The sequence below is a fragment of the Lissotriton helveticus genome, chromosome 10 (assembly GCF_964261635.1).
Source record: "Lissotriton helveticus chromosome 10, aLisHel1.1, whole genome shotgun sequence".
NCBI classification, from domain to species: Eukaryota; Metazoa; Chordata; class Amphibia; order Caudata; family Salamandridae; genus Lissotriton; species Lissotriton helveticus.
In genome coordinates, this window is record NC_136071.1 from 119,498,764 (window position 1) to 119,642,942 (window position 144,179).

At 43.1% G+C, this 144,179-nt stretch overlaps 1 protein-coding gene across 1 annotated transcript; it reads right to left on the reverse strand.

Moving 5' to 3' along the window:
• Window positions 1–44,123: 44,123 nt before the first annotated feature.
• LOC144783955 (uncharacterized) lies at window positions 44,124–97,845 on the reverse strand. The gene is made up of 3 exons (XM_078662684.1): window positions 97,386–97,845; window positions 96,605–97,110; window positions 44,124–44,150 (listed from the first exon to the last, which is right to left on the reverse strand). Exons 1-3 carry the CDS (start codon window positions 97,810–97,812, stop codon window positions 44,124–44,126), a joined length of 960 nt encoding a protein of 319 aa, XP_078518810.1. The 5' UTR covers window positions 97,813–97,845.
• Between the last annotated feature and the right edge of the window lie 46,334 nt (window positions 97,846–144,179).

Here is a 144,179-nt window from a genome sequence, read left to right on the forward strand (position 1 = left end):
TACAATGCGAACCTGCAAAAGCGCTACGATGGCACACAAGCGCTACAGTATGCAACACACTTTGAGTAGCACGATGTGGGCTGTTTGAAAATAGCGTTAAGCTGAAATTAGGCAATTCGGCAATATTAGGTGATCAAGACGGAGCGCAGTCACTAATGGGAGCAATGTTAAAGCACAAGACAATGATTGCAGTGAGAGCGCTACGATACCATCTGGAGCCAGGGAGCGAGGGGAGCGACCGCTTCTGACGGAGTCAGGACGGTCACGACGCTGTGGTGTACGAGATCGTCTTTACCTTTCCTGTGGGAGGGAGGGTCAGCTGGGAGGCGGGAGCGGGGTGGAGGGGCGGGCTGGAAGGCACAACAACAAGATGGCAGCAAAATGAAAGGAAACAGGACGAGATTGGGGTGGGCAGAGGCGCAGGCACAATCAGGCACAGATAAGCAGAGAATACAATGCGAACCTGCAAAAGCGCTACGATGGCACACAAGTGCTACAGTATGCAACACACTTTGATTAGCACGATATGGGCTGTTCACAAATAGCGTTACGCTGAAATTAGGCAATTCGGCAATATTAGGTGATCAAGACGGAGCGCAGTCACTAATGGGAGCAATGTTAAAGCACAAGACAATGATTGCAGTGAGAGCGCTACGATACCAGCTGGAGCCAGGGAGCGAGCAGAGCGACCGCTTCTGACGCTATGGTAAGCGTGAAAGAGGTGGGCAGTGGGTGTTGCAGTGGGTGTTCCACTCCAATACCCGTTCATTTTGACGCTGCCCCCCTATGTACAAGGGTGGCATACAAAGGAGGCAGCGCCAAAAATAAGACCAGGCAAAATGATGAGAAATGCAATTATTTCTCCTTGTTTTTGCTTTTTCATGTGTGCTGACTTGTGCAGCACACATAGGAAAAGCAAAATGCCATGGTTTGTTAATGTACAGGAAGGTGTCCCATCCAGTACATAAACAAACCTTTAAAAGAATTCCATTTTGTCACTTTCATGTGGGCGGCATGAAGCAGCACACATGAAAGTGACAGAATGGCGTTTTAGGCTTGTTTATGTGCAGGAAGGGACACCTTCCTACACATAAACAAACTACCCCTGCATGCAGACACCCTTGTACTATGGTTCAAGGGTGCCTGCATTGGCACTAAGTTGCTAAACTTAGAGCAATGGACGGCTAACATCTCTCTCCTCCACTTCCTTGTACATATCCCCCTATGTGAAATGAAAATCTGTTATTTAGTGCAATATATTGGTACAGGCTCTGTGTCCATATTTCATTGAAGCCTGAACATCTAATGAAATGTGGGTTTTCTTTCAGTTGTTTTAACAAACTTGCTCAATATGTTGTTGCTTTCCTTAAAGGGAAACACATAAATCCCTTGGTACTAACCATAGAAAAGCTGCCAAGAATACCAGGTGCTGGAAAATCCCAAATATATGTGGGTGCTCCTATGGTATGTAGCATGTACAATTCAAAATAGAGTTTTAGCACAGTACATTACATAATCACTGTTTAGGAATCAATGATAAAAACGGAAATTGGGTTGCTTTTTGAGTAATTCTAAATACTGTCTGCCATGACTGCCAAGCAAATAGCTGTGTGGATTGACAGGTAAGGGGATAAAAAAAGGAATGTTAGTAAAGGGGCTTTAACAGCAGTAGATATGCGCAAGGTTGATACTGAAATTTGCATATTTTCCTATAAGTACATTAATGTATCTTCTGCGGTTGTGTTTACAGCATTGAAACCTGGTAGGCATTCAAGCATGAGTGCATATTTACTGGTTAAATAAATGTGGAAATATACTAATGTCAGCTTAATTTTTCCATAAACCCAAAACAAATATGGATAAATATAGAGAAAATTAGCAAAATATAAATATGGATATATACAGACGGAAATGCCCCAAAACTAAATACCATACAACTGGGAGACATATTTATGAGCCACTGTTAATTTGATGACAGATGTCAAGCTCAGGACTATATGAAAAATATTAAATTATATATTTTATAATTCTGTGCAATCAAAGTAATGTAGTGATGCTTCAGAGATCTCCCTTCCCTTGATGGGCTGGTCGGAGGAATGAGTAAAACATAATATTTTGGCAGGTTTTCCGCAATCTTTTCGAAACGTTGAGTTTGCTCAAGTTTCCATAATGCAGGGACACATCATTGCCAAAGCTTGGTCGCATCATTCGAACCCTAGGACTCCTGAACATGGGGGAATCACACGTGCATGGATTTCCTATAGGTTCTTGGAGCCACAGGTGAAATCTGAGTGTTGTGAATTTTTGGAAATTTGGCAAGCAACTGAAAGCAAATTGATGGTGTAGACGCGTGGGCTTTCCATGGGTTGAAGCAGAGAGTCACAAACTTGTGGATGTCTTTGCTGAAGTACATCCGGCAACCAACACAATTCCTACAAGCCACATGTCTCCCAGTAAAAACAGTTACATCTATGACAATCAACCCTTCCACTGACATAAGGTAGTTTATTTTTTATTTTTAGGAGAGTGGTCACATGTACCAACATCCCAAAAATCTAATTAATACCAAACTTCTTCATTGTGTTTTTCACAGTCACATTCTTGGCCTATCTTACCCCAGGGGAGATGCTCACCATTCTTGTGGAGTACAGATTTAATAAGCAGATATTTGGAAATGCTGGAGGGTACTACATTTTCTATTATCTCCTGAATTCATTTTGTTCCCGTCTTCTGATTGTACGCTAAAAGTCAGTTTTAAAATATTCATCAGAATCATCCATCATTATGGATAATTCAGAATTTAGAGTGGTATATGTGACCCTAATGCCTATGATTATTGGGTGTACTTAAAAAACATGTAACTTTCATTCACTCCCAATCTATTCATTAGGTATTTTATTGTGAAGTGATGCATGCTCGGTACAAGGTGAAAAACAATAAATCATAGATCGATTTGTGGCTTTAATGCTGTGGACTTTTGATAAAACACAGTTGTGCACTGTGGCAAAAAATGTCAGACGGATATGATGGTATACTACTTTTTTAATGGATCTGCCTTTTGTTTAAAAAGGTACACATGTGAACTAAGTTATCTATTTCTGTTTTTTCTCATTTGTATTCAGTATTCATTTTAATTCAATGATTAGATTCCCTGAAGTATTCTAGAGCAATCTGCACAAATGAGCCATTGATGAATTCAGAATTATGTCCACTCTTCATCATGCTATAGTTTTGTGGGAGCTCGCAAATTTTACACTTGTCTCCCCACAAACAGAAGTAGCTATAAAGCAGAAAACTAAGAAATGTTGGGGCATATTACCAAGCAATAGCGATAATTATCGCTATTGCTTGGTTAGAGACAAAACTTTACTGCTGAGCTGAGGCGATTTTTATCGCAAATAAACCTTGGTTTTACCAAGGTTTATTGCAAATGCGATAAAAATCGGCCGCAATGCATGAATATCGCTGAAAAGTCAGCGATATTCATGCATTATCGAGCTAATGCTCTTAGCCATGTTATCCACCTCCCATTGGATAACATGGCTAAGAACTGCTCAGGGCAGGTGTTAGCTTTTGGAGATATTCGCGCTTAGTTGGTAATAGGAGATAGCGATGTTAGCGACTGTTTCCAGTCGCTAACATCTTGGCACGCCCAATTTGCATGTCATTAGTGATAAATATCACTGACATGCAAAGTGGGGCCCAAGATGGTCGCTATCTCCTACTAGCTGTCGCTAAATGGTGTTAGCGACAGCTAGATAATAGGGAGATAATTTTATCTCCGCTTTCTTGGCTTTTAAAGCCAAAAAAGCGGAGATAAACCCCCTTGATAATATGCCCTGTTGTTCCTTTTCTTAGACTAAGGAAAAATCCAAACAGCATGTGGCTCTTTACTGAGGCACATACACAAAGCAGTTGTATGAAAGAGGACTCCATGGCTAAACCACGCGTCCCTCTACCACTCAGCATCTTAACTATGCATTCTTTTACCACGCATTCCTTTACCACGCATGCCTTTTCCACGCAATTTCGTTGTAAGGCATGAATGGTAAGGCGGGTATGCATAATTAAGATCACCACTAAACCGACCCCTTCTGCCTTAAACCATATAATTCTTACCCTCTACCTTGCCCCCCTGCCCTGAGGCCTAAACCCAGCCCTGCCCTTAAAACTACCTATTACCATCTCCCTGCTCTGAGGCCTAAAACCCTACAACCTATCATAAACTACCACTACCCTAATCCCCTCGCCCTGAGCCCTAAAAGATACCCCCGGCCGAGTTGTGCTCGTTTTCACTGTTAGGTGCATTGTAGCCTTCCTAAATAGGTGAACTCTTCATGGCACATCTATTTGCATTTCTTTTTCCTATGTCATAGTTAGCTGCAATGTGTTCTTTAGAGCTGTTTGGTATTAAAGTATTTAGTAACCTAAAAAATATTTTTTTTCAATTCCTTCTACTTTTATCAGTTTTTTGGGGATATACTTTTATGTTAGAATTGTCAACATCAGCAAGGGCTAGTTTTCTAAATGCCAATCAAGCATATATCCGATTTCCTAACCTTTTAATAAGACATCAAATCGCTAATACCCTTTTGATAAATGGTTTCCATTCACAGGGAAAATGAAAAAATATATTCGTAATGGCTTGTTACTGCCCCATTAAACAGCATCACCTGTTCATCTGAGAGCTAATCATGTACCACACAGTTTCAGGACCAACAGATGCTGCTGAATAAATTGGTGCTAAACCCATGGCAACGAAGCAATCAAGAGTTCAGGGGTCAAGTAATGTCTTCAGAAAGAAACAGCACACTTGGGAGGAAGAGTCAAGAGGTACTTTTTAATGAGCAGGTTAGCAGTCGTTTTCTTTGCTCATACAAGCGATAAATAGCAACTGATTTGGTTTTGATGAGAAAATGCCTTTGCTTCTTCAAAATTACTGTAGCTTTTGGCTTACCGGACATGGGGTTTCATGTATCAAAAGGGTTGAGTGTCCTCTATCAGTGGGGAAATGCTTTGATACACAAGGGCCATACTTTTTTGTACTTTTTAGATGTTATTTGTTCATCAACATTGTTTTCAGTCAGCTCTAGTCTAGTGTTGTCACTCAAAACGGTGCAATGTGCACATTTTGTATTCATGTTCTGCTTGCATGATGGTTTATTGATCACCTTGACACAGCATCCCATGAAGACCATTGTTCATATCACAAAAAGAGTAATGTTCGCACAAGTGACACACATTACTGTTTGTGGGGCTGGCACCACTCTTAGGCATTGCAGAGTGGTGACAACTATATGATGGCGCTCTGTAATGGCACATTGCAAGTGGTGGAACAATCTTCACTTTAAACAAGCAGGAAATTGTGTTCAATCAAAGAAATCACAAACAGCAAATGCTTGTAACCATGATGGAATTATACAGAGCAGCACACCTCGATACCCTGCATTCCCCTAGCAGACTCTCACGAGGTCCCTGTATTTTGCACTCAGTCCTGCAAATGGTTGGTGGCCTTGAAAGGGAGACTGTTGCCAACCAGACGGCATTTATGCAGATGTACCCATAATAGTCATTTACGGAGGAAAGAATATGGTGGGCCCAGGAACAGCCCAAAGGACTAGGGGTAAGACAGCTTCTCAATGACAGAACACATGGTGCTCTGCTATGCTGGTGGACGCTATGACTGTAATAGGAGATATCTTGAAAGCTTTCTTAATTGTACACACTATGCAGATCTGCACCTGTTACTGGAGGTATATGCTGACATTTGCAATTATTGATGCCGTGGTCACACTTTCCTTACAAGGACCTAGTATTTTAAGAGAAACACAGTTACACTTGATTGGATGAAATATGCTCTGTTCTATATTAAAAACTATAGGATTCTGCAATGCTATCATGGGTAGAAAATGAAAGGTAATAGTTTTACTATTGATGTGCCATGAATGTAACCAGCTTGCATCTGGCTAGCTAAAAACACACTTGCTGTCAAAATATAAAATAATGAGCAGTTTTGGGGGGAGGACTGCAGACTACAGTTGGGTCACCACAACCATAGGATTCTGTCAGTATAAGGTGCTCCTCCAAGCAACTCCCTCTGGGGTCATCTTTTCATCCGGACATACTGAGAGGTACTGATTAAATATGAATAAGCAAGGTTATCTCCCTGTTCATACCATTAGATAAATGGGCTGGTAACAAAGTGTTTGGCTGGGTGTCCAATCCCTGTTTGAAGGGCTCCAGCTGAATGTCCACAGTGGTCTGAAGAATGATGTCTTTTCCGGTGTGATTTCAAGCATAGCAGAGCAGGTCCCTTTCACACTGATGGATTTAACACCATTCTTTATCTTTTGAGCATAACGTGGCAATGAAGAAAGGATGGCTGAGTTTTGGGGTTCTTGCAGGAGTGAAGTACAGTGTGAGTTGTAGAGGGTACCCTGGATCATTATCTCAGCATCGTTGGCGTGGTGCAGATCATTACGCCATTATGGGAGTGACTTCAATGCCAGAATGATGTGATTTAACACCCTAATGCAGAGGCATAGTCTGGCAACCTAGAGCTACATTTATTGTACTACTTACATTCTTTTGGGAGTGGACATAAAGAGAGCAGGTGGAATTGGCACGTCATGCTGTTGTTGCTGGATTCTAGCACCAGAAGTTTGTTCTGTAAAATCAGCATGAATAGCACCACGTGGCATGCCAGTAGGTGCAGCTTCTTTCTGCCGCTTGAGTAGATTTTCTTCTCGAACGGCAGCTTTCTCAATGCCATGACCGCAGGCATTGAGAAATCCCACCAGGAGGCGTTTCAGCCCCCAATATTTTGGTAGGAAACACAAATTCTCACTCACGTTCACCAACTTAACATTGGTGAGCGTCGTGTGAGAAAGAACTCCACTATGCCAGGGTTGGTGGAGTTTTGCTGGAGCATGGAGTGGGCAAAGCTCGGTGAACTTCACAGCGGAGCAGACTTCTTCACCCACCCCTACTCAGGTGGAAAGCGAGAAGGATTTTCTACATTATCTTCATTAGAATCATCACTTGCAGGTACAATTGGTAGTCTTTTGTGCATGGCTTGATTATGTAGCATAGCCCAGTTGTCTATTAAGTTGCAGCACATTGCTGGATCATACTCTAGGGCACACCCACCTTTGTGCAGACATCGAAATCTGCCTTTAAGTAAGCCAAATTTCTAATTGATAATGCTCCTTGTTGCCTGTGCACAGCATTGTTGTAACTCATTTGTCTAGGGGATTGGGATGAAAGTATGGATCCTTGATTCATGATCCTAATGCATATGCACCACCACCTGAAATTTAACAAAGGTTTTTTTTAACAATTTATGAGATACCCTAATGTGGCCACTAAGGTTAAATGTAAATAAGACTTACCTAACAGCCATCTGTGTTCCAAGTTCACCCCTTGCTAGCCACTCATATAGGTCTCAGTACCTAAAGATGTCAGGGCCGGACTGGCAGTTGCGGGCACCGGGCAATCCCCTGTTGCGCCGCAAGGGTGGGGGCCGGTTTTGGGCCCCTTGGGGCCATTTTTGTTACAATACCATTTTTGCAGCATAGCTGCAAAATCGACCCTGTAACAAAATCGGCCAAAAACCGGCCCGGCAAAGAGCTCGGTCGCATCCCCAACCTCCCCCCGGGGGGCCAGACGAGCACTTTGCCAGGGCCGGTTTTGGTTCCCTGTCCGGCCCTGAAAGATGTAGGAGTCATGAGAGCTCCCAGAGTATCGAAAATCTAGGTCTGTCATCAGACTGCGGCATTACATACTGCTTGGATTTTTATTGAATGTTGGTTCTTTCTATTGCGATACACACACTCTGTTTCATAGGGTGGACAATTCCCCATGGGTTTTTGGAAATGCAATGTATGAATTTATTCTAGCCAATGTTGCAGCAAGAACATTCCTAAAAACCCTGCATAAAGCACTCTGTGATATCTTTCCTGGAACCACAATAGTGCATTGGTAACTACGGAAGCTACAAGTGTAAGCTACACAAAATCTGAATGTGTGCAGAAATAGCACACCTGTGCTATATAGGCATCCAAATCATTATTTAAAGTAAACATTACCTCGTTAGTAAACCTGTCCCTAGCATGAACCTCCTCACCTGCTTGTTCAAATGAATTAACCCTTTGAAAATAATTTCTCGCGTCCTCCTTTGCTAAGCTCCAGGTATCTGCAGGGGATGTACGTTGTTACAACGCATGCTTTTAGCACGCATGCTGTAACAACGCGGTTTTTATAACGCATTCTTTTACAACGCATAACAGAAAGGGGTGTTGGATAGTGAATATTTTAATTTACTATTCCAACACCAGTCCCCGTTGACACTAGGGAAGGTGTTGGATAGTAAATTAAAAGTATTCCCTATCCTTGAGCGCCCCCCAGAGTTATGCGTTGTAATAGAATGCGATTTAAAGACCGCGTTGTAATAGCACTGTGTGCTAAAAGTTGCGTCGTAAACGACGTTCCCCGTCTGCAGGTATCTGCATCCTCCTCAGTCGAGAATAGAGTGTAGCCATTGTCAAAGGATATAGTGCATTTTGGGGCCCCTTTTATTCTGTGCATGTAGTTCCAAATGACAGTATTTTGTATGTGCAAAAGGTTGTATTTCAACAGATTTCCAATTTCATATACGATTCCTTGCAAATCAAAACTCCATATTTATCAATCACTAACCAGTTTTTGACTGGTGAGGGATTTCATATTTTTTTGTACATCTGACTCACGGACAATAATCCGTAGAGTTATTCTAACTGAAATGCCCACTCTTAAAGTCAGGATTGGCTATATTTTCTAATAATAGACAGATATTACTAGAGGGTTGACATTGAACAAAAATGTGCACATTACCTTGCATGCTTAAGTGGTGTCAAGACTCACGGTAGCTCTAAGGAGTATCAGAGAAGTGACAAGGAATATGCAATTGCATCAACAGAGTTGGCATAGGAATTGAGTACTTTTCGTGGGAAGATTTCTAATTTAAAGATAAGTAACAGTTTTCTTAGTTCTATTCTTGTGGATTCTTAACAATTCAGACACCCCACAGCACAAAATTAGGAAAAACAAGAGTACAAGAGTAAGCCCGGAATTTAACAATCTATACATGTCATGCATAAGACCAGGAAAGTAAAGGTGAACAAATATAGTCATTTGAATTATACTGTGTAATCTGAGAATATATGTTGTCTTGGGTTTTAATTTAAGCAAAGAAATAGGGTCTCCTATGCCATGGTACAAACCCAACTATTAACTGGGCTGGAATGAGCCCTTCTCCTTTGCTCCTGTGCCATTCCTTTTGCAGTACTATTAATAGCTAAGCTCCTGGAGAAAACATGCACATGAAGCATCACAATAATATTGTTTATAATTAATAATAACATGTTTTCAAATTACCTGTTCAGTGATTCAGTTTCAAAATGAAGATTATACTAGATTTCCATTGTAATAAGGAATCGGTCAATCAATCCATACCTCAGGCACTAAATTGTATTTTTTAGCATCTATCCCTGACCCATTCACCTTACATAAAATTTGCAAATAAATATGACAATCACAGTTTCTGAGGAACACCATAGATGTCTACATAGTTGAGAAAATAGATAGAAACCTAGGCTCTTTGGCAACAGAATAGAAGCATCAGTGGTGTCTGGGCTGAAGTGACAGAAAAACAAATCCTTCAACAAAGATTATTTTCTTACCATCAAGGTTCATAGAAATGGCACCCTCCATAATGGACTATTCCCTAATAAATGGGATGGAAACATACTTATCTAAATTTTTTAAAATTCACCCGTACCATCTTTGTCATAAGTATAAGGGTACCTATTCTCAAGTTATGTCCTTTAGCTTCTCCACCAGAAAATTTCACTAACCCAGTTGTATTATCCTTGCCTCTCATTCGTTTTGCACATATTATTTATTTATTATTTGTTTAGTTAGTTATTTAATTGATAGCAAGAAAATATTTTCCAAAGAACTGTTTACATAGCAACAACAACAGTGCTATGTGAGGTGAAGAATGTCTGGTTGCTTTTATTTTTAGGTAGCAGCAGTGCTTATGTTCACTGCGAAAAACACCAGTGACTGTTTTTGATTAGCAAAAAAAGTCACGCAACAAAGAAGACAGTCCAGATAAGGCAGTGTTTACCAAACTGTGGGTTAAGATCCACTGGTGGGTCACCTGTGATTTTCTGGGGGGAAAACCAACAATTAAAAATGCCTTTACATTTTGGATTTATTTTGTCACATTTGCTGTGCTTCAAAGACAGACGTCAGGCTGTGTCTTTTAACAAATTGCTGCTATGATGATTGGTTTTTACTTTTCTTTCTCTGACTGCAAAGTGAGACTTTTCTTAAGTGAACTAATTGACAATCTTGCTGATTGTAGGATAAAATGTATGTAACATACAATGGAATTTTATTAAGTGTTAATGAATTGTATCAGAAGTTAAGAAGGTAAAAATTAAGAAATGAAGAACAAAGTGCCTGATTCCCAAAGGTAAACTTACACTTGTGAGTGATTTTTTGATTATTTACTATTCACAAAGGTATTTATGAGTAGTATCTTAAACAATCTCCATTTATTAACTATTCCTAAATTTAAACAGAAATGGCAAGGAGGCTACCAATTTGCATATCTGGCTCCACAATTGTGGAATCTGTTCCCCCTGGAGATCCGGTCTTGTACAGAACTACTGAAGTTCAGACAGTTGCTCAAGACATGGTTATTCGAGCAAGCACACAACTAATACGTTCCCCCCCGGTCCCGACCAGTTACAGAGTAGCACCATGAAACCTCTTGGTTTACGTGCGCTCTATAAGTTCCTTATGTGTACGTGCACTCTATACGTTCCTTATAACATAACATAAAATAACAATAGGTTTTATGTGTGGAGACTCTGCACTGGTAAAGATGCAATTGTAAACCCAACCCAAAGTGTACATTTACCTTTATAAATCAGGCTCAAAGATTGTAATAGGATCGTAACAAATCAAGACAATTTTACTTGGTGATGAGCAAAAGATAAATATTCACTGAAACCCAATTTCCACACATTATCATTTAAATGCTATTTAGTTTTATCAGTAAAACTATTGGTCTGTGCATAATTAATGGCCATTTCAATGCAAAATCAGTGGTTTGAACATTTTGGTAAGCTGCCGCATGCAGCCAAGCCCATCGGCCAACCCTCTGAGTATAATTTTAAGTAAGGCAGACCTACTGACTTTGTCAAAGGGTCAGACAACAAAATATAAAAAGTGAGCCAATAGGCTTTATCAAGGGGTCAGCATATCAACATTCATAAAACAGACCTATTGTCTTTGTTAAAAGTCATGAATAATTATAATCAAATGCATATTTTATAAATTCACACATTGCAATGTTTAATAAAAGGTTTTACTTTTAAACAAAAATCAACGTCTTTGAGTTAAAAAAAAATATTTGAATACATTTTCAGGCCACAAAGAGCAGCCATAGAACTAAAAACATTCTGTCCCCACATTCCTTCTGAAGGAAGCCATGGTAAGCTGTCCTCATGTCATAGATTCAATGACCCAGGAGATTTACTGTTTTTTATTAAAGCTGCTGGGGGCTTCTGGGCTCCCATCAGCCACACAACATTAAATAAAATGCTGGGTGGTGCTTCTGCCCCTTCTAGGGGTACCACCAAGCTCCAAAAACCTTTCAGAAAACCCCTCAAAAAGCATTATAGGGTGCTCTATCCCTGAAGCAGTGAATAATGCATGAGAGGCTCCTGCAGCTCATTTATTATTCTTTCTTTTAAAATATTTTTTTATTTGATTGCCCCAATGCTTACTTGTGCCACTCACACCGTTGTTGAAGGTTGCAGACTGTGGGGAGATCCCATAAGCCCCTGCGATCCCTGCTGTGGATGCTGCAGTGAACTGGCAAACTTTATTAAAGTGGATGCCCTTGTGCCCACTAGGGGCACCAACAATATTAATACATATTGGGAGTCATGGGAGAGGTGCCATGCCCTCTGCGACCCCTGTTGGCTTCAAAGCCAACATCCATGTTGGGTCCCAGTGGAAGTCGGCTCCATTACTTTGATCGCACCCAGAAGGAAGTAGCTTTATTTGCTGCACCTGCCAGGTGTGGACAAAGTTGTGTGTTCCCTGCCTGGGAGACTGCAGTCCGGCAATGGGGTTCCTAAGGCACTGCCATTGAGGTCAGGGAGATGGGGTTCCCTGGAGCCAATATTTGGGGAGTGGGGCCCCCTCCTCAGAAAAAACTATGGCACTGGGTGAAGGGGTCTCTGAGGCATCATGAGGGCTTGTGGAGGGATGCAGCACACCACTTCCTCCCCAAAAATATTGCGCAGCCCACCTTCAAGCCTGGCCCGCTACAAAGGTTGCTTTAATAAAAGGCTGGAGACCGCTATGTTTTTTTTAACAGCGCTGCAGATACTCTGCAGGTTTGTGGTGTGGAAAAAAGTGTAATATACATCGAACGGACAGTGAACTGGTGTAAAAGCACTCACCGCAGGGACGCGCCTGATTGCGGGGTTCAGAGTCCTACCACTCAATGATGTTTTCCTCTAGCATGCCAGGCAACTCAAGGGTTGAAGCTGTTGCGCAAAATTCATATAATTGTGGAAGACATCAGCGCTCAGAGCCATGACTGCTCTGAGCGCTGATGTTTTCCACAAATAAATGAATTTTCTGTAACTACTTCAACCGTGGAGTGGCCTGCCGATATTGTGAGATTGCCATGATAGAGTGTAAAAAATAATATATATATGTATATGTGTGTGTGTGTGTGTAATATTGCAGATGCACTGAGTATAAAACACACCCACACCTATATATACATGTAGTATATATGCGGATGTACAGTGCTTGTTATATGCCTTTTTTCTCATGTCGCTTTTGCTGTACTGTGGTAATAACATTATATGTGCATTTGTAAAGCGCACATTCACCCAAGGGTACCTTTAGCACTGAATAATAGATGTTTAGTACTACCCATCTCAGTGGTACTCATTTCATTGCCTGCAGAATGATGAAAGGTTCAGTTTACCCACTTGGATTTGAACCTGTGACCATGAAGTCAAACACACGCCCCTACAGGGAGCACATTAGTCCACTAAGCGACCAAACCCAGTAGCTCGTTAGCTTGATTTTGACCCTTGCACTGCAGTAGTACATTTGCGACTGATCTAAATAAGATACATTATTGAGCAACATTTATTTTTATATATAGATGGATGGATGGAGGGATTGATGGTTGGATGGATGGATGGATGGATAAAAACCTTTGCCTGAAAAACAAAGGTTTACTTTCAAAAGCATTTTACAGCTGACCTTTTACAAACAATATGTAACTCTTAGTTTTGACGCCGATGCATTTTGTTTTATCTCACAAATGACTCGAGAACACGTGTCCATTGAGCTCCAGATTGTCCTGGCAGCTACAGAGTCCTGTCAATTCACATATGTCAAAGTAATCTCTCTGAAGCAACGAAATGGTGATGGCTGACTTTCACATATGACATATCCGGCTTTGCCCTTGAACTTCTGTGAGATTTAAGGGATGTGCAGGAAGTCGCCCTTCGAGCTGGTAATGAGACAACAGAAATTAAAGCACAACACAGTTCATCTTTTCTGTCAATTTCTAGTAACTAAAACTTTCTTTAACGCAAGTTCAAATAAAGGGTAATTACTTTCTCCATCCAGCACTTATCTACCAGGAGACTCATTTACAAAGAAAATATTTTAAGAGCTACTTGTAATGTTGCTAATGATTTGCCTTGTCAGGTCATTAGGTAGCTGCAGGCATCAATGAAGGTACCAAGATCGTTCGCATGGTCACAGAAGAAGAGTCATTTGTATTACACACAGCTTCTCGGTTGTGGCATATGCAAACATTTCCAATCAAATACGTGGTTGTTGGTCTCCTACTTTCTTCTCCCTCTTAGTTGATAATTAGCAGATGTGATGCTCTATGCAGCTAAAGTCAAGCAACATAGAAGTCAGAGGCTGAATATTCGACTTGGTTTTATTGCAGCTTCCTCTGAAGTTTTTAATGACTTCGCTCCACAGTCCAGAACCCCTTTTTATGTTGTCGCTCAGCAGGCTGAGCATTCATAGCTGTAGCAGACCGCTGTTTATATGGTTTTCGCTCCCTGCAGAGTATAATTCCATGTCATGCTGCAGCACAGTAAACATTTACACCAAGCAAGCAGAAATAATTCAAGTGACATACTTCAAGGAACTTTTCTGCTGAACTCTTGGGACGAGACACCTGTTATTTAGGACCTTGCCTGAGAAAGCAATTCCTGGATTTGAGCAGCACCGAAATATTTTGGTGATGGAAAGAGAAATGTGTTTCTGTCTAGTGAAATTCAACTAAGAAAGGTTTTTGAAACTGCTAACGCGGGATTACTGGTTACTAATTTTCTTACCAAATCCCAAACTATGTCGACTGAATCGTTGGTACCTGTCTTGGAGTAAAAGGTAATCTTCGCAATAAGTCAATCAATTTAAGAACTTACACCACTCTAAATGACCACTGACCAAAATTAAGTTTTAAAGATTTAATATAAAGTCAAAGATAACTGAAGATACAAACTTCTCAAAATGAGATTAAGAAGATAAATCGGTATCACTATAAACATGAACTTTTTGAATAGTCTGAGTCTGAAAAACAGAATAATAAGTACAAGCTCGAAAACCATCAGGGTTGCCAAAATGGATACAAGTTGCAACCTCAAAGTCATTACAGAAAAGAAAATTAAGGTTAGTCTGTCCCTACACTACACTAAATGACATCCCTACTTAGCAAGATCTTAACCCTCTAGGTGTCAGCCGTGGTGACTTCCTAAGAAGATCACGCACTTCTCTTTGTCTCTTCTCTGATAATGGGTCTCTCCTGATCAGCCTATCTGCCTACCCATCCGCTTCCTTAGGCTCCCAAAATCATCTGCTCTGCTCTCCTCCCGGGTCTCTTTCCCTAATACCAAATCACATTTTCAATAGAAACGCCCCTTGGGACGCCCCTCACGTGGTACATCTTTGCGCGGCAAACTCCATGATGGTACTCTTGAAGACCCTCGTTATAGTTGACCTTGGTTCCCAGGCTTCTTCTTCCGTGCGCTGATACCCCCTGAAATTCCTGGAAACTCCTACAGGCCTGCGCAAGGCGCCACTGAACAAAGTCCCTTTCATTCGAGCTGATTAGGACCCTCGCACCTGCATACAGCTCGTCCTGCAGTGGGCCTCAAATTCCAGACTCCACCATATCTTTAGTCATAAAACACTCTCAAAGCTCGGTGCTGGACACCTCGCGACCTCTTCTCTAACGAGCACATGACGATTTACACGACATGACATTATCTCCTCTGGCCTACTTGATTTACATGCAGCAGGTCCCTGCACTCTTAAAACGTTAACTTGATTTAAACAGCAAACATTCTTAACTAGCATACGTTTCTAAAATAACACATCTATAAAGCATATACTTTTAACCCTAAGTTCAATAGTACATTTGGAAGAACCATGTCAACCTTATCTCACATTAATTTAGCAGCACGTTCAGGTTTGCTGTGAATTGCCCTAAGGCCTACACATAATACTGGACTTTCAAAGTTACATTTAATTCGGACATGATTCTTTTAACATGAGAACATGAGGTTTTCACATATATTCCAACATTTCTACATTAATCTCACACCGTTATAATTATAGTTACTCTACTTAACATTCTATACGTTTCACTACTGAATATAAACCACTCTGTATATTTCACTCCTGGATATAAAACACTCGTGTGCAAAACATGTTTAAACTAACTACGTGCTTGTAAATATGGCGTACTTATACATTTTTTCCCAAACTTGTGCTCTCTCAGTCCCCCCTTTGATGACCTTCAGGGGTCATCATCACCAAGACACTAAAAATGTAGAACCTTTTAAAGTGAAGACAGGGCAGTTCCACCTCTTTTCATACTCTCTAATGCTTTCAGACTCTTATATTGAGTGTCCTGCATCGCTGTCAACTCTTCTTCCTGTTTCTTCATAGCTCTCTGTAACCTATTTGCTCTATAACATTGATACAAACGCACCAATCCCCACAAAGTGATTACACAAATCACAATTATGATGATGGGTTTCAATATGTACCAAATGATACCCTTTCCTAAGTTGGCAAACCAACTTCCAACTTTACCCATTCCATGGCCTACTTTTTCCCACACATTTACCTTTGCCAGGTCCTCAATTTCGTAGTGTATGGCAGTGATGTTTTGTATATACTTCTCTAGAGGCTTTGAATTGTCTGGAATGTAAGTACAGCATTCCCGGACCTTCAAGGCCTTACAGACTCCTCCCTCTTTTGCTAACAGAACATCTAAAGCAAGTCGGTTCTGAAGAACCATCGCCCTAATCGATTGCATCTCCCCTTCTATCAGCATCAAGGATCTTGCAGTACTGGCAGATAGCCTATCTACGACTGTAGCTAACCTCCTGATCTTAATGTCATTCATTATCAATCCTAAGAAAGGGAATGCAGCACCTAGTACATCTCCGACTACCTCTGCTGCACCCAGCCCTCGCTTCCATCTAGTTGATATTTCTTTCTTAGGCGTCTCTAAATTCTCAACATGATATATTTTAGGAAAGACAACAGCCAGATAGCATGATCCGTACCAATTATCTGGTAACTTCACATAGGCATATCTTCCACATACAAAATATACATTTGGTATTGCTTGCATCCCTTTCATAAAGTTCTTAGAGTAATACTCCAATTGAAAGGCATGTTCACAATGGACTTGACCTACATAAAAGTTTTCATAATATGAGTAACTCCTGTGAATGCACAGTTTTCCCCGTTTATCCTTATCCAAAGCAATTGGACCAATACTACCTTTTCTTTGATGTGCCCTCTCCTCCTTGGTCCAATCTGTTTCCCATTGTCCTGATGCTTTCAAAATCTTCTGCCTCCTGTATCTAGTATCTACCTGTGCTATAAACTTTTTCTCAACTTCTGATATTTGACAAGTCAGATTGTTTCTTCGAGCATGTGAAGTATCTAACGTTTTCCATGGAATAAACCATTTGTGTAATCTGTCTTCGCTTTTGTAGTAGTCCCATTTGTTCAAATGCTTGAAATTCGGAACCTCTGGCAATGTCGAGTCGAAATTCGAGAAATAATACTCGAATCCTTCTCGTCCATAAAACATGCTCAACAATAAACTGCACGTTATTCCATATGTCAACGGAAGATGATGGTATCTGATACCCTCCTCCACTGAAGCTGGTAATTGCATACAAACATAACAATCCTTCACTTCCATGGCATCAACATATTCATAAAGCAATTTAGCATAAGCATTTGACTTGTAATTTCCCTGTGACTCGTCGGTGTGAAGCCTTTTTATTTCTGCATCTAACAATGCTTTGTCTTTCTCATTGATGTTTCCCTTCTCTTTAATAATGGTAGTTTTCGGTGTTGATACTCCCTTATCCTCCTTAACTGCGGTTTCATCCCCTTCGTGTCCCGCTAGGAATGAAACAGTTACCACTAAAATTATAAGAGAAACCACTACTCCTAAAAGTATAACAGCTATACATTTTGCCCTGCGGTTCGGGTTGCCAGCCTCCATGTTCTCAAACAGTGTAGTTTTTGACTTTCTTCCAGCATTCACTTCCTCTTCTTTTCAAACAAAGTCTTTCTCTCTTGCAATGTCTTTCTTTGAACACTTGGAAGCTTGACAATTTGTTTCCGCAAAACAGTTCAAAGTCCAGTAGAAAATAGACAACCCTAGCCCTTCTCCATCCACTAAAATGAAACCCCTATCACTTTTCTTCTTCCACTCGGCGCTAGGTTATCTTGCAACAAGTTTACAATTTCTTTTCAAAAGTCTTGTTTTCATCTAAAGTTATGTATGACTCAAGGAGTGACACTACTTCTTCATAAATGTCCATCCGAAGTATCATTCCCTCAGGTTCTGGACAGTTCGTACCACAACATGGAAAGTCAACTTTTTCTAGGATTATTCTCCTTATTTCGCTCAAGACAAGTGGACGGACAAAATTGAGAGTTAGAGTTTTTTCAATTTCCACTCCTGGTACTATCAGTTCTACATCCACAATTACAAAGGGGTCCGTTCTAATCAAGATCACTTTCTTCACCTTTCCAGTTCTGCGCCCCTTTGAAGACATTCACAATATGGTATTAATCCACAACAATAAGCGCTCCTAGCATTTCTACTATTCGCTCAAGCATTTCCAAACGAAGAAGAGTTCCCTCCAATATTGGATATCGTGAACAGCAAACTGGAAACTCAACTGTCTCTAAAATCAATTTTCTTATTCCACTCAGGAGAGCAGGATGAACGATGTTGAGTGTCAGCAACCTTTCGGTCTCCGCTCCTGGTAGTAGAAACCTTATTTGCACTGTGATGATCGGGTCAGTTCTGATCAGTTCCACTTCCCTGATCCTCCCTGTTCTGTGTCTCCCAGACATCTGCAACAAGGTAGGTCCAGTCGGGAGTAGAGTATCTTCTACTAGGCACTCGCACCCTCCTTGATCTTCTAAGACCCTCCTCGGCTTGATCCTGGATATCTTCTTCTGGATCTGAGTCTTCGGATATAGGAGTAAGCGTTTCTTCCTGGGCCGACCTCAAACTTAGCCTTCTTCTCCTAGTTGGCCAAGTGGCAGCTCCAAGCCTTATTCTCCTATTCCTTGTCCTCCCACTTGGTTCTTGGTCGCTCCGATACGGATCTGAGTCTGAGTCGTATTCACTTCTGCTCTCTCCTTCAGTTGCGTCTTCTGTCTCACTGCCGTCCTGCCTTCGCTCTTCTTCTGAATCCGATGCGTTCCCAACTTCTTCCGACACCTCCTCAGCTGCCTCAATCCCTTCTTGCGACTCTTCTTCCACTTCCGGGCTTTCGTCTGGGATGGGAGCTGTTCCTTCTAGAGGTGCTGGAACTCTTCGAGTATGGGATGCATGGATCCAATTTGGCAGCCCCCCGCACTTCACCGCGGTGTTCGTGATCAGGATTACCTGAAAGGGCCCACGCCAGCGAACATCTAGGCAGTTCTTCCGGACGTGTTTTTTAACTAAGACCCAGTCCCCTGGGTTCAGGTCATGACACAGGTTCCTCGCTGCTGGAACTTCAGCCGCATGCACCTGAAGGGACACAGAATGGATGGCGTCAGACAGTCCTTTACAATAATCCAAGATCAGATCATCTGTAATATTCAATAGAGCAGTAGTTGGAACTGTAGGAAGTCTCATGGCCCTCCCCATCAGGATCTCGTGGGGAGAGAGACCTGTCCTCCTATCAGGTGTGCTGCGCATGCTCATGAGCACTAAAGGAAGAGCATCTGGCCAACTCAAGGATGTGGATGCCACTACTTTAGCCAATCTATTCTTCAAAGTGCCATTCACTTGTTCCACAATTCCTGAAGCTTCTGGTCGATAACTACAATGCAGCTTTTGATCGATATTCAGTGTGGAGCACAACATCTTCACTATTTCGCTGTTAAAATGTTTTCCTCTGTCAGATTCCAAAGAGGCAGGCACCCCGAAGCGCGGTATCAACTCCCTGAGCAACAATTTAGCCACTGTGAGTGTATCGCACCTACGTGTAGGGTACGCTTCAACCCATCTGGAAAATACGCATACAATCACCAACACATACCGAAGGCGATTGACTCTTGGCATTTCGATGAAATCTAGTTGCATCCTATTGAAAGGCCCCCCCGACCTCCCAATGTGACTCAGTGTGACTGGTGTTCGTTTGCCTACGTTCAGCTGTTGGCAAGTAACACATCGCTTACATACTGATTCTGCTGCTATTCTGAATTTCGGGCAATACCAAGTCTGCCTAAAAACTCTCATCATAGCATCCCTTCCTAGATGTACTGGACCATGTATTTCTCTCGCCATGGGATTAGCTAATTCTTCAGGTAACACAGCTCTCCCATCTGCTGAAACCCAAAAATCCATTTCACTTCGCACACAACCTGCTATTTCCCATGCCTTTTTCTCTGTTTCAGGTGCGTTCTCCTGCATTATTCTTAAATCCTCCCAAGTGTCTACAGTTTCTAACATCATACTTAATTCAGTCTTTTCTTCTGCACCTTCTATTTCCACCTTTGAGAAAGAATAACTTTGTTCCGCACAATAGCGTGCGACTTCATCAGCATATCTATTACCTTGTGACACAAAATCTGTATTCTTAGTATGAGCTACACACTTCACTACCGCGATGTCAACAGGACCTTGTAATGCTTCTATCAGCAATCGCACAAATTCTCCATTTCGAATGGGCGAACCAGAGGAGGTCATGTAACCCCTCTGAGACCACAACTGCCCGAAATCATGAACCACACCGAAACCATATTGGCTGTCCGTGTAGATGGTGACTCTCTTTCCATTTCCTGCTATGCAGGCACGAGTTAGGGCAATAATTTCTGCTACCTGTGCGGAATGTACTCCTTCCAGGCAAGCGGCTTCCACAACTCCAGTAATGGTACAAACAGCATAAGCTGCTCTCAACCGACCAGTATCGTCTCTTAAACATGAGCCATCAACAAAGTAAATTTCATCGGGGTCTGACAATGGCTCATCCACAATATCTGGTCTGGGTTTCGTGCATAGTTCAGTCACATCAAGGCAATCGTGGTCTTCACATCCTTCGCCTTCTATTACCGTAGGTAATGGCATCAAAGTAGCAGGATTCAAGACAGAGCATCTCCTGAGAGTCACGTTTTCTGCGGCAAGTATAACTTGCTCGTAACGCGTGAGCCTGCTATTGGTCAGATGCTGCGTCTTCGTCCTGGTCATTAACAATTCAACTGAATGTGGTACATATACCACTACTGGATGTCCCATCACAATACTCTCGCTCCTTTCAATGCTGACACCCGTTGCAGCAACAGATTTGAGACATCCGGGCAACGCTGCGGCTACTGGATCTAATGTAGCCGAAAAATATGCAACTGGTCTACGGGCATTACCGTGGGTCTGTGCCAAGACTGACAAAGCACATCCCTCTCTCTCACAGCAATAGAGTGAAAATGACTTTTCGTAATCTGGCATTCCCAGAGCCGGAGCACGACATAAATCGTCTCTCAGCTGTAAAAACGCCACCAGACATTCTTCATCCCATGGTACCGGATCACTCACCTCCTTGTGCGTCAGTTTCTGTAAGGGCTTTGCTTTCAGTGAAAAGTTAACTATCCACTGTCGGCAGTAACCCACCATTCCTAGGAACATTCTAACTTCTCTCTGTGTTGTAGGCGCATTCATTTTCATTATCGCCTCAATCCTCTCCGGGGACACCTTACGTTTCCCTTTTTCTAACCTGTGCCCTAGATACTGTACTTCTGTCAAACAATACTGCAACTTGCTCGGAGATACCTTATGTCCATTTTCAGCTAAATGATTCAGTAAGGCAATTGAATCTACTTTACAAGCTTCCTCTGTTTCTGACGCAACAAGTAGGTCATCTATGTACTGTACCAGAACCGAGTTCTGTGGCAGTACTAGATTCTCAAGATTCTTCTTCAACAACTGATTAAAGATGGATGGGCTATCTGTGAATCCTTGTGGGATTCGACACCATGTTAAAACGCGATCTTCCATTTTAAAAGCGAAAAGGTACCTGCTCTCTTCATCCAATGGGATTGAAAAGAAAGCCTGACAAAGATCTATCACTGTGAACCATTCTGCTTGACATGGTATTTGAAACAGTATCACTGATGGATTCGGTACCACGGGACAACATGAAACGACTATGTTGTTAATTTTTCGTAAATCCTGCACTATCCTGAATTTCCCGCTAGGTTTCTGCAAACCCATAATCGGGGAGTTACAAGGACTACCCACAATTTCTTTCAGTATTCCCTGTTGTATCATTGACTCGATTACAGGTTTTATTCCCGCAATCGTTTCCTGGGACAATTTGTATTGAGGCGTTCTTGGAAACTCAACATTTGGTTTTACCAGAATTTTTACCGGTTCTACCCCTTTAATCAATCCTATATCTTCTCCTGTGAAATCCCACACCTCTGACGCCACTGCATCTCTTAAATCTTGTGGAAGATCTTCTACAGTCAGAGTAGGATATAGTTCTACACAGAATTTTGAATTGGCCACCTTAAAGGTAGCATCATCGTCGGTAGTCTGTACCTCCACTCCTTGTGGGGTGCAGTATATGGTGCAATTCAATTTGCATAACAAATCCCTTCCTAACAGACATACCGGACTCGAGTCACAAACCACAAACTGATGTTCGTTCATATGATTTCCTATTTTTACAGATACTGGTTCTGTCAACGGACTGGTCATTCTTTTATTTGCGACTCCTACCACCTGAATTGTTTCCCCTGACATTGGCAAGTCTGGAACCACCGCTGATCTCAGAGTCGAACGAGTAGCCCCAGTGTCCACTAAGAACGTAGTGGGACACCCTGCCACTTCTGCCTCAACAAATGGCCCTCTTTGATCCACTTCTAGGACTGCCCCGAGGGTACAATCCTCTTCACTGCTCACCCGTTGTCCTGTCAATGGGTCAATGTAATAACACTTTTCTTCCTCGATAAACAGAGGCATTTGTTTAAAGACCTTTCCCCCAGCTGCTATCTTCGGTGGCTGTGGGAATTGGGCCCGTGGAGCCGAAGTCCCCCCTTTGGCCACCTTACTACTTGGGACTGTCACCTTTTGCACTGGGTCTTCTTGGACCTGTTCTTCTACTTCTAGCTCTCCATTTTCAGGGTTAAAGGGACACTCGCGTCGCCAATGCCCCACCTGGTGACACTGATGACACTTTGTCGTTTTCTTTAAAGTGGCAAAGTCTATCCTAGGTCTCTGCCCTTCCTCATTGTCCTTATTCTGACCGTTTGGTTTTCGTCCCATCCCCTGCTTCTGCTGGCTACCCTTCCCAGCGGACTGCATTTGCACCACCATCAATTTCTCCTTTAGATTCTTGGCTTTAGAATCTATCTCGTCACTGCAGTACCTCGCATATCGTAAAATCTCATCTAGTGGTTTGTTCTGCCAACAGATTAAATGTTGCTGTATCATCAAACAAATATCAGGTCTCAACCCCAAGACAAACTTTGACACAAACTGCCCTATATCTTTGGGATCCATTACATCTAGTCCACTGTATTGCTTGAATGTTTTCAATAATCTTTCATAAAACTCGTGAACTGTCTCCTTGGGTTCCTGCCTTGTTCGGTCTATTTTTACCCAATCTATATCCTGTGGTGGTACCTTATCTTTCAGCCATGCTATTACCCTTTCATACGTTCGCATGACAATCTCAGACGGTCCATTAGTCCGAGCATCCCTCAATGGTTCAGCATTTGGCCATTCGACACTAGTCTTACAAGGGGTCCACAGATCAGATGGGACCACGATGTCAAACAACGTGTTCAAATCAATCCACAGTACTTTCGAGATTTTGACAAACCTCTCTACCTGTTTATACCATTCGACTGGATTGTCCCGCAACTTCGGAAATGAGTTGGTAAATGCAGCTAAATCTCCTCTACTCCAGGGCACATGTACATAATTTCCGTTTGATATTTCTCGCAAAGGGAATGCCTCCATCTGCATTACCCTTCCCTCAGGGGTCATCACATTTGTACTTCGCCTAACTGTGCCCTTTTTCGACCACCTTTCTTCCCATTTATCCAGTTCCCTCCACACTCTTATCCCTGTTACCAGCTCTCTTATGTGTGTTTTTAATCCAGTAGTTCTCTTCTCATCTAGATCCTGGTCTGCGTACTGTAATCTGTGGTTACTCTGCAATGCCCTTGTCCTAGACAAATCCACGGCATACTTGTCTGCCAAATCAGTCAATTTCTCATGAAACGCTCTAGCTTTCCTAGTAATATCCTTTGCCATGAACAATAACTCATCCTGTTCATACAATTCTATCCTTTCCAAAGGCAATGTTCCATCTATTATCTCATCAACATCTGATTTTAAACTGGTAACATCAAGCCTTTTTGCCTTAATGTCAGCTTTCAAGACACTCAATTTAGCTCCTCCATCCGCATCTCTCCCATCCCAGCTCCGAGATCTACGTTTAGGTATTGGTGAATTATAGGGAGTCCTCCCCTGTTCCCATCTCTCTAGATCCCATGCCTTTCCATCTTCTCGGGGTGGGTGGTGAAACACTCCTTCATGCCTCATAGCCCCTCTCTCCCCATCCGGGCTAGTTTCACGGGATGCAGGGTAAGATGTTCCATTACTCCCTCTTTCTTCCCTACTTCCCTGTGATTCCTGATTATTCGAGGCGTGGCGGGACCTATCGCTGTTCTCCTTTCTCCAATGTTGAACGTCTTCCCCGAGTGTATGATGAAGGCACCTAAACCTAGTCTGAAAAGCCCGTACCGCCTCATCTCCTCCTTTCCCCCAGAGACGGGACATTTCCTCACATTCTACAATCCTAGTATTTTGTTCCGGCTGTTCTCTCTGATTTGTAGGACATGCATCCCCTCTATTCTCTTGACTTTGGCCTTCCCGGCCCTGACTGCTTTCGCTGGCCCCACAATGAGATACAGTCCCGTTACCCCTGCTTTCCCACCCTGGTTCTGTTCTTGTCCTGTTACTTGGAGATACTATGGACCCGTCCCATTCCCTCAAATCAGCTCTTAACTCTGAAAAAGATCTTGGCCGTGGTCCCCTTAGATCCATTGGTCCTCTCGGACCTCCCTGTTCTGTATTGGGACCGACAGTTGTGTCTAATGGGGTGTTCCATGTTACCGAACCTGGCAATTGTTTCCATGCATTTGTCACATTATTCCTCCTTTCCATCTCAATCCTTTCCCTATCCAATTGCCTTTGTTGTTCCCCTCTATCTCTCTCAGAATTATAGATCGAAACTATGGGTCCTATGGTAACAGGCACTTGAAGAGCGTCTGGCAATCCCACAGACTCAACCCTTTCTGTGGTTGGCGTTTTCTGCACCACAAACCTTCCCACTACACTCTGTACAGTGTTGTTTGGAGGTGTTTCTCCACTTTTGATAGGTGTCCATTCCGATATAGGGAGTGGTGTATATCCCTCTATGTCATTCCCATCTTCCCTTGCGAGCCCTCTATCTTCTATCAACTCCACTCTCGGAGGTGGTCTATCCATTAACAATCTGTTTATCAGATTGTCCTCCGACTCGCTTTCCTCGTCTTCTTCCATGAGGTTTCCTCCTCCTGACACCTCCCTCATCGGATACATTTTCTCCACCTCAATAGTCTGTACTCTCCAACGCTTTTCCTCCTCATCCCATTTGGAATCTCGCACTGCCCTTACCGATCGCGTCAGTCTTTGTTGACGCCTGTTCAAATTTCGGTCGTGTGCAGCCTTAATCCATGCATTAAGAGCCTCAAACTGTGTTGGTCTGGGCGAGGGTTTCAATGAGGACATGGTTGCTTTTAGCCGATGTAACACCTCTAATTTAAACGTCCCGTACCTCGGGAACTGCATTTCCTCATTCCCTTCCGTAAGCTTATTCCAAGCCCCAATCCACAATATCGTATGCAGCCCCACATTCGTTGCCATATAATGAGCTGGCGTACCCTCCGGCGGAGCCTCCTCCCCGTAATAATGTTCACTTCGTTTACGTTTAAAAATCCCTTTCAAACACTTAAAACACTTCATGATTTCTCTTTTCTCCGCGTTCGTTTACTTCCTGATGATATTCCACCAATCTCAGCCCCGTTCTCACTAACTGGCCTATCCGTACGCGACTTTCCTCCGACGTCACTCTAGCCGCCCAACCAGAGCGCGGCTCTAGCTAACGTCACACCAACCGCTCAATCAGAGCGCGGCTCTAGTCGACGTCACCCGTCCCCCTTCGCAGCAGTTCCCCTCCTTTCTCAGCTCGTCTCCTCGGTCATGCACGCATCCCATTCATACTCTGAAAAATGATTACTTCCGTCCAAGCGATCACCTTTCTTGACTGTACGCCCACAGTCTTTCTGTAGTTGTCACCTTAACTTGGCAAAATGTCTTTCCGTTTACTTCCCGACAATCGCCTTCTCCGATAGGTTACTCACACGCAGTAACTTTCGACCAGCGTCCGTTACTCATACACTCACTCTTACACTCCCCCTATCTTGGATCCACGGCGGTCAATGGTACCTCGTGACCTCCGTACTATGGTCGACAACTACCCTGGATGTTCGATACACCCAAAACCACTCAAGCTCTGGCCTGAACTTAAGATTTCACCAGTTCACCCGTTTACCAGGTTACCAGCTTACCAGGTTGCGCGCGCTCACAACCTTCTCTCATTCACACTACAGGCATTCAACTCCGCAAGACATTACAATACAAATACAACACAAAACACCGCAATCTGTTCACGCATGACCCTTTTTATACTCACTCTCCGATACTGCTGCTTTTCTCGCACCGTCTGCACCTTTCGGCACACGATTCTTCCACCGCTCGTCTCTCGGCGTCTCGGGCCTTGGGGTAAACTAACCTCTCTAGATTACCTTCCTCAAGAAGATAACCATCCTCACTCTGCTACCAACTGCTAACGCGGGATTACTGGTTACTAATTTTCTTACCAAATCCCAAACTATGTCGACTGAATCGTTGGTACCTGTCTTGGAGTAAAAGGTAATCTTCGCAATAAGTCAATCAATTTAAGAACTTACACCACTCTAAATGACCACTGACCAAAATTAAGTTTTAAAGATTTAATATAAAGTCAAAGATAACATATGACACATATGACATATCCGGCTTTGCCCTTGAACTTCTGTGAGATTTAAGGGATGTGCAGGAAGTCGCCCTTCGAGCTGGTAATGAGACAACAGAAATTAAAGCACAACACAGTTCATCTTTTCTGTCAATTTCTAGTAACTAAAACTTTCTTTAACGCAAGTTCAAATAAAGGGTAATTACTTTCTCCATCCAGCACTTATCTACCAGGAGACTCATTTACAAAGAAAATATTTTAAGAGCTACTTGTAATGTTGCTAATGATTTGCCTTGTCAGGTCATTAGGTAGCTGCAGGCATCAATGAAGGTACCAAGATCGTTCGCATGGTCACAGAAGAAGAGTCATTTGTATTACACACAGCTTCTCGGTTGTGGCATATGCAAACATTTCCAATCAAATACGTGGTTGTTGGTCTCCTACTTTCTTCTCCCTCTTAGTTGATAATTAGCAGATGTGATGCTCTATGCAGCTAAAGTCAAGCAACATAGAAGTCAGAGGCTGAATATTCGACTTGGTTTTATTGCAGCTTCCTCTGAAGTTTTTAATGACTTCGCTCCACAGTCCAGAACCCCTTTTTATGTTGTCGCTCAGCAGGCTGAGCATTCATAGCTGTAGCAGACCGCTGTTTATATGGTTTTCGCTCCCTGCAGAGTATAATTCCATGTCATGCTGCAGCACAGTAAACATTTACACCAAGCAAGCAGAAATAATTCAAGTGACATGCTTCAAGGAACTTTTCTGCTGAACTCTTGGGACGAGACACCTGTTATTTAGGACCTTGCCTGAGAAAGCAATTCCTGGATTTGAGCAGCACCGAAATATTTTGGTGATGGAAAGAGAAATGTGTTTCTGTCTAGTGAAATTCAACTAAGAAAGGTTTTTGAAACTGCTAACGCGGGATTACTGGTTACTAATTTTCTTACCAAATCCCAAACTATGTCGACTGAATCGTTGGTACCTGTCTTGGAGTAAAAGGTAATCTTCGCAATAAGTCAATCAATTTAAGAACTTACACCACTCTAAATGACCACTGACCAAAATTAAGTTTTAAAGATTTAATATAAAGTCAAAGATAACTGAAGATACAAACTTCTCAAAATGAGATTAAGAAGATAAATCGGTATCACTATAAACATGAACTTTTTGAATAGTCTGAGTCTGAAAAACAGAATAATAAGTACAAGCTCGAAAACCATCAGGGTTGCCAAAATGGATACAAGTTGCAACCTCAAAGTCATTACAGAAAAGAAAATTAAGGTTAGTCTGTCCCTACACTACACTAAATGACATCCCTACTTAGCAAGATCTTAACCCTCTAGGTGTCAGCCGTGGTGACTTCCTAAGAAGATCACGCACTTCTCTTTGTCTCTTCTCTGATAATGGGTCTCTCCTGATCAGCCTATCTGCCTACCCATCCGCTTCCTTAGGCTCCCAAAATCATCTGCTCTGCTCTCCTCCCGGGTCTCTTTCCCTAATACCAAATCACATTTTCAATAGAAACGCCCCTTGGGACGCCCCTCACGTGGTACATCTTTGCGCGGCAAACTCCATGATGGTACTCTTGAAGACCCTCGTTATAGTTGACCTTGGTTCCCAGGCTTCTTCTTCCGTGCGCTGATACCCCCTGAAATTCCTGGAAACTCCTACAGGCCTGCGCAAGGCGCCACTGAACAAAGTCCCTTTCATTCGAGCTGATTAGGACCCTCGCACCTGCATACAGCTCGTCCTGCAGTGGGCCTCAAATTCCAGACTCCACCATATCTTTAGTCATAAAACACTCTCAAATCTCGGTGCTGGACACCTCGCGACCTCTTCTCTAACGAGCACATGACGATTTACACGACATGACATTATCTCCTCTGGCCTACTTGATTTACATGCAGCAGGTCCCTGCACTCTTAAAACGTTAACTTGATTTAAACAGCAAACATTCTTAACTAGCATACGTTTCTAAAATAACACATCTATAAAGCATATACTTTTAACCCTAAGTTCAATAGTACATTTGGAAGAACCATGTCAACCTTATCTCACATTAATTTAGCAGCACGTTCAGGTTTGCTGTGAATTGCCCTAAGGCCTACACATAATACTGGACTTTCAAAGTTACATTTAATTCGGACATGATTCTTTTAACATGAGAACATGAGGTTTTCACATATATTCCAACATTTCTACATTAATCTCACACCGTTATAATTATAGTTACTCTACTTAACATTCTATACGTTTCACTACTGAATATAAACCACTCTGTATATTTCACTCCTGGATATAAAACACTCGTGTGCAAAACATGTTTAAACTAACTACGTGCTTGTAAATATGGCGTACTTATACATTTTTTCCCAAACTTGTGCTCTCTCAAAACTAAGTACTATGTGTTGAATATTATCCCATTCCACTACAAATAAAATTGCGTATTTGACTCAAATATAGTAACTTCACTGTAGTATGTCTTATGTCAATCTTTCTGAAAATTACACCGTAGTATGGTAAGTTTTTATGAGGTTGTATAAGGCTGGGCAAAATGCATATCATGTCAGTGCAGAATGATGATGTCAATCTGTGAATTCTGCTGTTTAGTTAAAAAAAGGATCAAATTGCATACAGCATTTTTGTAGTGGTTCAAGGTCAGTCAAAAACTGATTCTGCCACGTGATTATTAAGCAGTGCGCTGATGGTCAATTCTTATTGCATTTTAATATTCAGATTGGTCCATACACTTGATCATATCCTGACTGATTCAAAGGGTTAATCGTTAGGATCTTTCTGATTGACTGCTTGTCTGCTGACAGACAGGATTCCGGAGGAACCTCTGTAGCCTACATCTCCTACAGCCAATTTGTGTGGTCCATGGAGGAGTGGGAAGTCTGAAAAGTCCAAAAGACTTTTAGGGGGTCATTAGGATGACAGGCGGACTTTGTTTGCCCGTCATCCTACCAGTGAAAGGGACCGCCCGCCATAAGGGCGGGGGTCCCGTGGCTAGCATTAGGATGTGCCCGCCACAGTGGCGGGCGCATCCTGCATTCCTACCATTGTGGCAGTGGTGCATTTAGCACACCCCGCCACAATGCGGGGGGTGCTGAGTGCACAAGGCGACCGGGGCTGAAAAGCGGCGGACGGTCTTTCCGTCTGCCGCGGACCCCCCAGTCATACTAATATGGCGGGGTCATTCCGGCTAGGATGGCCGGCGATCCGCCCGCCATCCAAATGGGGGCCTTAGTGTTTGTGAAAAAAGAGGACAAATCCCTTGGTAGACACACTTGAATCAATCAGATGATGTAGTATTTACACTAATGTTAGCCCATGTATTAGAAATGGTCTCTAACACTATACAATACACAGTCGATAAATTCTATAATTTTCTTTTTATTTTTTGGTTAAAAACATATCCTAGGTATTACAAATTCTAAAAACAACCTATTGCAATTACGTTAAAAACATGTACAATCTCATCACATTTGTAATCATATATAATTCATCAATCTATTAGAGACAAAATATAAGAACAAGAATTTTTTGTAAACATTATGTGATCAAAAGAGACAAACAACAGACACTACTATTTGTCATAGGTATACACATCAGGGAAAACCAGATTTCCAAAAGCTAATCCTGGACACACTAAATTTTTCATGTCTGCAGAATCGGCTCTGTCCCTTAATTATGCGGATGTAGGCCTTAGTGTTTAGGCAAAAAAGTTGCCAGAATTTTCTAGTTAAATTGCCATTGATTCAGGTTGATTTTTCTCCCAATTTCACTATGCAGGCAAACTAAAAATGTGTCCTTGATTAGTCCCTATGCACATTTCATTTTCTGATGACATATAGCTACAAAATTGTTGAGGTTAGTGCAATCTTTTTTCTGTTTGTACAAAATCGTGTTGAGATAGGATCAGCAGCCTAAAATCTAAGGGCCTCATTACGATGGTGGTCAGCCTAGCATCTGACCACCATCGGCAGGGGCAGTTGACCATCCGACAATGTGTCGGTAGTCCCGCCTACATAAGTGCAGTCGTAAAATCCCTGTGGAGTATATCCTTTAGTGGTTCCACATATAAGTTGAATAGTGACGGGGAGAGGGTTGATCCTTGTGGAACCTCTATCTGAATGGGGAAGGATGTTGACAGGTTCTTTTTCACCAGAAATCTTTGGGATCTGTTCCTCAAGTAGGACTTGAACCATTCCAGAATGTTCCCTGAAAAGCCCATCCTGTTCTGCATTTGTTCTAGCAACATTTCATGGTTAACTGTGTCAAACGCAGATGATAAATCCGGAAGGATTAACAGACATGCTTTGTTTTGGTCCAGAGCGAGTAATGCGTTGTCTACTACGTGTAGAATTGCCGTTTCTGTACTATGATTTGGTCTACATCCTGATTGGCAATCGTCTAGTAGTTGGAATTTAGATATGTGCTGACTTAGTTGTTGCTGAACACATTTTTCTATCACTTTAGCTAACAGGGAAATGTTGGATACTGGTGGAAAATTGCTAGGTTTAGCGGGATTCGCTGTTGGTCTTTTTATGATGGAAATGACCTGTCCCATTTTTAGACAGTCTGGGAAGGATCCTTGAGACAGGGAACCATTGACTATTGATGTCCAACTGGGGATGATCTCCTGGTCTATGAATGACACAAATTTTGCAGGGAGTGGATCATTGAAGTGATTGTTGGGCTTAATGGCCGATAAGGTTTTAAGGATGTTGTTCTAGTCATATAGTTTAAAAGTGGACCATTGAGCTTCGCTTTTGGGTATTGGATGATTGGGCATTGAAGAATCACTTGGTTGTGAAGCCTCCTATGAAGATGCTGCTGTCTTAAGCTCACATTCCAAGGACGTGGCCTTGGATGTAAAGAAATTGCGAATTCTTCACACCTAATTTGCGATTTTATTGATTCTAGTGCGGATTTGTGGAGAACCAACAAATACTATATAACACCCCACCAGCAGAATCTGATATAAGAAACAAAATACTACTTAGTGTTTGAGTTCAACAATTAGAATATTTGGGAAATTCATGAGCAATTTGCACAAATGACCCGTTGATGAATCTCAAATGTTGTCTACTTTCCAATTATTTATAGCTTTCTGAACGCACGCATGGGTTTCTCACCTATTTCCACCACTAACTTCATGTAGGCAAAAAACACAAAATAACAGTAAAAATAAACTACCTAAAGAAAATTGCAAGAACTATAAAAATAAAAAAGGTTTTTTTACAACTCTGCCTGTTCCTGAAATCTAGAAAGATGGAGCTATTAGCAGAACAACCCATTTATTGATGTCATATTTAGAAAAAAGACATACATTTACATGTTAATCCGTTATAAACATATTTTTGCCACATATTAAGAGGTATCCACAAACCCTGGGTACCTTTACTGTCCTGACATGGTGGAAAAAAGGACAATAATTTAGCTTGGATATCATTTGAGCAAAAAAGGTATTAAGACTAAAGCATGACTGCCTCAAGCGTCAAAAAGGGGATCAGCACTGAGGAGCTATAGGAGGCCAGTGAGGAGTCAGGAAGCAATGGCATCCAGTTGCAGAACAAGGGCTTGGATAGCAGTTCTGAATTCACTTTTATCGAGGAAAGGTTGCACATTCCTGAATATGAGAGTGGAACCAGGGCATGTATGTTTACTTGGCAATATGCTAATTAAGGGTGAGGCTGTGTTTTTTCATTTTGAATTCAAATGACTTGTTAACAACAACTTGGTAACAGCAACTTGGTAACAACAATTTGTTACACAATTAGATCCATAGTAAGTAAGATAAATGAAATTGATCATCAAATAACAGTACAATTAAATAACTCTTTAAAACAGCCATTTAGGAATTATTCAACCCATGTAGCTGCATAAATAAAAATAAAAAAAAAGTAAATCACACTTTTGCCCATTCTGAAAGGAGCAAAGGGTCATTAAAGCATGGGACAATCTACAAGTCATATGAATAATGCTAAATCTTTTGAGAACTTAATGAACAAGGTGCATAGGAAACGTGTCCAGCTACATTATTTACAGAAAAAGAATGGCTATAATATATATAACTAAATGCATGTTCAAAATGAGTCTCAAGAACACAAGAATAAATGTATTAATAGAAAGATTTATGATCTCCAAATAAATGCTGAGATGATCAAAACATGAATTTCCAACAAGAAAAAATTGAGTGCACCAGATGGGATCCCATTAGTTTAATAAAAAGAGATTGTGAGGTATAGAGAACATTTGTAACTGTTGTTACAACTTCTAGGAAAGGAAGTATATTGTTGCTCATCTACAGTAAAGAAGCCTTCAACCTGAAGAATAATAGCTAAATCACATTATTGAACTCTTCAGGTAAATATTTAGCAAAACATCTTCTGCACCATATCCAAAGTAAGGTCCGGCTAAATAATACCCTTCCTTTTGTAGGACAAGGGGTTTCACAAAAAGGCATCCATCTCAGGTAACATAATTGCTTTATATTTGCTATCTTATAAAACTATATCAAAAAAGAGAAGGTGTTGCATATTGTAATCCATACAGCCCAAAGTACTAGTATGGAAAGAGAGTAGGTATAGGTAAAGCCATCATTACTAGTTCTGAAGCAAAAATTTGGAACAAGTTAAGCACTATGTTTATTTGGGAGTTATTTTCATTAAAAACAAATCGTCCAAATTGCACATTGAGAAGCAAATGACTAGAGAATTGGCCTCTAGTGCCTCTCTTAATAATATGTGTAAGTCTTTTAAAAATGTCCTATTAAGAAAGTTATATACGTTCAGGAATTCTACATTTGAGCTTAGAAAATGAAAAGATAAATATGTCCCATCTAATCATAATAGAGAGGATAATGCTCCGTTCTTCAATTTTTAAAGAAAGGTTTTCTTGCCTAAGGAATTTGAATAGATTAAAAATGTTTTCATTATAACATTTTGGGTGCAGTCCTATGTTGGGCCTGTAAAGTGATCTTGCCATGATGAACACATTTCAAAGTTATCCATGCCTAGTGTGGTTAGTGGTGTCTTCTAATTGTTGTTCAGTAGTGAAGAACATATCTTTTTCATTGCCTAATCTCAATCTGAATTGATGAGCTGTTCAACTCAAATACAGATACAACGTAAGGTAAAGAGAGCAGTTCAGACCCTGAGCTTTGAAAACAATAGGCAAAATTGGGGGAAATTGACCCCCTTGAATATAACAGTAGACTAGCTGTTCCTTATGAAATTCAGAATCATCTGAATTTTCAAGCTGAATATAAATGAGATGCTTTTTTTAGCTTGTGTACCAAGAATGTATGCTTGAGAGTAGCAGTAGACAGATGTAATGGGTCAGAAGAGGTAACCTATGCAGAGCAAGGTTACAAACTATAAAGCATCTATTTTTTATGGCTCTCAAATGAAACATCATGTGGAATATGGAATACATTTTAGACTAATGATGCTGATGCATTCTCTGCAAAGGATGACTTGGACTAGAGAGTAAATTCTTTATTGTCAGCATTATGCCTTACAATCTATCTTCTATATAAATAAAAATGCAAATGTTTGGATTCGAATAGGGGGGTGTTTTTATATACACAACGTTGGATTTCAATATGTGCGTGTCGAACATGCGCGTGTTTTTAATCAAAAGCCCGTACAGACACAATGTTCCTTTGTTCAAAATCTTAAATCGCCGAAAGTTCTTCACCGATTGATTTGAAATTTTGACACAACGTAGGATTCGATTAAGCACGTGTTTATATATACACAACGTGGGATTAGAATACGCGCGTGTCCAATACGCGCATGTCTTTAATCGAAAGGCTGAACAGACCCTATCGATTTGGTTGCTGCGCAAAAACTACAAGGGAAAGCTCTTCATTGATTGATTTGAAATTTCGACACAACGTTGCATTCGATTAAGCGCATGTTTATATATATACACAGCGTGGGATTAGAATACACGCATGTCTAATACGCGCGTTTTTAACCAAAAGGCCAAACAGACCCTATCGATTTGGTTGTTGCGCAAAAACTACAAGGGACGCATAGAGACAATAGTCTACATATATTAGGATGGACAGTTAGTGTCAGGATGGCAGGCTGGGAAGTGGGTAGAGGGAGGGGGGAGGAGTTTGTTCATTTTGCAACATTAAGAAAGGACGCATAGAGACAATAGTCTACATATATTAGGATGGACAGTTGGTGTCAGGATGGCAGACTGGGAAGTTGGTGGAGGGAGCGGGGAGGAGTTGGTTCACTTTGCAACATTAGTGCGTGCTTATGTATACACAACGTGACAATAGTCACAAAAACATATTGTGTGCCCACAAGCATTGTGAAATTAAACACATTAGAAACGTGCGCTTACTCTTTCCTTTCCCTTCCATTTAACCAGACTGAGGTACAGCTAGTACATAATAAATACAAATACATGAAAACAATGGAATTTCAATTAAAAGAAAATGCACGACATCCCTGTAAACAATATGGAAAGGTACTGCACAAACAGCAAGCAATACGGCATTTGCACTGAACCACACCTCAGTCAAGTAAAAGTATTCTATTTTTCAATCAACCAATCAATCAATATTCTCTTTATTCAATTATTAAAAATAACCATAAAAGAACAGACATGCATTACATAAAATATGCAATCAAATTAATATTATTATAAAAATTATTTGTAATGCGCATGAATCACCCCCAAAGGGATATCTCGTCACAGCTGAAAGAACACAGGCAGTAAATAATGATACTAACATAGTTCGGTTTTCAGTAATTTCCTAAAACTACGATGAACAGTGTATTCTCGTATGTGAATAGGAAGTTTGCTTCAGTAACAAGAGACCAGGAATGAAAATGCATTGCCTCCTGAGCGAGTTTTCTTAATTCGTGCTCATTGATCTTAGAAACCTTCCTGGTTGATAAGGAATGAGTTTCTCTATGAGATATCTGGGTCCCCTGCTGTTCAGCGCTTTGTGCACTAAGCATCAGATTTACAATAAATAAGTTAAAAAGTAGCACAATAAACATTCACAGAGGTATGCCAACATATTGCCTTTTTGAGAAAAGCTCCCACCACAAGACAAACATTAACATCTGCTGCCATGCAAAGAAAATAAAACACCGGCCTTGCACTATAGAAACACCAGCCTTTTTAAAATCGGTAATAGAAAACTTCGCCTACAAGGTTCATTAAATTTACAAAACAAATCAAAGTGCAGCAGTGTCAGAGGGGAGATATCATCACAAGGGCACACAGAAATAAGTTTTGAATCGAACCGCCCCAAGGGGAAACAAAGATTACACCTGACGGTTCCCATCCAAAATATAGTTGTTAGAGGCCTTTCCCATGCATTGCTAATCTGTGAAAGGTAGGGCTCTAAACCCTGGCATGTCATGACTATAACAGTCTCTTTCAGACGGTTTCCTTTGTTCCTTCGATTCCCTAGCAGCTACAACACATTTTTGGAACTCCTTCATGTTTCTAATATAATTCAGCCAGGGTATGTTCACGACCAGATCACAAGACAGACAATCAGCGATCATTTCCCAATTGAGGACTGCATGCTTCTTCCCCATATCGAAATCCAGAGAAGCAAGGGGTGAGCTTTTTAGGATCTTCTTCATAATCTAATCCCAATTCCTCTGGTAGTGCAAAACAAAACTCTGAGCAGATGCCTACAAAACCAATTCTCTTTCCTGCTGCACAGTGTGGCTATTCCGATATCCCCAAGTGTGAGCCCCAAAGGTTGGTACTGGTAGGCATTTTAGTTTGTATACCTTCAACAGGTGCAAAATTGGCTGATTACCAACTCTAGATGAAAGTTCAAAAACAGCATCCACTGAGGAGTGAAAACAAGTGCACTGCTTAGAAATACATGGTAACCTATTTCCTCTGGCATCAAATGTTTCACCCAGCTAAGAGAACTAATGAACATGACTAATTATATGTCCTTTGATAACCACAGGTCCTGGTTTGCTCTGGGGTTTACCACACACCATACCTCTATGTCCAGGTCATACATGTATTTGACAAAGGCGTTAACAGCTCCCTGTAAGCCATTCAGAGTTGAGAAAGTAAAACTGTGTCCTCAGCATACAGCAGAGCTGGCATGCCTTTGCCATTTACAACTGCAATGTCCTTACACTGGTAGACTACAAAGGAGTGCAGACCATTAATAAATAAAAGAAATAAAATTGAAGCTAACACATACCCCTGATGAACATCCCTAAAAATTCAGTATACTGCTCCTCCATGCCAAACCTGACTGAAGCTCTAACTTCATCATGGAGCACCTATACAAAGTCCACGGTAGTGTTAGCTACACACAGCTTATGTAGAATTCTCCAGAGTTTGGTGCGATTGAATCAATAAAATGCACTACTAAGGTCCATGAATGCAAGGCATAAAGTTCCTTTCTTGGCGATCCTGTGTTTCCCAATAAACAAGTGCAAGTTTAAACACTGCTCCAGAGTCCCCAGCCCTTCCCGAAATCCGTACTGAACTGGGCTCATAATGGCAATATCTTGGGCCCAACTCTCTCTTCTGTGCAGGATAATGTGCCCCAGGATCTTCACCATTGAGTCCAGCAAATAAATAGGCCTGTAACATTTGGGATCAGTTCTGTTTCCCTTTATATAGATGGGAAAAATACATGCCATTCACAAGGAGGGGGATGTGCCTTGAATTGCTGCCTTGGTTAGGACTTTTAATGATAATGGGTGCCCATAGATGGACATTTACTTTATAAAAGACTATTGGCATTGCATTGGGGACAGGGGCCTTGTTTGATGGTCTTACTTGGATGGCTGCTATCACTACCTCTCGGCAAACCCTAACAAACATTGGATGGTGGGGATCAGAAAACAGCCCAGCCTCCCCCTGCATTCCTCATAAAAATAGATTCAACGGAAGTGTTCCTACCAGCATTCAGGTGGTGAATGAGATCCTAGCACCTCTGTCATCCCGGTTGCGAATCTCCCTTTGTTAACAATATTCCAGAACCTCATAGTGTCTTTTATCTGGCATGCTTGAACAAGGTTCTCCCACACCGCATCCTTAGCCTAAAGTTTCCTGTTTTCAATAACTAGTTTATACTCTAGTCTAGCCTTTTTTACCCTCCATCTATCCCTGGGCTTAGTGCTGAGTGCCTTTTTCAGCCTTTTGTTAGAGGCTCTACATCTGCTACCTATGAAGCCACCCGGAAGGCTATTCCTTGCAGGAATATGGGCACCATTGATCAAGTCCCTCTCTGAACTATTCAGCTTATCCATTGCAGCCTTAATCTTAGTGAGGGAGGGAGGAATTAGCTGTCAACAAGACGTCGGAAATCAGGTTTTGATTGTTTCACCAGGGCTGAGAGGGTGAGTGGACGGTTTGTATGTTGCCAGCTGACTCTGATCCCGTTATCCTTGATAACCTGGGAGCATCTAAGATCTGGCAGATCAAATTAGATCTCAATAGGGTTATGGTCACTGTGCTCCTTCACTTTGACCCCCTCCCCTAAGAACAAGCTGACTCAGGACTCTAGCTACAAAAACATAATCAATCACTGTGCCTGAGCCCAAGCCCACGAACGTCTGAGCCTGTCTAGAGAGATTGACAACCAGCTCAAATGTATTGACCCCCTCAGAGCTAGAAATGGACTCCAACCATTTCTAACCTCTATGATCTGCACCTTGTCCAACTAAGCAAATTTACATCTCTACTTTCAAAGGGATCAGACAGGGTGGTATTTGTGCCAATTTTTGCATTAAAGTCCCCTGCTACAATAAAACAGAATTCATTTGAGGTAGCTTCTGCTCTCAGTTTCAGAATTTAACATCCCCCAGGAAACAGGTCTCCTGCATCATCACAGTGATGCATTTGGGAGATATAATCCACCGAATCCCCATCCTATAATTTAGTTTCATAACCTTCAATGTTCCACAAACAAGCTGCAACAAAGAGTCCACCCTAGTAAAGGAATCCGAAGGACAATCAACACCACCACTTGCAAAGGTGGACACAATTTCACAAACCACCGAAGATTGATAGGTACATTTCAGTCAGTATTTATCCTCTAGACCAGATAGCACTGAAAATCTATTACTGATCCTGATGGGCAGTCCATGTGCAGGTTTCCTTCCCAATAGTTGGGTCACCATCTTCCCTGATGGTTGTATGTGCTTTTAGAAAAACCCTAGAGGTACCAAGTTGATTGCATTGGACATTGTACCATGCTGTCTACAAGAGAAAATCAGGCGATGTGCCAGCCAGGAATACCAGAAGTTGATGACAACACATGCCCTCTCCAGTTGTTTAGCTGATGGTCCCACCCACCCTATTCTTCTCACAAATAGAATGTACTTATATTCTTCAGGAAGAAAATCAGAGTTCCTACTCAGCCAAAAGCAAACCTTATTTTTCAGTTGTGCCATGGATTCCCTCATTTCTGGTGCCAACCAGGGCTTGGCTGCACTGGCCATACCAGGCATCAGGCATTTCCCAGGGAGACTGGAAGGGTGGGGCCAGTTTTGTTACAAGGGGCCAGTTTTACAGTGGTGCTGTAATATCGCCCCCTGCCAGTACCAATAGCATCAAGAAAGCATAATTCACTCACTTTTTTTTACCTCCTGGAGCTAGCCAGTGCACCCCCCTCACCCTCACAAATTCCCATTGTTGTGGTCAGACTTGCTCACTACGAATCATGAGGTGGCTGGTCTAACAACATTGCCAGGGCTGCTTTGGGTTCCCAGCCCAGCCCTGGTGACAACGGTGGTACATTTATTAGAACAACAACTTAGTAGCACACTCTATTTTTATTACAAATTATCAACACTAGTCAGTATCCAATTGACCCCTATTAATTGTTGCCGGATCATAGAGATCACAATCCAATGTTTTATTTCAGCAAAGCTGCCCATAACAAGGACGATAATGAAAGCACAACAAATTCCTCCTCAGTACTTAGGCAGAGGGTCATTGCTTTCTCCTTGGAATGCATACCCTTTAGTTTAAACAGTGGGAGTATTCAATGCCTCCTATGTAAACAAAGCTCCAAATTCTAGAGCACGTATTTTTTTCCATGTTGTCAATTGAAGGCATCATGTGGAATATGGAATACATTTGAGACTAATGATACTTAAGTAGTCTCTATAAAGGATGACCTCTAACTAATATTAGTCCCTCCTTTCAATACAGATTATTATAACTGTTTGTGCTTCTTTTTCCATATGCAGTAATAATACATATACATGTTGGCAAACTATGATCATCATAATTTATTGTGATTAATTAATTCTGATCTATTGCTATAATTTGTATAACGAATTATTCACACTGAAATTGAAGTTGTCTTTATTAACTTTCGTATATATTTTCTTCAGTTTGTACATTTTTAACACCTTTTTTAAACATATGTTGTCGCTATTTTCATTGAAGATATTTACATTGTCAATAATTTTGTCAATTCCATTCTGATATTTAGAACAGTATTTTGTTTTACTATATTTTGATGCACAATATTGTTGTTTTGATTACATTTTGCTTTTTGATATTTATGTTATTGATATTTGGTGCATTGCATTGTGTAACTTTCAATTCAATATTGCTCTTCACAGTATGTAGGCAACTACATAGTTTTATATGAACTTATTCACAAAATGCAGTTTTATGTTAATTTACACTTTTCAGTAAGTTTACAACTTTTTAGTATTCACAACCAGCTTTTTTGATGTAAGTTACACTTTTTTGGAAAGGCCCTACCTCCATTATTTTCTATGTAAGGATGTGCAGTACAAGTGGTTGGCCATACGAAGTTCTGTACTTACCACAAAAGTGTAACTTTCTACAGAAGTGTAAATTACTACAAAAGTGCAGTTTGTGATATACATAAAACAAGTAACCTTAGTTAAAAGTGTAAACTTACTCAAAAATGTAAGTCATTTTTGTGAATCAGGCCCTTTGTAACATGTTAGTAATGCAGGGACCTCTACGGAATTGCTCTGCACTGGTTCATTACCAAAAAACACAGTTGATGGACAGAATGTAGAACAATGTCATACATTCACCCCAGTACAAGGATCTGGGCCTAAATCCATCGTTTTTTTGCACTCCACACCACCCTGGGTTAGACACTGGCTATATGCAAATCAGCTCTGACCCTGTGCCTCATGGGAACAGTCCAGTCCGAACTACCAAGCCATGTCTTTCCCAGACCGGAATCAAGCATCCAAGGACCGGTTTCTGGCTATCAGCCTTCATTCAGCCTGGATAGCTTGACTCCAGTGGTGTGGAGAGCCTGGGACTCACGTCTGAGCATACCCATCCCACTCGGGGTGAAAATTGCAAAAAACACAGTTGATGGAAAATTATAGCCAGAAACCGGTCCTAGGATGCTTGATTCTGGTCCAAGGAAGACATGGCTTGGCAGTTCGGACTGGACTGTTCCCATGAGGCACGGGGTCAAGGCTGATTTGCATATGGTCATGTCTGAATTGGGGTGGTGTGGTGAGCAAAAAAACGATGGATTTAGGCCCAGATCTCTGTACTGGGGTGAATGTATGACATTGTTCTGCATTCTGTCCATCAACTGTTGTTTTTGCACTGGTTCATTACCAGGCACCAATGAAGAATTGGCTGGCATTGGTGCAATTTGACTACTAGGGGGCATATTTATGAGAAAGTCACACAGCTCTGTAAGTCACCTTGCTGTGCTACGTGACAGGGTAGGAATGTGCCGTATTTAAACAAATAGAGTGCATTCCTGCCTTTGACCCTCTGCTTGTGCCTTTTTGACTGCCTAGCGCCAATGCAGGCACCCTTGCTCCATGGTACAAGCGTGCCTCCGTTGCATGCAGGATTGTTTTTGTGCAGGAAGGAGCATCTTCCTGCACAAAAACAATCCTGAGAGGCATATTCCTTTTCTATGTGTGCTGACATAGAAAAAGGAAGTAACAAGGAGAAATAAAGATATTTTCCCTTGTTACAGCACACCTGAGAAGGCGTATCATTTTGGCTCATTCCCAGATCTTCAAAAAAAACACAAGACCTGGTAATAGGAAGCACATGATAATTTTAAACAATTTCTGCCAAATAGATACCATGTTTAGCTCTTTGGTGAGACTATGCTTGAGTATCTAGTCTTGCCCACCTGGCTGTGTTAGTTATTATTAAAAAAACTCATCAACCACCCAATGCAGGTCACAAGCCCATCAGCCCATGGTCTCCCAATGGACTAACAAAACATAACTGGAAAATGTTAGGTGGGTCAGAAAGTGCCTCACGTAAGCACCATCCATGGAGCTTCTGGTTGGTACTCACCAGTTTGCTCACTTTGTCATCATCTGCAATTTCTTGTCAGAAAAAAGACCTGGTTAAAATGGTCTAAACATGTCATCTTTTTAATTGAGTGTGACCATGAGTAAAAACTAAAAAATATGTGTGATAGATGTTCACAACTCTCTTTTAACTTATGGAGAGTTTTGTTTACTCTTTTTCACATTACGGGGCGTAGATGGTAGATAGATGTCACCTTCACTTATACACCCCACGCTTTCATTTCTTAATTTTTGTACATTATTTTAAGAGTCAGGTCACATTCTTTTTTCTGTCATGAAAGTGCTGATGATGAGCATAGTCTCATCAAAGAGTTAAACAGGATATCTATTTGTCAGAAATTATTTAAAATTATCATGTGTTTCTTATAACCAGGTCATGTTGTTTTTTTGAACTTTGTGGGTGGAGGGCATCCTAGTTATAATTATCCTCTTATGCTCTTTTTTTTTATAGATCATTCCCAGGTCTACCAGCAATGATAAATCTGGAAATGTGTCACAATTCGTGGAAATTGCGTGGTAACACCCACACAACGCCCATGGAGCATTTTTCCAGGGAGGGGTAACGATGCAGCGATTTGCAGTACTCTAAATTTATGAAACCAGTCAGGGCTACACAACATGATACACGCGCAGCGCAAGCCAGAAATGCAATTACTGAAGCCCCGCAAGGCCACGTTGCGTGGTACAAGCATCACACAACCCCAGTCATAAATATGCCCCAAGGTTTTTAGGCATGGACACCGGTAATGCACAATACATTCTAGAAAAATTAGCAATACCTAAAAATAATTAATTTCAGGTTGTAAACACAGCAGTTCAATCTTCTTTAATACCTGTACCTTAACATCTATCCTAGCCCTTGTCAAATTATAAAAGAGAGATGTTAGGGCCGGAAATGATGTATTCTATTTGTCAGTTCTTGTTAGCGTTATCTCACATCCTTTCTCCCTGAGTGAATAAAATATTTAAAAGGAGCACTGTGTTCTATCAAATACAGTCAAGATGAACAACATAACCTGTCAGCCAAAGAGGCCAGCAAGCAATTCCGTTTTCCGCTTTCATCAGAGGACTTTGTTAGCTAAGTCATTGTACCTTGTAAATTCAAGCAGCAATACAAAAGGGTTTCTCGCCATCCTTTGTGGCCTGTGTTTGGAGAATGTGCCCCAGATCCCAGGAATAGCACGATTTATTTATGACAAATAATGCCTCAGAAATTGGAAAACACACGCATCTTGGTTTTGTTTTGTGCACACACAATGATCACATCAAAGGACATAAACTGTTTCTTTGAAAACCTTTTCGATTATTGAAAAAAATGCCCCATATAATTGTGGCACCCGTGCGTGTGTTTGTGTAAGTGTAGTAATAAAAAGCACTACACAGCAATCTCTTCGATTGAAACCCTAGTTTTAAGATTCCTTTGTTATGTTCTTTTTTTTCTCAAATCGCATTTAATCGAAAAGATGTCAAACAGGATCTACAAAATATCTTCTGTAATGTTCCTTGTAGAATTGTTCTTTTGATCTTAAATTCAAAAGTTGGTTCTGCACACCAGGATATTTTGACCATCAAACTAATACTAAGTTTCAGTTTGTGAAACACAACTATGAAGAGTAAAGTTTTTATGTTAAAATAGTGATTGGTGTATTTAAATGATGCAGTTCAAAGGCTGGGGTGTTTTACTTTGTTAAATCATATCGAAGAAACGATGTGTAACTTTTTTGAACTGGATCATTAATTTGAAATGGGGCATCCCTACCTACTGAATAATCACAATGTGGTTAGTTCCAAACACGGTCTGGTAGAAGAGAATCTCTGCTCAACTCCTGTTAGCTATGGCACAAGGAGAAGGCACACCTCAGAGAAGTGCATGGTAAGATCAAGCAACACCAGGAAAGATCAAGTAAAGAATAAAGCATAATAATTATCATAAACCAATCTAGGAAGATTTTAAGACAAAAACCACTATGAAGAAAAAAAGCACCATTGAAAAACAACAGTCCTCGGTGGACATGGAGACAAATTTGATTTTAGGCCAATCACAAAGGAGTGGAAGATAGATAAACCAAGCAGGCCATTCTGGTCAAAACTTTGCCTTTGGATTTAGGATCTGAAATATAAGTCAGAAACTTTTAGTACACAGCCCAAGACTGAAACGGGTGCGGGTCCCTTGAAGACAGATACATTATCGTCAGGCTCCTGTTTAACCCCTTCGACGCTCATGACGAGCTGGGCTCGTCATGAAGTAGCCTCCCAGCACGCTCATGACGAGCCCAGCTCGTCATGAATAATGGGTTTTTGTAAATCCCAGCGCAGCAGCAGAATATGATGAGCTTCCATGGGGTTAATCCGTTGGTTTTGGTAACAAAAACTCAGAGCAGATCAAAGCTGGAATTCATTGCAACCATGATTGCTTCCCCAAACTGATAGATTTGCTACCTTACTAGTGTTAATGTTTTGCTTTTGAACTCAGTCACATTTATGGATGTCAAAATCATTGACTACTGTATTACTTTCAGCTGTAGTTAGGCAGGGCTTCACAATGCTACATACCTTTAGCTATTGTCAGTGCAGCAATAAATGCTCCCAATGATGCAAACATGGTTTTCTTGAGTGCTTAGCATGCACGTTCCATAGGCAAGCCTCAGAAACATGTTCTGATCCTCTTACAACTGCTGGAAAAGTTCCTTCTGGTTAGTCATGCAACCCTTACCTTCACTCTGCAGGTGTCTAGGCACTAGGGGCCAGATGTAGCTCGCCAAATACCGGTCGGTAACGGCTGATTTCGGCCGTTACCGACCGGTATTTGGGATTTGTAATGTAGGGGGCCATTGATTTACAGAATCTGTAAATTTACCGATTCGGTAAATATACAGAGTCGGTAAAATACCGATTCAGTAAATTTACCGATTCTGTAAATCAATATGTAGGTGGCACTGTAATCAGTGCAACAGGCCATTACCGAATCGTTATTTACCATGGAATACTATTCCATGGTAAATAAAGAATTCCAGTGTACATGCACATCTTTGCATGTACAACTGTGCCATGTGGCACACATACATGCCCTAAGGGCATGTATGTGTGTCACATGGCACACAAGCCTGAAACAGGGGTGCAACAGGGTGTCAAAGTGACACCCTGTCCCCCTTGGCAATTCGGTATTTTTACTGATTCTGTAATTACCGAATCGGTATCTGCCATTGAATCCTATGGGCTTCAAGGCCCATAGGAATCAATGACAAATACTGATTCTGTAATTACAGAATCGGTAAATACCGAATCCTACCGATTCGGTAATTGTTACCGAATAATTACCTACATTAGATTCACCAATTCATGAATACCGAATCGGTAAAATTCGGTATTTATGAATCGGTAAATCTAATTTACCTACATCGGGCTCTAGATCTCTGCTCAGCCATGTTTCCTACACAGTCCAGTTCTCTAGGTCCTGCTGGGCATAATTGGAGTCAGGAGCCATTATGATTTTTGTGTCAGTGAACAAGGCAAACAGGAGGCCACTCACTATGGCCTTGGAGAGCGGCTCCAGTCCCTGGATGCCATCAGAAGCCAGGAGTTCTTGAGTCCATGAGTTCTGGAGTGAGCACTTTTCTTCCAGCAGGATTCAGGAGTCTTCTTCCAGCAGAGATTGTATCTTCAAGTGGAGCCTTTCCAGGATTTTCTGACAAGTTGTTTGTTGAGGTGCTATATTGACCCCATGCATCAGTCAGGGATCGGAGAAATCCTGTCATCTAATCATCACCATTTCCTCACTTCCTTTTGAAGCACTTCTTTTATGCCTTAATGTAAAATTACCCTTCACCATCTGGTTCAACCAGTTCACTCTTTAGATGAGCTATCCCCCACTGTGACTGGAAAGTGAAGAACCAGGTTATTTAATTTATTGGCTGCAGCCAGTAACAGAAGTCCTAGAAGTCATCACGGTATGAGTTCTCAGGAGACTGCTCAATTTTACACAGCAAGTCATCCCTTTTTATGCCAAACATTATGCTTCAGGCAAACATTCCTTGTTTACAGTTTAACCAATCACATTTTTCCACAACTAAAGTATCGCATGACGACAAACCCACTTTTCAGTTGCCCAGCCCATGATCAATCATCGGTCAAACCCAACATTCTTCTTTAGACAGGTCAAACGAACCCATAATAAAAAAGGCCACAACCCAATCATAAATAGACCATAAAGAAAGGAGAAGAAACAGGTGAGAGTAGGATAAGGCATATTTGTGTGTAATAAAACTTTACGATGTCCTGTGCTCTGATCCTTTATTTTGATCAGCTAAAGGGCAGGAACTGGTTTAACAAGGTCAGCTTCAGGCAACAGGGTCAGTTCACTCAGGTCAAACAGGAGTCAGCACGAACTGGAGCTAAGGTGTACATGTACTTAAAAGACTTGTTCAGCCACAGTCATCGGCCTATGTGAGGGCAACCACAAAATGGCTCCCATACACAAAATGGAACCCAAGGGTTCAGAACGAAATCCCTAAATACGTAGTGAATCCATCAGTCTAACATGACGAAAACACTCATACTTGCCGCACTAACTAGTTACGGTTCGCTAATATCAAATTCATAACGAAACCATGACCTTTATGGAACGGGTTCAGAATTCACGGAACCTCAGACTCTCCTTTTGCCCTTACATAGGCAATACCCTAAACTCACGTCAATCTGAATGCAGGTCTATATTCATCAGATCATCAAGATGTTGCTGGAGCATAATCCTTTTACTTAGTACCTCTCTTGGGACAGGTCTCCTTGCACACGTAGTAGCACAGAGGCCACATATAGCAGGAGCGCACTGCACACAAAGACAGAACAGGAAAAGAATCGCTAAAGCCATCCCAATGATCATCAGAATCTTCCATCCCCAGGTCGATAACAGTTCCCAAAACCATCCAATCAACGACCAATCTCCTTTATCCACATTTATAGACTCAGAGATCTTATGTAACTTAGAAATGGCCTGGTATACTGTAGGAGCATTGTCTGGTATGAAAACGCAGCAACTTGATTGGATCACTTTACATACCCCACCTCGGTCCGCAAGTATGACGTCCAAAACCATTCGATACTGTAACGTCATAAGGCGATCCGCTTGAAGCTCAGCGGTCAGATTACTAAGGGCACCAGCAGTTTCATTTATGGTGGATTCAACCACTCTCGTTAATTGCCGTAAGTTTCTACTGTTTGCCATAGGTCCCCAAAACGGTAGGAAACCCTTGAAAAAGTCTCCAACTTCTAGTCCAGTGGTATCTTCCTTACTGAAGACACCCCTAACGACTCTCGTTCTGTGGTAATCTACAGCAGCAGTGTACGTAGGAGGCAACAAATATGCAACATAACATGTTCCCGAAAAATCAGGGGGCAACCATGTATATGCTCTATCATAGCAGACAAAATACGTGCCCTTAGCTGCTACAAATGGTGGGGAAGTTTGGGACGCAAAGACATACGTCTGAGTACAAACACTCTTCCCTAACTGAGCTCTCGGATTCTTGCCTTTCCCTTGCAGTCAAAAATGACCACGATGTGGTACAATCCAAATCGGAGGTGACCTTTTTCGTCTCTGCTTCTCACCCAGACTAATACTATATCCGGTTGCATTCCAACCAACATATGCTAATAACTCATCCTTGGGAATAGTCTCATACGTTTCGATATCTCTACTCATATCTGTAATTCCCTTCACCAAGGATTTATTACTTGAGTTATCTCTCATGGAACGCAGGGAATAGATTTTGATGGCATAAATAAACATCGTCTTATATGCCCATACGGACCCATTGTAACTGAATGGCAGAACCAGATAAGGAATACCTCTATCCATAGTATGTGGCATAAGACCACACACCCAACAATTAGTGGTGTTTACTACTAACTGGTGTTGATGGAGAAGTTGCACAAAGGAATTATTCACAAATTCCGACCTTCTAATCTGTTCGTGTTCAGGTAAAGTATGAAAAGAATGCAAAGAAGTAGTAGCAGGTAAAGTCATAGGTTGGAAAATGGGTGCAGAAATCAGTTGAAGAAAAAATACAAACCAACCCACCAAAGCTAACGTCATGCTAAAAAACATCAAGAGACATGTGATCAGAAAACATTTGCTATGCATAATTTTACACAGTTTCTTCTTAAAGTTAATTTTCTCAACGGCTCTCTCAATCTCAAAAAACTCCATCCTCTAACCGATGCTGTTCACAGTGGTTGGTTTTCTTCTCCTAAGGAATGCTTCTGTCAGGCCAGGGAACTCCCTTAGACCAACCAGAACCGTCGACCTTGCGTCTTCGACTTGCACTTTCTAGTCTTTACACCGTGACCCTACAGCTGAACCCGGATGGTGGTTCACAAAAATATACCAAAAAAGTTTCTTGGCTGAGTTCAATTCCTGAGAGAGTTCAGTTCCAAAAAATCAAAAAAAGGAATTCATTTATTTTATTAGTCCATTGTTTCTAGGACGTAGATTATAACGCTCTTTTCCAGGCCTCGTTTGAGGCTGAAACAACAGTTCAGGTTCAGTAGTGTCTAAACTTTGAGACACAGGCACAGCTTCTTGAAGGACATCGTCATCTTCTTTCTCGGAGCCTCTCCACACCGACTCAGCGTCGCTAAACGGTGCAAACTTCGGCACCCTTTCAGTCTCTGAATCTGCAATACCTTCACGGACCCACTGGTCGTACGGCAGAGGCAACGGTGCTCTCTTACAATGTACGCCGTGGATCCAGTTTTTTTCCCGAAAACTTTCACTGAGGTCCTCGTAGACAACAAGACTTGGTGTGGGCCGGTCCAGCGGGGCTGATCATTCTTGGTTCGCTGAAAGTTCTTCACCAAAATCCAGTCACCAGGATTGAGGGTGTGACCTGGATCCACAGAAGCTGGCGGCAATTTATCATGAACCTGTTGATGCAAGACACGTAATTTAGTCGTTAAGTCATACAAGTAGTCCACTAGCATAGGATAATCGATGTCACTGAACTTCGTTGGCCTCGGCACTCCCCACACATTTGCCAGACGGCCAAAAACTATCTCATAGGGACTAAGGCCTATTCGGGAATGTACTGTAGTTCTAGTCGACAAAAGTGCCAATGGTAAAGCATCAGGCCATTGAAGACCAGTGCTCGCTTGAATCTTAGCCAGCTTTAACTTTAACGTGCCATTATAGCACTCAACTAAACCAGCTGATTGGGGATGATTCGCAGCGTGGAATTTCTGGTGAATTCCCAACCCTTCACACACTCTCTTCATCACCTTCCCCACAAATTCACTTCCGTTATCACTCCATACCATCCTTGGCAACCCAAACCTGGGGAAATATTCTTCGACCAGGACTTTAGCAGTGGACGAGGCAGTATTATCTTTTAGGGGGTATGCTCCTACCCATCTAGAAAAGGCGCAAACAACTACAAGGACATACTTTAAATTATTGCACCTTTCCATGTGGATGAAATCCAATTGCAAAACCTCGAACGGATACGTCAGAGGAGCAAAGTGACCAGCTGGAGTTGGGGTTCCCTTGAAGGATTATACATTAAACACACCATGCAATTCTTGATCACATTCTCCGCACACTTGAGAATTCCAGCATTCTGCCATACTGGAGCCAACAACTTACAAATCCCTTTCACACTGATGTGAGACAAACCATGTGCCATAGTAACCACTGCAAGCACGTACGCATCTGGCAACATCCATCTTTGGTGTCCTGACAATTCAACCCAACAACCAGTCGAATCCAATCTACCCGTAGTTTCTCTCCAAACATTCTTCTCACTTTCAGTAGCTTCAGCCTGTATCGATTTCACACTCTCAATCGTATCTTCGCACATTCCAACATCACCAATCCATCTCGCAGGGCCTGCCACATACATTCGACTCATCAGATTTCATGCTGTGTCTTTCGCAACTTCATCCGCAAACGCATTACCACGGCCAACATCATCCGTAACCTTCTGATGAGCACTAAACTTCACAATCGCAACTTGCTTCGGCAAAGTAAGTGACTCGAGAAGCTCATTCACCAACTGTCCATGCTGAATCTTAGTCCCATGGGATGTGAGGAATCCCACTTTCTTTCCACAAACGTCCGAAACTATGGGCAAAACCAAACGCATACTGACTATTGGTATACACATTCACTCTCTTTCCTTCAGACAAAACACACACTCTCGTTAATGCAATCAATTCCGCTGCTTGTGCTGAATTATAGCTCACTTGTGCAGTTTCAACAACTGTACTTAATGTCATCACGGCATATCCTGCAGTCGTGTCACCATTCGGAAGCTTGTAGCATGAACCATCAACCCATAACTTACCATCAGGATCCGGAAGAGGAGAATTTTTTAAATCGGTCCTACCCTTCGTCTCCTCTTCCGTCCTCAGAAAAAAATCATGCTGTTCCTGACCATCTGTATCCACAGACGTCGGCAACAATGTTGCTGGACTTAATACATTGCATCGCTTAATATGCACATGACTAGCCAAAAGTGTCAACTCATAACCCGACAACCTTGCACTAGTAAGGTGTTGAGTTTTTGTCCGATTTAATAAAGTATCCACTGCATGTGGAACCATCACAATCAACGTATTATCCATCACCAGTCCAGCAGACTGTCGGATAGAAACAGCCGCTGCCGCTGTAGCTCTTATGTAACTCGGCAACGCTCTAGCTACCGGATCTAAAGTCGACGAGAAATACGCACATGGACGTTGCTTATCACCGAATTGTTGAGTTAAAACTGACAATGCACAACCCTCTCTCTCATGGACGTACAGAGTAAAAGGCTTACTGTAGTCGGGAGTACCCAACACAGGAGCAGAACACAATGCATCACGCAATTCAGAAAAACTTTTCTGACAATCGTCAGACCACGGAAGAGGATTCGATGTATCTTTACAAGTCAAAGCCAACAGAGGTTTCGCTAATAGAGAGAAATTTGGAATCCACTGTCTAGAATATGACGTGATACCCAAGAAAGCACGCACTTTTCTCTGTGTGCTTGGTACAGTCATTTGCGCAATCGCTTGAATTCGTTCTGCGGTCAACCTTCTTCCCTCCTTCGACAAGAGATGACCTAAGTTGGTCACTTCTTGGCGACAATACTGCAACTTAGAAGGTGACACTTTATGATGCAAGTCCGACAGATGTCGCAACAAAGAATGAGTAGCTTCTTTACAAGTTTTCTCATCATCAGCGGCCACTAATAAATCGTCAACATACTGAATAAGAGCAGTACCAGCAGGCAATGCAAGAGTATCAAGCTGAGTCTTCAAAGCCTGGCTATAAATAGAAGGACTTTCGCAATAGCCTTGGGGAGCTCTCTTAAACCGGAAGCTTCGGCCTCCTAAAGAGAAGCCAAAAACATCTCTACTTTCCTCGGCAATTGGAATGCTGAAGAAAGCATTCTTCAGATCTATAACCGAAAACCAGGCAGCTGAAGCAGGAATCAAAGTCAACAAAGCAGTAATATCCGGAACAACTGGAAACTGTGGCACGACGATCTTGTTAACCTCTCTAAGATCGATCACAAACCTATAAACAGGTGGCTGAGAAGAGTCAGTGCGTTTCAGGACAGGCAAAACAGGACTGTTACACACATTACCTCTCGTTTCTTCAATCACATCCTTCTCAATCAAATCATAGATGATCGCTAAAAGCGCTCTTTCACCATCGCTAGAAATCCTATATTGGGGGATGCGCGGCAATTTAACATTCGCTTTAAGCGTTACAACGTAAGGTGGAATCTCCAAAAGACCCACATCATTAAGACCAGTAGCCCAAAGAGTATCAGGGAGAGAACGCAATTCCGGTGGAAGCCGATCTTTAGACAAATACATCGGAGAGATCACTTTCTTACCCAATGTAAGCTGTACTCCCGAAGGAGAACAACGTAATGTTGCATGCAACCTTTTCAACAAATCCAAACCCAACAAATTTTCACCACAACCTGTCGTTAAAATGAGAGGTGCTTCCAACTCACAAGGCCCTATAGAAAGAGACAAGGGACTAGAAACTGGGTTACGAACTGGGGCGCCAGAGAATCCTACTGAAACATTAGTTAAGCCAGACAAAGGTGCGCCAGGGAGTTTAGAGTGCATGATAGAACTCTTCGCTGCACCAGTATCCAAAAGAAAAGGCTCTACCACACCCGATGTGGCTACTGCAACATAAGGCCCACTCTGATCTACTGGAACCGACACTACTCCCTCTCTTTGTCCATGGCTGTCCTAGCAATCATTATAATCAGCATTCTCACTCTCAACATAATAGTCATCAGTATAGTACTGAGTCGACTGACCAGATGCAATTTTCTGTTGATCAAAGCAATTCATAGAATTCTGTGGGGGAAAGGAACGTTCGTTCTGAGGAAACGCACCACGTCCTCTACCCCTAGACACTTGCTGAAAACCACCACGGCCTCTTGGGGCCGGCATACCACTCGCGCGTTGTCGTAAAACAGGGCACTCATTTTTATAATGACCTTCCTCCCTACAGTACGCACACTGATTCAAACCCAAGGGGAGTCTTGGAGGAAAATACCCAGCGTTCTGTTGCGATCTCTGAAACTGTGGAGGTTGCCGAAACTGTGGGCGTTGCTGTGACTCTTGCTGATTCGAGCGAGGCGGAAACGCCTGCTGCAAAAGAACCTTTGTCTTTAAGTCTTTTGTCTTTTTCTCTGCTTTTTCTTTCTCGTCCTTGTCCCTATTCTCGTAGTACTGTGCAGTCGCTAATATCTGGGCCGACGAGGAAACAGCCCAAGAACTCTCAGAATCTTTCAACTTATTACACAGTTCAGGAAGTAAGTTAAAGACAAACTTATCTACGAACAATCTTTGCCCACCTTCCGTACTCATATCCTGACCACTATGATCTATAAATGTTTCTTCAAATCTAGTGAAGAAGTCAGACACACTCTCATCTTCCTTCTGCTTGCATGCTGCTAACTTGTCCCAATTTACTCGTAACACTGGCATCATTGTTTTCATTAAATTAATAATTTTACCTGGCAATTCCGTAACCAAAGGTTCAGGTTTAGCCCCTCCCTGTTGTCTACCATCCGCAGCAATAATGTTTGCCCAAGTATCTCCTAATTCTACCGCATGATTCTCATGACGAATCTTTACCCATAGAGGTTGAGGTACTACTTTACCCAACAGCATATCTATGTCTGCCAAATTCATGATGCATGCGTCAACTGTCTGGGACAATTCTTTGTAATAGCCAGCAGGATTCTTACGGGGATCAGGTAAGGTCTGCTTAAGAGCCAAGACCTCTGCTCTCTTCCAAGGGACATGTACCCATACTCGGAGAAAATGAGGCAGAATAGCTGGATTAGCGTTTGGGTCCCCTTCCTTCCAAACTGGGGGAACTTCTCTCATGGGATACTGTCTCGCTTTTCTTCTAACAGAGGAATCAGGTTCGTGCAAAGTCTGAGGCGGAAGACTAGATCTAAAAGCCAGTATCGTCTCTACGGCATCTGTAATATCAGATTCCACTATCATCCCTTTAGCAAAATCCGACTGAACATCAAGTAGTTCCTGTGGGATCAAACCCAAATCATTATCTTCCCATTCCTGACGCAGAAACATACACATTACATTAAAAACATACCTTTGCGTAGGCGGTTCCCACTGAAAGAAAACATCCATAACCGCTGGAAAACTATACCTTGAGGCATTCATAATCCATTTACGAGCTAACAAATCCAACACAGCCCGTTCCTCGGAACCAGGAAGCTGACTACGACTCTGCTTACGTTCCGAAACAGGGGTCATATTCAGTAACCCAAACAATGGAGACAATAAACTAGAAACACTCTCTGTCATTCGTTTTCGAACAGAAGGAGAAGAAGCAGACATAAGAACAGGAGAATAAGTATTTTGAGGCAAAGAAGGTGTAGGAATAAGAACAGTAGGAGTCTCAGATGCAGAAGCGGAAGGCAAAGGAGTTTGAGGCAAAGCAGGTAGTGAAGCTGGCAACCCTAGAGCGGGTTGCGCAGGAGGAGGTAAACCATCTGTGGAGTACCAGGTGGCTGAACAACAACAAGAGGTTGTGCAACTGGAGGTTGCGGAGGTGCCGTAGCACTCTGTGCATAAGGAGGTGGTAATCTCAACAAATGTGACATCAAAAGATCCTTCTCAGGGTCCTTCGTTGCATTCTCAAGAAGAGATGGCAAAGCTGGATAACATTTATCAATAGCCATGTTATGTTGCCTATCTGACACCTCAATTGCTTTATCTTCTTTGTTTTCTTTAAACTGCCTAGCAGCTTGCATTATTGATACATCCTTTTCTCTTTTATCTCTTTTAGCTTGTTTAATTTCTCGTTGTCTGGCTTCTTTACGCCAAAGGCGAAAGGAGTCAAACATTGCCGGCCGGGCTTTCTTCCTAAATAATTTAGTTTCTAAATTATCTAAAATCTCTGTATTAAAGCTACCATGTTGGGGCCATTGTAAGACATCATCTTTTCTAGTGTAGTGGACCCATACTTCATTGAACGTAATGGGGCCCACGCTGTGTTTAGAATAGAGCTCATAAGTTGGAGTTCCAACCGGAGGTATCGGACACGAATCCTCCAATCGGGAATCCTTGTTGCAACCACAACCAAACCAAGTACCAAATTTGCTACGATTAGGCATCTTCGCTCACTAATCGAGCTTCAAACTTCAAGGGATTATCTCTACCGATACACTCGTAAATATACAAGACCCTCGACTTTGGAAATTGCAATTTTCAAATCAAAACTAAGGACCAAACAAACTAAGAACCAAAGGACCAAAAACTAAGGACTGGGAGCGACCCACTTATACTTAACTGAGGTATCAGTCACACCACCAGAAGACCCGTCTATCGTCTCGCCGTACAAAGCATCACAAATGGGTCCAAGACAGGGCGACAGTTAGGGCAGCAGTCCTTTGTAGCCGTCAGGAAAGCGGGAAGCCTCACAGAAAAGACCTTCAGTCCACATTCGACATGCCGGGGTCGATGAAGTGGTGGCCGTCCTCCAGAATTTCCTCACAAAGCTCCTCACGATCTTCAGGCTTGGACCGGTACCGCTGAAGTCGCCCCACGTGGGCGCCAACTGAAGAACCGGGTTATTTAATACCCAGCGGCGCCAGGGGCATGCCCAAAGCCTTCGGGTTCCACCTGTCTTAGAATACAGAGACACGGAAACTTCTTGGTGGCGTCAAAGATCAAATTTATTGGCTGCAGCCAGTAACAGAAGTCCTAGAAGTCATCACGGTATGAGTTCTCAGGAGACTGCTCAATTTTACACAGCAAGTCATCCCTTTTTATGCCAAACATTATGCTTCAGGCAAACATTCCTTGTTTACAGTTTAACCAATCACATGTTTCCACAACTAAAGTATCGCATGACGACAAACCCACTTTTCAGTTGCCCAGCTCATGATCAATCATCCGTCAAACCCAACATTCTTCTTCAGACAGGTCAAACGAACCCATAATAAAAAAGCCACAACCCAATCATAAATAGACCATAAAGAAAGGAGCAGAAACAGGTGAGAGTAGGATAAGGCATATTTGTGTGCAATAAAACTTTACGATGTCCTGTGCTCTGATCCTTAATCTTGATCAGCTAAAGGGCAGGAACTGGTTTAACAAGGTCAGCTTCAGGCAACAGGGTCAGTTCACTCAGGTCAAACAGGAGTCAGCACGAACTGGAGCTAAGGTGTACATGTACTTAAAAGACTTGTTCAGCCACAGTCATCGGCATATGTGAGGGCAACCACAAAATGGCTGCCATACACAAAATGGAACCCAAGGGTTCAGAAGGAAATCCCTAAATACGTAGTGAATCCATCAGTCTAACATGACCAAAACACTCATATTTGCCGCACTAACTAGTTACGGTTTGCTAATATCAAATTCATAACGAAACCATGACCTTTATGGAACGGGTTCAGAATTCACGGAACCTCAAAAGATGCTGTGAATGAACAAGATAAGCATTTCATGGCATCTCCAGGTAGTGCTAAGGCTGCCCTTTATTGTACCATCTGCTCCTTCCCACTGTCAAGTAGCTTATCTCTGCTAAGTGGGCAGAAGCAAACAACGTCCTGTCCTTCATGGGTTCAGAGTCAGACTACTGTCTCCTGAGTCATTGAAACGTAAAAGCATTTAAACAAAATACTGCTTCAGGGAAAGTGTTGTGAGTTGAGTGTAATCTTGATGCTTGTATATCGGGGAAGCCATTTGCTCTGAACAGTTAAAGGAAGCACATGAAGCGGTAGACTTATGAGAGGGCCATGGACCCTACTGCAGGCTGGGAAATATGCCCCCCCCCGCTTGTGAAGTAAAGACAGAAACATTTGGCATAGCCCTCCCCCCACTTGTATCCTTGGGCCAGAGGCTGCTGTAAATTATGTACCAACATAGCTATACCTCTACAGTCAAGTTGTTTTCTGATGTAAGTGGAACAGAAGGATGTGTCATGTTTTATGTTCAGCAACAGAGAACAGATTGCCACAAGTCATTGATTTGATAATGCTAGTTCCACATCATATCAGTGACTCGTCCTGTGTCATAATCCTTGATTATGCCAGAAAAATTAATTTAATTTTGGGGATTTAATATTACACTTGTTATGTGACATTCCTAAAAGTATGTCATTACACCACTTCGAGTATTTACATGTCATTCACAGTAAGAATGTACAGGTAAAGGTACACAGGAACATCAGAACACGAGCAGCTGTTTGCAGTGATTTTGTCTTTTTGCATATTTATTTTGAATCATAAAGTGCGTCCTCCAGTCAATACAAGGATGCATTTCATGCTTGCTAAAATGTAGAGCTAAATGACAGATTTGCATTTTCTCAATTTTGTGTAATTTTGCCAAAATTCACATAAGCATGCAAAAGCAAATTACAAGACGTTCGTGCATTCGCTAGTGTATGTTATCAAATGATCATTGTTCTTGTTACACATGAAAGGACGAGGCCAGGTCAGGGTTTGAGGTGACTCACTGACATTGGCATGGCACAATTCAGATGTCATCAAAAGGAAGGGATTGAGGTGCATCACATGAGAGAATCCTGGGAGAAATCTTAGGAGATTGTGAAAACTCAGTATTGAAGTTTACACATAACAATAAGAATATACCAATATTTTATAATCAAATAAGGATATTATTTTTACAGTGGTTTGGAGCGTTAAGTAAATTTGAATATGCCTGCTTGTTTCGTGGTGCAAGCAGGGCCAGAATCTATGGAATTCAAGGTTGCTCATTTGCACTTTTTACTAAAAGAGCAATCCCGCTTTCAGGCCTGGCAAGTGAAAGTGGGATACTCCTAGCATTGGATTGAAGAATGCTATCTGCTCCTTGAAGACGTCCAGTTCTTTCGCAGCGAGAAAATCCTGCCATCTGCTCACTAGATAAGTTTTTGCTGAAAGTAACATGTTTCTGACACATGGTTAAGCTATAGTGAATTGTATTGAGAAAAGAGTTTACATAATGGGCTAAACTTAAAGGTTGACTCAGTACTAAATCAATGCTAGGAACGTGGATGGCCATATTTGAATGATTTTTACAAAACTACAATGTTTAAAAGTCATCCATTTTGCCCTGATCACCTCAATTGTTTTCGGTTGATACTAGTGGTAACTGACTCTGACTACGACCTAGGCTCTGCTTACCATGTGCCAGTGCTCTGATTATTAAGATATGCAAATTTGGTGTAATTATAATTGGTACTGACAGCCTAGCTCTTAGTCCCTAGTATATGATAGGGCATGTAGGTTTAGATGACCATTAGACTTAATGCACATGCGTGAACTACTGTGATACCTGCTGTCATTGTAAAGGTAGCACTGCCTTTCAGGCTGCATTTACCTTAAACTTACATGCAAATAGAGATTTAGATTTAAAGGTACTTAGAAAGTCTCAAACTACTTTATATTTACATATAAGCCACTCCAAGGTCTCCACTAGGGGCCCCAGAGTTAGGGTGTCTTGTAACTACAAGCAGGGGCATTATAAAAGGTGTTTTATAAGCCCTGGTGAGGGAAAGATTGCCAATCCCGTGTGTACCCTCTTGTAGCCAATGGCTCCCTAGGTTAACATTGAGATATTTCATTTAAGTATAAATATTGCCAGGAGCCACCTAAAAATATACTTCAAGGTATCTAATTAATATTAACCTAAACCTAACAGCTAGTCACCGTTGGATTTCTAATAACTGTGAAAGAAATTAAGCTATTTTACTTTCTTTTCTGTGAGCCAAACTCCAGCCTTTCAGCATCTCTCTCCTGATTGGCCAGCCTCTGCCCAGGATGGCCAGGCTCCTCTAATGAGGCATGAAAAAAATCCCTGCTAGATGGGTTTCCTGTGGGGGGAGAAGTGAAAGCTGCAGAGCAGATGGCAAAAAGGTGGTAAGGGGTTGCCAAACTGCTCTTCAAAGGGAGAATGACACTTTCAGACAGCACAGGCACAGGCTGACCCACACATCCTGCCACTCCAGTCACACAGGAGATTAGGGAGAGGGTTGGAAGGGGCGTGTTTAAGAAAATTAGCCAAACCTGTAGGTTTGGTTAGCCTGATCCAGCTTCTCTGTAGAGACTTTCTCCATTTTGGATTTTTAGACAGAAGTGCTTCCTGGCACAACACTATTCCACACTTTGGAGGAAGTGGTCATACACCTGGGTGGCACTCTGCATCCCATTAGTCAGGGGTCCCACCTGCTTGATACCCAGGAACACTGGATACATATTTAAGAGCTGCATAACTCCTCAGATCTGCTGGCTTAAACTACCAGGAGAAGGAGGATTGCCCAGGTAGAATCTGCATCTGCACCCAAAGACTGCACTCTGAAGTACTGCACCTGCTACACGATCTAGCACTAAACCTAAGGACTTTGCCTTGCTTTAAGAAGGTTTAAGGAGTGAAGTCACTGCAAGCTACAGGTTAATAGAGCCCACCTGCATCATCTCCACCAGGAGCCCCCATCTTGGAATGCGTCCAGTGGACTTTTAAGGATTTGGCCAGGTGTGTTGTGGAAATTGTAGTTCAGACATCCCAAGGACCATCTAGGAGACTCCAGACACTTGGAGTTGTTTTTTGGGCACTTGGAACCCTCAAGATCAATTTCTGGAAGAAGTTACAGAAGTTTGGAGAAGTGTGGAACAACTTTTCAAAAAAGCTTCATAAGGTGACCGGCTTGACATCGAGAGTCAAGCCAGCTATCTTCAACTGTGATCCAGCCTTGATTTCAGGTTTGTCCTGCTTAAAGCTTCAGCGCTCTAGACTTCCAGGATTTGACTGGCGCCTCAAGGAGAAGCAATCTGATTATGTTGCATCAAAATCAGCTTGCTGGAGGGGACTGCTCAACGTCAAGAGAAATTCCTCCAGATACATTTCTAAGTTCAAAGGAATTTTTTGGACCGAGGCCTCTCACTTTGTGTATCCTACCAGAGCTCCATCACGGTCGGCAGAAACACTATAACTTTGTCCTGGTCAACCTTGACCAGATGTCCCAAAGTGGTGCTATATGTTTTTTAAGCACTAAAAGGTGCTTATTCTTTAAAGGTTCATATCTCCGGTTCCCTAAGTTGAATGTTTGTTGTTTTGGTGTCTATCTGTCCTTAAACATATAATCTATTTTTATAAATTCAAATTGCATTTGTGTGTGTTGTGTCTTACTTATTTAATGTACTGATGTTTTTAAATGTTTTACACACCTGCCTTCTAAGCTATGACTGTCAGCTTGTTGCCAGATGCAAATAGTTGAGCAAGGGAATAATTTATTGAGACCATGTCTGAACCTTTTATTGTGTTTGTGACCTCATCACTAGTCACTACTTATCACTACTAATAAATCACTTTCCAACATATAACACAAAACATTCAAAGATAGCTGCCCATGCATGTGCATTCATTTGCATGCACACACATACACAGTCATTTTTGTTGTTGTTTTCAAGTCCTTTCAAAGAAGCAGCATGCTGTGATGGACAGAAGACAATTTTTAATAGCAGCCAAACAGATGATGAAGTTGTTTGGCTGATTGCATTTTTTTGAGAATTTATTTGAATAACTAAAGATCCTATTTAATCCTCAATCTAAAGGCCTCTATGATAATGGGCCTTTAGAACATAAGACCTATGGAAAAAAGTCGACTCAGTAACCCTAACAGAAGCCCTGTCCAAACATATACATAAACCAACGATCCCATCAGATGGCGTAGACCTAGATCTAAATTATGACACTATAGTAGCCACTCTCAGGCAATCAATTGATCAGATAGCACCAGAAAAGATACAAAAAATCAAAGGTGCAGAAAAAGGAGCCCCCTGGTTCACTCAAAACCTGAGAGATCAAAAAAGAAAGCTCCGTCATCTTGAAAGATGCTGGAGGAAATCTAAAAAGGATATTGACCGTGAATTATATAGAACATCCTTTCAACTGTATAAAAGGCTCATTGTATCAACCAAAAAGGAATACTATGAAACCCGCATGAACAACGCCGTAAATGTCCAGAAAGAAACCTTCCAAATACTGAAAGAATTAAGCAAAAAGGAAGAAAAGGTAGATACACTGATTGATTGTAACACCTTTCAAGGATACTTTCTTGAAAAAGTAGCGACTATACTGTCGGATATCAAAAAAGACAGCTCAGCCATACTCACCACGCCATCGCCCCCTCAAAACCCTCAAAACCCTCAAAACCCTTTGACCCCCATTATTACTAGATTTCCTAACATTGACTCCACCACCCTTAGACAACTAGCTATATCAACGAAATCAGGCTCCCCTGCTGACCCCTGTCCTCCCGAAATTTTCCGGCTAGCAATTCCCATTCTAGAGGACCAGATCCTAGACCTCCTAAATAACTCATTAGCTACAGGATCATTACCAAATACCTTTAAAGAAGCACGTGTTAGACCCCTAATGAAAAAATCTGGGGCGGATCCAACTAGCCTGAAGAAATATAGGCCAATCTCCCAGCTGCCGTTTCTGTCAAAAATTCTAGAACAGCATGTATTAAAATCATTGTCACCCCTCCTGGAATCACATCATCTACTCCAGGAGCGACAAGCTGGTTTTTGTGCCCACCATAGCACGGAACTAGTAATGCTGTCGGTGCTGGACGAGCTCAGATGCATGGCTGACAGTAAAAAACCAAGCGCCCTGATACTATTAGATCTTTCAGCGGCGTTTGATACTGTCAGCCATGCACTGCTCCTGGACAGACTAGCCATGTCCGGGATAAAAGAACAAGCTCTCCAATGGCTAACGGCCTTTTTGTTAGGGAGGACGCAGAGGATCCAGTTGGCAGATCAGGTATCTGACGTTGGCACCTTGGTATGTGGAGTCCCGCAGGGGTCTGCACTCTCACCACTTCTATTTAATTTATACCTGCAGCCACTGATAGACTCTCTGGCAATCATGGGCTGTGAAGTTTTTAACTACGCCGATGATACTCAGCTGCTGCTGAGTATCGAAAATACAACATCAGCTCAGTCCATGGCCCAAAAGATTTTACGGTTTACAGTAAACTGGATGACGTCCAATCTATTAAAAATTAATCCAGACAAAACGGAGGTCCTTGTAGTCTCAACTTCTGCCTCCCCCTGGAACGATCTGTTTTGGCCCCAAGAACTCGGACCTACACCAAAGCCACGTCCTAGTGTAAAGAGTCTGGGTATGAAAATCGATCAGGAGCTTTCGATGACCAACCAAGTATCTGCTGTGGTTGGATCATGTACCAACCTGATCAGACAGTTGCGAAAGCTTGTCCCTCTGCTCTCAACGAACACGCTTCGAACCATTGTTTCAGCCACAATAGTTTCTAGAATCGATTACGGGAACGCATTATACCTAGGTCTTCCAAAAAATTCAATAAATCGTCTACAAGTTATCTTGAATGACGCAGCACGGCTAATCTTTGGATTACCCAGACGGTTCCATGCTTCCCCTCTACTTTATAGGTTACATTGGCTGCCTATGAAGCAAAGGGTTGAATTCAAGAGCCTGTGTATTTGCCATAAAGCAATTTATGGGCAGGCGCCGGCCTACATAAAAGAGAGGCTTGAAGTGTATGAACCCAAGCGAGTTCTGCGATCCTCCAATTCTTTTCTGCTATCATGCCCACGTTTTAAAATGGCAACCAAGGGTGGCAGATCCTTTTCAGTCCAAGCCCCCACCATTTGGAATAAGCTACCGGAGGTGCTTCGTAGAGAATCCAATCTTCTCCGCTTTAGGAAATCCCTGAAGACTTTGCTCTTCAGGGATGCGTTTACATCCCCGTAAGATAGGTCAGCAATCTGCATCCCTTTACCCTTTCTTTTGTTGCTGTACTTGGTCAGAAGCGCTTTGAGACCTGTCGGTGATTTGGCGCGATATAAAACCCAGATACAAATACAAAATACAAATACAAATACCTGTTATGGTGATGTTGACGCACTCTCGAGACAGAGGTGGAGAGCTACTTATTGTGGGAAAAAAATGTTGCTTTTGATAAAATGGAAAAAATACAGTGAGTAATTAAGTTAGACTATGAAAGGTTACACTAGCGAAACCTTTTGATGAGGAAGTGTCCCAATTTAACTGAGTATTCATCCATCGCTTTTGAAAAATGTTTGTGAGGCCAAAATATAAACGATAGAAATCATGAATTCATTGTTAGAGGAAGAAATCGGGACCTTTACTTGGCAGCAATCCACAATTTGTTTTATCTACGTTAGTAGGTGATGAACTTAAGTGTCTATGGGCACAGAAGGATATGTCAGACAGTGAAATTAAAATGACGTTGGAACGTTCTATTTTTAACTATAATTTGTACTAAATAAATAATAGGACTTTTTTCCAACACATTTATGTTCATACCCTTAAAGGCACTGAACTTATCTAAGAAACGTGAAAAAATAGAATCAACATATATGTTACCGCCTCCACTAGTCAGTGTAAAAAGTGGCAGGTATTTTGAGTTGAGAATCCCTGTAGTCCACCTGGTTAGTGAAGAATCTCTACACATGTTCTCTTTAGGGATTCATAACCCTAAGGTATGCCACTTATATTACATAGGTTTCAGCAAGACTTCTTCAAATAGTTAACAACGCATTGTACATTATTTATAGCACATAACATCCATTGAACATATTGGGTTGAGATTTCTTTATTCATTTTGTTCTTTTGTTAATCCATTTAAAACTATGCCCAACATGTTTCACCCTCATGGACTTCTTCAGGGCTATAGCTATATTCTTTCTCAAAAAGCATATTATCTTGCTGCATCTATCATTTTGTATATATTTTCTTTGAAATACCAGCTGATATTATCTGATTTAAGCAGTGAGATTCGATATTTCCTGGATCAAATCAATAGTTCAGGAGTGTTCTCAACGAAATCACAATATCCAATATTAAAATGTATAGTTCCGCACAGTTGATGATGTCCTATTGATGGTGGACAAAGTTCCAGTATCACTATTCGCATAGCATCGTGTTATGTGGTTTCTCATTTTAAACCTCTAACTCAAAATAGAGCATTATATGCCCGGAGCAGTAAATGAGGGTAATGTGAGGTGTCTTTGGAGTGTTTAGCCCTTTCCCTGAATGTGACATGACACCTTTGGCGATGAGGAGTCTGATGAACCAAGTGGGATTTAAGGAGTTTACTTTAGTTTAAACTGAATGTTAAGATTCTTTATTTGGATTTTACATTCACTCCCAACTTCATATTGTCTTTTGTAGTGTATTACACCATTATTTAATGGATGATGATTCAACTATTATTCTTTACCTGTTCAATTTGATTGAAAACTGCGTTTAAGTGTCCTCACTACTGAATCCTTCATTTGATAAGTCTACCATCAGCTCATTGAAATGACTGTTTTCTAGCAACTGCAAAATAAAAATCATATGCATGGCCTTCTGACATGTATAATGTTATTTGCTATACCTTGAAATCACATCCATGTGTCTTGAAATTTGCCAGATGTTTGACTTCTGTAATTTATATTCCGTGCACCAGTTAATTGTAGCTGGATAGTATTCATCATCAGCTATTTTTACATGTTCCTAATTTGTATTCATTGTCACTTTCCAAATCAACTATTGTGCTCTGAACCTACTCTGTTATTTATTTTTTATGTGGTGCTGGAATTTTCAAGCTCCTTGCTCTTTGTATGGAAGCATCCTGAGGATTACTTGCTATGCCACAACTATTAGCTCTTAGCATACACAGGCACCTTCAGGCACTAACATTTTTTAGGCATGATTGACACATTGAACAATCAGTTTGTCCTTTTGGTGTTATTTGTAACATGAAATCCATATCCACATATTTAGTTTATTGAATTTGAGTTACAAACGTTTTTAAGGTTATTTGATTATTTTTTTCAAGTAAATTTCATAAACGTTGCTCCTTGAAGGATTCATTGACTGCTATTAAGCATGGGCGGATCTAGCGGATCTCGCGTACGCGAACTTGCGGATTTACGGATTCGCAATCCGCGAAGATCCGCGAACTCTAGCGGATTTGCGGATTTTCCCGTTTTTTGTGTTTGCGCGCGTTCGCGCCGATTTTGGGACAAGTTCGCAATTGCGAACTTACTTTTCGGCTCGCAACGGCCGCGACTATGTTGTTTCTACGTCTGGTTTATCATCACAGGTTCACAGCACCCTCTGTTTCACCACTGCCACCCTCTGGGACACCCATGCCACCCTCTGGTACATCCTCACTGCCACCCATTAGGTTTATTTATCACTGTAGATTATGGTGGTTGAAAAAAGCAAGCACACCTGCCCTTCTTCAACTGCCATCAATTAATTTGTGTTTCATTAATGTGTCAGTAATTTTGAAAGTTCCAGTCTGGCTGGCACCTGCTTCCTTCCTTATCTGTAATTTGCTTTTTGTTGCAGTGAAATTTTTTTTTCACAGGACCTTTATGGTCTACTTGTAGCTATTCTATGAGCCTGCTGTTTGGGTCATAGCAGGGTCATAGAATAGTTGCAAACTCTGGAGGGGCCCATCAGGAAGCACTACCTTGAATGTTACTAATGTTAAGTTTGAACTTTTGCACCTGCTCATTGCTTTCAGTTTAGCTAAAATGGTTTTTTTCTGCAATTTCGCGCGTTTTTTGGGGCGCGAATCCGTGCGAGATCGATTTCGGAAGCCGCGAATACGTGCGAATACAAAATTGTTTTTTTTGCGACGTGTATGTTCGCGTGATCTTGCGCGTGTTCGCGAGGCGCTTCTAGCTATACGTTTGCCAAGTTACCCTATCGGTCGTACACGGGCGCGGCCATCTTGTTTGCGTGACGTATTCCGTTTCCGGCCGGTATGTGTAATCTCGCAAAGTGTGCTGCTCGCTAGTACAATTTCGTGCGTACTCGCAAGGAAAATCTCGCGCGAACTTACCCACGCGGTCGTGAACGGGCGCGGCCATCTTGTTTCTCATTCATTGCTATGGTTCTGGGCATGCTTTCTCTATCCTCTCTCAATCTCTGCCATCCTTTGCTTGTTTGAAGTTTTTTTGATCTAATTTTACTTATTATCTATCCCTCTATTTTTCTAGCTCTATATTTTTGTGTTTTCTGCAGCTTTTAGTTACTTTTAAACTACTTTTTTAAACTCTTTTCTTTTCTTCTTCACTATTCTATTTCTTGTTTATCATTTAACTCTATTTCTGCCCAGACCATGGTAAAGGGAGCCGGGAAGCACCCTGAGAAGGGGAAGGGTCCCGCACCCCGTGCCCGGCTCCCGTGCGGGCGTTTAAGGGGGGAGCAAGTGGTCCCGCGGGAGATCTTCAGCGCGGAGGAAGTGGCGGCACTGATCTTCCACGTCCAGCGCCGCCTCCCCAAGACGATCCTGGGAGGCGGCAAGATCGCGACTGGCTATGGCATCCGGGAGCGTCGCAAGCGGTGAGAGAAGGTGTGCCGGGCCATGTACAAGATCTCTGGGGTCCGGCGCACATATAACCAGGCCACCCACCGCTGGACCGATGTCATGGACCGGGAGCGGGACTTGCTGGACGCGCTCGGCGTAGAGGTCCCCGGGCTTGGTGAGTAGTAGTAGTAGTACATTTACTACTCTGTTTTATCCTGCTCTGTTATTTGCAAATCTTTGTTCTTTACCAAGAGCAATAATGCTGCCGATTACATTGAGGTAAATTATATTTCAAAATCTTCTATGCATTTCAGGTGCACTGCTCTCCTTCTCAGTAGCCTTGCTTGCTACTATGCTTCTTTGTTTTGTATGTTGTGTTCAGAAGCATTTCATTGGCCTGAGAAATTATGTATGAGTGTAGTGTAAAGATAAGAACTGCGTAATGCTAGACAGTAAGGGTCATATTTTCAATTACCGGCGCATCCCTGCAAAGTAGCAGGGATGCGGCAGTAATTGTGTGCCATGCCACCACCACCCATTGGCCCAAAACGTCACAGAAGCCTTACGCATCTGTGCCGTAAAGGCAGCGCATTGCTGGAGTTGCGTGCCAACGATGGCGCAGCTCCAGCAATGCTCTGGGGTACCCTATCTCCCCAATGCTGCATCAAGCCGTACATCGGCTTCAAGCGCGCAGGGTTTGAGTCATGCATCATTGTCCTAAAAGTGACTGATTGACATCTTGTAGATTTCCCTCAGCCACTTTTAGGATTCGTTCCTGCGCAGGTACGTCCTCCCTTGCGCCGGAACGCCCCCTGATGGCGCAGGGCTTTACAACGTGATGCAGCGCCCATATGCCCATATGTGTTTTTTTTTAATATATACGCCGCACCAACACCATGGCGAGTCTTTTGTTCTGCCGCTGCGTCACAAAAGGCACGCAACAATGGAGGAAAATGAGCCGCAACTTCCGCAAGGGACTTCTAAATAAGCCCCAACAGACTGAAGTCCAGTCCTTCCTTTAGACACATGGCTATAAGAAGAAATAGTGGCGGTGGTGGCGGGTGGATTGATAGTTTGAGTATTCACTGATCTGCAAGCAGGATGGACTTTGTCTGTCACTTCGCGTGCTGCGCACTGCTGCCTGCAGTGCCAGGCCTAGGCAAACCTCTTTAGTAGTCTGTTTATTGAGTTACATAGGAACTTTCTAAGTCAACGTTCCGCAAATCAGGCAATACGAATAACGTAGTATACCACATGAGATAGATCCCGTGGAATAGTTGTCTATCTATTTGCTATTTTTCCAAAATATTTTGTTATTGTTCTTTTGAAATGTTTGATTTGGTTGAAAAATCTCATCCATGTTTTCTGGTTTTTCTTTCTTTCATGTTGTACATCAGCTCCCCCCAAGGGCAAGAGGACACAGGAGGAGGGTGCTGAGGATGCAGGCCAGGATCGGGCAGGCGAGGGCTCCTTTGCTGGCCCCAGTAAGTTTACATTTTAATAAACAGTACCTATTTTTTCCTAGCGTTCCTCATTCGATTTTTTCTAAATCGTCTTTGATCTTCTTGTAGACTGGATATAAATTCTTATCCTGCCTCGAATATGACTCCCTGTGGTATTACTAGACTATTCTTATTAGTCTGTCTGTGTAGCTAACTAAGATTGGACATTTGGCAATTCCATTGGACTCCCATTCTATTCAGCAATACCTCTATGCACTGTCTCCTTACTGACTAGATAGTGTGGCAGAGTCATTCAGCTCCCGAAGTCACCGATTATAGATCCCCAATGATCTCTAGATTATCGTACGCAGGACAAGAGAGTAGTACGGAGTCACAGCACAGTCAAGAAGTGTCAGAGGCACTCATGCTTGCAAAAATTCCAAAACCTTTAGCTCATCCCCTCTAGTCTGGAGGAACAAAAACCACAGAGTCTATTTAAGTTTAAAAGCTTTATTAAAAGTAAACACATTTATTAAAATCTACTTTGTCATAAAACTATTTAACTGAAAACGGAAAAGTGGTTAGTGCTGACGATTAATTGGACACATTTCTTGTGGTCGAGCCGAGCTCTCACCTGGTTTGAACTTGATCCTGGTCGTGTTCTTAGGAGTCAAGCTTCTGTCTGTTAGGAGAAAAAGTGGTGCGTGTTAAAAATCAAAAGCAAGCATTCATCAGTTGTGCATAAAAGTGCAGCAAGACAACAGCCTTCCCTGGAAAATGGGACATTTTTACTATGGAGTAGACAGTCACAAATTATTACATTGTATTCTGTTTTTTTAACATTTCTCCTAGACCAAATATTATATAGTAGTGAGTGGTGTATTCTAACATTCTTAAATGTACTTTGTAGGTGTAACATCTGGTGACGGGGCCAGCGCGGAGGTGGCTGTGTTGGGCGAGGACTCGGAGCACTCTGGGGAGGAGGCGGTGCAAGAGCCGGCGGACGTTCCTGTGGGGGTTCAAACGGTGGTGGCGGAAACAGGTAAGCTATATATTCCTTACTTATTGAGATTGAAGACTGCATAGTGTGCTTTCTGCACGGGTGTATTACAATTACAAATCAACCATGTAGTAGCCTCCTCGAAATGTACTTCGACTTACCTGTGAAGTTTTTGGTGAGAAGAATCCCAATAAGTTCTTAGACGAACGTGATGGATGGGATGAACGAAAAGCGAAAGAAGGGTGTAAGTAAGTGGGACGCGAACTTGTATGATGGCTGGCAAAGAAGAACGATATGTGTTTGCTTGGCCCCCGAGGTGGCTGGGAAGGAAAGAATATGGTATGGTGCATGGCTGGGTCAATGATGAAGCAAGGATGGGTGGAAGGACAGCAGCCTGGGTGGGTGAAACAGAAACTGTATGTGTGCGTATACTTTGACTGAATGGATGCCTGGAGCATGGTATTCTCTGACTCTTAGATAGCACATGTGTATCTAGAGAGAGTAGATGGTCGCCAGGTGAAGTAAGTGTTACCTTGAAGAGCATGTACCACCGCACCCGCACGTCCGTTCCAGTGCAGGGAAGGCAAGGAAAAGAAATTGTAAATGTGTCCAATACTACCATGAATAGTAGCAGTACTTTGTATTGCGTTTGCAATCACAGCATATATCTGGTTATTACGGTGGACACTCCGTACCTCTCTTAATAACTTTAGTTTACTTGTAGTACGTCATTCATGTGTGGGTGTATCACTGTTCACTCAATATTAAGCAAAGCACCTAAAGTCATCTCATATGTCATCAAATACGTCCCATGTGAAGTGATAGATAATCAAATTAGTTAGCTTCTTCATTTTCCTTTTCTAGTACTCATTTGCACTGTAGGGTGAAAGGTAAATTAATTAAGCAGTAGCCCTTGTAACAGAGTATTCTCAGTGCCACCCGTAATAGAAAAGTAATAGCTTCACCACCTGCATGTACTGTACCGGTACAGTAACGCAAGTCTGTCTCACTCATCATGGTGTGCAACTTTTTTTCTCGGGTGCAAGTTCACTGTGCTGTCCATGTCATTCTGCCGGCTTGCATAAGATAACGTACCAATTTCCCTAAACAAGAGAGAAGAAGAAGAATAAGACTGGTGTACTGTCATAGTCGACTGTAATGGAAGTCCATAGTGGTCGTAGAATTTGTTCATTAAACTACCACTAATGTTAGTGCAAGGATGCAGAAGTGGGAGGTTACATAGATACTGTCCTCAATAGTTATGTACTGTGCTTTCAATTTGCTACTTGTACTCTGTGACCCAACTTTCGGCTCAATCACTTTGTGTTATTAATAAGGAGCATTGGTTACAGACTATGTCTTTCTTTCTTCATATAGTTGCTCCTTCCAAATCAAAAACACGGAGGGAGCAGGCTAGATTGGCCCGGCAACGGAGGCTGGAGGCCACTGTCGCCGAATATCGGCGGCTGGTGGCCCTGGAGGAGGAGGAGGACATGCAGTCGAGCGGGGCAACAACGACATCCTCGACTGTGACCACTGCATCCTCCTCCGTGACTAAGCCAGCGGGACCGAGCCGGGCTAAGAAAGACGACCGCCACCGCCAAGCAACCGAAATACCAGCTGCCCCCCACAGGAGCTGCAAGGAACGCCAACGCCGCCTACGAGTCCGCATGTCCAACCTGGAGCAGGAGGTCCTGAAGTATAAGAACTTGGTTAAGGGCCTCCGCTCCGAGCTTGCCACCCTCCGCAAGGAGTATGATGCCCATGCCGCATCAGGCACCAGCACCAGCACCCTCCAGTAGTGGAGTGTCCCTTGCCCTTTTTTTATAGACTTTTGGGGGGTGGGATTTGGGAGTTGGGATCGTTTTGGGACGTTTCAAAGACAATCGTTGGGGTTAGGGTGGGTGAGGGAGATTATTTTGTTAGGGCTAAATAAATATATTTTTAAACTTTATCTGACCATACCTGTTTTTTACTGCTTTTCAGTCTGGTGGGTGGGGGGCGGGGGTGTAACAGTAACTTTGTTTTCCTGAACAGTCGTAGGACTTTAGTAGTACAACCGTCAATCTCTTGTCTACTCCGAAATAATACTCCATTATACTACCTCCCACCAAACGCTTATCTTACCTGTAATTTGTGTTAGAAATTAGTGCTAGGCCCAGGGCTGGCTCCAGGTGAAATGGGGATTAACGTTGTCAATCCTGGGCGGGTGACATTTCCTCATTGCGGTGGTACTAGTGGTGTGACACAGTGGCAGTTGCATGCCTATGGAAAAAAAGAAAACGAAACCTTGTTTGTCCTCCTTACTGTAGCATTACAACGGTTACGGTACGATCGAGAAAATAGCAGGTGACAGTACACTAGAACAGTGCCATAATGTAGCCTAACAAATGGTAAAGTATTTGCTTGCAAGTATAACTAGTACTTGCGTTGAATTTATTTGACATTGGCTACTACTACTAGAAGATATAGTACTGAAGCTGAGTAAGTCTAGAAGATATCCTCGTATTCCTTCACCAGCCTGTTGCTATGACCTTATCCTCCCCAGCAAGTGTGTGGAATTATTGATGTCATTTTAGTCAGACATCAAGCAAAACAACACAGCCCGGGGGAAGAGGGTTAGGGTTTGTAAAATGGATGGGAATGGGGGTTTCTTTTTGGGTAGGTTTTGTTGAGAGAAGAAAAAAAAAGCAGAGCATGGACAAACAATAATTGAAGATACAGACAATCTTTGGTTACAAACTAAAGGTAAGCACATGCAGTCACACTCATAGAATAAAAGACAACAATGGATACTGTATCTGTATTGCGTATGTTGTTGGAGTTGTCCTGTTGAATTTGGTAAGTAAGTTGCATGCAGCAAACAATTCCTCTTATTGGCGGCACTCCTCCATTCCAGCTGACGCTTCGTCCATCAATGTGGCTGGTGACCACTGACAGAAGACACCCTGTCCACTGCCTGCCTGGCGGATGTTGACTGAAACCCGGCCTGTAATTATTGAACGGAAAACAGGAAGTGCTATTACAATACCACTGATAAATAAATAAAAAGGTATGTACGCTGTGTGGTTCAAAAAGTGACACTTTGATTTCCCTAATAGACAGTACAATATTTTTGAAATTGCGTGCTCTGTCTGAGTCACCTTTTTAAGGATCAATAAGTATGGCCAAAATATTATAGCGGATCTTTCCCCTCAAGGTAGGTGTACTGTAAACTGTGTTTTAGAACAAAATTTGACCTTCCCAGCAATGCTCCCACCAAGACCCTTACTAAAGCCAGTCGCAAAAATGTAGAAGAACCCCAATCAGATCTCCAAAAACGATGCCTAGCAGAAAAATGGTTACAAAACGTACTTTGAAAGTAACAGTAGGCCCAAATACAGACCGTGGATTGTATTCAAACCACTTGCAAGCAAGCAAAAGTATCCATAGCCAGCATCGCTCCAACAGTGCTCTACAACAACAGAACTGCGTTGCAATAGAACCCCCCGAAACACATGCAATCCTGCTGCTAGGGCTAACCCTAACGAACCCTAACTTACAAAAAGTGCCAAAACTGGTGTTTCCTTATGGATTTTGTCCAACAAACTTCTAGCCGGTATTAGACCTTCCCAGGAATGCCCCAGGCAAGACCCGCCAACCCACCCGCAAAAAAACACCCGACAACACCCCCAAACAGCGAAAAAGCTAAATCTCATACTTACAATGTCTCTCGGCCTTCGGTCCAAACGCGGCGCTGTGCAGCTAGGTCATCATCATCATCAATCATCATAACTCCTGTTTTCCACCACGGATTTCCTGAAAAGCAAATGCAATCGAGATTAGACTGTCGCAGCAGTGCTTCGACAGAGACCCCGGCCGCAACCCACCCACGAACAGCAGGAAGCCCCCCAAAACGCTACATTGAGCAAGATGTCAGAAGAAATAGCAAAAAAAAGGCTGTTCCTTATGGATTTTGTCCAAAACACTTCTATCCGGTATTAGACCTTCCCAGGAATGCCCCAGGCAAGACCCGCCAACCCACCCGCAAAAAAACACCCGACAACACCCCCAAACAGCGAAAAAGCTAAATCTCATACTTACAATGTCTCTCGGCCTTCGGTCCAAACGCGGCGCTGTGCAGCTAGGTCATCATCATCATCATAACTCCTGTTTTCCACCACGGATTTCCTGAAAAGCAAATGCAATCAAGATTAGACTGTCGCAGCAGTGCTTCGACAGAGACCCCGGCCGCAACCCACCCACGAACAGCAGGAAGCCCCCCAAAACGCTACATTGAGCAAGATGTCAGAAGAAATAGCAAAAAAAAAGGCTGTTCCTTATGGATTTCGTCCAAAACACTCCTATCCGGTATTAGACCTTCCCAGGAATGCCCCAGGCAAGACCCGCCAACCCACCCGCAAAAAAACACCCGACAACACCCCCAAACAGCGAAAAAGCTAAATCTCACACTTACAATGTCTCTCGGCCTTCGGTCCAAACGCGGCGCTGTGCAGCTAGGTCATCATCATCATCAATCATCATAACTCCTGTTTTCCACCACGGATTTCCTGAAAAGCAAATGCAATCAAGATTAGACTGTCGCAGCAGTGCTTCGACAGAGACCCCGGCCGCAACCCACCCACGAACAGCAGGAAGCCCCCCCAAAATGCTACATTGAGCAAGATGTCAGAGGAAATAGCAAAAAAAAAGGCTGTTCCTTATGGATTTTGTCCAAAACACTTCTATCCGGTATTAGACCTTCCCAGGAATGCCCCAGGCAAGACCCGCCAACCCACCCGCAAAAAAACACCCGACAACACCCCCAAACAGCGAAAAAGCTAAATCTCATACTTACAATATCTCTCGGCCTTCGGTCCAAATGCGGCGCTGTTCAGCTAGGTCATCATCATCAATCATCATAACTCCTGTTTTCCACCACGGATTTCCTGAAAAGCAAATGCAATCAAGATTAGACTGTCGCAGGCTCGCAGCAGTGCTTCGACAGACACCAAAAATTACCCACAAACACCCGGAACCCCGCCAAAGAGCACCTCAAAGGCAAGCAAGTCAGCAAAAACGGCAAGAAATTTCCACCTCATATTTGGTACAAAACACTTTTGTCCATTATTAGAGCTTCACAGCAATGGGCCCAAATCCGTCAACTCACCCGCAAAGAAGTACAACACCCCCACAAGTGCTGAGTCTTTCTTCATTGGGCGTAATCCAGCACTCTGCTTGGAGGGAAATCGCAGTCTGGAGGAGGAGGATAGAGGAGCATGTTCTTCAGAACTTGTGAACCTGAGGAATGTAGACTGCGGCACCTTCAAATCAATAAGCAAACAAGTGAAGACAGTTCTGATGATGGTCTTGTTTTTGGGATTAGGTGATTAAAGTTTGAATTAAATTAACTGTGCAAAACAAAGAAAGAGAGACACAAAGCACACAGGAATAAAAGTGAAAAGGACGAAAAAGAAAGTTCTTGATTGATTGTCTCATTTTCAGGGCTCGGTGTCAGGGAATAAGAACAAGATTTCGTCATCATACTCTGCGAATTCAGGCTGGATGAGGTCAGTGCCACCGAACAGAGAACAAATCCCCTCATCTACGTTGCCGTCCTCCTCGTCTTCATGCGGCGTGCTTTCTCGTACTTTGTAATCTGGTGGTATGAGGTGCTGATTCATCTTGATCATTGTCAGCCGCTCCACATTTTTGGGCGAGAGGCGGCTCCGTTTGGGAGTTACAATGCCACCAGCAGCACTGAAAACACGTTCAGAAGACACACTTGTGAGTGGGCAAGACAAATAGTTTATAGCCAGGTTGAAGAGCTGTGGCCACAATTGTTTTTTGCCATGCCAATACTGCAATGGCTCATCATTAAGAAAGACCTCTGTTGAGTCATTCAGATAGTCCTGCACCATCGACTCAAGGTCATCAACGGTTCCTCCACTTTGCTTACTTTTTGCTGTGGCTGTGACATTTTTTCGAGAACCATACCCAAGCAAACTTAGCCAATCCTCTACAACAGCCACTGTTTTTGTTGTGTGTGGTGCAGATGATCCAGTTGCCGGTGTCTTTAACGGCTGAGAGGTCACTTGTGCCCCAGCCACAGGTGCAGAAGTGGATTCTTGTGACTGGGGATGTCCTGCTGATGCTGATGCTGATGTACTGGCTTCTCCTTCAATAACCTGCCGTTCTTTTTCATACCTCTTGGCTGACCAGGCTAACCAATGTTTGTACTTTTGAACATCTGCATCAGCAAAAGGAAAGAATGCTTCGCCTGCCAGCGCCTTTTTGTAGCGTGGATCCAGAATAGTAGCACAAATGTAATGCTGATCTGACTTGATCTTTTCAAGACGTTCATCACCACGTAGGCGCTCTAATAATTTCTCAGACAAAATAAAATGGTCTTTTTTTTTCATCTTTTTCAAAGTCAGAAGACACCGCCATCAGTTGGTGCTCCAGCATGCACAACAATGGGATAGCTTTTCCCAAATTACAGTCCTCCTGGCTGACTGCACGCGTGAAGAACTCAAAAGGACGAAGCATGTCTGTCAGGCTTTTAACTATGTCCCATTGCGCCGCACTCATCCGCAGGTCCTCCTTCTGAGATGTACCCTCTGTGAAGAAATAGTGATCGAGTACCGTATACTGCTCATACAGACGCTCAAGCATGTAGAAGGTTGAGTTCCAACGTGTTGCCACCTCCTGGATGAGTGCTTTCACTGGCATTCCACGTATAAATAGCAGTCTCCGCAGATGCTTCCGGGCCTTAAAAGAATGGCTGAAATGGTTGCACATTTTGCGGCAGGTGGCCATTACCTCGAACGCTGTACTCTGTTTATCCATCAAGAATTTTTGAACTACCAGGTTGATGCAGTGCGCCAAACACGGCACTCTAACATGGTCACCCTTCAACATGGCCTTAACTACATTGGCGCCATTATCCGTGGAAACATAACCAATCTTGAGTTTTAGGGGGGATAGCATTTTCAACACCTTTTTGTTAAACTCTTCCAAAAGGTTTTCTGCTGTGTGACTTTTCTCCAAGCCAAACATGGCTAGTGTTGCATGTTTCCGAGCAGCTTTGAAAACTTTGTCCGGGTCAACACCTGCGTTTAGCTTTGCTATAACACCTGAAAAAGAGACCCAGTGTGCAGTGATGCACATGTAATCAGCGCCTGCGCCACTGGTCCACATGTCTGTTGTCAGATGTATTGTGTGAACAGCACTCTTCTGCAAAGCTGCCCCAATCGCCTCCAGCACATCTTCATGTAGTGCTGGAACCGCAACTCTGGCAAAATAGAACCGGCTCGGAACCTTCCATTTAGGGCAGAGCGTTGCCACTAATTCAAGAAAACCTACCGCTTCTACAAAAGAAAAAGGTAAAAGGTCCACAGCTAGCATTTTAGCCAGCTTAGTGTTATACAGACGCGTCAGTGGGTGGTTGCGTTCATATGGCACGTCTGAAGTAAGCATTGTTCTAATGTTGCCCTGGACCAAGCATTTACGGGCTGATAATGACTTCGTTGACCCAATTTTGCTCGCTGGTGAACTTTTGTGCGTTGGTGTCTCACTCGCTCCAACACTCTTAGTGTGCCTCACATTGGGTGTGCTGCTGACAGGGGTACTGGGTGTAAGGGAAGTGTTTGACACGTCTTCTTCCTGCTCGTCATCATCAGATGAAACATCAACGTTTCCTTGAATTTGGCCTTTCTTGATCGCATCTAGGTGCGCAAACCATTTGACAGTGTGCTGTCTCCTAAGATGACCTCTCTGGCCTCCGGTACCATAGTTGGTACCTGGCTTACCACGACTAACTGCTTGCTTACAAATGGTACAAATGGCAAACTTTGGATTTTTTGGACAAACAGTAAAGAAGTCCCAAACTGGGGACTTGAAGTGTCTATGGGACATGGAGGAGGCGGCGATACTGGTGGTGGTGGTCATGAAGCTAATGCCAGATGAAGTGGAGGATCTGGATTGCCCAACTTTTGTACGTTTTGCACTTTCACCGCCACTAATTAAGGTCGAGGTTGACGGAGGTCTCTTCTTGCCAGAAAGAAATATGGAAGTGGGACGAGTTGGTGTACTACTTAACTCCAATGATTGTGGTGTTTCCACTGCCTCCTCATCGACAACATTATCATCATCATCACACTCAGCAGCTCTTCGGGCTAGGGTCAAAATGTCTGTTTGCTGCATGCCCGCTGGGGCTGCAGTGACCTTTATGATGACTGGGTCGTCGTTGGCAGAGTCTTCATCAGCAGCAGTATCCGCCACTTCTTGTTGAGACTCATCACACTCCATAACTCTGAGACTTTGGACGAGCTTCCTTTTACGCTTAACTACCTTTGTCGGATCATGGTGTGCCTCACTCTCAGACGGCTGTGGTGCTGGTTCCCAAGTTTGATCCGTATCATCAGAAGGAGGTGTGCTTGAAGAAGATGTAGACACCACCCTTGATCTCTTCCTTGCTAGGGGTGTGGAAGACAATGAAGGATCATCAGGAGGAGTGGCTTCCTCAAATGATACCTCGCCTTGATTGTCGATTTCCTGATGTGCCCCTACTTCGGGAGGAACAACTATTGTGGGCACTTGTGACCCTCCATGCACCTCTGCTTGCGCATCTCCTTGCGCTGCCTCTCCTTCCACATGTACTTGGGCTTGTACTTGCACATGTGATTGTTGTTGCGGCTGTGGTTGTTCAACACTCGTCAGATGAGCTACAACAACCTGTGTTGATTGAGGGACATTGCTGCTGCTTTCTTGCGATGAGCCAACATCACTGGTCGATGGTGATTGAACAACTATACTGGCTGCCTCTGCAGCACTCAAGGGCTTGGACTTAAGTTGGCGTGGTGGTGGTGGTGGCACTGAGCCCAATGGAGCGGGGGTGCTGCTGCCAGCTTGGTCCCCAGCAGATCCCGCTGCTGCTGCTGCAGGCATACTTTTTTTTTTACTCCCAAAAAAAGGGGCGGGCAGCACACCAGTGTCCTTGGTAACTTGCTTCTTCTGCTCCTTACTGGCACCTTTCTTGCTAGAGGAGCTACGGGTTACTTTTTTGGGGGCCATCTTCTTCAGAGCAGGTCAGCACGGCAGCAGTTGCACGAGTTGCAGAGGGTTCTGTGTCCAGACGTGACGTCGCGTGACGTTATGCTGCACACACACACCGCTGCAGGACTTCTTCCTGGCACTGGTGGTTCTCTTGAGTCTTTTTGTGCACCTAAAAGCAATGGAAGACAGAGGAACATCAGTTCAGTTATACACCCCAAAAAATCGACAAAGCACAGAAAAATGAGCACAATCCCATGCCATCCATGATGTTTACATTGAAGACACCCCACAGAAAGACTAGGGAGTGGGACATGCAAGTATGCAACACTCAGTCACTACCTCTGGGCATAATGGATGAAAAGTAGGCAAAATAAGTGCAGGCCTCAGACACTGCCTCTCCTCAAAATGGCCCCTTACACCCCAAGCACATGTTGCCTGTACCAGCCAGCACTCAAGATGGCCACCACCACCACCCACATGGCCAGTCCACATCAACAGTACACCCCCAAAAAACAGAAAAACAGCCAGAAATCACCACAATCCAATGCCATCCATGATGTTTACATTAAAGAGAGTGAGACCACACCACAGGCACACTCAGTCCATGCACCACCACCCCTGGGCAAAAGGCCACACCAGCACCCCCCCAAAAACGACAAAAAACAATAAAATCAGCACAATCCCAGCCCATCCATGGCCTCAATTATGTTTAAATTCAAGAAGACACCCCACAGAAAGACTAGGCCCATGCAACACTCACCACCCCTGGCCAAAGGGCCCCACCAGCAGGCCCAAAAAAACGACAAAAAACAATAAAATCAGCACAATCCCAGCCCATCCATGGCCTCAATGGTGTTTAAATTCAAGAAGACACCCCTCAGAAACACTAGGCCCATGCACACTCACTACCCCTGGGCATAATGGATGAAAAGTAGGCAAAATAAGTGCAGGCCTCAGACACTGCCTCTCCTCAAAATGGCCCCTTACACCCCAAGCACATGTTGCCTGTACCAGCCAGCACTCAAGATGGCCACCACCACCACCCACATGGCCAGTCCACATCAACAGTACACCCCCAAAAAACAGAAAAACAGCCAGAAATCACCACAATCCAATGCCATCCATGATGTTTACATTAAAGAGAGTGAGACCACACCACAGGCACACTCAGTCCATGCACCACCACCCCTGGGCAAAAGGCCACACCAGCACCCCCCCCAAAAACGACAAAAAACAATAAAATCAGCACAATCCCAGCCCATCCATGGCCTCAATTATGTTTAAATTCAAGAAGACACCCCACAGAAAGACTAGGCCCATGCAACACTCACCACCCCTGGCCAAAGGGCCCCACCAGCAGGCCCAAAAAAACGACAAAAAACAATAAAATCAGCACAATCCCAGCCCATCCATGGCCTCAATGGTGTTTAAATTCAAGAAGACACGCCTCAGAAACACTAGGCCCATGCAACACTCACCACCCCTGGGCAAAGGGCCACACCAGCAGGCCCAAAAAAAGGACAAAAATCAGCACAATCCCAGCCCATCCATGGCCTCAATGGTGTTTAAATTCAACAAAACATTTGTATCATGCACCCCTAACCAACCCTGGTCCTACTGGATACTGTGGCTACCCACAATATAATTTATTTAATGTTCTGAAAAAGTTCCAAAATTGTACTTGCAGCAATTGTAATGCCCCAAACAAACTTACTTGTGAAAGTTGATTTCTAATCCAAAAGTGATCCAAAGACAGTCAAAAAGGCCTCAAATCCAAATATCCAGCAGCACCCACAAAAAGTAATCCTTCCAGCTCCAGATCCAAATGAAAGTGACCAGGAGATGGACAAAGCACTGGGAGGAGCCTGCTGGACAGGAACAGGAAGTTGGAGACTGTGGGGCACTTCCTTCCTCCCCCCCCCCCCCAAAATGGACTCCTTGCAAAAAAAAAGGCCATGCAAATGTCAACCTGAGGAGTGATTCTGATAAAAATCATAATTTTCTGAAGGTTTATCCTGTTTGCTGGTGATTTTCTTGTGCGAAATTGCAAAATCTCTAATTCGCAAGTGCGAGATTGTTCCTTTCCGCCGCAACTACGTGTTCGCAATTGCGAACTCTCGCGAGGTGTGCTGTGCAATGTGGCAAGCCGCGAGTACGTATTCGCGGGCGCTAAACTCCCGCGGGAACACGCAGCAAGATCTAAAATGGCGCGTCACTCGCAAAGAAAAACAACTCGGCAAACGCTAAATGACGGAAAGTGAACGCCGTGCACCACGCTGCGCGCCGCAACCAAGCAAAAAATCCGCCGCGAGCGGATTCACGGATTTTCGACAAATTCGCGAGCGTTCGCGGATTGCGAATTTGCCGAAAATCCGAAAAATCCGCGAGCGGAGCGGATTTTACGCCCATGCTTAACTGCTATATATTTATTCATTTACTCAATGTCAAATGTAAGTACCATATAATTGGCAATTAATCTCACTTTGACTATGCTGCATGAATCATCTGAGTAGTATCATAATGTGCTTAGGCTGTGACAATGGTTCCTTTACTTTGTATAATTTTATGATTTTGTTATTTGCCCTAACAGCACATACTTTTTCTTCCTTGTGCATCCACTGCTCCAAGGCGCTGTGCAATTATATTACGGAATATTACCACATACCCCCATTTCCAACTGGTTACAGGAGATTCAATAAAACCTAGGAAATAATGGTGAACGTTCTTTAAAACTACGGTTGTGATGTGGTATAAAGTACACCATGGCCTACATTCTAAAGATCTTGCAAGTCACAAAGGAGTTCCATGATCATATAGTGGAATAAGGCCAACGGCTGGATTCCATGGCAAGGCACAGAACACAGTGTTGACTTGCTATATCCTTTGAGCCCATGGTAGAGGGAGAATGTGAATTATAAAAACAATGTGCCTGTACTTAAGTTTAAAATGTAGTTATCCTTCTTTCTAGAACAGGTTGAATTTTGTTCTAAGCTTCAAATTGTAGGAAGATTGTGTTTAGTGACATGAAAATTGTTGAGCGTTTTATAAAAAATGCGATCCACCAAAGAAAATATATTATTTAAATTTAACAATTTTAGTAATATATTTATAAATAATGATCCTGACAAAATTAACATATGTGGTAAATGTACCTAGAAATGTAAACTGGGCTGCTGGTTGACTGGGGTGTTAGCATCCACAATCCCTAGCAGATTAAGCAACAAACATTCAATAGATTAAACTGTGCTGAACTCTGGGTTGCTTGGTGCAAGATGCAGTCATGCATAACTTAGAGGCAATGTATAAAGTATTCATGCAACACACAAACAGTAATGAAGTGAAAATACAACACAAGAAAATCTCCCACCAATATAAAAAGCTAGAATACTTTTTATTAAATTATTTGACACCAAAGCAACACAAATCCAATTGGTTGAACTGGAGTTACGAATTTTTAAATGTTTTTAGTAAAAACAAGAGCTTACATGATCAAAGCGGCAACTGCAGACAGCTCGTCGTATGCAACCAGTTGAAGTAAAAAAATATGGCCGACCAAAATGGATTAAGGTTTGTACATAAGAATTGGATTGGACCCAGTTGGCGCTTACCTTCAGACTTAGAAGAAGTTCTTGGAAACAATTGTTCTGGGAAGATTAAGTTCAGCTTGGCAAGACTGTTGGAGGTGCCCAAGCATGTGTTGTCTTAGTCAGGGAGCCGCTGTACTAAGTCTCAGTGAAAATGTGCATGTTCAGACTTAGTGATTTTTTGGAGGTCTAAAATATCCCCCGGATGAGGCAGGAGGCTGTTGCTGCCAAGAGTTGCAGGAAGCCGGATACCGCTGAACAGGATTTGCTGCTACAGAGAAGAACTTAATGTGTGCTACGGTGAAGTAAGGCAAACCGGCAACACACCTCAGGCAGATCGGTGAGCAGGTTGGGCTTGGTATTCCCCTGGTTCTATGAGCAGTTTTTAGCCCAAATATGTTTTTTTATGTCCCAAGTTTAGGATTTTGACTACCTGGGCATCTTCTGAACTGCCTCAAAGGGTCCAGGACAGGGGGGGGACAACTTGGGAGGAATTCACAAAGTCCTATCTACACCCAGTAGTGTGTTCCAGGGGAGGCCGCAGACACAACATGGCAGAGAACAGAAAAAGGCCAACTTTTTATAAGTTGAATTTTCAAAATGATTTTTTAAAAACCAACTTCACCATTAAAGAGGAGTTTTGATTGCAATTTCATAGTTAAAAACATGAAATGCTTATTTGTCCCTGTTAGAGCTGGCATCCTTGGTGTGGTTCCCCATAACCTTTGCCTTTAGACCTTCTGTTCTTACTGACTTTGTTTTTGCTGGCCTTAGGACTTTGCAAACGTTACCACTGCTAACCAGCGTTAAATTGTTCTCTCCTTGAAACATGTTAGATTGGCTAATCTCTAATTGGTATATTTAATTTACTTGTAAGCCCCTAATAAAGTGGCACTTCCCGTGCACAGGGCTTGCAAATTAAATGCAACTAGTGGGAATGGGAATGGGAGTGGGAATGGGGAAGCAGTTCATAGTACATGTCAATGGAATCACAATTTAAAATTCTAAGTTAAGGTGAATTTAGATTTGAAATTGCATTTCTGAATATGCAAGTTTTAGAAAATTGGAATATTCTTGCCTTAGTCATTTGGTGCCTGCAGCCTGTCTCTGGCATACATGACCTGTTGCAGGCTATAGCTGGGCTGTGTGTATTCCTACTACACAGCCACACCCAATGGGCAGCTTAAATGTGACTGGATGGACCATCACTGGCAGGATGGGAGAGAGAAGCTGGGCCCAGCCCCACTTACACTTGTGTAGGCTGTGCCATGTTTCCAAACAAAGGGCTGCATAGTTAGTCTGGAGCCAGGGCCAGGAAGGCAGGGCACCTGTGCACTTCAAAAGCATGTCAAAAGAAGCTTCTGTCCACTTCAAAGGCACAATTGGGTATAAGCACTGAACCTCAGACACCACCACTTCAGTACACATCTGACATGTGGATTTTATGAACGAAAGAGGTACTGCTGTGCTATTAAAAGGACTGCTTCTCTAAAGGAACTATTGTGTTCACCTGCTAGCGTCTTGATTGGATGAGAATGACTGGACTTGTATCTCTGGAACCCAGAACCCAGAATGACTCCAAGTTCTAGTTGGCTGGCCTCCTGATCTGAAGCCTCAGGGACATGACAGGTGCCCAACGACCTTGCATCGACACCTGGACTCTTCAATTTGTGAGTCTACCCTGCCAAGTGGTGCATGGATTGGCCCCATCACAAAGACCTTCAGCACTGCCACAGCCTACATCGTCTTCTAAACCACTGCTGAGTACAAGTTAATTTGCGGTTGGGTTGTGTCTTACCCTGACTGGGATTGTGGCTGCTGCTTGACCAGGGCTCACATCCCAGTCACCAACAATTTAGAGAGTAACCCCTTTTACAAAGGCACAGGGGATCGGGTTTAGCCAAACCAACAAAAAATGTTTTCCCCAGGACTTGTTGTTAAAATGCAATATTTCACTAGCTAAATGCAGAGGCCCTCATTAGGATGGAGGTTGGTTGAGCATCCAACCACCATCTCTGCGGGATGCAGACCACCTGACATGCAGTCAGCCGTTCCACCCACCATATTACCATCCAACCACCATGAAGGCAGTTGAAAACATGCATTTTACTATTGTGGCCTGTGCTGTGGCATGGAAAAGGGCCGCAGCACAGGCCAGAATAGTAAAATGTATGTTTACAAATGTTGATGCACCGTGTGCCAGGCACCAGGATGGCTGGGGGAGTAGTTGTGCAGAGCCCTGAATTAAACTTCAAATGACATTGCATACAGCACACACAAAATACCTTACACTAGCCTTTGGTCACCTCAGACATTTGGGAGCCAAACTCGGAACGGCAGAGGAGTAGGTCAGATGTTGCCACCCACACAAAGTCTGACACTGGGATAAAATATGAACCACCCAGACCTCAAATCAAATCTCCTCTCAATTGGTGGAAGACTCAGAAGGACTGAACTGCTTTCCTGTGAAAAGCTTGCCCTGCCACCCAACTACTGGAAAGTATTTCAGCTATTCTGCTGCATGAGGAAGGAAGACTGGACCTGCTCCCTGAACTCAGGACCATGAGAGTGACTCCAAGGGCTAGCTGGCTGCCCTCCTGGGTGAACTACAGGGACACACCAAGCCCCAGAGACCCTGCAACCTTGCCTGCCGCTGTTGGTCCATGCTGGAGTGAGTACTATCCCTCAAGAGGTGCACCCAAATACTTAACACTTGATGTGGTGCTAAAGTGGCCTCACTTAAATAATTTCCGAGCAAAAGCTGACCTGAGAATGGACAGGAAACCAGGACCTATCTGCAAGCCAATCTGACAAAGTTGCATTGTAGGTGAGATTGACTTTGCCACAGTTTCAGCCACATTCTTCTCTGTAGTGCCATATCCTCTTCAGCTGCACCTCTCAACAATGGTGTCAGGCATTGTGGAGCCTACTTCGCTATTACTTGCAGCCTTGTCTTGATGGAGGAGTCCAAGCTCCAGAAAAACATCTGAGTCCAAAGGAAATCGTTGTGGCCTTGATGATGTCAGCACCCTATTCACTATGATGACCTTCCTGACTTGGATTCTGACAGCTCACACTCTGAGTTTTTCCAACCCTCATTGACGACTTCACCAAGATCTCATCCAGGAGCTCTCCATTGTTGACGACTCATCCTCGAAGATAGCCTAGTGCTTTATCCCAATCAGTCTTACTGTTTTTTCTAAGTCCAAAGAAAATCCGAGACCAGACTAAAGTCACCCCTTGTATCGCACCACTCTCCTTTGCAGTCAGCCTTAACTTTTGACTTTGACGCGGTCTAGTGTGATCAGATACCCTTGGTTTCCGCTTTGTTATTTTTGGTGCTAGTTTTCACTAAAAACATTCACAATTCATGGCTCTGGTTCTACTAATTGATATTTGTTCATTTTGGTGTCATTTAAATTATTACTATTGACTATATTGCTCTAAATTGGTTTGGGATTTTTCTTGCGTTGTGCTGTCACTTGATTAGGGTTGTGTGCTTCATAAATACTTTACACATTGCCTCTTAATTAAGGCTGACTGCTTTTGTGCCAAGCCACCAGAGGGTTAAGCAATGGTTAATTGAGTGCCTATTTTGGTTCTCCTTGACAAGGATTGTGTTTATTATTTAAGTAGTGATTCTGCCCCGTTCAACTAATTAGCCAATTTCTTACAGCAGTACAGTAATTGGCATATTAGTACAACACCTAATAGTCACAAACATATAGTCAACATAATAGAACTTCATCGCATGAAAGGTGAACTTTGCAGGACGATTTGTAACTGCTGTACAAGTAATACAGATTTTTTTTACCTATATTGGTGTAAAGAATAGCAGTTTGGTTCACACCTTATTCATTTGTGTTGGAATCCGCAGTCACTACATAATGTGCTGTAAAACAATGCACGAGTATATGGATGGACGGACTGGGATTGTTGGGTTAAAGTCTATCCATAATTACAAGTTATTTTCCAAATATTGGCGAGATAATTCGTCATGAACTACATGTGCACAAACTAAGAAATGATTCTACACTGTAGGCTCTAGAATGGAACCCACTTTCTAACTATCCACTCAAGTACGAAATCTTCATGTTTCCTGAAAAAATGCAGTTGCCTAATCTGATGTTGTTCCTTGGACTAAATATGGCGTGTTAGTATTGTTCAATAAAGAAATGCATAAAATAACTGAGATAAAAGGGGCCAATGTAATAAAAGCGCATGTCTCTAAAAAAGTATAATGGTGTTAATAAATTAAATGGAAACAGTAAAATTATAGTTCAATGGAGTCTTTGTACTTTTTAAGTGTGTCTTTTAAGAATTCTCGTCTCTTTATAAATGTTGAATAGGACAACAAGCGTGCAATGGACAACATATTGCCATCTTTTACTTTGTAAAGTGGTCTATGGAAAGCTGTTGACACAAAGGTCCTTGCTGGGTTGGTGTTGTTCATGTTTTGCATAATAAGAGGTTGTTATGTTGACATCAAGTCAATAGTTTATCGGTCTAACCTGTTATTTATAATTTAATGGCATCGGTGCTCAGTTACTTGATGTAAATATGAATTAACTTGCATTACCATGCCTTAGCAAGAGCAGGTGAAAAGAGGGATTGTGTGCAGCTGGCTTTGATTTTAATTTTGATCAAAAACAACAATCATGTAGTGACAACTCCTGGAGCGAAATCCCTGGTTGCTGGGTTCCTTGGCAATAGTTCTGCTTCATGTATATTATTTTCTCACATCCATAAGTCAATATCACAAATTATCAAACCGTGTGTTAGAAGTGCACCCGGCGTAATATGAAAACACAGCTGCTGAACTTCAAACAACAGCTATTTGCTTTGCGAAAGTCAATTACTTCCAGGATTTAAAGTTAGTTCACACATGACACAACTGTGTTTGGAGTATGTTTAAAATATTACTCACAACATTCTTTTTCTAAAAGCATTCTGTTTTGTTCAGCAAACAGCATTCCCTTGTTGGGTGTCTCTCTGAAAAACACAACACATAATGAGATTTAAATACTTGAATATGTGAATTGCAGCCCTCTTGGTATCTGATGAACTTTCACAATGTTAAGAGTCGCATGGACATAATGTATTTATTGTAAGGTCTTTATATTAGATTTTTATACAGAATGAGATTAAAGGAAACAAATAAACCAGGCAGTGCGGGGCTTGGAGTAAATGTTATTACTTTTAGGTCTGTCACCAGACAGGTTTAGCTGTCTGACAGGCCTTAAGCACAACACACAACATATACAGAAAGGGGCTTTGGTTTAGTATTCTTGAGTCATTGACTTGGTCTTGTATGCCCTTATTTATCCTTGCATGAATAGTCTGTCGGCCATGAGCTGGACTAGCCCTGAGCATTTCATAGTTGTTCAGTTGAGGAGGATGTTGAGTAAAAAAGTAGTTCTAAAGTTGTGATGTATGTTTGGGTCCACTCCTCCGTACTTCCGTCTACAAACATCACTTGCCCCTCCTGCAGTCTCATTGCACCATCGCCCACTCGCTCCACAGCTTCACAGTGGTAATACCACCTACCTAGCTAATGTGCTATACTTTAATTTTTGTATATGAAAAACAAAGATCTCTCTACCATTTAACTTTTCAAATGACCCTCAATTATATTTGAGCATATATTTATAGGTGTAGCATCTTTTCTGTAACTTAATGTCTTAAGCCCAGCATGCTTTCTAGGTGGTGTCATCATTGATGTCATCTCATTTGTTTGATTATGCACATTGATTTAGGGCCTGATTTAGATCTTGGTGAAAACAGTCCAGCCATCGCTTTTTCAACGTATTCAACATCTGCCTAGTTGGCGGTCTGCGCGCTGTATTTAGATGCTGGCAGGCGTATGGACAAATGACTGCCAGACTTCCTCCTGTCACAGTCAGATTGTATTACCCGCGTCGACGGCACAATAGGGAAAAAGTGGCTGTTGGAGGCGGTACAGCCAATTTATCTGCAGGGCCAAGCACAATGTACCTTCCCGCCAATGCAACTGTGGTGGGGAAATCTCCACAACTGTGTTGGAAGGAACAAACTCACCTTTACTCACCTTCCCATTTCCTTTATCGACATGAACTCGATCCTACACGTCCTGCCTCTGCACCTGCTGACTGGTTACGATGTAAATCAACACCGTCGATACCGGAACTCCGATTACCTGTTACCCTTTCACTTGGCTTTCACTCACACAAGCAATAGCATACCAATGTGCAATGCATATGTCTCTAATGTTGACGTTTCAGAAATTGTAACTAATACATCTATAGAACCCAATTGTGTTCATAAATATGGTGCCAGCTTCCTTCCAAAAAGAGGACACTTGCACAGAAAAGGAAATCAACGGATATCAAATCAAAAATCAAGAACTCTACAGCTGTGTTTATATAAATTAGGAAGATTGTCACAATAAAAACAATTGCATCACACATTAATGGGATAGGTGCAATGTATCATCATGAAGAAATTGCACTAGACAAGCTGCAACCCTCACCTCATAGATTACCTGGAAAAGTAATGGCCGTCCCAAATTTTAAGCACTTTATATAGTCATTCATTTAACTTTTCCCCTTGTCTCGTGCAAGACCTGTATTGTATACAATTTCAATTTGCACAATATATTAGAAGGTTCAATGCATATGTGTACATACTTGTCAGTAATCAAGGTGAAACAAATACACCTGTAGTAAAATATCCTTAAGTAATTTGTCAACATCTTTTTGTTGGTGCAAGTGTCCACTTTTATGATGAATGGCTGCACCTACATTCAAATGACCATCACATACCCAGTGAACCAGTGTATGCACTTAACATAATAGACATTTAAAAGGTATGTATGCCATCATGCTTAAGAGAAATATGTACTACACATTTTACACTGAAATATTGCTAAGAATCAAACAATTTCAAAGGAAAATGAATGCCAGGACAAACTTGGTGAAAAGAAACAATGTAATGTATTCACATTGAGATACGTTCAACTTTTTTTAAGCAAGGCAAATGCCAGTCTAAATGGTGTGCAGAAAGTCCTGTGCACAGGTGTGCTGTGCACACAGCTTGCCTCCAAGTGCACTGCCAGGAGAACCTTCCTGGAAAGAGGCATCTAGTGGGCAGAGCAGGCACCTCAAAGATGTTACTTGGGAGGGAGTTTTGGGTTTGGGAGAGGTGGTCTTGGGTTTGCAAGTGGGTGCCTAGATTTGGGATGGGTGGTCCAGCTTTTGGAATGGGAAATTTGCGGTTTATTTAGGGGTACCTTGGGGGTTAGTAGAGGTGGTTTTTGTCTTTTGAGGGGTTGTCTGGGATGTGAAAGGGATGGGTGTGTGGTTGGGAGGGTGGGTGTTTGTGTGGCACGGGTCAGGGCAAGGGCAAACATAAGACTCCCACAGGAAAAATGGGTAGGATGTTTGTGAAGGAGTTTGGGTTGAGAGGTAGAAGGAGTGGGAGAATCTGTTATGGATGTGTCTGTTGAGGGTGCAGTTGTCTGTTGGTCAGGTGTAGGTCATGAACATTTGGGTGTGTGTTGCTTTGTTGATGTTTGTTGTGGGTGTTTCTGTTTTGTCGGTGTGTGTGCTGTTGAGCTTTTGGATGTGGTGGTGGGTGTGGTGACTGGGTGTGTGCTTGTGGTACTGCGTGTTAGTGTGGTGGTGGGTCAGTGTCTGGGGGTATGCTTGTTGTGTTGGATGTGGCTGTGGTGGTGGGTGCAGTGATTTTGAGTGTGCTTGTTGTGTTGGATGTGGCTGTGGTGGTGAGTGCAATGTCTGAGGTGTGCTGTGGGGATGTGGTAGCTCATATGAATGTGGTGGTGGCTGCGGTGTCTGAGGGTGTGCTTGTGGTGGTAGCTGTGGCAACCATGGGTGCAGTGTCTGGGGATGTGTTGGTGTAGTGGTATTACATATGAATGTGGTGTGCTTGTTACGGTGGATGTGGCTTTGGTGGTGGGTGCATTACCTGGGGGTGTGCTGGTGGTGGTAGTGTATGAAAGTGTGCAGGTGGCTGCAGTGGCTGTCCTTGTGCTGGTGGTGGAGGTGGTGTGTGTCTCTTTGGATACGTGTCTGTGTTATCTGTGGTGTTTAGGTTTCTGTGTGGGTGTGCTGCTTGTGTCTGTGAGAATCGATGCATGCAAAGTTGTGAGTATGCTTGGGAAAGTTCTGGGAACAGGGAATTTGAATGGAAACAGGGTGAGAGGTAGGGCACACAGTTAGATTGGTGGGGAGGCTGTGGTCAGTAAGGAGGCTAGACCTTGAAAAGACCTCTGTAGGCCAGACTAAATACTGGTAATGCCTTCCAAGTAGTCTGCTGTTTGTTACAATTGGCAGCCAAGCCTCTGGGTGGCATTCAGTAGTGCAGTCTGGCCTTCATAAATCTTCTCGAGGAGTTCAATAGCCTCCTCACTCAGTGCAGCTGTGGGACAGAGGCAGGGGATGAGGTGCCTGAACTGAAGGAGACACCAACCCCTTTTAGGTGAGAGGGTTTGGCCAACTCCAAAAAGGATATCAACCAAAATACCTTTGTACAGTGTGTTCACTAAGCCCTAAAATCAGCATACTTTCAATTCTGAATAACTAAAACATAAATACATGTCTGTCAACAAATAATTTAATGTTGTACCAATATTAGCATAAACTGAAAGCAGGTTACCTCTGTTTGGGCATTTCACCAGGGTAACACTTACTTCAAGTCACTAAACTATTTGTCAATTGCCACATATTATAAATGAATTCTGCACTGAAGTAGCTTAGCAATGTATTACATTCTATATAGATACCTATGCTGTTGAAGGCAGTCAGAATACGAGTATTTGGGTGATTTGACAAATGAATTCCACAGCATAAGTTAATACATATCACTTGAAACAGTTCTAATACACTTCAGTAGAGAGCAAAACACATTTTCACCTCATTTCACTCCAAAATACCTCTAGTTATTTGAAGTTTGTTGTAGTTTAGTGATATTGTTTCACTAAATATGCTGGCTTCCACTTTGTAACGCATCACAACAAATGTTGCATACACTAATTCATATATATTACTTACTTCAAAGATTCACATAGAAATCACATTATGCAACATAGTATGCCTTGATGCATTTCAACAGTTGCCTAATGAGTGGTGAGTTAGGCCAGATTTTTAGTTTTCCTGATGGGATAATCCTACATATATGTGATGAAACATTCCATCTTGCAAAATCCCTTTAAGTTTGCCATATCTCCATTAACGCTTTATCATGACAAAGGACATTGAGAAATGGTTTATGGTATGTCACTATGTCGCTAATGTGTGCACATTCCTCTCTGTGACTCAACAAAAATTGTATGCCATTAGTATTATTTGTCAAAAACAGACTGCCTTACAGACATATTTCTGTGAAGCTGTAAGACATCTTGCTAGTCTATCACTTTTAACCTGTATGAAACAGTATTGCTGATGTTAAACACAATTTCAATAGCCTTTGAATTCAAAATGTAGCTATTAACACTAGTCATTTTGGATCACATGCTCACTTTTCTTTGTGTAGGATCTCAACATACCAATGTGATATTTGGTACATTCACTGTATCCTAAGTGGTTCCATGTTTAAATAGCGACAACAAACATATAGTTAACAAAAATATAGATGTAAAAATATCGACTACAAAAATATTGAGTCCCTATACTTAAACAGGTAAGTACAACAATATCGACTCAAAAATATAGATGTAAAAAATATAGATGTAAAAAATATCTACTTTAAAAAATAATATAACTTAAATTAAATAATTAAATAATATTAATATAATTAACAAAATAAATTAAATTACATTTATATTTTAACAAATTATAACAAATAAACTTAATTTAATGAATATAAACACAATAAAATTGTACATATACATATATTTTTTTAATTACATTTTATTATTATCTTTATTTAATTTATAAACATTAATAATTATAAAATAAACACATATATAAAACATTTTGAATAAAAAATAATATTCTATATTTAATTAACACATTAAAGTATTAAAAAATAATAATACATACATTTAATAACAAAATACAAACATTAGTAGTGAAAACATTTGATAGCGAAGGGGTAAAAATGACTATTCCCACTCCAGTAAGTGCAACAGTACGGAAAGCGTTGGATAGCGTAGGAGTACAAATTACTATTCCCACTCCAGAGAGTGCAACAGTAGGGAAAACGTTGGATTGCGTGGGGTAAAAATTACTATTCCCACTCCAAAGCATGCAACAGTAGGGAAAGCATTGGATAGCGTAAGGGTTAAAATTACTATTCCCACTCCAGAGGGTGCAACAGTAGGGAAAGCGTTGGATAGCGTAGGGGTAAACATTACTATTCCCACTCCAAAGGGTGCAACAGTAGGGAAAGCGCTCAATAGCGTTGGGGTAAAAATTACTATTCCCACTCCAGACAGTGCAACAGTAGGGAAAGCGCTGGATAGCGTAGGGGTAAAAATTACTATTCCCACTCCAAAGGGTGCAACAGTAGGGAAAGCGTTGGATAGCGTAGGGGGAAAAATTACTATTCCCACTCCAGTGAGTGCAACAGTAGGGAAAGCGTTGGATAGCGTAGGAGTAAAAATTACTATTCCCACTCCAGAGAGTGCAACAGTAGGGAAAGCGTTGGCTAGCGTAGGGGTAGAAATGACTATTCCCACTCCAGACAGTGCAACAGTAGGGAAAGCGCTGGATAGCGTAGGGGTAAAAATGACTATTCCCACTCCAGAGGGTGCAACAGTAGAGAAAGCGTTGGATAGCGTAGGGGTAAAAATTACTATTCCCACTCCAAAGGGTGCAACAGTAGGGAAAGCGTTGGATAGCGTAGGGGTAAAAATTACTATTCCCACTCCAGTGAGTGCAACAGTAGGGAAAGCGTTGGATAGCGTAGAAGTAAAAACTACTATTCCCACTCCAGAGAGTGCAAAAGTAGGGAAACGTTGGATAGCGTAGGGGTAAAAATTACTATTCCCACTCCAGAGAGTGCAACAGTAGGGAAAGCGTTGGATAGCGTATGGGTGAAAATTACTATTCCCACTCCAGAGGGTGCAACAGTAGGGAAAGCGTTGGATAGCGTAGGGGTAAAAATTACTATTCCCACTCCAAAGGGTGCAACAGTAGGGAAAGCTCTGGATAGCGTAGGGGTAAAAATTACTATTCCCACTCCAGACAGTGCAACAGTAGGAAAAGCGCTGGATAGCGTAGGGGTTAAAATTACTATTCCCACTCCAGAGAGTGCAACAGTAGGGAAAACGTTGGATAGCGTAGGGGTAAAAATTACTATTCCCACTCCAGAGAGTGCAACAGTAGGGAAAGCGTTGGATAGCGTAGGGGTAAAAATAACTATTCCCACTCCAGAGAGTGCAACAGTAGGGAAAGCGTTGGATAGCATAGGGGTGAAAATTATTATTCCCACTCCAGAGAGTGCAACAGTAGGGAAAGCGTTAGATAGCGTAGGGGTGAAAATTATTATTTCCACTCCAGAGAGTGCAACAGTAGGGAAAGCGTTGGATAGCGTAGGGGTGAAAATTACTATTTCCACTCCAGAGAGTGCAACAGTAGGGAAAGCGTTGGATAGCGTAGGGGTGAAAATTACTATTCCCACTCCAGAGAGTGCAACAGTAGTGAAAGCGTTGGATAGCGTAGGGGTAAAAATGACTATTCCCACTCTAGTGAGTACAATAGTAAGGAAAGCGCTGGAAAACACAACAATAAAAAACTAACAGTCAAAAACATTTTTTATACACTAATTCATATATATTACTTACTTCAAAGATTCACATAGAAATCACATTATGCAACATAGTATGCCTTGATGCATTTCAACAGTTGCCTAATGAGTGGTGAGTTAGGCCAGATTTTTAGATTTCCTGATGGGATAATCCTACATATATGTGATGAAACATTCCATCTTGCAAAATCCCTTTAAGTTTGCCATATCTCCATTAAAGCTTTATCATGACAAAGGACATTGAGAAAAAATGGTTTTTAATTTAATTTCCAATATAAACATAATTAATATATACATTTAAATATATTATTAGTAACAAAGATAATAAAAATTAATTATTTAAACATTATTTAAAACTATAATATCCACCACACACACCTAAAATTAATTACACAATTACATTTAATATTGACTAATTAATTAATGAAAATTAATGTATTTTTTAAATTAATTAATTAATTAATTACCAGCTTTCACACCATATACACTTAAAAACACCACAACACACACCTAAAATTAATTACACATTTACAATTAATAATTACTAATTAATTAATGGTAATTAATTTAAAAATTCTTTATTAATTAATCAATAATTAATTAATTAATTACCACCCTTCACACCATTTACACATATGAACTCCCCAACACACACCTAAAATTAATTGAACAATTAACATAATTAATTATTAATTGACTAATTGAAATTAATTAACAACTATTTATTAAACTTTTATTAATTAATTAACACATTAATTAATCAATTAACTTTATATAATTAAATTACTTCCCACCCTATTCCCCTATAAACCCACAACCCGCTACGGAAGTAATAACACAAAATTAAACATAAAAAACATTAATAACTAATACAATTCCAAAACATATAATAAAATAACAAACAATTCTCATTTAAAACACTAAAATACATAACATTATTAATAAATCGATATTTTTGTAAACTATATTTTTGTAACCGATATTTATTACAACTATATTATTGTTATCAATATTACTTACCTGTCAAGTCGATATTCTGGTCAAACTATATTTTTGTTGTCGATATTTGTTCCACTCGATATTTCTGCGGAGATAATAATGTCAGACGATATTTCTACGTCGATATTACTACTCTGCACCATCCTAAGTGCCTAGAATGCTATTCCACATGTAATAGGGCCACCATTACATCATCCACAGTAGTGAAGTAGCTTCACAACTGACACAATAAACAGTACTGGTCTGGTTGGTACAAGTGTCCCTCATGACATCAACAACATGATGCTTATGTGGAGTTTAGGCAGCAATGTATCCGTTCAGAATAGTCCATTAGTTGTGAGCAGGAATCAGGAGGGATCCTTTCCAACAAATTAATGGAGAAAGCAAATCATCATACACAGTGTACAAGACATGCACCGCCAAGAACTCTTCTCTTGCGTTGGACATGAGTAACCCTTAAAGTTGATGTAACAAAATCCTGCATTTAACATGTAAAACTCTGTTTAGAATGTATCCCCTTGTTACTGTTGTTGGGTCATCAGCTGCCCATCAAGCTCCAGATAGGCCACTGCAAGAATGCAGGCTCAGAGTGTGGCGCATGCTCCTCCAACAAAGGGAGGTCTGCCCAAGCTGACCTTCTGCTGACTTTTGGGTCCAAAAATAGGTCCTCCCACCTCCTGTGGCAATGGATACTTTGCCACTTGTAGGGCCAGATGTAGGTAGGCTTTTACCGGGTGGTAACGGCCGAAAACCGGTAAAATCGGCCGTTACCGAGAAATGAGATGTAGGAGGCCGTAAATTACCGATTTCATAAAATCCGAGTCGGAAACATACCGACTCGGTAAGAATGACCCGGTAAAATTACCGTGTCGGAATCTACCGTATACATAAATACCGAGTTCGTATTTTCCGACTCGGTAAATCAGAAACGGTAAAAATCAGCCTTGGAGATGTAGGTAAGCACAAAAATACCGATTCTGCCGAAAAACGGTATTTTTAAGTCGGTATTTACCATGCAATGAAAGCAGGTGGTAACCAAGGGAGGGCTATAAAAAAAGTCCCAAAATGCACCTCAGGACCCATGATGGCGGCTTTTTACATCATAGCAAGACGGCAGAGACTACAGGCAGCAGGACAGAGAGAATGGCTAAGGGAGGAACAAGTGTACAGGCAGAGGATAACACTGTTCCAACTGACAGAGCCTGAAATACTGCAGAGGTACAGGCTACACCCAGACACCATCAAGCAATTGATCAGGGACCTATACCCTCTCCTGGACCACCCAACACCCAGGGCCCATGCCATCCCACCTCATGTCCAGGTGCTATGTAGCTTACACCTGCTGGCCTCAGGGAGCTACCAGAGTGTGATAGCTGTAGTGGGTGGCGTGTCCCAGGGCTGCCTGTCCCGCTTCTTCAGGAGGTTTCTTGACGCCATGATGCAGAGGATGGGGCATTATATTAAATTCCCTGTTACACCGGCAGAATTAGCCAAAACCAAGACTGACTTTTATCAACTGGCACACTTCCCTCACGTGATCGGCTGCATCGATGGCACCCACGTCCCACTCTGTCCACCTGCAGCCACAGAGCACATATACAGGAATCGCAAATCGACGCACTCCATCAACGTCCAGGTCATATGTAATGCAGGTAACCTCATCACTGACATCGTAGCCAAGTTCCCCGGAAGTACCCATGATTCATACATATTCCAGAATAGTGGAATATACACACGCCTACTTGCCGGAGAATTTGGAAATGGATACCTGCTAGGTAAATCACATTGACACACCCTGACACTCACATTAGATCTACGTCTCAAGTACTTGCAATTAATGCCTATCTTTCTCCCCCTAGGCGACAGTGCATATGCCCTGCGGTCCTTCGTGCTCACTCCCTACCTCAACCCATCCACCAGGAGTGAAAGGCGATACAACGTGGCTCACAGATCCACACGAAACGTAGTTGAGCGCACATTTGGACTCCTAAAGAGCAGGTTTCGCTGCCTCCACAAGAGTGGAGGTGCACGGCAGTACACCCCAATCATCTGCTGCAAAATAATAGCGACCTGTGCAATGTTGCATAATCTCGCCACCAAGCAAGGCACCGAGGTGGAGCTCACATATCATGAGGACATTGATGACGACCCAGAGGTGGCAGAGCCCCAAGCCACAGTGGCAGCAGCAGCTACAGATGGGAGACTGAGACGGGCAGAGGTTACACAACAATATTTCTGAGTGAGTAAAGAGACACAGGCATGAATGTAACTTTGTGTAAGTAGTTTAATATTCACTACGCCACAGCATTGTTAGCTCACATTGGGCTCACTAATACTGACACTCCATGAGTGTGTTGTCACGGTTAACACCACCGTGACTACAGCCTTGGGTGGAGTGCAAAGTCATTGTTTGTGGCCACGGGCCACAGGGCGGGGCTGCTGTGGCTGTGAAACAATGTCCTCACGCTGGCCTGTCACACTTCCCCCACGCCTGCCACTCCTCCGTAAGTCATGCACAGGAGTGCTTGCACCACTCCTGCTGGTGGACCCCTCGCTTTTGGCAGCACAAGTGTCGCCTCCAGTGCCAGTCTGATGCGCGAGCACTAGCTCCATGGCAGAGGTCATCCTGGCCATACCTTCACTTAAATTGTTGCAGCACTGCACTATGGCATCCTGCATCGTGACTGACCGTCTGCACAGCACAGTGGTAGCAGTTGCAAACCTGTTCAGGGCCTTGGTTTGCTGGCGCACATCCTCACGGGCCTTGCGTCTCTCCAAATGGTCCCTGTCCAATTTGTCACACAGGACAGTCATGCACTGTGTGATATCTGATATTCCTGACGCCATGGATTGCATGCTTTCTGCCATTTCCCCTATGCCCTTGCCTACTGCTTCCAGTTTATTATTAGTTGTGCGTGCGTGCCTCTGAACCCCCATCATTGCTTTCGCCTGCAGGCGCTGCACCTTCACCATGGTGGCCTCCAGTCCGCAGAAGACACCTTGGACTTGCCGCACATCCTCTACCTCCCGTGGCCGTCGCCCTCGGACACTGGCCCGCGTGACTCTGGGACTGGGCTGCTGCTCGGTGTTGCCTCTGTCCTGTGTGTCACCCTCCACCTCCTCCTCCTCCGATGATGTTTGCAGTATTCTGCGAGGGGGCACATCATGGCTCCTGACTCTTCCCAGCACTGGGGATGGTGATGTGGGGGTGGGTGATAGTTCTGCCGCTCCTGTGTCCTGACTACCAAATAGGAGAGGGGATTGTGGATATTCTGCAGTTGCCTCCTCAGGTATCGGGGCAGCCTGCTCTTGGTCCTGCCCTCCGTGAGATGTGCTAGGTCCTGCTCCTTCCCTCCTCTTCTCTCTGACCTCAGCTGTGCTGCGCTTTGACTCTCCTGTGGACAGACATGGACATTGTGTCAGTAATGTTGTTCACCTGTGTCATGAGATTAAAAACACTTCTATTGCACTTTTGCCTGTCTCTCATTTGCCTATGCTACTTGTCTGTTGCTCCCCTTGCTGCAATGCACGCTGACTGCTCTGAGGTATCTACACATGACTACATTTCCCAGGATGCATTGCAGGACATTAGTTAAACCTGTTGTGGAGTCTGATTTGTCCTGTGAGGGGAATAGGTAAAAGGGTAAATGATAATGTTCCTGCATCTTACCTGGTTTCTTTGCTCCTCTTGCTGAGCTGTCTGCGTCTCCTATTCCGTGTATACATTCCTTCTCAAGGGTTGTTGCGACCATCTCCTCAATGTCGGTGAGTCTGGGGGCTCTGTTTCTTCCGCCTCCTGTAGCAGCACTTTCCTTGCGGTGGGCAGCAAGCTTTTTTTTGGTGATTATGCGGATGTCATACCACCGTTTTTTTAGGTCTTCTAGGTCACGGTGGGTGACACCAATGGCATTTACCTTGCCTTGTATGTCCAACCAGGTGCTGCGCTTGATTGATTCTGCAACATGCAGAGTTTGCTTTCCAAATATTTTCCCATAATGTCTGACAACCTCCGAAATCAGCACCTGCAGTTCCTCCTGGCTGAACTTCTGCTTCCTTTTGCGCTCAGCAGCATCTCTCTGTGCCTCCTGGCTCTCCATCTTGCTGTGTAGTTTGTCTCAGGAAAGGCTGCTCCACACTCTGTCATCCTGCTCTCCTGACTGTTTGTTTCTGCACCTGCATGGGCGTGGCCTGTCCCAGGTACTGGGGTGTGGTGCTTGGATCTGATTGGTTAGTTCCCCTGTGGCTTGGAATTTGGGTGTGGTTGAAGTACCTGATTGGTTCACAGGCACACATGTTTGTCAGTTTCAAATTCTTCGGCGGATAGTTCCGACACGGTAAATACCGGGTCGGTTTTTCCCGACTCGGTATTTTCCGGGTCGGGAGTTGCCATTCATTCCTATGGGCCATGGCACCGGTGGATCGGTTTTGGTTTTTCCGTCTCGGATTTTACCGTGTAGGTATATTCCGAGTCGGTAAATACCGTTTCCGAGTACCGACAGGTTCCGAGTCGGTATTTGATACCGTCATTGTTACCTACATCTCATTTTCCTACTCGGTAATACCGAGTCGGTATGACTCGGTATTTAAGAGGTCGGTAAATATTATTTACCTACATCTGGCCCGTAGTCCCCTAGGGCCTGCACCTTCCTGATGATAACATTCCATATGTCCAGTTTCTGATGGGCTTTGACCTGTATGTTTAAATGAAATGGGAAAAAAAATTGATTTGTGACTTTTTATTTGTCTGTATTGAGGTAACAAACATGTTCTACCTCTATCACTAGCATAACTCAATTCAATTTTAGAGCTTTATTCGATTTGATTTTCACCTTTTTTTAAAATCATAAAAGCATTTTATACAAAAAGTATCACATTACAAATACACATAATAAATAATTTAAAAAAGTATTAAATCAATTGAGGTGATCGATCGGTTAGTCATTAGTGCATAGTGAGTTCCGTTGTTTCAACACAGTTATTAAGAACATCGACATAGTCCTAATACACAGAGGGTTTCCCAGTTGTTGCAGATTCAAATAAGCTGGCCTACATTGCCGCCATGCCCCACCTCTCAAATATTGTTTCAACCATCTAGCACGCTCTTTCTTATACAATTTGCATAGTAATACAAGATGGAAGGTGGACTGGACGGATACATTGTCACATGGACAGGGGGCCAAAATTCTATTCCAGTCATTTTTATCCGGATAAGAAACCAAGTGGTGAAAAATGTTGAACCTGAATCTAGTCAGGACAAAGCGTTCAAACCCCAAAGTCACGATGGTTAAGTATGGTTGTATTTTATACGTAGTTAGTAACGGCTGATGTTCGAGCACAGATCTTTTACTGACCTCACTCCCAAGCCTTAGGATGTTGAAGTGCTCCATACATAAGTTTCTTAAAGCTTTCTTGGGGGTTTTCCCAATTAGTTCAGGTTTGTAGTACCATTCTGGCCTTTCAATGTCCATGAGAGCTTTCCTCACGTACTCAAGCCATTTGATGCTTTTTACTTTGTCCAGGGCCATGACGTTATTAATTACTTCTCGATTTAGACCCAATTCTGGCGTCACCCAGATTCTCCTCCAGAGCAAAATTGGCTGGATTTTAATCAGGTCTGTCAAATATTCCATTCCTAATTCCATGTGGCAGTTGTAGACTGATATACTTTTCGGAAGGGACAGGAGATATCGAAAAAAGTTGTTTTCAATAATTTGGAGAGCTGTAGCGTCCTGGTATCCCCATATTCCCGCTCCATACAGGGCAATGCTTCTACACTTAGACACATATATGCTGAGCATTATTTCCGGTTGTTTTTTCCCCAATTTACTAGCAAAATGCTTCACAGCCGCAACCGAGCGTTTAAAGGCTAGAGATCTATTTTTCACCTCGGGGCCCCAAGCCCCTGTTGACTCGATTGTGACTCCTAGGTATGGGAATGTTTTTGTAGCTTGTAATTGAAGATCTGCCACGCTAAGTTGCTTACATCTTGCTCCACCTTTTCCGGATCCCATCACAAAGGATTTTTTAGCGTTAAGTTTAAGGCCCCTCTCCTCCATGTAGTCTACGTATTTATTTAAAGCTTTTTGGGCACCAACCTTTGTTCTTGCCATCAGCACAGCGTCGTCCGCATATAAAAGGGAGCCGATCTGTCTATTCCCAACCTTTGGGGAATCAATGCTGCTGGCACCCAATTCCTTCTCTAAGCTGTTGGTATATAATGAGAAAAGGAATGGGGCCAGCACACATCCTTGCCTCACCCCCTTCTGTATGCGGAAAGACCTAGTGCATTCCCCCATCAGCCCAAACCTTACTCTTGCAGTAGCATTCAAGTATAATTGTCTCAAAAAGAGAACAATAGCTGGGTCCACTTTCATCCCCTCTAATGTTTCCCATAATTTGTTGTGTATTACGCAGTCAAACGCCGACGAAAGGTCGACGAAAATTGCGTAGAAACATCCCTCCTTAGCTCTAGTATATTTCCCCTGTAATAGGACAAAATTTAAAACTTGCTCCACTGTGCCCATCCCTGGCCGAAATCCGTATTGTACTGGCGTTAGGATATTCTTTTCTTCTGCCCAGTCCTGTAGTTTAGTCAAAACCACTCTGCCTGCAATTTTCACTAGTGAATCTAGGAGTGATAATGGTCTGTAATTAGATGGGCTTTCCCTATCACCCTTTTTATGTATAGGGATAATTAGTGATTCTGCCCATGTTTTAACAAAACCTTTTACACAGCTGGCCTCCATTACTCGTAGACAGACAGGTGCCCAAAGGTCTATGTTCATTTTGTAGAGATCACTTGGGATCCCATCTGGTCCCGGGGCTTTATTATTCTGGGTGGAATTTATAGCCGTCACAACCTCCTCTAAATTAAACTCTAACGGGATGGGGCAGTAATTACACTGTAATTGGGACTCCTCTTGGGCGTTACAGCATACATTTGAGAAAAACTCCACCCATGAATTTTCATCAATGGCGATTTCCATTTTAGCTGGCACTTTGTTATTAATAAATGGTGAGTTAACTACTTGCCAGAATAACTTTGGATCTCTATTCTCCGCCGCGTTCATTAAATCTCGCCATGCTTTTTCCTTAATGGCCTTCTTTCTTTGAACTCTTGCTACATTATATGCCTTTCTAAGTATTCTAATCATGGCATAGTCCCTTATTGTTTCTTTTAAGGCCATTGTAAGGGCTTTATGTGTCTTGCTGCATTGAGTGTCAAACCATCCATTGGTAGTATTATTTTTTCTAGAACACGTCCTAGTCAGCACTCCCTGTATACTCCTGGTGATATTACTGAATGCCTCCAAGGTTTCACCATTTGTAGGGTTATCCTGTAAGCATACGAGTAATGAAGGGAGTGCGTCTTTCACAATTTTTTGCAAGATTTTTTTGGGGTCTACCATACTCCATTTTAAGGCTATGCCATTTTGGCGTGCAACCGCTAGATTTTGCGTCCAAGCCAGAGTCTCAGTTAATGAGGGTGTTTTTGTTCCCGGTTGTTAGATCTGGGGGTCTCTAGTTGGCAGAGGTAGGTACCACTGTCCAAATAGGGACCCTTGCTTCTAGTCAGGGCAAGGAGATAACCCTCTGAGATAACTCCTGCTCACCCTCTAGGTAGCTTGGCACGAGCAGTCTAGGCTAACCAGAGGCAATGCGTAAAGTATTTGCACCAACACTCACAGTAACACAGTGAAAACACCACAAACTGACTCCACAACAGTTTAGAAAAATAAAGGTATTTTAATCTAAACTACACAAAACCAAAAGGACAAAAATCCAACATACACAGTTCAAGAATATGGTTTCAAAAAGAGTTCTTAAGGTTGCTTTAGAATTCTCTACGTTGCGATAGAATTCTCTACTGATGCGTGAAAAGTTCACAGTTGTGTCACGTTTACTCACAGTACCTTTTAGTTGCAACAAAGTTCCAAAAGCAGAAGCTGGTGCCGTGGAAAACAAGCGATGCGTTGCTCCTGAGACCCTGGGGAGGCGATGCGACAGCCCCGCTGCAGCAGCGGGCGTGTTGCGACGAATCCGGTCTGTATGGGGAGGAAGGCCACTTGTATGGATTCCGGTGCGTAGGTTCCGTAGGAAGTCTGTTCTCGCAAAGGCACGATGCGACGATCTCGAAGGGGCTGCGACGATCTCCGGGGCGACGATGCGCGGTCCAGCGGTGATCCTCTCTCTCGCAGCTCCTCGATGCGTTGATTCTGCAACGATGCTCGCAGCGACGTGATGCGGTCCGTAAGCAAGCGGTGCGGCGTTCTCACCCAGCGACGACAGGCTCTGCGACGACTCTCGCAGCGATGTTCGATTCTCCCGCACCGGTCTGGTGCGTCCCGCAAACGAAGGATGCGACGTCTCTGGCAGCGGCGTCAGGCGCTGCGACGATCTCGACCTCCGTAGCGGCGGGAAACTTCTCGCACTGTCGGGGATGCGCTCCGCAAGCGAGCGATGTGACACTTTTCAAGTTCAAAAGTCACTCAATCTCAGTTTCAAGCTTCCCAGCTCAGGTACAACTTCCAGAGGCCCCACAACTGGATCAAGCACTCTAGGAAGGACAGAACTCTCTCAGCAGAGTTCAGGGAAGCTGAGAGCATGAGATTTTTCCCTTAGTTATCCAACCTTGGTCAGTCTGGACCCCTCCTTGTTCAGTCCATTTCTTTATCTCATCTGTGGTGGCATGTGTCTGTATGTCAAGTACATCTTGTGTGGGATCCCTGACTGTCATACTTGTTGTCAGTAATGGTACCTCTGTCTTTGTCGTGTCTGTTGGTGTCTGTGCTGTAAGTTTAGCTGTTCGGTCTGCCAGGTCATTACCCTGGGAAATGGTGTCTGTAACTTTGGTGTGAGCTTTGCCCTTCAGGATAGAAATGGCTGTAGGTAAATGTATGGCTTCTAACAGGGCTTGAATAAGCTGGCCATGCTGAATCTTGGTCCCATGAGAGGTCAGGAAACCTCTCTCCCTCCATAAGACCCCGAAATCATGAACAACGCCAAAGGCATATTGTGAATCAGTATAAATGTTTACTTTCAAGTGCTTAGCTCTTATGCAGGCTTGTGTCAGAGCGATGAGCTCTGCTGCTTGTGCTGACAATGTGTCTATTTTCTGTGTCTCTATGACCTCTGTAGCAGTGGTCACAGCATAGGCTGCTACTAACTCTCCTGCACTCGTTCTCATGCATGATCCATCTACATAGAGCGTTAAGTCTGGTTCTGGAAGTGCAATATCTGTCAGGTCTTGTCTTGGTTTCGTCACTATATTCATTATTTCCACACAGTCATGTGGTGGTGCATTTACTGTACTTGAGGGCAAAAGTGTTGCAGGATTCAGAATGCTACAACATCTGATCTCTATGTGTGGCTGAAATAATGTCAGTTCATATCCTGTCAGTCTTGCTACAGTCAAGTGTTGTGTCTGTGTTCTGTTTAAGAGAACCTCTACTGCATGTGGTACCTGTACTGTCAGAGGGTGACCCAATACTATTGAATCACTTTGTCTTATGGCTAGGGCTGTTGCTGCAACTGATTTCAGGCACGCAGGCAGAGCCTGGGCCACAGGGTCTAGTGTACTGGAAAAATAAGCACACGGCTTGTGTTTTCCTGCTTGATCTTGTGTGAGAACAGATAACGCTGTTCCTTCTCTTTCAGTTACGAAAAGCATAAAAGGTTTGCTGTAACATGGAGTCGCTAAAACTGGCGCTTGACATAAAGCTCTTTTTAATTCCTCGAATGCCAAGGTGTGTTCTTGTGTCCAAGGGAGGACAGTTGGAGTAGCTGCCTCCTGTGTAGTCAACGGTATGAGTGGTTTGGCTAGATATGCATACTGGGGAATCCATTGCCTGCAGTAAGAAGTGAGGCCAATAAATGCACGAACCTCCTTTTGTGTCTTGGGCTGTGAAAGGTTAGCAATGAGTTGTATACGTTCTTGTGTTAGCTGCCTACCCTCCTTGGAAAGTAAGTGTCCTAGGTACACCACTTTCTTTTCACACAATTTCAACTTCGAAGGGGACACCTTGTGCCCCTTGTCTGCCAGAAAGTTCAAAACTGTCAGTGATGCATATTCGCATTCTTTTTCTGAGCGTGCTGTAATCAGGATATCATCCACATACTGTAGTAACGCAGTGTTGGTAGGCATGTGAATGCTGTCTAGCTGTCTTTTCAGAGCCTGACTGTAAATACTAGGGCTTTCTGTAAAACCTTGAGGAGCTCTTGTAAATACAAAGCTACGACCTTTTAATGAAAATCCGAACAGGTACTGGCTGTCGGGATGAATGGGAACACTAAAGAAAGCATTTTTCAAATCGATAACAGTGAAGTAAGTAGCCTCTGAATCAATAGCAGTCAATAATGAAGAAATGTCTGGCACCACTGGATATTGTGGTACTACACATTTGTTCAATTCTCGCAGGTCAATAATCAATCGGTACACTGGCAGTACACTAGGATCAGATCTTTTAAGGATAGGAATGACAGGCGAGTTACATACATTTGAGACTGTCTCTACCACTACCCCCCGTGCAATAAATTCGTCAACTATTTTCAGTAATGCTGTTTTGGCGTCAGGTGGTAACTTGTATTGTCTAATACGTGGAAGTACTACTCCTGCCTTGAGTGTGACATGGTGTGGCGTTATGTCCATGTAACCTACGTTAGTCGGTCCTTGTGCCCACAGGATCTGTGGCACGTTCTTGAGTCTGTGGTCAAAATCAGTCAGTACATAACGTACCTTAAAATCACGCAAGAACAGTCGTACTCCTTCTGGAGAACAGCAGATAACTGCTCCTAGATCTTTTAATGTCTTCATACCAAGTAAGTTTTCTGGACATGACTTAGTAAGTAACAGGTCAGTGGTACGTGACAGTGGACCAACCCCTAGGGAGACTGGTTTAGACACTTCATTAACAATAGGCTTTCCTGAAAATCCCAGGGAAACATTTTGTGAGCCCGAGAGAGGTGCCCCTGGAACCTCGTCATGACTGATGGTAGTTCTGCTCGCCCCTGTGTCAATCAGAAACTTTCGATCCTGATCTAGAACACGACTATGTACATACGGACCCTCTTGATCTACAGGAACCTCAATAAGGGGCAAGCCTACTTCCCTCTCGAGGCTGTTTCATGAGAACTGTTGATATTCTGGATAGTCAGACTGTGTGTACTGATACATTTGTGGTGTGGCATTAACAGGCGGTGGTGGAGGATAATTCGCTACTGTCTGTTGCGTGTTCTGTTGCGTGTTATTCTGTCTAGGAGTGTACTGTCGCTCTTTTGTCTTGCCTGTAGCTATATTGGGTTTCAGGACAGTGCAGTCCTTTACAAAGTGACCTGGCTGTTTGCAATAATTACAGTTCCCTTTAACTGGTGTCGTGTTATTTTTGTTCGAATTTGCCGGTACCGTTTGGGCAACCAGCACCTTCATTTTGGTCTCTTTCATGCGTCTCTTTTCATGATCCTGCTCTTCCCTAATTCTGTTCTGGTGATACTGTAGCATCTGTAACATTTGTGAAGGACTATTTGCTTGCCAGGTACTCTCAACCTTCAGTACTCTATTCTTGATCTGGGGTAAGGAATTCTCAACTAATTTGCTCACAAAAAGATGTGGAAATGACTCGCTACCTGGCTTAAGGCCACTATTAATAGTAAAGCATTTCTCAAATCTAGAATAGAAATCACTAGTGTCCTCGTCTTGCTTTTGTTTACAGGCTGAAATAGCATCCCAGTCTTCCTTTTTAGTAATCAATAATCTTGGCAAAACTTGTATCAGAAATTCAGGTAGTTCTCTAGCTCTTTCTCCAAGACCAACTCCTGGGGCCCTGCCTTTCTCTTCTGTTTCCAATGCTTCCCAACTTAACTTTTTATCACCCACTTCCCAGTCTTTTTCCTTGAGCTTTTCATAAATCTCTGCAGGTAACAGTACTTTTAATAGCTTCAGAATGTCAGCGTACGTATAATCTCCTATGCGGAGGATGTCTTTTAATTCACGGTGAAATCCCCCCGGGTCTTTATCATGGCAAGGCAACATCTTTTTCATTTCTAAAATCTCTAGTTTCGTTAAGGGGGTGTAAACATACACTCGTTGTAACTCATTGGCCGCATTCTTAACGGGATGAACCTCTCGTAGGGGGTTCTGTCTGTCTATGTGTATGTTATGTCTGTCATGGTGTAAGACTGGAGGCATGTATGTAGTCAGAGAATCTATGTACTTATGTCGTTGATCCAGGATTACATTAATTAATTCAGTACCTAGACCTGTCCATCTATCTAGTAAAATGTCGTCAAGTATTTTATGCAAGTGACCAGGATCAGTATGCTGACTTTTATACAACGTTATCAAGTGTTGAACCATGTAAATACCAGCCAAACGCTGTTCGTTCGGTGGAAGGCTTAAGAAAGTCTGAGCCACTATATCACTGCTATATATATTGGCATTGGACACCCACTGGGTGGCTGACCGGGCCAACTCTATTTCGTGTTGTGTGGGAGGTCTCTCACTCCCTATCCATTGTTTCAGTGCTTTTTCAGTAGCCTGGAATAGAGCTTCAAGGGAATATCTTTCTTTTATAGCTGGCCCTTGTTTACAGTAATCAAGGCACTTGGGTCTGTCAAACTGTCGCGCTTTTCCTACATAATTAATCTTGCCTTTCAGATCCTGACGATCCTCTACCTCTTCCGCTGATGACTCGCCCTTCTCGTCAGACTCTTTCCTGTGCCTTTCTATTATGTCCTTTCGTATTTTCTTGTACATGGCATCTATCTGTCCCTGTTTCTCATGTCTACCGGCATCTATGTGATCACTCCATTCTATCAAACCTGGCTTTACATCTCCGTCTCCTTCGTCTTGTTCCCTGATCAGGCAGTTAATAATAAAACGTAAGACATGATTCTTAACCCCTACCTTTCTTTGTGCCATGGCTTGTGCTATACTATCTGGTCCCTCCCCCGTTCTAATAAAACGATACATGCTATCTAGGTGATCTTTCATGTCTGGTAATGTCTCTAGATATGCAACAGCTTGTCTTAGTCTACGTGAAATCACGACCATTGAACCCTTTCCTGGTTCTGGATCATATACACAAAATGGAATGGCTGCATCTACAGTAGGCACCCCTCCCACTGCCCCGGGACCTACGTCATCTTTTACGGGCTGCTGCTGGAGTTGCTGGAGCTGATCTGCTGGTGGGGGTGGAGGAAAACCTGCATTAACGTAGTCTGGAAGGGACTCGTCTAGATACGAGGAAATGAACGCATCTGATGCTGTCGGCTTTATTCTATGTACTCTATATGGTACAGGTGGTGGCGTCCGCGGCCTACTGGATCTTTCTGAGGTGGTCACTTTAGCTAGTTCTTCTGACAGAACGGGATAAATACCATTAACAATGGCGTTTCTTTCCCTATCAGTCTGTTCTGTTCTGACACGTTCCCCTTCCTCTCGTAGCTCTTTATCTTTGGCTTTTTCCTCTGCTTGTTTAGTTCTCTCTGCTTTATTGAATTCCTTCTCTGTTCTCCTGTGTGACTCTTTGCGCCATAACTCAATAGCGTCTTTCTGAGAGGGTCTTGACTTCTTTTTCCATAACGCTTCCTCTACTCTCATAATGCATTCAGAATCCCATGTACCCGAGACAGGCCATCTATACTTTTCCTCCAAGTCCTTGGTGTAGTCTACCCATATATCTAAAAACAAAATGGCGTCTAGCCCATGCTTATTATACATATAATGACCAGGTGTGTCTCTAGGCGGGATGTTAACTGATTCTTCTAGTATACCTTTTCTGGTCCCTATCTGACGTAACTTTGAAAACAGTGGCATCCTCTCAGTGGTGATGGAACCAACACAATGGAAACACAATACACAAAAATAGACTGAGACAATCAATCAACCATTCACTCTAAACAAATTAAACACTAAAACATATACAACCTAAACTGATACAGAGAGTTAAACATGTACTTGAAAAACAATTTTGTGCACTGAAAATACAGTACAACCATACCGGTCTCAGAAATGAGACACGTCTTGACCGTTCCCACGTTTAACCGTGGGCCCGTCTTGACCGTTCCCACCTTTTACAGTGGACCCGTCTTGAAACTTGATGCATTCCCCATAGTGGTACTCACCGGGAAGCAGAATCTTGAAACTTGAAGGCCTCGGACTTCTACGCATGCGCCTTGGAACAGGTGGACCTCTGGAGACCTCGGACCTTGCTCTCTGACGGGCTGGGCTCTGGTTGAGACGATCCGCGTTCCTCACCGCCTCGCATGGATGCCTGGTCGCAGTCCGTCCTCCTCCTGGGCCTGAGGGAGTAGCGGGAAATCCCAATGGCGTGTACACTTTAAAGTCCGTCACGGCTGTGGAAGGGGGCAAAGACTAGACCTACAACTCCGGCAAGTGGGGAAAGGGACATGTCCCTGTTCAAGGGCGCCAATTAATGTGGTAAATAAAATATTACCCTGGCTTAATTTCTAGGCATTAACAATTATCATGCATCAAGTGAGAAGCAGAGTCCGTGGTATCTGAGTTAAAATGGGCTTTATTCCAATAACTCGAGTCAAAGGGAGAATCAGTTCCATCACCACAGAGGTTCAGGAAGGGTCTTCCATGGTACAAGTAATCATAAATACAGCCCATAGTCCAGCACACTTAGGAGAAAAAGCAATGCTAGACAGCTTACAGAATATCTGGTTTAACAAGCACCTGCGTGCCGCAGCGAAACAGAAAGTGCGAACATGTATGATCTGTTGCCAGTTCAATCCAGGTAAAGGCATCCCGGTGGAACAAGGCGGATTCCATCCTCCTGACCACCCTTTTGAGGTTCTCCAGATGGATTATATCCAAATGGACAGATGTAGAGGTTACAAGTATGTCTTGGTAGTAGTGTGTGCACTATCTAGATGGACAGAAGCTTATCCAGTTCCAGTTTATACTGCTGTAACAACAGCCAGACAGTTAGTGCGCGAGTACTTCCCCAGGTATGGATTACCTCGGGTGATCTATTCAGACAACGGCCAGCCATTCTCTTCTGAATTAATGAAACAAGTGTCTCTTCTGTTAGGTTATACATGGAAGTTCCATTGTGTCCGACACCCAGAAGCAGCAGGCCTTGTAGAAAGACATAATTAGCAAAGGTCTGTGCAGAAAAAGGCGTGGATTGGATGGTAGCCTTGCCGGTTGCCCTCTTTTACATGCGTATGGTAGCACATTCCAGAACAGGCCTATCTCCGTATGAAGTGGTTTTCGGTAGACCGCCAAATATGTGGGGTACGCCTATGCCAAGAAAGATAACTGATGTTGACAGTAACATGCTGACAGATTACCTGGCTTCCTTGATGTCTGCACTACTCTCTTGTCGTTCACAGGTTGCTGCCGCCTTCCCTGACAACACCCAGGTCAAGGAACACGCCATAGTCCCCAGGGACTTTGTGTGCATCCGGAATTTTGATCGTTCCAGCCCCCTCGAGCCGCGCTGGAAGACCCCAAAATTGGTGCTTCTTACCACGAGGACCGCGCTGAAAGTGGAGGGACGCAAGGGCTGGATCCATGCCCATCACGTTAAGCGGTATTTTGGACAATGTGGAACATTTGCAAAGAACATTGACTTTAATGACAATACAGACTTTGTGCCGCCTTTGCTTGAAAAGACCCCTCAGCAAGAGTATAGGTCTAAATTAAGATCTAGTAAGTCAGACGTGGTTTAATTGTTTAAGCCCACCCGGTGGTGAATCGGTTAGACTAGTTTCTGACATGTATAAGATCACATATGAGAATAGCAAGAAGAGAGGAAAATACTGCAAGATATTACGCAGTAGATGTATTGTTACCTTGATCATTCTTTTTATTCTGTGCATTGTTATAATTGGTGTTAGTTTATTGCTACATGTTTTCTTTCCCATTTCCTCACATATACATTCATCCAGTATGCATACATTTAGTGACCTGCCACCTCATGAATTGTCATATCGACTTGCCTTGCGTAACGATACTTTTATTCAAATGTTACACCATTCTCACCAGACCAGCAATGCAACTGATTGCTGGGTATGTGGCCAACTACCCCCTTATCAGAAAACAAAGGGAGTTCTGCCGAAATAATTTCTCAAATTTTCGGAAAAAACGCCCATTGGATAACATGGCAAATCGCACCTCCGCACAAAACATGCTTTTTTCACCACTTCCACAGCTCAGATCCTTTTCAAATTTGGCATCACAGTAGTCCAAGCGATGCCCTACATCCTCACCAAAAAGCAACCAAATCCCTCCACTGGAACGGGTACGGATTTCCGCTCAAAAACACGCCCCCCTGCAAACGCCAAACAACGCCAAAATCCCTCAACACCTTGTTAAACAGCATGTTAAAACAAATACTGCCTTCTCTATACAAGATATCAACTCTTTGGCAGCTGAAGCACAATCTTTCCCCAATGACTGCAGTACATGGGAAAGTCATGAACTCCTCTCTCCACGTTATCACATAACACGTACGCACATCTTCAAAACGTTTTCTCCAAGCACTTGAAAGAGATCCAGCTCTCTCCTGCCTAACGTAATGACAACATACTCTGCACAAACCATGACCACATGGCGCTATTCACAAGCCATATTTACAAGAAACTCAACAAGTTATAATTATGACATGCTCTTCATAAACCATATTTACGAGGAGCTATTTACAAGGAACTTCACTCTCAGACGGACTTTCCTCTTCAAAACATCACGCCATACCTATTTCATTTGCGGTCAGACAGCCTATGTACATCTGCCCTTAGACTGGGGTGGGACTTGTTATATAGCAGACTGAAACAGCGTGGGAGCAATATACAGATTTCAACAAAGGTTTCTTTTTCTTTGTTGGCCCCGTCCAAAACAGTAAACTGATACGCAAGTAAACAAGAACCCTGGAAGCAGTTGTAAATGTGACTGCATCTGCCCTAGCGAACTTGACCCAGGAGCAGTCTGCCATGATACTGTCTCTGTCTGCAGTGTGGCCTGGCGATTTGCGGCCTGTGTGCAACTGCATGTGTTCCACATCCAAGTATACAAAGGGTTAAGGACGAGCAAATGATGCTGTATGATCAACTATACGGTCTCATGAATATAGATGTATCCTAAAGGGTTACGTAGGGGACAAGGAGGGAATGAGGAAAATGATATTTTGCCTGACCAAGATGCCCCCTACGTGCACCCTATGTCATGTGCATGTCACCCATGCATCTCCTTGTAGTGGCCTGAATCACTAGGCCTCTGCAAACATGTCCAGTCATCAAAGTCTCCCAAACGTTAAGCTAAAATAAAGGCCCATGTATTTGCATTTTGCATTGTGCACTTTTAAATAAATATCGTACTGAACCCTTTTTTGTGGTTGAGCCTGAAACCACTTTCTGAAATATTGTTTTCATGACTCCTGGCACACTGAAAACTGCAGTCACGTCAGCAAGAAGCCTGCCAAGACAGTATTATGAATAACAGTTATCTGTTTGCTGTACAGAGTAGCATCCCTGCCCGGTGAGGAAAAGCAAACAGAACCCGTCCGCGACAGATAAGGCCTAGCCCTCTGTCACAGCCCCCATGCAATGAACGGAGAAATATATGCTTTTTCTGATTCTTAGTGGTGAACAACCTTTTGCTTCAGACAATACATCCCCTATCATATCAGATTGTACAAGATGTGCTTTTCGCCCTGACACAAGAGATGTCTCTGCTAGGCTGGAAGTCAGCTCTCCTCCCAGTTACACGTCAATTGCACGCCATGCTCAAGTTGCACAATTAGGGCAGAGTTCCAGCTGGTCATGCAAACTCCTCCTCTAAGTACCCACCCACCTATGACACCTACCTATCACCTACCTATGACTCATCAAGTATACACCCTCATGCACCCTCATACACGCCCACATGCTCTTATCTCTTTCTTTCTTGCTCTGCCTGGAGCGCTCCTCCCTATGTACAAGGAGTAAAATGTATATATTCTGTTCATTGTTATTAAATGTTAGAAGACCCTTCCTGAACCTCTGTGGTGATGGAACTGATTCTCCCTTTGACTCGAGTTATTGGAATAAAGCCCATTTTAACTCAGATACCACGGACTCTGCTTCTCACTTGATGCATGATAATTGTTAATGCCTAGAAATTAAGCCAGGGTAATATTTTATTTACCACATTAATAACAATGAACAGAATATATACATTTTACTCCTTGTACATAGGGAGGAGCGCTCCAGGCAGAGCAAGAAAGAAAGAGATAAGAGCATGTGGGCGTGTATGAGGGTGCATGAGGGTGTATACTTGATGAGCCATAGGTAGGTGATAGGTGGGGGTGAAGTCCTTTTGTTCCTGGGACTTCAAAACAGGGAGCCAGCTCTTCTCAGGCCCTTGGAGATTCCTTCAAGACAGGGGACACAGCACACAGCAAAGTCCTTCCCCTCTCCTTGGCAGCAAAGCAGCAGGTCAGTCCAGCAGAGCAACAGCAGGACAATCTTCCTTCTTCAGTTTCAGCTTTCTCCTTGGCAGAGGTTCCTTCTTGATTTCCAGGATGATCTAATTTTCTGTTGTCAGGGGTCCTGTACTTATACCCCTAAAGTCTTTGTTCTCTTGGTGCATGTGGGCCCTGAGCCCGGTCTGAACCAGTTCTGGGGTTTCCTGAGTACTTTGTTTTGCTGGCTGCTTCTTTCCTTTCAGAGTGAGGGGCAGGGTCCTCAGCCACCCAGCAGGAGGGTGGAGCCAGCATTGTGGAAGGCAGGCACAGCCCTATTCAGCCCAGGTGCTAACTCCTCCCACCACTCCAGTTGCAAATGCAGTCATTCAGCCTAGTGCTGACTCATCCATCCTCCTGGGGAATTACCCAGCCCCTGTCACTCTCAAACCAGACAGTCAATACACAAACAGTCCCAGGCACACAGAAGGGTCAGACAAGAGAACAGCAACTTTCTAAAAGTGCTGTTCTCAAACACAGGATTTAAAAACAACCTTTCCTAAAAGATGTGTTATTAAATTCTGAGTTCAGGGATACTAGATACTTATGTCCTATCTTGTTCCTATGGGAAGAAATGCTGTTAACCACTGCAGCCAGCACCCCCCATGTTAACCTATGGAGCAAGATAGCCTTACAGTAGTGAAAAACGAAAATGGCTGCCATTCACTACCAGAGCATGTCACCTGCACTAGTACATGCTCTACCTTTTACATACACTGCACCCTGCCCAGGGGGGTACCTTGGGCCTTCCATAGGGGTGACTGATGTGCACAAAAAGGGAAGGGTTAGGCCTGGTCAGTGGGGACACTGGCCAGGAGGACATGGCAGTTCTAAACTGCCCATAGGCACTGCAGTGGCAGGCCTGAGACATCATTTTAGGGCTACTCCTGTGGGTGGCACAATCAGTGCTGCAGGCCCACTAGTAGCATTTGTCATCACCAGCCCTGGCACACCCAGTGCACTTTACTAGGGACTTCATGGTGATACAAATATGCCAAACATGTATATCCAATTAGAATAACACTTTACATAGAGAGCATATGCACTTTAGCACTGATCAGCAGTGGTAAAGTGCGCAGAGTCCTATTGCCAACAGCCACGGGTCAGGAAAAATAAGGGAGGAAGAAGCAAAAAGTTTGAGGATGACCCTGCAAGAAGGGCCAGTTCCAACACAACCCCCTTCCAGCCTAAAGCCAGGGTAGACCAAACGATACCTCGATGGGATTCCCTGCTTAAGGCGATAGAACACGGAAACTGGTCCACACAGCAGGGCAGTCCTGTTCTACGCCGTCCTAAACCCAGTTGGATCACTCTATCCATACTCTCAGGGTCCACCATGCCAATCCATGTGGAAACTTTCTCCTCACCTGTGAACACCACCTGTGCAGCACCTAACTTTAATTTCCTCACAGGTGTGTCCCAACAGACCGACAGCAAGCCACAGTGACCACCAACAGTGATCGGGATGAGACCCAGGCCTCATGCCTCTCAGGGCGCTCAAACCTCTGTGGCGTCAGAGGGTGGGGGCAGTATCCCCAGGTGCTTGGCACCCTTTGTCCACTCCCTCTCTTGTCAGGTCAGGTCTGACACTCTGGCACTGACCCACCAGTCCTGGACCTGTATCCAGCGGCTGCACAGGAGGCTGTGGTAGGCTTCCCAACACCCGGTCCTCCACTTCCTTGGGGTTCTGTACCCTCCCACCTGGAGTGGTACCCCCTTCTAGAATAGCCAGGGCACCTGTGGCAGGTGTCCTGCACCATTCATCCACCAGTTCAGGGGTGCTATCCTGCAACTGGTTTTCCAGGTCAGGGGGGATACCCCGGGCCTGGCCCTCAAACCTAGGCTCCCAAGCCTCCAGGTCAGACAACACCTGAACCTGGCTTCCCCACCCAGGGACTAACCCCTGCAGTGGAACACTTGCCTGGCGCACCAGGACTTCACTCACTGAGGTGCCTATACTGGTAGACAGTACCCACCTGGCCAACACAATGGTGTGGCCCAGTCCACCCCCAGGGTGAGACTCCTGCCCTCCTTCCAGGGGCAACCCTGTCCACCAAGACAACCAAGAACACAACTTTCCTACCAGTTCAGGACCTCCCTCCAGCAACTGGTCTCCCTACCGAGGGTTTAACCCCTCAGGTTGTACCGGGGTGAGGGGCGAGGGCTCCCTCCCTCTGCACCCCCTTCCAGAGCGCTGCACCCTCCCTACTGGAGGGGTACCCCTGGGAACCATATTGGTCAGGACACTGGTTACAGATGTCCTTCCTTCCAGGTCAGGCAAATCCTGAACCTGATCTCCCAACCCAGGGACCAAAACCTGCGGTTGTGCATTTGCCTGGCACACCAGGACTTCTGGGGACTCACATAGTACCCCCTTGAGGGTGACACACAACTCATGTGTCCTGTGACAGTCTGCCTGGCGCAGATCTCCCGACCCCTGTCCACCTGACAGCGCGTGAAGATCCCCCAGGACAGAAGTGAGATCACCATGGTCACTCACTGGGGACTCAGCCCTTCCGACTGGTCCCTGACCCACTGGTTCTCCCACTGGGGACTCCTTCCCCCTCTCACCCCTTAGTCTGGACTTCGGTACCCTCCTAAATCTAGCGGCACTGCCAGACACCAGAACTGATGGAGGCCTGGTTACAGGCACTCCCCGTTCACCAGACACTAGGAGATCCTCCTCAAATGGCCTACAAGTACAGTCTAGGTCCCCAACCTGGTCTTCCCTTAAGGAACCCTCCAGGCCCTGAGACTGGGTTTCGGGCACCATGAGACACACCGCCCCACACTCATTCCTTCTCCACTGAGACCGGACATGAGCCCCTACACCGCTCTCACTACACTGGGACCTAACTGGGCTACACTGACCCGCTTCCACCTCATAGGTCTGGAAGATACCTAAGCCACTCCTTTTGGGATCACTCCCCAATGCCTCCTCAGACTCTCTGGAATCCACCAAGAGATCTGCCTCCAACGCAAGCTCTCTGGGCTCAGAGAACTCACACTCCACCGGGTGTTGGCATAGCTCTGGAAAACAGGGACTTAAAATATGCTCTCCAACAAATGAATCACACAGCCCCCCACAGTTGTTAACCAAGCTACCCTTTGCCTCACCCTCCAGTGCCTCACACAAGTACCCCACACCACTCTTCTGAGACTGGCAAGACAGTATCTGACTGTCTCTGTCACACAACCCACACTCTTCTGGCTGGTCTTCACACATACACACCAAGGTTTCTACCATGGGGGAACCTCTCTCCCTGTACCTCTCCTCTAGAGTCAGTAGAGTGTCCCTCCCACCACTAGGAATATGGTCCCCTGTGCCAGTCTCCCAATCTTCTTCAGGGACACTGCACTCCACTGGAACTACATCATAAACCTGAACCCCCTGGTGTATGTCGACCCCCTCCCTCAAGTCAGGTGCCACATCTCTGGGTGTTTGTACCTTTCTCGCAGCACTAGATATCATAACCATGCTGCCACCATCTGAGCTGGACTCCACCTCCAACTCAGCAAAGCTCCTTCCTTGAGCGTCCCATTTTTCTTTCTGGGCTAAGGCCCACCGGATCATACCTTCCTTGCTTAGCCGGTCTAATTCTCTGCACCTTTGCTCAGTAGCAAGGAGCCACTCATCTTTCTCTTCCTCACAGTCAGAGAAGTCCTCCTCCTCAGAATCATCTGCTAATGTTGCTTCCCAAATTCTGGCCTCATGGGAATACAGGCATGCCTCAAGATCCCTCCTTGTGGAACCTTTCTCCATGGGCAGCCCCCTCTTCTTGCAAAAGGCTTTTATCTCCTCTTCTGTGTAGATGCACAGGTGGAAAAAGTTGACTTCCATTTTGGCAGGATTTTACAGGTGCAACACTAGCCAGAGTCTCAATATCCAAAAATACTTCCAGGAGGACACCGGAAAAAACAAACAGTATGTGGTGGCGTAGTGGTCTGCACTCGCTAGTGATGTACACCAATTACTGTGGGTCAAGTACAAATACAAGTTCAAATCCCACCGCCTGACCACCAATGTTAGATCTGGGGGTCTCTAGTTGGCAGAGGTAGGTCCCACTGTCCAAATAGGGACCCTTGCTTCTAGTCAGGGTAAGGAGATAACCCTCTGAGATAACCCCTGCTCACCCTCTAGGTAGCTTGGCACAGGCAGTCTAGGCTAACCAGAGGCAATGCGTAAAGTATTTGTACCAACACTCACAGTAACACAGTGAAAACACCACAAACTGACTCCACAACAGTTTAGAAAAATAAAGGTATTTTAATCTAAACTATACAAGACCAAAACGACAAAAATCCAACATACACAGTTCAAGAATATGGTTTCAAAAAGAGTTCTTAAGGTTGCTTTAGAATTCTCTACGTTGCGATAGAATTCTCTACTGATGCGTGAAAAGTTCACAGTTGCGTCACGTTTACTCACAGTACCTTTTAGTTGCAACAAAGTTCCAAAAGCAGAAGCTGGTGCCGTGGAAAACAAGCGATGCGTTGCTCCTGAGACCCTGGGGAGGCGATGCGACAGCCCCGCTGCAGCAGCAGGCGTGTTGCGACGAATCCGGTCTGTATGGGGAGGAAGGCCACTTGTATGGATTCCGGTGCGTAGGTTCCGTAGGAAGTCTGTTCTCGCAAAGGCACGATGCGACGATCTCGAAGGGGCTGCGACGATCTCCGGGGCGACGATGCACGGTCCAGCGGTGATCCTCTCTCTCGCAGCTCCTCGATGCGTTGATTCTGCGACGATGCTCGCAGCGACGTGATGCGGTCCGCAAGCAAGCGGTGCGGCGTTCTCACCCAGCGACGACAGGCTCTGCGACGACTCTCGCAGCGATGTTCGATTCTCCCGCACCGGTCTGGTGCGTCCCGCAAACGAAGGATGCGACGTCTCTGGCAGCGGCGTCAGGCGCTGCGACGATCTCGACCTCCGTAGCGGCGGGAAACTTCTCGCACTGTCGGGGATGTGCTCCGCAAGCGAGCGATGTGACACTTTTCAAGTTCAAAAGTCACTCAATCTCAGTTTCAAGCTTCCCAGCTCAGGTACAACTTCCAGAGGCCCCACAACTGGATCAAGCACTCTAGGAAGGACAGAACTCTCTCAGCAGAGTTCAGGGAAGCTGGGGGTGAAGTCTTTTTGTTCCTGGGACTTCAAAACAGGGAGCCAGCTCTTCTCAGGCCCTTGGAGATTCCTTCAAGACAGGGGACACAGCACACAGCAAAGTCCTTCCCCTCTCCTTGGCAGCAAAGCAGCAGGTCAGTCCAGCAGAGCAACAGCAGGACAATCTTCCTTCTTCAGTTTCAGCTTTCTCCTTGGCAGAGGTTCCTTCTTGATTTACAGGATGATCTAATTTTCTGTTGTCAGGGGTCCTGTACTTATACCCCTAAAGTCTTTGTTCTCTTGGTGCATGTGGGCCCTGAGCCCGGTCTGAACCAGTTCTGGGGTTTCCTGAGTACTTTGTTTTGCTGGCTGCTTCTTTCCTTTCAGAGTGAGGGGCAGGGTCCTCAGCCGCCCAGCAGGGGGGTGGAGCCAGCATTGTGGAAGGCAGGCACAGCCCTATTCAGCCCAGGTGCTAACTCCTCCCACCACTCCAGTTGCAAATGCAGTCATTCAGCCTAGTGCTGACTCATCCATCCTCCTGGGGAATTACCCAGCCCCTGTCACTCTCAAACCAGACAGTCAATACACAAACAGGCCCAGGCACACAGAAGGGTCAGACAAGAGAACAGCAACTTTCTAAAAGTGCTGTTCTCAAACACAGGATTTAAAAACAACCTTTCCTAAAAGATGTGTTATTAAATTCTGAGTTCAGGGATACTAGATACTTATGTCCTATCTTGTTCCTATGGGAAGAAATGCTGTTAACCACTGCAGCCAGCATCCCCCATGTTAACCTATGGAGCAAGATAGCCTTACAGTAGTGAAAAACGAAAATGGCTGCCATTCACTACCAGAGCATGTCACCTGCACTAGTACATGCTCTACCTTTTACATACACTGCACCCTGCCCAGGGGGGTACCTTGGGCCTTCCATAGGGGTGACTGATGTGCACAAAAAGGGAAGGGTTAGGCCTGGTCAGTGGGGACACTGGCCAGGAGGACATGGCAGTTCTAAACTGCCCATAGGCACTGCAGTGGCAGGCCTGAGACATCATTTTAGGGCTACTCCTGTGGGTGGCACAATCAGTGCTGCAGGCCCACTAGTAGCATTTGTCATCACCAGCCCTGGCACACCCAGTGCACTTTACTAGGGACTTCATGGTGATACAAATATGCCAAACATGTATATCCAATTAGAATAACACTTTACATAGAGAGCATATGCACTTTAGCACTGATCAGCAGTGGTAAAGTGCGCAGAGTCCTATTGCCAACAGCCACAGGTCAGGAAAAATAAGGGAGGAAGAAGCAAAAAGTTTGAGGATGACCCTGCAAGAAGGGCCAGTTCCAACACCGGTATACTGAGAAGAATTTTTAATGGTAGGTGGTCACTCAGACCCATGGCAAGGGTCTCAAAGTTCGCCACCCGACCCCCATATCTATTGGGCAGGATAATAAAATCAATAATTGAGTGTAGTCCCCTTGCCAAAAAGGTGGGGGTAAACTTAACCTTAGGGTAGCATAACCTATTTGCAAACCCAAGGTCAAACTTGGCCATGATGTCGTTTAGGATTTCCCCTTTAATATAATGTTGAAAGTGACTGCTATCCCCATGTTCCCCCTCCCCATATTCCTGGAAGCCACATGTTTCCACTGTACATAGGTTTACAGACCCAGATTAAATCCTTCCCTTGTATGGGTTTTACCTCCCTCATTTCTTTTGTCACTTTCAGTAGTTCTTCCCTGAAATGGGCATTCTCAATATTGTTATAAAGATTAACCACTATTAGCACATTTCTACAGTTTAGGTGAATGGTGACCACTTGGAAGTAAGGTGAGGTTGATCTACCTGTGCTGATACTAGTATTTAAACGGTTTGACACATACACACATAATCCCCCTTTGTGCCTACCGTGACTGGAGGGTACTGCAGGGACATGAAAAGTCTTAAAGCCATCTATGTGCACTTCTGTTAAGACCCAGGTTTCCTGGACACAGACTATATCTATATTATTAACAAACTCTCCCCATAGTGTTTCTGACACTCTATTAGCAATCCCGCACACATTCCACGTTACTACACTTATTTGGCGTTCATTTAACTTACCCATATCCTCCCTCCTTGTCGCCCCATCTATTATGTTGACATTTCCCTTACCCCTCGTGTGATTTTCAATTTTACTATTTTGATTCATCCCTATTTCGCTAGCTATGGTTATATTTAACCTGCTACCTGCTGTCTGTCCAGATATGGGTCTCTTGGGCACAACCTCCTTTTTCCTCCCCAACTTTCTGCTTGACTTCGTTGTAGAATCATCAAGTCAATCATTTAGATCTAAACCTGAGAATGGTTCGAAGAGGTTGTGTAACGGAACATTCCAATAATGAATTGGATTTGTAGGGTGATGGTTGTAATCAAAGCAGAGGTCAGGTCTATTCGGATATTGGCGCAAGGTGGAAAATGGCGGGTCATTAAAACTTTGTCTTCTTGGGGTGGGGTGCTGTTTATGGTTACCAGATGCGTAGAAGTTGGAGTAGCCCCATTTTGAGGGGTGGGCGCGGGGCTTCATCATGGCTTGGGTATAAAAATAACTCAAGTTGCGGGTGGATATACTCCCCTCCTTTCTTCCCGTGAACCAATCAGAAATATGGGTGACAACTCTACGGTCCCTAAAATTTATTATGATTACATCACCTTCTATATCTTTTGGTCTACCACCCACCCAGTCACATCGTCTCACCGACACTATATCCCCATTTAAATGTAGTGGGGGTGGTCTATTAGTCTGTAGCCAGTGTATAACCTTATTCTTTAAGCTGGTATCTGGCTCTGTGCTACCTGCTGGTACCCCAGGGACCCCAGTCAAAATAATGACATAATTCATTGACTCTGGGGGAAGTTCAACATTACCCTTGTGCTTTGTTTTGACCCGATTATGTAATGGTACATTTCTTCTCCTCGCGTCTGTGACTACGGGAACCTTCATGGGCATAGTCTTAGTTTTTCCATCCTGTGATGCTTGTATGTCCGCTGGTCTGGAGCTTTTATGCACGAGAGTTCTTATGGGGTGATCCTTACTTTGGGTCGCTATATTCTGTGCAAATTGTGTCTCCGAGTGGCCAGTTTCCTTAGAGTTATTTTGTCCTATGGCTTCGTTGGGTGTCTGTGCAACTAAAATACGGTCCATAGTTTCTCCCAACCTTTTAACCCTTTCTAAGAGAGGGAGCATAAAAGATCTAAGGAGACATTCAATGTCCTCAATAAGCCCTCTATGCGTCTGCCCTTCTGGAGGCATGTTCAGATCCGCTTGTGGCTTACTTGGTGCCTCTTTGGCAGCGACCTTGTTGATTTTATCTGGGGGGTTCTTTGTTAGCAATGGTGTTTTTATACTTATAGACTTTTTTCTCCCCCCTGCATTCCTCCTTTTTTTCCTTGGTGGTGAGCGACACACTTCAAGGCTTCTCTTTTTCTGTATCTTCCCTTCAAGTGGGTTAACTGTTTGTAGTGAACATACCTCTCCTTGTGGAGCCTCCTCCAAGACAAAATAACTACAGGGGAAAAATGACATGGGACAGATGGCGGGTCATGATCCAAGACTATTGGGGAGTTTAAATCAATCAAATTATTCGATCCCGGTAATGTCTGGATAGTGTTAGTTGCATTTGTAAGCTCCTTTTTATTTATCTGGGATGGGCCTTCTTTAAAAATCAAGGGGATATCATTAGTATTAAATAAGTCTATGTCTGACTCTCCCACAGTTGTTATGTTTTTGTTTGCCAGTGGGCCCGGTACCTCGATTCTTGCTGGTGCTAAGGGTTTCTGCTTTAGGAGTTCAATGGAGAGGCGGCGCTCTGCTCTCCTTTCTGCCAACTCCATTCCTCTATCTAAATCCCTTTTTGCCCGTGCAAAGTATTTATCTAGGGGTCCCAATATGCTTACTCCAATGTTCGAAGATAGCGAGGAGTTCAGCTCATCTGTTGCCATGTTGCGATCCCTGTATAGTTGTCTGATACAATAATAGTAAGTGGCAGTCCTGCGGTATCCCTGCACTGCTAAAGGGCCTTTATATGTAATGGATAAACTATCCTGGCAACTCACAGTGCCGGGCGCAATGATAAGTTACCTGTTTTTTAGTGAAGTTCCAGTGTTAGAGGGTGGGCCCAGCCCGCCCGGCGTCCCGCGAGACGGGGTTGACGCTCAATTTCTGCGCCTCCTGGCGCCAAACGATTGCGACGTGTGCCTCTAGGGCTGCTGGGGCATGTAGTTTGTTCCAGGCCGCCCACGCTCCACTCGGCGGCCCTACTCCATGGTCTGTAAGGAGTTAGGCGGCGGGAGGCGGGCAGTCGATTTCCCCCAGGCGCTGCACTTCTAGCGACAATCTCTCAGCTGACTCCACTGTCAGCCCACAGGTAACGCAGTCACTTTCTGCTTTGCTCAAAAGTAGACTTTCCTCTTTTCAGCTTCTATTTTTTGTAAGTTCTGGTGTTTTTTTCAGTGTTTTACAGTGATTTCAATACCTTTAAAAAACCGTGGTTATCAGTGGTTACATATTTTAGCACTATTAAAAACAAAGGAAACAGTATTTTTCCAGTGCTTATGAAACAGATTCTATTATTACTGCTTGCTCTGCACTGATACTACATGGTAAATACACAGCATATGTACAGTGCATATTAGGTCCATATACATTTTTACAAATCAAACTTATTGCAGTATACCTTTCAATACTTCTTCAGTGAGTCTTTGGTCATGCGCACTTGCTGTTTCCTTCCCAGGTAAACTATTGTCTGTGAAAAGGCCCTCTCAACATTGGCACTTGAGATGGGCAATGCCAAAACAGCCAGTACACAATTTGCTTACTCTGGCCACTGACTGGTGTATCTGAAGATTGTGATTCTCTGGGACAGGTTCTGCAAAATATGTGTTGATCTGGGCTCATATGCCCTCCAAGTTATTGAAGAAGTCAAAAATGAAGCAGTACTTTTCAAATTCCGGAGAAAATTCCCCTTTATGGAAGGGATCTAGAATTTGTGCAGATTACCACAGTGAGGCTTCGTTCACTTCAAATGCAAGGGTTGGTTAAGGGACATTTCTATGCATCATTGCAAGCCATTTCTCATGCATTGAAAAATAAAAATTCCTGAATTGCTCCTCAATCTTTCTTTGCTTGCCAAGTGGCAAGCATTCTAACATGGAACATGTTGCAGTGCCAAAGTCACTAAAAGTGTCACCCGGCTTACTTTCAAGGAGATGTTTCACATCTACACCAGTTACGTTGAACACTTGGTAGATGAGGGTGTTTTCAGCCTCTAGTGTTTTCATTATGTCCACTACAGCAGTCATATGTTCCTGTATAAATCTAAGAATGCAGTAGAGTGTACTTTTTTCACATCTTTATCAATATGCGACTGAAGATCCTCACATTTCTTGCCTTTTACATCATCACTAAGAAAATAATTCTGTAAAATGTCACCACATGGATAACATAGCATTCACAGCCTCTAGGACCGAGAACCACCAGCTAAATGACACAGTTGGAATGACTCATTCTTTGATGCTGCACAAAGCATAAAAAATTTGAAATATGGGTGTTTTAGTTCCTGGGCATAACGAAACAATGCACCAAAATAGACTACAAAGTCAATAGCTTTCTTCATTAACTCTGAAGATTGTAAAGACGCTTTCAGCATACTATCTAGCAAGTGGCAAGGATCTCTTACAGAGAAGCACTACAGCTCAGATATCGATTTTGACAGGTCATCACACAACTGTTCATATAAGTAGCTGAATCACTGCAAACACAAACATTATTACTACAATCTTTGTTAAAATTGGTAAGATCTTTTTGCATTAGCATTCCAAGTGACACTGCGATCCATGTTTTCCAAAAGTCTGGTGTCATGTTTTCACCAATATCCCAGATGCTTGGTGACAGCACTCTTTTCACATATGCCTGTCACTACACCTTGTATTAAATGTTTAAAGCCGGGGCTGTTTGTCAATTCATCTCCTACCAATACTGACTTGTTAGAAAAGTGGGCTGATGTATCAAAGGTTTTCACTCATTCTCTGTGGGTAAATGTGATGGTACATATTGGGAAATCGAAGGGCACTTTATTCTAACTGCAGACGCCAACGCCTCACAGGTCCCACAGCCCAACCAGCAATCTGGCACCATGCCACAAGAACAGTAGGGTGGCACAAGAAAATAGCGCTGCCTATGCCTCTATGGGAGACTGAGCACTCGGCACGCTTAGTAAATGCCTGGGCTTTGACAAATGGGATGTGATCGGCATCTTTTCGATTGGTGATCTTTGGAAACGAAATGGGATATAGTCCCATTTAGAGACCTACAAGTAGAGTATCAACTGAACTAGGCGGAGACGTTCCGATTTTTGCAAATATGTCACACCATTACTACCACTGCAATGAGCAGCGAGACCCTGCCTGATGCATCCCCATTAGAGGATAGACTCCTAATGGAGACCGTGTCACATAAAGCAATATCCCTCACCCATCATAAATTAATCAATAATAAGCCAGATCCATTAGCACATCTCTGGCAACTGTGGGAAACAGATCTTGGGTACTTAGAAGATGACGATTGACAGGAGGCACTTTCTTCCCCCAAAGAGGTGGCTATTCCAATAAGGCTTTGGCTAATCCAACTAAAAATCCTACACAGAAAATATCTCTCTGCAGGCACACTGGTTAAAATGAGACAAAGACCCACGATCTGGGACTACCCGAACATCCGCCCATAGTGGGAGAGAATTATCGCCACACTCAAGGACGTGGGTGGGAAGGATATCACCAGCTCTCCATGACTACTGAATATATGGGAGCCCACTGACTTAACTCAGACAGAGCAAACGTGGGTCTCACTGGAATTCACCCTTGCCAAGAGAAACATTACTCAGGCTTGGGGATCTGAAGATTTGTCAACATATCAGAGGTGGGCAAAGGACATGGACAGTGCAATGATTGCAGAGGAAGAGGTGTTTAAACGTAGGGGCTGTCCTAAGAAATGGGATCGAAAGTGGGCCAGATAGAACATATAGAGAGGAGATCTCAGTGTTTCCCCGGTGGAAGAACTGCGGAGGGCAGGAGTGGGAAATGACCTGAGCGAGGGTTGTACGCATGAGGTGCTCGATTTGTAAAGCTGCATTTAATCATTGTTATACCACTGTCGTATTCAAAATATTATATGGCCTCACAATTACCTCACTGTATTGTCACAAATGTTTAATAAAAAGAATATTAAATGGGGTGTTTTTGGCCTGGCGAGCCGCCCTGCGCCACACCCACAGGTCAGGCAGACTGACCCAATGTACCCCCTTGTGGTGCAGAACGTGGCTGAAAGACGTTGCCGCTCTCACTGGTTTTAGAGCCTGGGACCTCATCGAAATTCCTCAGCTGGGAGATATCTGGCGCGGGAGCCACATTTGCGAATTTTCAGACGTGCAGACTCGGTTCTCCCTCCACGCCTCTCAGTTCTACCGCTATCTTCAGCTGCACCATGCACTTCATGTACACATCCCGGAGGGACCTCCTTGCATGCATATAGACCTCCTGAAGCACAGGTCATGACCGGCATCATGGGGAAGGGGGAGACTTCACACATTCATTGATCTCTCACAAATAACGCCCCGAATTCCCTCATCTATCTCTAGGATAAGTGGGAGGGTTGGATAGGCTTCCTAGATGACGCTGATTGGAGAGATGTGCTGATGGCCCCTAAAACTGTTACAGCTTCAGCGTGGCAACTATTAGTTCAGGTATACTACTTACATGCAGTTTACCTCACACCACTGTGCCTTCATCGCTCTGGACTCCCCCCGATGCTTCCTGTTCCCGCTGTCACTGCCCCAAGCGGATTTTTTTCACATGGTATGGCTCTGTCCCACTATTGCGCGCTACTGTGAACTAGTGACAGCTGAACTCACTGAGGTTCTGGGCTGGGAGGTCCCGCTGAACCCGATGACCATACTTTTAGGTGTTACTGATGGATTAGACGGGAACAGGGCTGAGAAGCTTTGTCTCACCATGGCACTGATGGTAGCTAAGGGAGATATTGCATCCCTTTGGCTGGACCCATCGGCCCCTTCCATGACACGGTGGCAGAGGGGGGTGGATTGGTGTGCGGCGCAGGAGCGACCAATGTATGCAGCCCGCGGTTGTCCCAAAAAGTTTTGACGGGTGTGGGGTAAATGGGTCAGAGTGGTAGAGGACTGAACTTTCCTGAGGCTTCTGTATGGACATGGTTGTGGACATTGTTGCTTGGTATTTCTAGCTGGATTCATGTATGTGGGGGTATTATTTCCCTATTTTTGTCATAGCTTTATACTGATCACTGTGCGAAAAGCTGGCTTTTGTTTTTCTTGCTGCAAAGGTAATAACTTAAAAACTAATAAAATCGATTATCAAAAAAAAAAATATTAAAAAAATAAAAATATGATTTTAATGTTTCCTGATTCTCTATAGTGTATAAAATAATTAAATAAAACCTAAAATATTCTTCTAAGCCCTGCATCTTTAGACCCAATACCCCAATACTTAAAAAAGCAAACGGAAGAAGAAACAATATTTTAGTGACACCCCTAAGCAACAAAACTCAAGCAGAATAATAATAATGTTAGCCCAGTCTTTCTTGCTGCAACCTTGAATAAGAAAGTTATATTGTATTGGCCCCATCAGGAAAAATACAAATTACTCTTTCACTCTCCTGTTCCTTTCTTTGAATGGCATTTATTTTGTGGTTGTGCAAATGTTTAGCAGTGTTTATATGTTTACACATATACATTAAACCGTCTCTCCATACACACACATTAGAATCTAGGGCTTTAAGCACAGAGCACAAACTAATTATGCTGTTTTTTAACTTTACAAAGTTCTTAAAAATCCCCAACATCATTGTTATCTGTAAGGAACAAAAAAACAGGTAGGCACATTCCCATGTACATTTCAAACATGTACTTGTTCCTCTGGTGAGCCACAGAGCTAGCCATACAGGCAGAGGACCTCCTGTGCCAGCAGCTCCAGCTCCTCTATCGAGAAGACAGTGGCCCTCTCACCTGCTCGACCTGGCATCCTTGCTCCCAGAGCATACAATCAGCAGCAAACGTGGAAGAGATCTTGACGGCAGCATTGAGCTTTTTATGCAACCGCTGCGTACATTTACGAGATTTTCAGCATAGACGGACACAGCCGTTGTCCTTTGTACATTACTTCCACCAATGTTAGCCTATGGCTGTGCCATCATCGACTTTACTGCCCACTATGCGGTGAAATTCCACTGCACCAATCTGATTCCAAATGTTCTATCAGCGAGGTCCTGCATCTGCCATTTTAGAAGTTCAAAATAGTGAGTTTGTGACTGTTAAGGCCCTCACCACTACTCAAAATGGGGCTATTTTATTACTTACTAGCAGCCCGTCCCGACGTTGTCCGGATATGAGATAGAATGTGTGCAATGTGTGTATTTGGCAAGGGCAATTTATTTTAAAATCTAGCGGTAGACAACATTTTTTGTTTCATTAGAATAGGAATGGAGAAGGCCCAGTTGCAGCCCTGGTTAATGTTAGCATGCGGGTGTAATGTCTTTGAATGAGAGAGTTATCAGCCGTGGGTAAATCCGTTTAATGAGAGAGTTGAGTGACAGCGAGTAGGGGAGGCTGCAGTAATTGTCCCCGCAGACATGCTCATTTGTGTGTTCCCCCGCTTGAGGCCCAGATGCAGGCCTGTTTGATGTTAGCAGGCGCGTGTTCCCCCGCTTGAGGCCCAGCTGCAGCCCTAGTTGATGTTATCAGGCACGTGTAATTAGTGTACTGATCCACCGCCTGAGCCCGGCTAGAGCCCTGGTTGATGGTAGCAGGCGCGTGTAATTTCGTTGAATGAGAGAGTTCAGTAACAGCACGCAGGAGAGGCTGCAGTAACGTTACTTACCAGGCCTCCAGGTGAACGCGTTTGTCACGCACCCAGCACACGGCCACAGCAGACGATCTTCTGATTAATGTACGACCCACATGGCATGAAGGGCGGAATGTAGCACACGCCCCCAGCGTTTCTCACGCCCCCAGCGTGCCCCTTCATGCGGCGCAATTGCGTTCACATGGCATAAAGGCAGGACACATGCCCCCAGTGTTTCTCACGCCCCCAGAGTGTCACGCCCCCAGTGTGCCCCTTGATGCTGCGCAGCAACGTAATTGGCGCTTGTATGTACGACTCACATGGCATGAAGGGCGGACACACGCCCCCAGCGTTTGTCACGCCCCCAGCACACACCCACAGCCCATGATGTGATGGCCGTATCACACACCCCCAGCGTTAGTCACACCCCCAGCCCACGCCCACAGCACAACGCAGACACGCCCACAAGGGACTACTTTGCTGGCACGGTTCTTTTACCTTTTAAATGTATAGAGGAGTTGGCCTAACGCCTAAGGCGCTCGACCTCGGACCTGGGGATCTGGGTTCGAGTCTTGGTAACGACGCCAAACATCCTGTGATTCTGGGCAAATCACTTAATCTCCCCGTGCCTAACAAAAATGAATGTGTGTCCTCATGTAATGTAACTGGTTCTATGTAAAGCGCTCTGATACCTGATTCATTTCGGGTCAAGTTTGCGCTATATAAAACTCTGCAAAAAAAATATATATATGGTGGCCGTTTGCATAGACTATGTCCTTCTGCTGCAACTGCCCTTTCCAACGCTGTATTGGGTGTTGTGATTAGTGCTGTGGTTACTGAGATTACCCGCCTCAAATGTTTGGCCTCTCTTTATAATATTAGTATGGATTCAAACTTTGATTGACACTCATTGTTTTAAAAATAAACATTTATATGTACTGCATTACTGTGCTGGAAAGCGATATAAGCGCAGTGTTATTTACACCTCCATTGAAGGTATTTTTGAGGAAAATTTTAAAATACAAAATGTGTACATAATACATCTGAAACTTTTTTTTCAACTTTTTCAACTTTTTATTTTATATAAGGCTATACATTTAATGTGTGTAGAATAAAGGACAAAAAGCAAACAGATAAAAATATGTAGTTAAACATGATATATTTTTTTGAACTACATGATTTTAGTTTTTATTACCAAATGTGTTGTTGTGAAAAATATGTTAAATGTTCAAATATATTTGTCAATGCAGACATATGAACCCTGGGACAGTGAGGAGACAACAGCCTTAGGTTTGCCACCCATTTCGAGATCTTGCCACTATGGAAGAAAGAGATATAAACAAGAAGTTCAGGTTGAATAGGTAAACTATACTGGATTTCTGTCATCAGCTGGAGCTTGATCTTAAGCCTCACAACGGAAATCGCACTTACTTAGAAATGGGAGTCTCTAGTTGGGAGTGGTATACACCCTTTCCAAGAAGGGACCCTTCCTTTTAGTCGTGATAAGGGAGTTACACTCCCAGATTACCACTGATTACCCCCTTGGTAGCTTGGCACAAGCAGCCATGCTTATCTCAGAAGAAATGTGTTAAGTATGTGTACACAGTGAGAACACTACAAAGGGACACCACACCAGTTTGGAAAAATAAAGTATATTTATCCATGCCATACAAAACCAAAAGGACAAACATCCAAGATATACAACACAATATAAAAGATTTTAAGCTATTCTGTTCATAGAACTATATATATGCGAGATTTTTACTCAAAGTAGCTCAAATGTGTCAAAATCCACAAGACAAAACAGCTGCAGAGGAGTGAAGAGTTGGAAAACACAGCGATGCATCAGTTCATCAGTGCACGGGAAGGTGATGTGTCGAATCCAGACTGTAGCGGGAAGCGATGCGTCGAAATCCCAGATGGTTCAGATGTGTGAGTGATGCATCGGAAAAACTTGGTGCACAGGTGAGATGCGTGAAACTCCGGACGCACTGGAAGCCGATGCCGAAGCTGCATATAAGTGCTGCTTCAATTTCTTCAGCTGTGGTTCCAGGATGTGTCGATCCTTTCAGCCTCATAGCAGGACCTGTGTCAGGAGTCAGTGCAGGGGTCTCAGATTTCGGAGACACTTTGCACTGAACTCAGGCTGCAGCAGTTTCTTCGGGCGCTGTCAGGTTTCTCTCGCATGGCAGTGCCGAGTCAAAAAAACAGGCGCTGGAAGGGTGAGGCGTAAATTTTGATGTCTTCTTGATGCATTTTGCAGCATGAATAACATCTATAGGTCCAGAACTGAAATTGGCACCACAAGGCAGGTCAGAACTCCCAACAATGGGGTTCAAGGATGCTGCCGGTGAAGTCTTAGTGTCCTGGAGACTTCTTAGCAGGAGGCAAGCTCTATATCGAGACCTTGCATAATCTTCTTAAGCATGATAATAAAGGAAAGTAAAAGTCCAGTCCTTCCCACTGCCACAGACAGAAGCAGCAACTGCAAGCCCACCCAGCAAAGCAATATACAGAAAAGGGACAGCTCTTCAGCTCTACTTCTTGTCAGGGTCGTCTTAGTCCAGAAGTGTTCTAAAGTTCTAGGGTCAGAGCCAACTACTTATACTACTTTCAGCCTTTGAAGTGTGCAGGCTTCAAAGAAAGTCTCTCTTGCTTAGTAGAGGCAGTTCTGTTCTCCCTGGTCCAGCCAAACTACAGGGGGTGGAGACAGCATTATGAAAGGCAGGCACAGCCCTATTCGGGTGCAGGTGACAACTCATCCCACCACTCTAGCTCAGGAAGACCCATCAGGATATGCAGGGCACATCTGAGCTCCATTGTGTGAGTGTCTGGAGTGAATGTACAAATAACTCCTGTCAGTCTAAAACAGATGTCGATTCCACAAGCAGGCAGAGGCACACAATGGTAAAGCAAGAAAATGCCCACTTTCTTAAAGTGGCATTTTCAAACACACAATTTAAAAATCATCTGCACTAAAATATGTATTTTTGAATCCTGAGCTCCGGAAGCCCAAACTACAAATCTCAAGCTGTTCCCAAATAAAAGTTATGCTTGTAAAAAGTTACAAGGTGGCCCCCAATGTTAGCCTATGGAAGAGCTAGTCCTTGCAATAGTGAAAAATGAAATTGGCAGTATTTCACTATCAGGACATGTAAAATGCACCAGTATATGTCCTACCCTTCACATAGACTGCACCCTGCCCATGGGGATACTTTGGGCCTACCGTAGGGGTGTCATATGTAGTAAAAAGGAAAATCAGGGACTGGCACGTGGGTGCACTTGCCAGGTCGCCATGGCAGTTTAAAACTGCACTCAAAGATACTGCAGTGGCACGCCTGAGACTGGTTTACAAGGCTTCTCAGGAGGGTGGCACAACCAGTGCTGCAGGCCCACTGGTAGCATTTAATTTACATCATAGTGCACTTTACTAGGGACTTACCAGTACATCAATTATGGAAATCACGTTTTCCAGGCAGAATCACAATTTACACAGAGAGCATATGCACTCGAGCACTGATCCGCATTGGTAAAATGCCCAGAGTCTTAAAGCCAACAAAACAGGTCTGTGAAATAGGAGGCAAAGGGCAAGAAGTCATCGGATAAACCTGCAAAAAGGGCCAGGTACAACACACATCTCTAACACCAATTGTCAAGATGCAATTTACAACTTTTTCTCATGAGTGTAAGTATATCCTTACATATTATAACTTACACCGTTACACCAAATATTGATGTGATGCTCAGAGAAGTATGTGGTAGTAATTTGTTGGGAAGGGCAAGTTCAGGGGAAATCATATTAAAGGTGTTTGTTAATCAATGTTTTTACACATTGACTACTATGTTCAGTAACATTGTTCATTTCTGATTGTTTTATGAAACTGTGCTCCCAAAAGCTGACTTTGTAATCTGTCTATCATGTTATGTTTGATTAGTAATCTTTCGGTTTTGATCAGTTTTAGGTTCCGTCACCATGTCATCTTTGTTTGGACATTTCAGAGTTGTGACATTTGGAAGCATATGGTGCTGTTTCGAAGTACAAAGGGAACAAGTGTTGATCCTGGAAAGGACAGACAATGACTTTGGGGGTACAAGTCTTGTACCAAGACAACTTGCACTTTGATTGAAAGGAAGATCTGAAGAATGCATTGGGCTTTTAATCTGTCATGTGTTGACTTTAAGGCACTATGTGTACCATCATTAGCTCAAACTACATGGAGCCAATTCATGCTAATCTCCCTTCACATTGGCAAAATCCTCATTGTGTGTTAAGTGTATCTAGCTGTTGATGTGTCTCTTCATTGTAGGGCATCCTTCATGTGATACACCACCAAAACATGTTTGTGACATTTCACCAGATGCTGGAACAGTGAAGTGGAATGATTCTGTGTGTACAAAATATTGTATTGCCATGTTTTTGTCTATTGGTGTTATTGATGTGGGATTCCATATGGGAGCCAGAATATCTGTCTAAAGTTGATGACACGAGTCAATGATCCATTATCTATTTTTACACAATCTTTTGAATTTTGTCATTGTAAAGTTATGATCGAAGAAAGCAAATGCATTGATAGAGTTGAGATATGAAAATGGAAATGCAAACCAAAAAGTGAAGGATTCAGTCATGGTGAATGAAACCATAGTTGGAGAGCCAACATTGTTTGAAGACCAATGTCCAAAATTCTACGTGCATCAGAAAGGCAAATATGTCTAGAAATAGAAATAGTCCACAGTGTGAATGGTAGGAAATATGTATGGACCGCCCCTCCTGCAGGTGAGAGGGGTATCTACAGGTGCAGGGCCTGGGATGACTGTCACCCCAGTCAGGCAGATCATATTGGAGTTGTCACCTCCATCTGCTATTTGAGCTCCCTCTGCAACTGCTTCAACTCCTGGAGCTCAGTAAGTACCTTGCCCATCATGTCCTGGGACTGATGAGAGGCTCCCAAATTTGGTCAATGGTGGTCTGTGTGAGAGTGACCCCAGTGGCCTCACTATGCTGGCGTATATTATCCCTCCCAGAACCCCTAACCTCACTACCTTGTGCCATAGGCCCAGTGTGTCCCATCCGACTGGATCCTGGGTGAACTGGAGCAGTGGAGTCAACATTATCCAGGACTGGGGGGCACATGATAGGTGTTACACCAGTAGGAACACAGGAAATGGAGCCTTTGGTTTGCTGAGGAGTTACAGCTGGGATGGGAGGTGTCGATGTGGGCCCAGTGAGACTCACACGAGACGTCTGTCCATGCTGAACGGCTGAACCAGGATCCTCTTCATCATCCAGATTACCAGGAGGGTTGTCATCAGTGGAGGCCTGATCCTGGCCTGGAATGGAGGTATCTTAAGTGGTAGATTTCTGGGCACATGGTCTGGCAGTTGGACCTATTGAGAAATTGAGAACATTTCTATTAGTAAAAGTGTGTATTATAAATACAAATCTTTTGAGACAAACAATGTAGATATCTAGAAGTAAAAAGAGGTAGAGATCATTATAATGAAAGCTTTCAGTGGTAATGAACATATTACCATGACATTTAGGAATTTCAAACAGTACAGCTTCAATCAGGCAAAAAGATGTCCTAAATGTTTATGAAGTAATTAGGAAGTATACCTCCCAACCATTCAACTAACACAGTGGATAGGTGAAATATGTAATTGACAAGTCCAAGGCCTAGCTGACTTCAAAACAGACATTTACACAACTTGGATGGATCTTTGCTATTAGTCAGCATTTTAACAGTGCAAAGTAAATTTGCACAATTATTACTTACTTTCAGCATAGTAATTTCCATACCTTACAAGTATTTGGTCAACACAGCTTGTTTTGTGTAACTCATGAAATCAATTCAATTGGTTGAGAAGAACAGGACAACATTCAGAAAACATCACAAACCATTTTCAAAAGGCGCATTGAATAGGGATTGATCACTACATGACACCTTACCATATGTTGAAATCTGTTAGACAAGAGAGAATGAGCAATATGACATATCAATTGTCTTTTCATAAAGCAGAAACAGGGCACCAGGGTCGCTATAGTCATTTTAAAGACAACTTCCCAACACTTGCAAATGGTTGGTGGAACATACCTGTGGAAATTATGCAGTTTAATAAATGAGACAGACCCTTACCATATGACAAACATATGGATATTGGTTATTTGGTGTTGAAACACTTACAGGCACCATGCCATTATGTGACATGTAATGGAGATTTATTCCTGTAATCTTAGGTGCAATACAATACATTCAAACAACCTATCCACATTATCTGATACTGATTGTTGTGATTTCTCTGTTATGAGAATATGTGCAAAACACATTGGCAACAGCTGATTTGAGAACAAACAAGATATTGATATTTAGTGAGACTTTGTAAAGTATAACTTACCAGAATCCACGCCACCAGGGATCCATGTGAAGCCTCAGGATGTAGGATCTGCAAGATTTTCTCCTCCCAGGTCATGAGATGCATGGGGGCCTGGGAAACCACCAACAGTCCTCCGGGCCTCCATGTGATGCTGGGGGGGGGGCAGGGAACACACCCTCCTCCACAGGACATTCCTCCTCTTCCTAATTTACTTGTGTGTGCAGGTTGTTAGCTACAGCATTTACTCAGTCAACTATTCTGGCATACATTAGCATTTTCTGAGATAGGGGTGTATTTTGGATCTGGGCTCCAAACAATTGTGGCTCTACTCTTATGATTGCGTCCTCCATGACTGACTGACAATTCACCCTCAGTAAAATGAGGATATTTGGGGCCAGGCATTGTGCAAAAAATATGATTAAATAAAAAATTAACCACAAGATAATAAATGAAAGGTGATAAACGGACAAGAAAGAGGGAAAAGGGACAAAATAACCTCATTTAATCGGCAAAATATCTGGTGGAAAATGTTGTGGTGCAGTGGATTGGCAAAGCATCATGGTCTGAAATGGGGTGTGATTTATAGTGTGGTATGCAGGTGTTTCTATTTGACCAATGAACGTCAGGTGTGTTCTACTAGCATACATCCAATGGCCACATTGATGGTTCATTGTTGAGAACGTACCACAGCAGAGTCTCTCCTTCAGGGAAACGCCATTAGGAGACCATCAGCACAACTGTGGATTTTAAATCTTCTCGGCGGGAACCCGCCGTCGTGATGACCATGAAGTACTGTTCACCAGCATTTGAGTCCAGCAGCATCGACAGCAGTGTGCCGCGACAGCAGTGGAAACCACTCTGTCAACGCAGTTGGCAAATCAGCCTCCATGCATCGAAATACAGTAGGCGAAAGACCGTCGACTTGGTAGAGCAAATGGGACAGCTGCCATGGAAGAGCATCGTTAAGATCAAGATCTAAATCAGGCCCTTAGGTTGTAGTTCACTCCTCCATAATTTAACAACACACACCCACTCAACAATGAAGGGAATTCTGAAACAAGTTAATAGATGACAAAGAACAGCTAACATATAACATTTCTTCTTCTATTTGAACATCTAAATAGCTCATGTACCTTGCGATTTCCGTCATTTCTCTCACATATTGATTTATTATGAAACATTTAACAGACTTTAAAAAAGCTAAATGACTGTGATGGAAAATAAGATTCTAGAGCTAAACGTGTTGCCCACCAGTAGTTTGATCTTTAATTCAGCCATCACTGCAGATACAAATAGCAGATGAACAGAGCACAAAAATGTTAACGTGACATTTTGCTAGAAAACCATATCTGTGACATTTTTTCAGAAAAGAAGATCAGTGGTGTAATTGAAAACAATAATAAACCTCTAAATGTCAAATTAAAAATGAGAAACATTTTCACTTTGTTAAAGAACATAAATGTGCAGATTTGCAGATTTCTTTTGTATATTAATAATAGAAAAGGTTTAAACATGTTTATCATTTGTTTCATTTGTTCATGTATCCAATATATGAAAATGTATCACAATCTATAAATTAATTACCCAAATTATGAAAATATGACCTATTTTACATGTATATCCTTTAAGGACATTAAAAGTGACACACACGCTTTAAGATCACTTTATGGTTCACCTCATTTCCAATGGCGGTTTATTTACTTATTCTTTGCAAACTAGTGGCTGTTTTTGGTTCTCCCAAGGACTTTATTTCAATGAGGACCAACTAATCAGAGCTGTTAATTCTCCAGTTGAGGAGCAGGATGACTTTACAAACCCGATGTCTTAGACCAAACAGCTTTTGCCAGCTTGCCTCCAACTTTGCTGTATTCTTTTCATTGGCCATATCACTAACAACCAGTGCTAAAGTGCATAAGCTTCTGCACTAAAACATGGTTTAATTGATGAATCCACAACTGGTATATTTAATTTGTCTATAAGTCATAGTAGAGTGCACTAGATGTGCCCATGGTCGGTAAATTAAATGCTACCAGTGGGCCTGCAGGTCTGATTGTGCCACCCAATCACTAGTAGCAATTTTAAACATTTCTAAGGCCTGCCACTCCAGAGCCTGTGTCATCAGTTTTCACTGCCATGTCAACTTGGTATTCAAAACTAGCCCTAGGTGGGTAACTCTGCTCCGCCAATGGAGTTTGCAGATTTTTGCCTACTCTGCACTCCGTTACAAATGCAATGTTTAGGCAAAAACTCCCCTCCGTGGCGGAGCAGGGTTAGCCAGCCCCTCCACCCTACACTACGTTGTAGTCTAGTGGAGTCACCTCCACTTCAAAGGCACAACTTACTATAAGTACTGGGTCCCTGACCACGCCACATTAGACGCTACTGGACCTGTGAAGAAACTCTTCTAGGTTGAAGGACAGCTGTGATGCTACAAGGACTGACACTCTACTTCACTGCTTTTCTGCTGTGCTGCCCTGCTGCCTGCTACCCCCTGCCCTGCTGTGGAACTGGACTATTTGACTTGAACCCAGAGTGATCTCTAAGGGCATGCTGGTTTGCCTCCTGTTTAAAGACTCCGGGATATCAAAGTATTACACCCTGCTCTTGTACCTGGTCCATTGGAAGTGGATCCAAGTGCTTGCTCCAGTGTAACCATTGTTAAGAGACAGAGGTCCCTTTCAAGGAGAATTAGTATAAGCAGCCACAATGTTACAATCAAAATTTGGTTTATTTGTGTCCAGGTGGACAGTATTTGAAATTTGTTAAAACACATATCGAGCAAGACAATACATAAACAATTAGTGAGCAGGAGTTGATAGGGTATTTGGAAATCAGCCGATTTCCTTACAACAGGCAGGTGACTTAAAAGTGACTCTTTAGAGAAGATGCAAATTAACAGTAGTCACAATAACACAGACAATGTATACTCCACATAATCTTTAATTCACAGTTTAGAGTTAAGAGGTAATGTCGACAACGTTTTAATCCCCAACAGGGTTATGGGATCATCAGCAGGACTAAGCAATCAAGCAAATGCCTGGGAAGTTGCTCTGGGGCGCACTGTGATATTATGTCGCAGGTTGAGGGTAGGAGACCTCGTGAAATGCGACTAGGACGACAGTCCAAATGGCCGGGAGAGGCTCAGCTTACGTATTAAGCCAGAGTAGGTTCCAGGATGATTGAAGGTGTATCCCCGGATTGAGGAACACAGCGTGTAAACGGGAGGATTCTCACCAAATTGGACTCTATTTGCATCCTCTTAGTGAGCACTGTTACTGGCTGCGTGATCCCCGGCATCTTTCCTTCGCTGAACGTCCAAGCCTGATTATAGGCTCCAGACCACATCCCTTTACCGGTCCACACCTGACCGCATACTGGTGAGAAACCTTCCGTTTCCACTCCGTTCGGGCATGAGTAGTCATTTGCCACATCATTGAGTCCTTACACTCCATATGATGTAACAGAGGGTAAGATGGCCGCCACGTTTCTAGTCATGGGTGTCAGACCTCTTTTTGACCATGTAACATTGTCACCTGATGCAAGCACTGATCTATAGAATTACGAATTTCCTGACGCCGCTCAATGTATCACGAGCCTCTGCTAGACATGAGTATATCAAGAAAATGTGTTTCTTTTACTTGGGGCTGCGGTAGTAACCATCCACTTCACCGCACTGTTTCCATACTCACCCATATCCTGACGGGGCAACAGAGGTCAAATGGCCGCCATGTTAGCATTCATGGACAGCAGACCTCATATGGCCATGTGACATCATCAGGTGGTGTCCCAGCAATCTATTTAAGCAGGGAACACCAGCCGCAGCTCACTTGACCGTGAGTTGGTGAGAGACACTCAAGAATACAGGTAAGGAGACTATGACTGTTGTTGGGGATGCAGGTAGGCGGAAGCATATAGTTTTGCAGCCCTGAGAGCTTAGTTTCCTGATTTAATTTTATGTCCATGTTTCCTCCTGTAGTTAAGGAGGTTTGGGAAGCAAGCATTGATGACTTTGGCATTAATACATGACGATCTATAAGGACTGAATACTTTTGAACCCACTACCCCCTGGAGGGGTGAGTTACATTGACGGGTCATCTTTGGGAGCCCATGTCTGGACTTGTTTTATTAAAGGGAGAGGAGTACTCAGTCATTCCCTCTCTTCAGAGGTACACACCTAAAGTTTGAAAAGCTTGTTGATTGGTAAGTACATGTAACGGATACAGCAACTGCATAGAGTAGTAGGTAAACACATGTAGGAATGCAGATAGTAACTGGCAATCATATAATTTTGCAGATGATCCTTGAATAAAAACTCCTCCCGGGCTCAGGGGAGTTAATAGATTTAATCTTGTAAATTACCAACCACCAAGGATGAGTACCCCAGGAGTATGGCTGCTCACATATTGTAAATTTTTTATTCCACACCATACTAATAGGAATTTCATTTTCCTTTGAATAGGCTTCACACTTCCTTCTTTTGTCCTAAAGAAGACCCTACTTGATCTATCTACAAACGCATATATATATATATATATATATATATATATATATATATATATATACAGGGTCGAAACGTTGATGTACAACCATCTCATGTCCTGGAAAACTTAAGGAATTATTTTAAGAAATAGGACAAGCTAAATTGAAAGACATGAAAAGGATGGAGAATTTATGTTATTGTCTTGTTTATTGTTTAAATTTGAAAGGTCACCCATTTGCACTATGTGTCACCACAATCTCTCATTGAATTGGCTGTGTATTTGAGAAAAATAGAGATACAACACAAATAATTGAATAAATGTATACATTTTTGATTAAAACTTACTGAAGTGTGCAACATTTTTAAAAGTCTAGAACAAAATCACTATTGATTTAGAAAGAAATAAACAAGTTCTCAACCAGTACCCCGTGGTACTTACCCAACGGAAACACTTGAAGCTTTATATCGTCTTCAGAATGGGGGCATCGCCATTGTTGCATGGAAAAAATCGATGCATCAGCTCGACTTTGGGATTGACACCAACGCAGCGCTCGTCTGCACCCAGCATCTTGCTGTTGTGACCTGGATCAAGGTACTTTTATTTGGTGGGCCTTGCCTGGCTCCTGTATCCGGCCCGCACTCCATTGCGGTTGGCCTGAACTCTTGGTTTTGCCCCAGTCCAGCCCAACCCGATAAGCTCATAGTCGCTTATTGCTTCTAAGGACTATTTTCAACTTTTAATCTTTAAAAATGCATGTCTTGACCTCTGCTTATTAGATTTCTGTCATTATTTTCGCCTTGTTGTATTTAAAAAGTCATAATCTATGTTTCTAAACCAGCGTGTTTTCCCTGTGTTACATTTTAAAATGTTGCACACACTTTATACATTGCCTCTTAAGTTAAGCCTGCTTGCTATGTAACAAGCTACCAGATGGTGAGAACCGGTTAATTTATGGTGTGTATCTGACTTACCCTGACTAGAATTGTGGTTCCTGCTTGGACAGGGTGCATGGCTCTGCCAACCAGAAACCCATTTTTTAACACACTGCATTTACTGCGATGGTCTTTCAGGTTGAATGCTGTTACTCTGAGCATCTGAAGCAATTATTGCAACTACATGTATTGAGTGTTGCAAGGTAAGATACACAAGTGATATCATAGGGTTTTAGCTTTAATTAGAACATGAAAAATAGTACAAATGACCCAATGCGTGAACCATGACGGCTTCAAGCCACAAATTGTGTTGAATGCCAATTCACTTGCATTTACCATGGACACCAGCCTCACTCTCAAGGAACACACTACCAAAAAACAAAGATGGGCTAGTAGCAGCAGTCTTCTAGAGAAAATCCAATCATGTTCCAGGGATTCCTTGGCTCCATACTGTAACCCCGTAAGGGCACCCTAAATGCTGCAGCATATCTCATTCAGGACCTGAAGAAATATGCTTTAACCACCCCCATCCTGATGAAACTTCATTGGCCTCCCATGCCTGCCCACACCCATTTCAAAACTGCAAACAGCCTTTACCATGCAGTCTGCACAACCGGAGGCCTTTATAATGGAGCCTTTACCTTGCATTCGCCCTTACTATGCATGCCTTTACCACCATGTCTTTACCACGCATGCTTTTACCACAGAGGCCTTTACCACGCATAATGGTAAGTATAGGTAAGCATTATTTTTTAATATATATGGCCTGATTCATATATTGAGGGTATATATACTACAGCGAACAAGTATACAATCTGTGAATAAGAAGGTCCCCCAGCCCATTTTAATTGAGGGAGGGCATTCAGTTTGGCCATGGCGGAAACTGCTCTGGGCCTGATTACAACTTTGGTAGTGTGGGAGCCCCGCTCCCACATGCTAAAGCGGACCACCGCCTGTCTGCCAGATTACAAATTGTCGCATGGTCTGGCAGGTGGGTAGCAAGGGGGTGCCTAAAAGAAAGGCACCACAATGAGAGCGTCAAAGGCCGTTCCTGCACGGCATGGACTGTGAAGTTCATGCCATGTGGGAATGGGGGTGCATGCACACAGGTGGGGACAACAGGAGACCCTTGCTTGCATCCTCATGCACAGGGGCCCTCTAGCACCACCTTTGTTTCCCCACCACCAGTATTTTCATGATGGGCTCAGCGCCCTGGATATGGCTGGCTGTGTGAAAACTCGTAATATGATTGTGGTGCCACAGCGGCACCTGTAAGCATATTGCTTCACTAGAATGCCATGCCACTGCCAAGGATTGCCTATCCCTGCCTGAAGCAGTGGTTCTCTGGAAGTCCAGCAACCAAAACCGTAATAAGGCAGTTGGACCGCTAGTGTGGCAGTCTCCAGCTGCCACCACACCTCCACCATGGGTTAAGCGGTTAGATGGACCTCGAAACTCATAATCAGACCCTCTGTCTCCACTGTGGCCAGGCTTCTTCGATGGCTGCGGGGAGCAAGGGCCAGCATCGAAATGGTTACATATCCGCCCACCCAATTTAGATGGACGGACATTTAGTCATTTTTTAAAGTATTTTTTTTAGTTACAATGCGAGGGAAGCAACAATATATTAAAAAAAATAATCTATTTTGTGTTTTTTTCTTGTGAAAAAAAAAATACTGTTTTCTACAGGGCTGTAGCCCTGTAGAAAGGAGTAAAACGCATTGACAGGAACCAAGTGGTTCCTGCCAATGCCTGCTTGGTGGTCATTTATAAAATAGATATGCAACCTCTTCACTATGAGGACATAGTAATGTATTCCATCCTTATGGCTGAATGGCCAGCCACCCGCCCAGATATATACCTGGGCCAATGTTTTCAAGTGGTAAATATTTTTAAAAAAAATTCTGTTTAAACAATTTATATTATTTTGAAACATGTTTTTAATAGATTTATGATTAAAGGATTTTAGGGATTTTAAGTGTATTAATACAACACATGTATATTTAATTACAATACATTTTAAATTGGATTTATTTTTAATGAAAAATAAGGTACATTTATCTAAAATATGCATTAAAATGCTTTAAGGGCAGAATGTAAGGGATATGGGGAAATGTGTTGAAAGGTGTATTAATACTGAGGTATTAATTAAAATATCAGAGTATTACATTTTACATTAAACTTAATATTATGTTAAAGTGGTAAAAAAGTGTGCTAATTTATAAAAAAAAATAAGAAACAAACATAAAAATGTTGTAGGGGTGGGATGCAAGGGATTTAGAGGTAATAGGTGGGAAAGGGTTTTAAAACTTAGGCATTCATTTAAATACATGGATGTTAATTATTTAATTTTTTTGAATTTTTAGATTTTATAATGTTATTTTAAAATATCTAATAACATGCTGTGGGGTGATATGTAAGCGATGTAGTGCATTGGAGAGGGAAGTGTAATAATACTTATGTATTTATTAAAATACAGGTGTTATAACATTTAAATTTAAATAAAAAATATAATGTGTTCATTATTTTTATAAAACAGATATATAGGTTTTAGGGATGGGATGAAAGGAATATAGGCATAATGGGTGGAGGAGTGTATCAGTACTTGGGTATTAATAAAAAATACCTGTTATTAATTGTTTGATAAGAAATATTTTAAAAATGTAGATGTTGTAACATTATTTTAAAATATGTAGTAACATGCTTTAGAGATGGGATGTCAGTGATATGGGTGGTGGGTGGGAAGGTGTATCAGTACTAAGGCATTGATGAAAACACCTGAGTATTAACTTTACAAATTTAAATTCATATTTAAAGTAAAATAAATAATTATGTTCAATGTTAAAAAAGAAATATACATTTTAGGGATAGCATGCATGGCTTTAGTAGTAATAGTTGGGGAAGCGCATTAGTTAAACTACTTGGGGATTAAATAATAATTGTAATAGAAAATTACAAAAAGATTATTAAATATATAAGCATTTAACCCTTCACATTGTGAAATTTAAAATATATTTACCCATTTTTAATTAAATATTGAATAATATATTAATAAGAATACAAACTATGGAGCCGATTATGATAGCGGATAATCCGCATCCTCCGGGCCGGCGGAAGCCACCGCCGGCCCGGAGGATGCGGATTATCCGCTGCGGAGTGGAAAAAGACCCCCCGCCAGATTAGGATGGCTGGGGGATATTTTTTCCGTCCGCAGCTTTTCCGCCGCGGTCGCCTTCCGACCGCGGCGGAAAAGCTCTAACATGGCTGGTGGTGTCTATCAGACAACGCCAGGCATATTAGGATGTCGGGGGTCCTATGCCTTTCCACGGCGGCATTTCCGCCGTGGAAAGGCATAAGGTCTTTTCTTTGGGTACCCGTTGCGGGCCCCCAGGGGTGAAGGGGGGTGCACATGGGGGGTACCTATGGTACCCCCCTGACTTTGCGTGCACGAAGCGGCAGGCACTGCACGGTGCCTGCCGCTTTGTGCATGCAATTGCACTGCTTTCATTTTTAACATTGCGGCGGGTGCTGCTTCAAGCAGCACCTGCCGCAATGTTAAACGTACAGGATGTGACCGCCAGGGTGGCGGTCACATCCTAATTTGCACGGAGGGACCGCCGCTGCCCCTGCGGACGGTCCCTCCACCTCTCGGGTGGCGGACGGACGCAGGTCCGTCCGCCATCCTAATAGCGCCCTATATATATTCTGTTAAACAGTAACAAAAACACAAAACCGTATTTGAAGATATTAAATAAATGTAATTTAGTTATGAAAAATAAAAAAATCGAATTATTATTTATAGACATGGTATTTATGTTTATACATTTATTAACAAATTTGAAACACACAATAAAATTATTAGAGTACATCTTTAAAACTTTCACATTCATATCAGTAGGGATAAATGCCCTTTTTTAGTTTTTCCTTTTTCAGATTGACATTCTTGGTTTCGTGTCTGTTTTTACAGTCGGTGGCGTATCACAGTCAAGATCAGAAGCAGAGTGGGGCTGCAGTCAGACAAGAATTCTTTTTATTTTCAAACAAACCCTCATATGCTAGGCACTTTATTGTAAGGCAAGTGGAAGGGAGGTGGTTAGCTGTTAAATGAGGTTTGAATGTATGTATTGGTATTTTTAACTAGTTTAACATCACCACATAGGTTGTGTTTGTAAACACACATTAGGCTAGATGTTATTTTCTTTCATTTTAAACATAAAAAGAAATAAAATCGAATTAAAAAACCTCTTTTCATACCTAGATGAAAAAAAATGCAACTTTTTAATTTTTTACCATCATGTCTTTTATTAGTGTTTTACTTTTCAGCATAGAAGACAACAATCAGGAAGAGAGAAGACTGTATTAAAAAAAAAATCAATTGGATTACCCATCTTTTGGCTTATGAATATCGTATTTTGGGAATAGGATAGTATACTGAGATTTCCCTACCAGCTCAGTGTCTGTACCCAGAGGCAGAACAGGTACCTGGCAAGCCAGGACTTCATTGGGTCAACCGCCCTCGGCTCAAGTGTGGCACACTCTGTCTTTCTCATGCAGGGGTCTGCTTGGAGCAGTTCTCTGGCCATTGGAGTCCACTTGCCAGCTAAGGGATGCCAGGATATGTTCTACCCTTTGCTCCTCAAGACTGCCTACCCCAAAGGACCGGCTGGCCACCCTTATGAATGTGATAATTAGGTGTAAGACAATTTTACCATGTATGAAGGAGAGAGCACTGGCACTTTAGCACTGGCTAGTAATGGTAACATGTGCAGAGTTGTGCGGCCAACAATAATGAATTCCGCAACAGAAGGCAAAAATTGGGTGAGACTAGAGGGCCAGGTCCAACATTTATATATATTTAGACTTCACCACTCAGATAATGTATGCTACCCCACATAACACTGTCAACCAGAGAAAATCTTTATATTTATAATATCCTTCTTTAGTATACAAAATAATTTCTAAAATATCATAATACATCCAAAAGTACATAAAAATATACTCCATTTTGCACATCACTTCCAGTTGGATACAACATTACAACTTTCCTTATTCCACAAACTTCCAGTGTTTTTCTCAACAAAGGTTAATTTACATAAAAAATCTACAATCTTGAAATATAAAGAACTGTCACAGTTGCAGTTTGGTGGACTCTTGGGTCTACCACACCTTCTTCAGGACTAACAGTTTGTTTAGACTTAATCCCA

Bases quoted from the DNA above. Each gene is read 5' to 3' on its own strand.
- LOC144783955 (XM_078662684.1), bottom strand. From the start codon at position 97,812: ATGGAGAGCCAGGAGGCACAGAGAGATGCTGCTGAGCGCAAAAGGAAG. The intron at 97,111-97,385 runs GTAAGATGCAGG...GTCTGTCCACAG, and splicing joins AAGAGGAGCAAAGAAACCAG to GAGAGTCAAAGCGCAGCACA. The intron at 44,151-96,604 runs GTAGGCAAGGGC...CTTATATTTCAG, and splicing joins CTAATAATAAACTGGAAGCA to ATCCTAAATCCAAAGGCAAA.